Genomic DNA, 144,179 nt, shown 5'->3' on the forward strand with positions numbered 1-144,179 from the left:
GCACATTCATCATGTAGTCCCATCGTCCAGCAAGATGGATGGTGGGGATATACAACACGTGCATCATGGTTGGCCTCACGTCCTAGAAATGGATGGATGGCCTGGATATACAATACATACATACAAGGTGGGCCACACGTCCAACTTGATGGATGGTGTGAATACATCACATACCTCAAGGCGGACCCCACCCACCTAAAAATCAGATAGATGGCGAGGCTGAAAACACATACAACATGTGGTGGGCCTCACCGTCCAAAGGATGGACGGATGGCTGGATATACAACACATACATCATGGGGTGGCCCACACAACAAAACGTTCAAATTGACGGTGTGCATATACAACACATAGATCAAGGATGGCCCCACCAAGCAAAACATCCAGATGGACGGATGGATGGAATAGATGAATGACGTAGATGTAAAATACATGCACCATGGTAGGCCGCATGGGTGGGCGGTGTAGATAAGACACTTACATGATGGTGGGGCCACATGCTGTTAGCACGTGCATCAGGTGAATCTCCATGTCCAAAAACATCTGGACGGTGAATATACAACATATACATTAAAGGTGGTTCCACTATTCAGAACACTGGATGGTGAGGATGATAGAATGCATACATCAATGTGGGCCCCATCTGCACATGTACAACATGTGTGGAGTGAGTCCATAACAAACGGACGGTGTATGATATAATACATACCTTATGATTAGACCCATAAACATGTGTGGAATCCACACGTGGATGGATGGCTTAGATATAACAATACCTCATGATGGAGGCCCCAGACACTGCCGACATCATCACAGCAGCTTTGCTGTTCATGGGCCACAAACGGACGGTTAGATGAAATGCATGCATCATGGGGTCCACATCCAGTATCTGGACAATGTGGATAGAACATTCACATCACGGTGGATCCCACCATCCTGCTGGATGGTGAGGAGGAGACTCATGCATCACGTTGTAGTCCACACGTGTGGATTAAAACACATACTTCATAGCAGACTCCATCGTCCAGCTTATTTGGACGATGTGGAATAAAACACATGTATCACAGCTGACCTATGATATGGATGGTCTGGATGAGCCACACCAGCTGGGTCTCATCATCCTACGGACAGTGAGGATAGCATAAAGCATCAAGGTGGGTCCCACCAGATGAACGGATAGTGTAGATTTACATCATTGCAATATATCTGCTATGCGGTAGGCCAGCCAGACCACTGCCACGTGGGTATGGCCCACCTGTTTTGGATCAGTTGACATTTGTGTTTTCCTTCATCCAGGCCCACCCAAAAACGGGCAGCAAGGTGGGCCCCTGGATGGACAATGACGTGGTCCACGTGGTGGACGACATGGATAAAAAAATACATCATAGTGGGCCATAAGATGAGAAAGAGAGATAGAGGGAGAGAGAGAGTGATGATGGAGGGACCCCGCCACTATGGGCCCCTTAAAGATTACAATACATACATCAAGATGGATCCCAAATGGGATCCATACCATCAATCAGTAGGCCCCACTTGGCCCATCATAAAAATGTAAATCTAATCCTATAAACACCCACCGATTCTACTTCTTCTAGACTCTTTATCTCCTAGGCTTCGATTTTGATGGAGAATGATGGAGATTGAAGGGTGGAGATGGGAGATTAAGGGGGTAGGAAGTGGGCCACACCATAGCTTCTCCATGGGAAGCTTGGACGTCCTCTCCTTGGGAGTTGCTTGGGAGATGGACTTGAGAAAAAGAGAGAGAGAGAGAGGTGATGTAAGAGTGATGGATGATGGGTGATGGGTGGTGGGTTGTGTAAGAGAGAGTTGACTTGGGGAATGACTTGTGTACTTGGGGATAGGATGGAGTGATGGGTTGTACTTTGATTGATTGATGTGATTAATTTGACATTTGGTAGAGATTCTCTAGCTCTGCATTTTTTCTCAAAATAAACGCGGGCCCACATCTCCTGGCCAGGGTATCACATCAGCGCGCGAGACACAGTGATGGTGCGGTTGTGATGGTACAATTTTCAAGTCAAGCTGACTCAGATCTACGAGATGTGACTCAGGGTCGCACGCAAATCCTGATTACAAGTCGCGGGTTGCCGGAATCTGACAGAGAGGATCGCGGGAGTCTACGGAATGGTACAGACTATGATACGGGCCTGACGACTGAGCCCCTGGAAGAACCTGAGGAAACCACAGAAGAAACCAACTCATAAGTATGGACTTCATACCTCGATCGTTCTTCCAACTCTAGAGGCAGTGGGCAAGGATAATCCTTGTGGCACCCAACTAGACTTACATACAATATGCCTTAAGATTTGGATTTTTGACCTCTAACAATGTAGAGGAATACAAGGCACTCCTCATCGGGCTCAGGCTGGCGAAAGCCATGGGAGCCTACACTTTAAAGATCCACAGTGATTCATAGCTCGTCGTCAATCAAATTATCAATAGTATCAGGCGAAGGGAGAGAAGATGATCGCCTACCTTCAGGAAGCGAGAAACCTTATCAGCGTATTTAATAAATGCAATGTTACCTTGGTTCCCCGAGCAGAGCTGATGCTCTGGTAAAGCTAACTGCTGCGGCTGATGACGACATCGCCAAATCAATCCCAATTGAGTTCCTACCTAAGCCCAACATTGGTCAACCCAAGCCAGCGAAAGCATTTCCCATCGTCTCGACTCCATGTTAGATGGACCTGATAAAAAATTAACTCTGGGAGAACAAGTTAACTGATGACAAGCTCAAGGCATGGCGGATTTAGAACAAAGCAGTTTGGTATACGATGGTAGGGGACGTCCTCTATAAGAGGGGATTCTCCTTGCCCTACTTGAGATGCCTCTAACCCAATGAGGTCGAGCATGTTTCAAGGGAAATTCATGAAGGAATTTAAAGTAATCATTTGGGTGGTAGAGAACTCACCAACAAAGTGATCCGACAAGGATATTTCTGGCCGACCATTCAAGAGGATGCCAAGAAGTATGGAAGGGAGTGTGATAAATGTTAGCAATTTTCCACGATCAACATCCATCCAAGCAGCTAACTCCCATGATCGATCCTTGGTCATTTGCCCAATGGGAAGCGACATCATAAGGCCACTACGAATGGGCACAGGTCAGACCAAGTTTGTTGTCATGGTAGTTAACTACTTCACCAAGCGGGCAGATGATGAGTCATTGGCCAAAATAATTGAGCAAAAAATTACCGACATCGTCTGGAAGAACATTATCTACAAATTTGGGATTCCGCACACTATTGTCTCAGACAATGGCAAGTTGGCCAACAATGCACGATTCTGAGGTCTGTGTGAAAGGCTCAGAATCCGCAATCCTACTCATCACCTCAGCATCCTCAGGCCAATGGATAGGTAGAGGAGGTCAACAAGATTATCAAGAACCACCTCAAGACCAAGCTTGAGAAGTCTAAAGGGGCCTGGGCCAATGAGTTACCATACTTCCTCTGGGCATACCGAACTACTGCCCGGACATCAACATGAGAAACCCCCTTTTCATTAACCTTTAACGCATAGGCCGTAGTACCAGTCGAAATAAGGCTCCTAACTTCTTGCATTAATTCCTTCAATGGAAATCAAAATGTTAAGCAGATGGCTCTGGGGTTAGATCTACTTGAGGAAGAAAGGGAATGAGCATGGATGAAGAGCATCGCCCATTAGCAATGTGTTGCTCGGTATTACAATTCTAGGGTCAAGGTACAAAGATTTCGAGTGGGAAACCCGGTCCTTCTCGAAACTTTTCAGAACACCTATGAGGCCCGTATCCTAGATTGTACCATTCCGTAGACTTCTGCGGTCCTCCCGGTCGAATTTCAGCAACCCGCGATCTGTAATCGGTGTTTGTATGTGAACCTAAGTCACATCCTGTTGATTTGAGTCAGCTCGACCCAAGACTTGTACCACCTGAGACTTGTACCAGTGCGACCGCACCGTCGCTGTGGTTTCGATGCCGCGTCTCACGCGCTGAGGTGATACCTGGGCCAGGAGATGTGGGCCCGCGTTCAGTTCGAGGAAAATGCTGTGCTTTGGAATCTTAAGAGAACTCATCACATCAAATGTCAAGTACACATCCCATCACTCCCATCACTCACACCCATCCCCAAGTACAACCACCCTCCCCAATGTCAACTCTCTCTCTCTCTCTCTCTCTCTCTCTCTCTCTCACAACCAAGTGCACCCATATATCACTCACCATCCCTCTCTCCCATCACTTCTCTCCCATCACCTCTCTCTCTCTCTCATTCTCCCAAGCAACTCCATAAGAGCAACATCGAAGCTTTCCTCCATTTTCCACCCACCTTGAAGCTTCATACCCCATCATCCAACCTCTAAAATCTAATCTTAACCATTGATTCTTACTCCTTAGAGCTAGATCACCCTAGTGTGGAAAGGAGGAGTAGTTTTAAAGGTGGGTATTCTTAAGCACTTGATTTTATTTTGAGGGCCCACTTGTGGTGGTACCCATCTTGATGCATGCTCTGTATTGATTGGCCCATAGTGGCAGGGCCTCTCCTCCACCCGATCTCTCTCTCTCTCTCTCTCTCTCTCTCTCCTCTCTCCTCTCTCTCTCTCTCCCTCCTCTCTTTTTTTCCTTGTGCGATGGTCCACCTTGATGGACGGTGCTGGATGCGGGACCCACCAAACATGTGTGTTAGATCCACACTGTCCAGCAGCCTATGGACGGTGCTGGACCCACAGTGATGTATATCCATGTCATCCATTGCATGGATGTGGGGCCCATGAATGTGTTGTATCCAGGCGGTCCAGCTGCCTGGACATGGCTCCACCTGATGCATGTATTTGTCCAACCATCCATCAGTTAATTTGGCCATGTGTGGACCCCACCTTGATGTTGCTGTGTTGACGAGCAGCAAGTTCTGTGGGTCCCTTTGATCCATGCCATCCATCCAGAAAGTGAGGTAGATCTAAATCCTAGGTGGATCACACAACCGTCCAGTACGTGGGACGGTGGGGACCACCAATATGTAAGTGTTTTATCCACTCTGTCCACCGTCCATTTGGACGCTGGGAGCCACTTGCATTACTGGATCCATAATGGTAGGTCCTGTGGGTCCCATTGATGTATGAACTTTATCCAGTCGCCCATCACTGGATGCTGGACGTTGTAGGTCTGCATAACACACACAAAAAAATAATATATTAAATAATATAAAGTGGTAGACCCCATGTGGGACCCACCTGATGTGTGGCTGGACGAGATCCACCAGATGTGTGGATTTCATCTACAATGACCGTCCAAGTTGGGGACCCACCATATTGTATGTGTTCCATCTATACTGTCCAGCTATTTTTGGATGTGGGACCCACCCACACGTGCTACACGTGTGGGGTGGGCCCACCTTGATATATGTACTCTATATCAGCACCGTCCATCTGGACGATGCCATGTGGGTACCACCGTAATGTATATGTTTTATTCGCACCGTCCAGATGGGACGGTGGGCCCTCTTATGATGTATGTGTTCCATCCAAACAGTCCATCCATTTGGCAAGCTCATTTTAAGGCTTGAGACTAAAAATGAAGCAGATCTAATGGTCAGGTGGACCACACTGCAGAAAATAGTGTTGAGTGAACGTCCACCACTAAAACCCCTTTTTAGGATCACGGAAGTTTGGATCAATACGAAATCTATTTTTCCTATTAATCCAGGTCTTTGTGACCTTATGATCAGGTTGGATGAAAAAATAAAAATAATAAAATAATAATAATAAAGTGGTGAGCCCTACAAATTTAAACGGTGAAAATCATTATCTCTACTATTATTTATGGTATAGTCCAGATGACATTCCAATCATCATCCTCGCCGCTATTTGGAGTGTGGTCTAAATAATCTTTGATATGATTAGGTAATGCTCTAAAATGATCTCTAAAAATAGATGAATGGTGTAGATACACACGAGGCCCATTGTTGCGGCCCGTTGATACTGCCCATTAGATGTATATGAGGCCCATTGGTGCAGCCCGTTGATGCGGCCCACTTGATGTATATGAGGCCCATTGGTGCGGCCCATTGATACAGCCCATTGTGATGTATTCGAGGCCCATGGGCGAGGCCATTGTGATGTATTCGAGGCTCATGGGCAAGGCCCAATGTGACATCTATACGACCATGTGTGAGGCCCAAGGTGATGTATGTGTGGCCCATGGATGTGGCCCATTGTGATGTATTTGTGACCCGTGTATAGGGCCATTGTGATGTAATTATAGCCCGTGTATGAGACCCATTGTGATGTATATATGATCCATGTGATAAGGCCCAATGTGATATATTTGTGGCCCATCATGATGTATATTAGGCCCTTGTGTGAGGACATGGGCCTACTATATGTTTAGCTCTATGTGGGCCACTTCTTGGGAGCAATGTTGGTTAAATGTCCACATTGATGGGCAATGATGGTTAAATGTCCACATTGTGACCTTCCCTTAGGCCCTTTGATAGGCCAATTGTCAAGGCCTATTATCGATGCTAGTTACCGATACTGATTATGAGTATGTGATATCGAGGCCGATTATCGATGTCGATTATGAGTATGAGACAGCATAGCATCATGATACATGCCCATGCACATCATCTGCATGTTTGTTATGAGATGTGGATGACCATTGCATGTGAGATAGGGCAGGTTATTTATGGGACTCCCCGATAGGCAGAGATTGTCTCACATGAGCGCACGGTATGCGTAGGATTGATGCATGACTAGATTGTATAATTCATGCATCTTACATTGTGCATTGTGATTACTGTACGCACTAGCGACATTAGGGTCATAGCCTTCACTGGCATATCGTGGATGGCCAAATGGGACACCGAAAATCTGTTATTAGCATCAGGCTGATATAGAGAACCCTGGGTGAAAATTTCTAAACCTCTGAGGCCAGGAGACGCCCCAACGTCGAGACCGAGTGGATACATGAGGGCCTGAGTGTCGAATACCAGCAGGCTGCGTTTCCCACTGTGTCATGGTCGGTTAGGAAGGTGTGGTGGCCTTACCCGCCCGAGGGTAGTGGGCATAGCTAGGATGAGTTTGACCAGCTCGTGATTGGGTCCGCTATCGACGTGCCGGATAGATATTAGCTGACTATTGGTCAGGCAGATAATCAAGTCTCTTCCACTTGCATGATTGCGCGTCCGGTGGGTGGCGATTACATGTTGAGTGTACTAGACCCCGATGATGATCCCAGTGATGTACGATATTGATATGTAGACTTATTGAGCGGGAGTTGCATACTCTTTCATTCATTCATTCACTATCCACTCGACCTGGTGTGCGCAACCATTTGTTACGTGTACCTTTGCAATGGCCAAGATTTCAGTTGGGGCACACGATTAACCTAAGATCAGGAGTTTACCACATTGAGTTTGACTATCCAAATTAGGTATGAGACTGGTTTGGATAGAAGTCCCTTGTAATGGACCCCATAGCCTGCAATACTATGTACTATCACCCCGACTTCACACTCCTGCATGGTCATTTTATTTGCACCACATATTGCATTACATCCGCAGCATTTAGCATTTTAGGTTGCCATGTTTCTACATTGATATGGCCATTAGCATTCATGCCTTGCATCGCATAGCCTTAGCATAGCTGATGGCACTCATGGACTGGTCAGTATTTCTTCCTATTCTGATATCATATGATTCATGATCTTGCCAGTATTTTCGACATTGGATGATTACAGCATTGTATTGAATACTTGGCAATTATCTTACGACACACTTTCACCACCCTCTAAGATTTCTATAAGCTTATGTACGATAGATGCGTGCAAGTGACATTAGGTCGTAGTAGAGTTGAGCTTGGAGCATGGAGCTGTCTTCTAGAGCTTTGATTTTGATATATGTATTTCTCTTTCAGCATTGTATTCAAATGATTATATTAGTGAATATGTGATGGTAATGTTGCCTTTGTGATTTGGGTAAACTAGTGGCTATGCTTATTACGAGTTAAATGTGCATTGGAAAATCCTCCTTGTAGGATTCCAGGATCGAAATCTGGCATATGGACGCTGGGAGCCGAGAATGAGGTACTACGGAGGCTGTCAGGACCAAATTCGGCGATCAGGAATTTTGTGAGCCCGGTTTCCAAGTTTAGGGCGTGACAACACCAAGAAGAATAGCTTGGGAGTTTTAGGACCGAGCTGGGAGAGACCTTATAAGATAATGGGCATGATGAGGCCATTAGAGTATAAACTTGAGGACATGGACGGACAACCCTTACCTCACCCGTGGAATGCCGAGCACCTGAAGATCTATTACTCTTAAGGACTCAGGAAATCCCCCGACCAGAAGTGCATTGACCGATTAATTTATTCGACTAGAGCGACCTCTCTTCCTAAAGTGAAAAAGGTGCTAGAAAAGTTATTATTTTATGTCTATTATTTTTTCTACAATAAAAGAACTTCCCCAAGTTAGGGGAAGAGAATTTCTTTTTATAATTTTTCAACTATTCGAATTACGTGACCGACTATGGGGATTTCCTTGATTCAAGGGAAGGAATTCCTCTAACTACACGACCCACTACTAAGTGGTCAGCATATCGGTTCTATACTATGAATTCTACTATGAAAGAACTTCCCCAGGTCAGGGAAAGAGAATTTCTTTCAAATTTTGACAATTCGAGTTATGTGATCGACCACAAGGACTTCCCTCAATTTAAGGGAAGAAAGTCCTTCTCAGCGCTCAACCCACTACTATGTCGAGATCGGCCCATTAGCTAACCTACCTATGTTGCTCAACACATTCATTCTACTATATACAACCTACTATGCTACACCCGATCTACTAAAAATACTCGAGCACATACGTAATAAACATGGTAAAAATGTTATTCTTTCATTGATAAAAAAATTCATTACAAGAAGAACAAAAAAGTTTACAAGTGTAAAAAAGGGGTGGTGAGGCTTAATCCATTTAGGTCGAAGGCTGCTCGGCTTCGGAACTAGTTGGGACTGGATCTGCAGGAGCATCATCGCTCAACCCATCCAAGTTGATTGTGGATATCGTCCTCTGACATCCTCGAGGCAACGCTCATAGTCGAGGCTATAGTACACCGCCTACTCCTCGGCCTTCTCCGCCGTAGCCGTATACTCCTTAACTGTCGCCGCCCGAGCTAATGGAATGGAGGCCTCAACTTCGGCGAGCTTCACCACGACCTTTATGGCCTTGGCTTCTTCCTCAGCCCGCTCCCCTTCTATCATTAAGAGGCGAGCTCTTAATCCCTCTGACTCAGCCCAAAGCCCGGCCTCCGTCTGGTGGGCTTCCTCCATCTGGATCTTCAGAGATTCTTGTTCCTCCCCAGACTTCTGTAAGGCTCTTTGGAAGGCCTCCACTTGGGCCATAGTCGCATCTTAGGCTACCATAATAGCCTCGAGCTTGGGATTTCTAGCATGAAGCACCACCTCTGCCTACTCACATTCCTCTACCACTTGCCCGAACGATCGACGAGCAACTAAAAGAGCGGGAATGGCCTGAAAGAAGAAATAAAGATAGTAGACAATCAGTTAGAAAAAAGCAATGGTTTTAAAATGAAAGCAATAAACTAAGGGTAGGAGGTCTACCATGTAGAAGGTCACCCGCCAAATCAGTCATGAGGGACATCGGGTGGGCCTTCAGAAGGATCGTAGTCTCCTCTTCCGGGACATGTCGAGCCGTCCATGAAGTAAGGTGACTCATATAGTACCCTAGAGGCAGAGGATTTGACCCACTAGTTTTAGGGGCCTGATTTCTTGAAGCCCTACCGTCCTTAACCTGAATTGAGGTAGTGGGGGGCTCCTCGGCAGGGGAACCTCCTCCCGAGCCATGGAAAGCTCCAAGTCTACTACCTCCAAAGTCGTTGACTGAGGAGGGATCGTAGAAGGAGGGGCTTCTCAAGATCCCTCACTTGCAGTAGCCGAAGTTGGCTTCTCTGCTATGAGCCCCTTAGCGGAGGGCTCTGATCTACCCTCCACAGTAGTGGAGGACCCAGATCAGTGTGTCAAATGGGGGAACAACAACCCTCTTCTTAACTGTCTTCCTTAGGTTAGCTGTGTCAGCCCCTGAGGGAAGTCGAATCCTCTTGGAGGGCAAGGAGGAATAGCCATTTCTACACAACAAAAGACTCCAGTCAAGAAAAAGATGAAATCCGAGCATAAGAACTTAGAAGGAAACTCTGCTACCAACTACTTACCTCTTGACTTGATCAGCGCCAAGCCGAATTGGCAAAGAGATTGAGGGGTAATCAACTTCCTCTAATCCTTCTCTACGGCATCTTGCAGCCTTATACGATTAACCTAGCGAAGCTGCAAGTCAATTAGCATTGGTTGGCTCCATGAAAGAGCTAGAAAGAACATGACTGGTCAGCATACAGAGCTACATGCTAACTTGTAAGGCCCGTATCCTAGACCGTACTGTTCCATAGACTCTCGCGGTCCTCTCGATCGAATTTCAGCAACCCGCGACATGTAATCGATGTTTGCGTACTACCTTGAGTCGCGTGCTGTCAATCTGAGTCGACTCGACCCGAGACTTGTACCCTAGCAACTGCGCCGTCGCTGCGGTTCCGACACTGCGTATTATATGCCGAGGCGATACCCAGGCTAGGAGATGTGGGCCCACGTTCAGTTCAAGGAAACACCGTACATTTATAAACCCAAGAGAAACATGTCAAATCAATCACATCATTAGTCAAAGTACAATACACATTCCCAAGTACAACCACTCTCCCCAAAGTCAACTCTCTCTCTTACAACCAAGTACACCCATCACTCACCCATCTCTCTCTCTCTCTTACAACCTCTCTCTCTCATCTCTATCTCTCTCATTCTCTAAGCAACCCACATCCAAGATAACATGAGAGAAGCTAGTTAGTCCACCTTCCTACCTCCCATCTCCACCATCCAAAGATCATCTCGACTGTTGAAATCGTTCCCTTGGAGCTCTAGAGGCTATAGGCGAAAGAAGGAAGAGGAGATCAAAGGTGGGTGTTCTAGAGTAGATCTTGACCTTTGATGTTTGGGACAAGTGGGACCCATTTAATGTATGTGTTGTGATCATATGAGGGGCCCATAGTGACAGGATCCCTCCACCATCCGATCTATCTCTCTCTCTCTCTCTCTTTCTCTCTCTCTCTTTCTCTCTCTTGATGTGTGACCCACCAATGATGTATGCATTTCATCCATGTTGTGGGGCCAACCGTGATGTTTATGCCTTGCATCCGCACCGTCCAGATGGATAGGACGATGGGACCCACCAAATGTATATATTTTATTCACACCGTTCAGGGTCTCTGGACGGTGGAAATCCACACCAAGATGTGGACGGTGCCATGGCGCTCACCTTGATTTATGTATCATATCTACACCGTCCATGTGGACGTGACACCCATCGTGATGCTTGTGCAGTCCGTCCATGTGGGACCCACCATTAAGTATGTGTTGTATTACCATGCTGTCCAGCAGCTATGGACCCCACTATGATGCACGTATTTGATCCATGCCATCCAGCCCTCATGTGGGACCCACCAATAATGTATATGTTTTATACCCACGCCGTTCATCTTTTTATCCAAACTGTCCATCTACTGGACGCTGGGCCAGCAGCCTAGCTGTCCACCAGCAAGGCTGCTGTAGTGGGGCTCTGACGTATTTATTTCATCCAAGCCGTCCATTCAGCGTGCCTGGACTGGATGTTGGACAGCCTTTAAAATATATATATATATATATATATATATATATATTGTTGTGGGCCCTACATGGTAATCATTCATCGTTGAAGTGGACTGGCTGGGTACCTCACACCAGTTATATAGCTAGTGTATTTACGCCACCAAGCTCTGTGGGGACCTAGCTGATGTATGTGTTTTATGTAAACCATCTATCCACACCGTCCAGATGGTTAGACGATGGGACAGATCATGGCGCATCAGCGCTGTCCGTTCATTTGGCTAGTAGCTTGCTAAACCCCTTTCATAATAATAATAATAAAGTATCATAATAATATAATACATTATATATATATGGTGGGCCCCATGTGGGACCCACCAATCTTGGAAGCTGATTGGCTGATGTGCCTCACATTAGATATATAGCTGGTGTATTAACGTCACCTAGTTCTGTGGGTCACATTATATATGTACTTCATTCATGCCATCCATCCAGTTTCATCTAGACCACCCATTTATGTGGACCCCACCAGCAGCTGAGGTATTGACGTCAGCAAATTCTACGGGGCCCACAATGATATATGTATTTTATCCATGCTGTTTAAAGCCACCATGATGCATGTGGTTTACCTGCACCGTCCAGCTCACTGGACGGTGGAAACCCTCTGTGATGTATGTTTTGCATTCCATGCCATCCATTTGAACTAGTGTGACCCACATGATGGGTGCGTTCCATCTAAACTATTCATTGTATGGTGAGCCCATCTTAAGGCTTGAGATTAAAAAAATGAGGCAGATCTATCAGTTGGACCGCACTGCAAATATCAGTGAAGATTGAACGCCCACCGTTGAAATTCTTTTAAGAGTACAGAAGTTCTAGATCAATATAGTATTTGTTTTTCCTCTTGATTTAGGTCTTTGTGACCATATGAATAGGTTGGATAAAAAATAACATTATGGTGGGCCCTACCTTGAAGATGTGTTGTATCCACACTGTTCATCCATTTTGACGTAGGGCCACACCTTGACGTATTTGTGGCACATCCATTAAGGCCCACTTGATGCATATGAGGCCCATTGATGCGGCCCATTTGATGTATTTGAGACCCATGTGAGTGGCCCATAGTGATGCGTATTAGGCCCATGAGATACAGTGCATAGTGATGTGTATTAGGCCCATGTGATGGGGACCATAGTGATGTTTATTAGGCTCATGTGATGCGGCCCATAGTGATGTCTGTTAGGCCCATGTGAGCGGCCCATAGTGATGTGTATTAGGTCCATGTGAACGGCCCATAGTGATATGTGTTAGGCCCATGTGAGCGGCCCATAGTGATGTGTATTAGGCCCATGTGATGCGACCCATAGTGATGTGTATTAGGCCCATGTGAGCGGCCCATAGTGATGTGTATTAGGCCCATGTGATGCGACCCATAGTGATGTGTATTAGGCCCGTGTTAGCGGCCCATAGTGATGTGCCCATAGTGATGTGTATTAGGCCCGTGGTAGTGGCCCATAGTGATGTGTATTAGGCCCATGTGATGTGGCCCATAGTGATGTGTATTAGGCCCGTGTTAGCAGCCCATAGTGATGTGCATTAGGCACGTGTTAGCGGCCCATAGTGATGTGTGTTAGGCCCATGTGATGTGTGTTAGACTTGTGTGAGCGGCCCATAGTAATGTGTGTTAGGCCCATGTGAGCGGCCCATAGTGATGTGTATTAGGCCCATATGATGCAGTCCGATGTGTTGTATATGAGGCCCATATGATGAGGCCCGATGTAATGTATAAGGCGCATGTGATGCGGCCCACTTGATGTATGAGACCCTTGTGTAAGGCCCATTGTGATTGTATGTGGCCCATTGTGATTGTATGTGGCCCACTGTGATTGTATGTGGCTATAACGTCTCGAAAAAATCCTTACAAAGGCCCGAGAACTAACTCAGGCAGAAATTCCTAAGGACTGTATTCTGTAGAAATTAGATGAAAATTAATTAAGTACTAAACTGAATTAATCGATGGATTAGCTTGAACCACTATCTGTACAAATGGCAAGACCCAAACCCATCAAAATCACTGACTCAACACTACTTAAAAACCTTGGAGAAATCCTAAAAGTCGGTTGCTCTCGAGAGCACATTGAAACTTCATATCGAACCTGGACCGCACGTCGAAAGTCCAATGACCACGAAATTATAAGGTTACGACCTCCTTATTTGGCTTGATAACATCACGGGAATCGAGCCTAGATAATATCTAGAAACACACAACTTGAGCCCTAAGCAAAGTATGTGAGAAATGCGAATATCTTTAGAAAATGAACCAGAACTTAAGTGAATTGGACCATTTACTTATGGGCGAAATTGAAGACTTCAGACCTTTAATTTCTAACCAAACTTCATTCATGGATCAGGGAAATTTCCCTACACATATCCGTATACTTGTGGCCCTGATCGAGTGACAACAACCATTGATCTGATGTCGGTCCATCATGGTCGATCAACCTATCCAATCGTGTTGAAACCACATCCTGGCATAGATCTATCATCAGGGGACTTGCCGTATGTCGTAGGTGAGTAATGGACCTCCAAGTGAGTCCCGTTTGCCCAAAACAGGCACCCTTTGGCTATAACTTAAGTATGCCATGGCCCTAGGGCAATTTACACTAGTTCTGGGCCTATATATAGTCCTTAAACCACCCCATTCTCATTCCATACGAAATTCTCCAACCCTAGGAGAGAGGAGAGAAAAGAAGAGAAAAGTGTGAGGAGAGAAGAGAAAGAGTGGGAGATCGTTGCTGGAATTCTCTCCCACAACTTCATGCCTCGATTCACCTCCCCACCTTGCTACACGATCGTCTTTGGTTACAATTTGGGTAAGAAATCCTAACCCTAATCTGATTTAGAAATCTAAATAGAATAATCGACGAAATAGCTAACATATTTCATCGTATAGGTGTCGTCATTCCGTTTTTGAGAACGTTGTGTTGGAACCAAATTCAAATCGATATTCTGATAAAAGGTACGGACTATAAATGTTTAGGTTATGGTTTTCAAGGCTTTCAATGTTAGCAATGATTTATGTCTGACTTGATTGCTACCATATGATCTTAGTTACGACGTTTTCCATATATTATACATGTATGAACTATGTTGGACAAATATGCATTCCATGTGTTTATTGAAATGTTTGAATGAACTTGAAATTATGATTTTGTGCTTGTCATGATATCTAATCTAAGATCCATGTTTGTTATATGCGTTATAACCTATGTTGTGTACGAAATTGCTATAGTTCATGTCATAACTAATCTAGTCTATGTATTTGGTAATGTGTAGGCTAAGTGTTTGATAAAATGTCTAAATGAGAAATAATTTGATGAATTGTATTTAATAAGGGTGTTGAGATAGGATTTTTAATTACATTAATTATATGTATGATTTCCTTTATGTGACCTTAATTTCAACTACGCAAGTTATGGATGAATTGTAATGTTCGATAACATGTTCAATATGTTTGATAAAATGCTAAAATGAATGTTGTACTTTGATCATTGTTAAATGCTTATATGATTGTCACATGTATTTACGTGCTGCATTTGAGTATGATTGGGACTACAATGTAGTCTAGGCAATCGGTAACGGTTCCTGATTGAGTGGACGAATTAGTCTCGTCACATTGGATACGTTCGATGAATCCGAACCATACGACGATTGTCAACAGTGGTTAGGCCACGTGGAATGCTTATGCGCTCCATGTCGATTAATTTAGCGTGCGCTCATACCAATCAAATTTGTCAAATAACCTGATTGGCCTATTGTGTGTTTACCATGTATGGACAATACTGATTGAATATAAGGTACCACTTACTAATGTAAAGCCTGTTTCAACCATGGTACAATGATCCGCTAAGACTCATGAGCCGGGCATGGTCATATGGGACACTGTGGTCAAGCTGTCGACTTACGCTGGGGTGACGAGCCTTCCCGTAGTGTCCAGTGAGCTACCCAAACTCGTGATCCGAATATGGTGGTATGAGATACTGTATTCGAGCTGTTAGCTTTCGTTCAGGTGACGAGCCTCCTGTAGTGACCTCGAGTATAAACACTTGAATTTAGCTATCCACTGCTTTCATTAGGGGTGATGCCCTGCAACTTGCCTATCGTATGTGATTAACTAGGATTGACGACCCTAGATGGATCCCCGCTTAGGTTAATGATAAAAAGGGAGGTACCTTAGCTTCCCGAATCTGCTAAATGAATAAGCCTAATTAAATACTTAGCTAACACGACCACTGCATTGCATGTGCTTTGGTGAGGAAGTGCATATTTAGGGAGTTTGCCATGCACGAATGGTTGATGAAGTCACTTGAGGAGCTTTGTTGTGAGGACATACATCATTATAGCATACCATCCTTACATTAATAAGAGTACTTATGACATGATTGTTGTACTGCTTTATCATTACTGCTTGACTAAATTGATAACATGTTAACCTTTGCTTTATAGTACCACTGAGTTGATCACTCACTCCCACTCTAGGACAGTGTTTTAAAACACCAACTAGACTCTGTTATAGATGCAGGTGATGAGGATGTATATGTAGTGGAGTTGGACTTCGCAAATATGGAGGAAGAGTTCTCCTATGTTCAGCTCTCTGGTAGGTCTACGTATACCTCGTGTTGCTTCGATGGGATACAGGGATACATGGATTAGCTGAATACTCCGCATTTTGATATTTTGTTTAGTTTGAATCAATACATGTACAAATTTCAGCCCGTTTATGTGATCATACTCTGGAGGTTGTGAAACACGTATATACTTTATATATCTATCTCAGTCTTTCGCTTGCTTAATTATATTAATTTTGGAGTATGATATGTTGTTTTAGTATAATCTCTCTCATGTTTAATGCACTAATATGGATAACATTTAAACATCATTATCTATGTTGCATAAGTGATGTGTTAGATCTTGGGAGTAGAGTTTTGCTCGACCCTCGAAATCCACGGCATTAGAAGTTGGTTTCAGAGCATGATTTGGATTAAAATGGACCTAGGTTATGGTAACACGGCACACACTGACGCACTTTGATTTAGGAGGGGCAATAAAATGTAGAAATGATCGTAGGATACCAAGGTTTTGCTGATGGGCGAAATCGACCGTTGAACGTAGCCCGTACGCGTCCGAGATCATGTGAAATGATCTCAATCCCTTTTTAGGCCGTCAATCGATGGGTTTAAGCTAAGAGTCGGTGAATCTCAAACTCGAAACACACTAAAGGGCGCGAATATGCTCGTGTTGGATTGAGAAAATCACTTCATGGGCATAGGAGCCCACAGAATAAAATACGGTGGGACCCAGGGGGTCCCCCGCATATTTTCAGCACCCCAGGAGGGGGTGGCCACCACCCCAGGGATGGGGCACCGCTGACAGCCCAGGGGAGCGCGGCGGCACTGCCCGGACGGCGGCGCACCACCCACCTTCATAGCGGGCCGTGGCGGGCCCGTGGTTCTAACGACCCGCCGCCCTCCACACATGCATGTGGGGCCCCCCACGTGTGGGGCCACTCTATTTCTTCCCCTTTGCCTCATTTTTTCCCCATTTCAAGCGTCTAAACCCTCCAAACCCCTCCAAAATCTAATTTTCTCTCTCAAATCACCCTTCCATACACACCAAGCTTCTTCTTCTTCTACATTTCACTCCCACTTCCACCATTTTCCTCAAACCCACCTCTTACAACTCCCTACCTTCCCTATTCCTACCTATTTGAGCATGAAGCCTACATCTTTGTGTCTCATAACTCTCAAACTTTCCAAATCCACCCTATTCTCAAGCTTTTCCAACTTCATGGCTCTTTTTGAGCTTGTTAGCACCATCTTTCCATTTCAACGCTCCTTTCCCTTATAGGAAAGAGAAGGGAGGCCCCGGATGCGGCCGGGTTGAGCCATTCGACCCGCTCGAGGAAGCAGACAAGCACCATGACTACTACAAGCGCCGAGCAAGAGCAAAGAAAGAAACGGGATCTCGATCCCCAAATCCCTACCGGCAGGCACCGGAAAGATCTCTACCGGCAGGCACCTGACTTGGTAAGTTTCGTGGTCGTAAAGTCATGTTTGAAGCACATGTTGATGAAAGGCTATTTGGGCTATATCCAGTGATGGACCTCCTGTTGGAGTCTGAGTGGGGTCCCATATTTGAAGGCAAGTCTCATGCGAGTGAAGGCACTGTTAGAGCCTTCTATGCCCACATACGGAATCCACTACTGGTGCCTTTTCAGTTTACTATTCCCATGGGAAGGCAGGAAGCCATAGTCGATGTAAATGTGATGGCCCAAATTATGGGAATTGAACGTGGTGAGGTACATGCTAGTGAATCTTGTCTCACTAGTGTGAGAGAGAGAGATCACCACACGCAGTTTCTTTGTGGCCGACTGGCTCATTGGAGGCTAGGCAATAGCCTCACATCGACCAAGATGATGGTAGACTTTTGCCTACTCTACCACATATGTACGTACAACGTATATCCTAGGTGGAGCAACCGTACCGAATACACTCGTTTGATGGTGGACTTCCTATACAAAACTGGGCAGGGAGACAAGTTGTGTCTGCCTACGTTTGCCCTGTTACAGATAATTAAGACCGCACGCTCTACTAGTGGTGATGCTTCACTCCCATTCGACCGACTTATATAATTTCGGCTTCAGACTTAACATGGATGAGTTGGCGCCGATCCACTTCATTAATGATACTACACTTAATAATATGGGAATTGGCCCTCAACAACATCAAGCTCGACTCAATGAGTATGGGGATGAGATAGAAGAAGAAAGTGAAGAGGAAGAAAGTAGTGAAGAAGAGGAAGAAAATGAAATATAGGATGGAAGTGAGGAGGAAGGAAGAGTGAAAGAAGGTAGTGATGAAGAGGGAAGTGAGGAGGAAGAGCACGAAGAGGAAGAGGAGGCCCAAGATTCAGATAGGGAGCCTCCTACTGCTACACATGATGACCATCATGATCGGGCTACCTTAGAAGCCTGCATGGCAAAAATTGAAGAGAACTAGGTTGCCCTAAGACAAGAGGTCAAGGAGAATCAAGCCTACCTAAAACAGAAATTCAAGAGGATGTCTTGCACTCTCAAGACCCTCCTGTGCTGTATGCAGGATAAGGGTGCACCTTCACCTTCACCAGAGTCCGACGACTAGTCATATGTTGTAGTCATCTTTGGATTTTTCTTGTTTCTTGTTTTCCTTTGTAATAGCCTTGGTAGGCTTAGTTCGATGTTGGTGTGCTTAGTGTTTAAAGCTTTTGTTAGATTAGCTCACATGTATCTTCTGTCATGATTCATGTAATACTACACCTCATGTATTGTGACAATTTTTGGTTAAATGAAATGCATGAAGCTTCTTTTGATTTGGAATATGTAGAATGCTTGGAAAAATTAAGTGATGTTATTCTAAATCTCACACATGTTGCACCCTATGTTGTATATAGGGAATGCCTCCTAAAAACACTCGGAACATTGCACGTCTCGCACTTGGCGGATCAATTGATGGGGCACCTCCCCTGAGCGATAGACATCGAGACTATGCCAGATTCACAGCCGGCCACTGGCCCCACCAATGGGCCAACACCTTGTACACCATCGATTCCGGAATAAAACCATGCGTTTACGTCGACGCCACACATGCCTCAGGCGGCTCCTCCCCCTGATAGGTTGGAGCATATGATGCTCCTAATGCAGCAACAACAGCAAGTTTGGGCCACTATTATGGGGGTCATTGCCCAAAACATGAGTATGGTCCTGCCTGCACCACCTGTGTAGCCTGTTGAAAATTTGAATACCAACGGTTTATTTGAACGCTTTAAGCATTTCCGTCTTCCTACCTTTGCGGGCACTCACCGACCTGAGGAGGCAGAGTATTGGTTGGATCGTATATCCAAGATGTTGAAGCCATTGCACTGTACTGAGGTAGAGCAAGTGTAGCTTGTGACCTATATGTTCGAGAAGGAGGCCAGTCTCTGGTGGGACAGCATCCTATGAACCTTTCCCGTAGGATACGTGTGGATGTGAGACGCGTTTGAAACACGCTTTCATGGAAAGTATTTCCCCCTCACTTACCGTAATGAAAAGGAGGGTGAATTTCTCTGCCTCCGTCAGGAAAGAATGACCATGGCTGAGTACGAGAACCGCTTCACGGAGCTAGCTAAATATGCTCCTTTGATCCTAGCAGACGAGCCGATGAGAATGCAGTGATTTTCTAAGGGTCTGCGGCCCGATATCCGTAAGAAGATGTGTTGCGCTAGCATTCCCAACTATGTTGAGCTAGTGAACATGTCCCTGCGAGCTGAGCAGGATGGAGATAGACTATCTCGCACATGTTTACCAATGGGCCCAAGGCCGAGGCCTGAATTGCCGAACCGACCATTCCTCGGCAAGAGGCCACGTACAGATTTGCCTCCCAGGCTTATGGCTCCACCGACCCAGCAAAGGTGATCTGACCTTTGGTGCACCTACTGTAAGAAGATTGGCCATACAGACACCTATTATTTTACCAAGATGAGGGACAATGGCTTTATACCACCTCAGAAGATCGGCTGTCAGCTGCCACAAGCTATTTCAGCTCCACCTCTACGATCAGCATTGCTAGCACAACCTTTTTACAGACCAACCATACCTCGAAATAGGCTGCCTCAATGACCTATGATAGCGCAACCTAATCGTTCCCAATAAGTGCGTGTACCATGACAGGGACTTTCTCTGATGCTACTAAGTTTTGTAAAGATTACCCAATAGGCGCATTGACCTGATTGTCACTCTGTTGCATCATTACGGCGTCATCCTCAGCATGGATTGGCTCACCAAAATGAAGGAAGAGATCGATTGTGATACTAGATTGGTGACAGCCCGTAGACCTAAGGGCACGACCTTTACTTTCCTAGTTCAGGTCAGTTGGCCCTACCGTATAAGTTGTTACACTTCCTTATTGGAGAATGTTAATGGTCCAACACTTGGGGACACGCCTGTAGTCCAAGATTTCACAGATGTGTTCAGGACGATACCTGGACTACCTCCTCAACGCGAGATCAACTTTACTATCGACCTTGTGCCTGGTGCGAAGCCCATTTCCTTACCAACATACCGCATGCCTCTGTGTGAAATGAAGGAATTGAGGAGATAGATAGATGATCTACTGGATTCAGATTTTATACGGCCTAACATATCTCCTTGGGGAGCACTTGTATTGTTTGTAAAGAAGAAGGATGGATCGCTGCAATTGTGTATTGATTATCACAAGCTGAATCACATCACGGTCAAGAATAAGTATCCTCTGCCCAGGATAGATGACCTGTTTGACCAGTTGAAAGGGGCACAATATTTCTCTAAGATCGACCTTGAAAAGGCCAAGCTATATGTCCTAGAGGGGGAGGGGGGGTGAATAGGACCATGCCAAATTTAAAATAATGACAGCGGAATTAAATAATGTGATAGCCAAATAAAAGAAATTAATTCACAATGCTTAAATGGAAAGCAGCCTCAATAATCAAGTATTGAGAGATTGAAACAAATGCAGTTCTAAAGACAACCTTACACCATAAAAACCAAGGGTGTCACGCCCCAAACTCGGAAACCGGGCTCACAAAATTCCCGATCGCCGAATCCGGCGCCGACAGCCTCCGTAGAACCCCATTCTCGGCTCCCAGCACCCATTCGCCAAGTTCCGATCCTGGGATGCTACAAGGAGGATTTTCAACATCAGTTAAATTCGTAATCAGCATAACCAAAGGCATAACCCACAAACAACAACCAAAAACTCCATCACATTTCCACTATAATCAAAAACTTTACAAGTACAATGAGCATAAGGGAAATACAATGATGATAGACCAAAAGCTCCAAAAAGATCAGCAACCCGCCCAAGCCTCAGCACTGCTGCGATCCAACGTCACCTGCACGCAACGGTCGTGCATAAGCTTATAGAAAGCTTAGAGGGTGGTGAAAGTGTATGCTCAAGGTGATAATGTAGTTATGCAGTATCAGAGTAATGCGGAACATGCTGATGAATGCCAAGAATACCATTAGCCGTACCAAGGCCATGCGGTGCAAAGAATGATGTCGGCCATACCAAGGCCATGCAATGCGAAATGCAACTCAAGCATACAAATCGTCATCTAAGTCCACATGTCAATACGGCTCAAATCTGGAATATCACCGGGGTCTAGTACACTCCAAGCCAGATTGCCGCCCCATCGCGCCCAATAAGGTGAGTGGAAAAGACCTCACTATCCGCCTGCCAATATCGGGCTCAGCTCGTCAATAGCGGACTCATTCCTCGAGCTGGTCAGACTCAGCCTAGTATTGCCCCCTACTCTCGGGTGGGTAAGGCCCACCCCCTTCCAACCAACCACGACACAGTGGAAAGCGCAACCGTCTGGTAATCGGCACTCAGCGCTCATGCAACCACTCGGTCTAGACGTTGGAGCAACCTCCTGGTACCATAAGGGTTTAGGGACTTTCACCCAGGGATATCTATCGCACCCCATGTAGAACAGTATTTCCGGTATCCAATCCTGCCAACCACGATACGTCTGTGGAGGCTACGGCCCTGATGTCGCTAGGGCATACAGTAACCATATCACATAATGCGAATGCATGAATCACACTATCCAGTCATGCAGTAATCCTGCGCGTATCGTGCGCTCATGTAGGGCAACACCCCTGTATGGGGCCCCTAGACAATCTGCCCGAAGGCATATGCTATGATCAGTCATTTCTCACATCAAGCATACGTATGATGCATATGATCATGAATCATGGAACTAAACATGTTATATAGAATGGATGATGTGCATAACGAAGATGGGCCTAGACGGCCTACACATAACACGTACGAGCCTAACAATGGGCCCCAGGGAAAGTCATAATGCGGACATTTAACCACACTAGACTTGCAATGTGGACGTCAAACCGCCATTGCTCCCAAGGCATAGCCCGACGTAAACATCATTACATAACCCATGTTGGGATTGTACATTGCAATGGACCTTAGGTACATCCCATTGGGCCTAAAATACATCAAATGGCTATATCATACGCGTCTTATATTCATCAAGTAGGCCACATCAATGGCCGCACCAATGGGCCTTATGTGCATTGCAATGGACCATGACCCGTGGGCCTTAGAATGTATCAAATGGGCCTACTCACATGGGCCTTATATGTATCAAATGGGCCTACTCACATGGGCCTTATATGTATCAAATGGGCCTTGCCAATTGGGCCCCATACGTGCATCAAATGGGCCTCAACCCATAGGTCCCAATGCACCTTAATGGGCCTTAACCCATGGGCCCCTAATATATCAAATGGGCCTCGACCCATGGGCCTTACATATAAGTCGAAGTGGGCCTCAACAATGGGTTAGAAGTAGGCTGAGATGGGCCTCCCATCATCATTAGATTATTTATAATATAATATATAATATATATATATAATACATATAATATTATATATAATATAATATTTTATATATATATATATACACACACACACACACACAACACATACACGCACGCACACCACTCGCCCACCGTCCCTGGACGGTGGGGAAAACACAAACATCATAGCTGGCCCCACCGCCCGCCTGGAGGGTGGCCAAAAACACATGCATCACTGTGGGCTCCATGTGGGGCCCACCATAATATTTATATGTCATCCAACCCCTTGACAAGGCCACGTGGGCCTAGATGAAGGGTAGAAACAAATTTCATTTTGATCCTAAACTTCTGTGGGCCCAAAAGAGGTTTCAATGGTAGAGGTTCAATCCCACTGTTTCATACGGTGTGGGCCACCTGAACCTTAGATCAGAATCATTTTTGGAGTGGGCCCACTTCAGTGGGTGGCCCACCCGATGAATGGGTCAGATGGCAGATAAACTTCACGGTGGGGCCCACGGCTACAGCCGTGGGTGGCTGTACGCCAGCCCGTCCGCTGGACGCTGGGCGCAGGCAGCGCCTGCTGCCGTCCCTGACACAGCAGCGTTGCTGCTGTGTTGGTTTTATTTTATTTTTTTATTTCTATTTTTCTTAGGATTTTGCAGGTGGGGTCCGCATCTTGCAAATCTACTCCGTCCAATGGCTCTCCATGCCTCACGACAGTCAAAACAAGCCCAATATTGGGCCTGTTTCAGTGTATAGAAGTGATAGAGGATGTTTCAATGGTATGCCCACTGTTTGCCATGTTATGGCCCGCCTGGAAGTCTGATTGGTCTCATCTTCTGGCTCAACGCCTAAAACCATCTTGGGAAAGGAATGAACGGCATGGATTTAATACATACATCAAGGTGGGGCCTACATGAGTGGGCCACCCAAAGCCTTGAACCAAGCTAGCATTTGTGTTTTCCCAATTAAACGTCCAGCGTCCAGAGACGCTGGACGGTCTGCCATACAAGGTGGCCTGCTCAGGTGGGCCACCACTGATGAATGGTGTGGGTACTACACATATAAGGTGGGCCCCACTTAAATAAAATACATACTACATGGTGGGGTCCATTCAAGCGGGCCACATAACCTCATTAACATAAAAAATATATATATATAATATAAAATAAATAAAATAAAAGGGAGAGAGATAGAGAGTGAGACTGTGTGATGGAGGGACCCCGGCACTATGGGCCCTCCCTTGCACTAAATCATACATCAAATGGGTCCCATTACATGTGGGTCCATTAAAATTAAATCCAACGGTGGAGATCCCTTCTCCACTAAATTAAACGGTCTAGATGACCCTAAATATGCAAGAAAATAAACATCATGATGGGGTCCATGGAGAATGGCCCCATCATGGAACGATCATGATAATCCAAGTGGGCCATTGGCCACATCTTAGGGTCCAAAGTGAGATCCAACCATTGATCGGTTGGTCTCACTTGGCCCATCTTAAAAGCATCAAAACTATCCTATCAAAACACCCACCACTTGATCTTCTTGCTCCCTTGGCTTCCTTAGCTCCTTGTGCTCTTCTTTGATGGAGGAAGATGAAAAATGGATGGTTGAGATGAGAGATCTAAGGATGGAAAGGTGGGCCACACATGTAGCTTGGGAGGAAATGGGAGAGGCTCATACGTATGGCATTTTTGCTTAGGGAGAGATTGAAAATGAGAGAGAGACTTGTAAGGGAGGGAGAGAGAGAGAGTGATGGGTGATGGAGTGATGGATGGGAGAGAGGGATGGGGGTGTAAGAACTTTTTTGACTTTTTTGGCTAAATGTTGTAAGAAATGGTATGGGGGTTGTAAGAACTTTTTGACTTTGGGGGTTGCTTGGGAAAGGGGTGAAAAGTGATGTGTACTTGACATGATGGGATTGATTGATTGATTGATGTGACACCTTGTAGAAATTCTCTCGGGATTCGCACACGCGGCGTTTCCTCACACCGAACGCTGGCCCACAACTCCCAACCAGGGTATCGCCTTGGCGCGCAAGTCGCGGCATCAGAACCGCGGCAACGACGCGGTCGCTAAGGTACAAGCCCTGGGTTGAGTCGACTCGGGTTGACGGCACGAGAATCCAGGTCACGCGCAAATACCGGTTAAGGGTCGAAGGTTGCCGGAATTCGACCGGAAAGACCGCGGAAGCCTATGGAACGGTACGGTCTAGGATACGGGGCTTACAAAGGGTTTATGGCAGGACAACCTTATTTCTAGAATGTTCTTTGAATCAAAAACTCAAACCGAAAAGGAATAAATAAATAGCAAGGAATTGAGATAAATTGTAAAATTTTAAATCTAAATTATTACAACATTCCCCACTTTACTTGAAATGCAAATATTACAACATTCACATCCACACATACATTCCACAAACTTGAATGATAAAAGATAGGAATTTAAGTAAACATTCAAACCACAAAACATAAGGAATTATAGTGGTTCACCTATGTGTTTACTGTTCACTCCCCATGTATAGGGTTGTGATGTAGTAATAAACTCGGTGAGACCGAGGTCGAATCCCAAGGGACTGAACCTTGTACGTAATCTGAAAATAACTAGAACTAGAACTAGAAAAAGATGAAATCTAAATCAGGTGGATTTAAGGAATAATGATGAAATAGTAAACTAAAATATGTAGAATTCGAAGGTAGGAAACTAGGGATTCAAAGGATCCACTTGTAGAGATCAGGGAGATCTTATGCCTGCATCAAAAACTCATCTAGACTTGGAGTCTATCTTCATCCAGTTGAAGGGTGTAATCATAAAAATCAAGACTGAACTTCCTTTGATATAGTTTTCAAGAGATGAAAGGTATATGAATTAGAATGGATTCCATCACCAAACCATACCCAAGAGATAAAGTAACAAATAGAATTAAACTAATTACCAACCAATTAACATTGTATGAAGGTTAGGAAGGGTACCGTCATCCGACCATGCCCAGGAGACGATGGTGAACAATAGGGCTTCCTGACGTCATACACATAAAAGGTAAGGAACATGCTCAAAGTCATCGCAGACCCATTTTAATTTTAGTCACAACAGACCAGTAAAAATTGAAAGCATTCCCATAATTAAACTAGTATCAAGTTCAATTCAACCTAATTAAAAAAACACAAGCAAAAGTTCTCCCCATCACGCTACAAGCTTCACCTCCTAGCCCTAGCTAAGAGGTTTAGCCCAACATAATGGAATTAAATCTCTAAAAAATAATCATAAAAAAATAGGAATTAAACAAATAAAAATTCAAACAAACTCTCTCTGCTCCACGCCCCTGCTTCCCAAGATTGGATCCCCCTGGCCCCCTCTCTCTCTCCTTTCCTTTTATAACAGCAGCAACAGTTCGTGGCTGAATCGAGTCAGTGAAGTTCCGCACTCTTTTCTTGCACAAGAAGAGTCCCGGACGCGCACCCTATTTTTGTGCCGCGAAAGCCCTTACGCTCGACCCGTGTTTGGAAGGCTGATCATATATATCTCTCAAAAATGACTTCTTGGAAGGTGTTATGGCCACCTTCTCTCCCTTATGTATGGTTCAGATCTTCGAAAAGATTGATGATCGTGGCTCACAACTCCCCCGAATCTCTGGATTTCCCGGACACGCGTAAGGCTTACGCAGACATGCCGACGTGTTCGGTGGGCCCCATAGTGATGTTTTATGAGAAATCCACACCGTCCATTGAAATACTGGCGAAAATCCAGTCAGGAAAGAGTGGTTTTGGTAGATTCTTGTGTGGCCCACTATACTAACTCAATTCGTCGTTCATCCTACGTTTAACGGCTGGGAACGTGCAGACGTTTGCATTGTGAAAAAATGACACCTAGGTGTTAGTCTTGGACGTCTCCTGAGACAAGTGAATGGTTCGGATCATCGAACTGGATGATGAGTGAGGCTCACTACTCAAAATCAGCAGCTGTAGTGCATCCTCTGGTGAGTTTTTATAGGAATTGTCGGTCAGTGTAACGCTGACTGACTTTGGTATTGCAGTGCATGGCGAGTGCGTGCACACTATGTACATGCACTCTCTTGAGTGGGGTCCACTGTGATGTAATTGATACATCTGCTCCGTCCATCTCCTTCCTCATTTAATTTAAGGGATTGGGACCAAAATTGAAGCATTTCCAGATACCAGGTGGGCCTAAAATCGACCGTTTATGGGATGATATGTCTGTTGGGCCACTTACAGAGATATCTAATGGCTGAAAACTGGCATGTACAGTTTAATTATGGTCTTCATGCCATGTATGTAGTTTTGAGCTGAACGGATGGTGAAAACCCTATGATCTTGCATTCTTGTTGATTTTCGGGTCACTTGAGCTTCAGTTTCTCAATTTTCTCGGATCTTTGGCGTGTAAATCCATTGATCTTGTTCCCCTGGGGTCCATCCCTTACCTTGGTGATTCTGGAGCGTCAAATCCATGCATTTAGCACCCTTTTTCAGTCCAAGCTCGTAAATACACCTTGCATCACAAACACGATTAAATTGAGCCGTTAAACAGTACCATGTTCGTAAATCCATGTAATAAATGGGGTCTAATATGCAATATTTGACCCTCAACATTTACCAACTGTTAAACAACAGCCACACAGCTACTCCACTCCTAATATCCTCACACAGGGGATATTAGCGTTCACTATCAAAATAAGTTTCACAGGTTCACCTAAAACCTTCACAATTGTGTCTTTTTAACTTGGGCTTACACAATCCAAAAACCCACACTTTCTAAGTTTTCTGGCTCTCCTCAGATAACTAACACAATGAGATTTTTCTGGCTCAATCTTAAAAGAAACCAAAAGAATGTAAATTACATAAAAGTAAAATACTTGGATTTCTCCTTTTTGTAGTAGCCCGGTAGAACCAATCGGAGTAGATGTTCGAATCAACGTTCAATGTCTAATACTCACTTTATAATGGTTCTAAGTTCTAATTGATTTTAAATTAAATCAAATGGGCATAGCTCTATTTGATTTTGATTCCAAGAAGAAGGAATACAGCAATTCCTCTTTTCAAATAAAATTGGAATATAGGAATAAAATCAAATAAGAAAAACTAACAAAAAGAATATTAAATATGCACAGTGTAGCTTAAAATGAACATACTTATCTCAGAGTGGAGGCTTGAATTTTCTTGAAATTAATCGATGAAAAACTCTGAAATTCGTGTTCAATTTATAGATGAAAAGATCAAATCTACGACTGGTCTTAAGAACCCTTCGACTGGTCGTAGAACTAATGGCATTTTGAAATTTTTGAGCGTGATCTTAAAAACCGTTCTACGACTGGTCGTGGATCACCTACGACCGGTCGTAGCTGACCCAGGACTAGTCGTAGACAACCAGGTTTGGTTGCTGGAGTTTGAGTTGTAATTCTAGGATTGGTCGAAGGTCGAGTCGTGACCTCCCTATGACCAGTCGAACAGTTTCTAGGACTGGTCGTAGAGTAACTAAAAAATTTTTAAAATCTTCAACAACCTAGGACTGGTCATGGAATTTCTTGGACTAGTCGAACCAGTGCTAGGATTAGTTGAACAAGGTCTAGGACTAGTCTTAGAACAAACCAAATTCATATATAAACATACAGTTTGAATTATGTATCCGAAATGACCTACCCTAAGGTCAATCATACCTGGGACATGAAGTATGAACATTGAACTTCATCCTTTCGGATGTAGGTTAACCTTTGAACCTTATGAAGCTTGAGATCTCTATCTTGATGTAGCTTGATCTTGAGATCTTCGAAAGCTTGAACTTAAACTTCATCTTGAGTTGTACTTGAGTCTTGAAATGTAGTCTTCTTATCGATGTAGCTCTGAACATTGATGCTTAAAGTACATGACTTTACATTTCTTGAAGCAGAGCACCGTACATGTCTTGAACCATTGTGATGCAGTTTCTTGATCATATATATATCAACATACAAACATAAGACGTAAATAGAGGTTTTAGCACAACAAATTTTGACAATCAAAGGGGCATGAGACCATAACACTTACAGACCTGCAGTCCGGGTATCATCAGTTGCGTGTAAGGGATGAAGATGTATAGAAAACAGCATTCAAAACCAATTTTAGGTACTATGAATTCCTTGTGATGTCGTTTGGACTTACAAATGCACCGGTTGTGTTCATGGACCTTGTGAATCGGGTGTTCTGGTCGTATCTGTAATGGTTCGTCATCGTATTTATAGATGACAGTTTGATATACTCTAAGAGCCAAAATGATCAAAAAGAGCACCTGTGAGCAGTCTTCGAAACTCTTAAGAAGAATCAGTTGTTTGCTCAATACTGGAAATGCGACTTTTGGAAGGAAAAAGTCAAGTTTCTGGGACACGTGGTGTCCAAGGAAGGAATTGTCGTGGACCTTGCCAAGGTGACCGCGGTACAGGACTGGGAATAGCCCGATTCGGTTACTGAAGTGAGGATTTTCCTTGACCTTGCAGGTTACTGTCGTCGATTTATTAAAGACTTTTCCAAGATGGCCTGACCATTATCTCAACTCACTCGAAAGGATCTTAAGTTTTCTTAGAATGAGAAAGCAGAAGTAGCCTTTCAGGAATTAAAGGACCACACCTATGCTAGTATTGCTAGAGCAAGGGGCCAGATATACTATATACACCGACGCGTCTCATGTTGGTTTGGATTGTGTTCTTATACAAAAGGACAGAGTGATTGCCTATGCATCGCGATAGTTGAGGAAACACGAAGAAAACTACCCCACGCACGACTTGAAATTGGCAGCAGTCATCTTCGCATGAAAGCTCTGGAGACATTACCTCTACGGAGAGGAGTTCGAGCTTTTTTATGACCACAAGAGCCTCAAATACATTTTTACATAAAGGGACCTGAACATGAGGCAACAACGATGGATGGAGACCTTGAAAGACTTCAAGTTTGAGGTCTCTTACCATCTTGGTAAGGCCAACCTTGTGGCCGATGCATTGAGCCGCAAGAAGATAATAGAATTTGTAGCTCCACTGATAATAGAAGAATGGAACATGGTAGAGTTTGTGCGAGACTTCGAATAGAAACTTATAGTAGAGGAGTCGTTCGAGAGCGTCGCACACATCTACGTACAACTACTTATTGATGACCGAATCCTTGTAGCTTAGAAGGAAGATGAACTGTTGGCGAAGATGAGAAAATGAGTGAGTGACAGTGAAGACTCCGAATGGAGGGTTGGCTTAGATGGAGGGTTGAGATATTGCGGTCGTTTATGCATCCGAAATCTCCATGACTTGAGAAGGGAAGTCCTAGACGCCGCTCATAATTTAAGGATGGCGATGCATCCGAGCAGTATGAAGATTTATAGAGACATGAAGCGTTCATACTGGTAGGATAACATGAAGGCCCACATAGCAGATTATGTATCTCATTGTCTCACATGCCAGAAGGTCAAGGCCGAGCATCGCTGACCTCCTGGATTACTTCAGCCCATGCCCATAGCTGAATGGATATGGGATTTCATATCTATGGATTTCATTTTCAGGTTACCAAAGATGAGAAAGGGACATGACTCCATTTGGGTGATTGTGGACCGATTGATGAAATTAGCTCATTTCCTCCCGATCAGAATTTCTAACTCCGCAGATGATTTAGCCAAGCTATACATCAAGGAGATTATATGACTGCATGGAGTGCCTATGGAGATTGTGTCAGATCGAGACACACGATTCACGTCCATTTTCTAGACTCGAATCCAGGAAGTAATGGGAGTGAAACTGAAGTTCAATACCCTGTTCCACCCACAGACTGATGGGCAGACAGAATGGGTAAATCAGGTATTAGAAGATATGTTGCGAGCATGTATGCTTGATTTCAAGGACAGTTGGGATGACTATCTTCCCCATGCTGAGTTCGTTTATAACAATAGCTTCCAAGTGAGCATTAGTATGGCTCCCTACGAAGCATTGTATGGGGCTCATGTCGAGCACCACATTGTTGGGTAGAAGTTGGCGAGAAGAGTTTGATTGGCCCAAATTTAGTGCAAGCGACCTTAGAGAAAATCGACATTATCAGGCATCGACTTCTTACAGCCCAGAGTAGATAGAAGAGTTACACCAATATAAGACGGCGACAGCTGGAATTTACAGTTGGGAACCATGTGTTCCTCAAGGTTTCACCAATGAAGGGAGTCCTTCAATTTGGCAAGAAAGGGAAACTCACGCTGAGATTTATTAGTCCATTCTAGATTCTAGACCGAGTGGGTATGGTAGCATACCATCTCGCCTTACCCACACCACTTGTGGGCGTGCACAATGTATTTCATATATCAATGCTGAAAAAATCCATTTTTGATCCTACTCACATTATCAGGTTGGAGCAGGTGCAGCTAAGTGAAGTGCTACCTATGTACTGCGACCAACACGTATTCTAGATAGGAAGGAACAAGTGTTGCGTAGCAAAGTTATATCGCTTGTGAAAGTATTGTGGACTCACCACACTGAGGAAGAGGCTACTTGGGAAACGGAAGTCGAAGTCCGTAAGAACTACCCTCAGATCCTCGAGGAGTATGAAAAGATACTAATTTTGGGGATAAAATTTTTCTTTAAGGGGGGTAGATTATAACATCTCGAAAAAATCCGTACAAAGGCCCTAGTACCACCTCAGGAAAAAATCCCTAAGGACCATATTCTGTAGAAATTAGATGAAAATTAATTAAGTACTGAACTGAATTCATCGGTGGATTAGCTTGAACCACTATCTATACAAATGGCAAGACCCAAACCCGTCAAAATCACTGACTCAACACTACTTAAAAACCTAGGAGAAATTCCAAAAGTCGGTTGCTCTTGAGAGCACATTGAAACTCTATATCGGTCCTGGACTGCATGTTGAAAGTCCGATGACTGTGAAACTATAGGGTTATGACCGCCTTATTGGGCTTAATAACTATCGCGAATGCACAACTTGAGCCCTGAGTAAAGTGTGTGAGAAACGCGAATATCTTTAAAAAATGAACCAGAACTTAAGTGAATTAGACCATTCGCTTACGGGTGAAATTGAAGACTTCAAACCGTCAGTTTCTGACCGAACTTCACCCATGGATCAGGGAAATTTCCCTACACTTATCTGTATTCTTGTGGCCCTGATCGAGTGACAACGACCGTTGGTCTGATACCGGTCCGGCACGGTTGATCGACCTATCCAATCGCGTTGAAACCATATCCTAGCGTAGATCCATCGTCAGGGGACTTGCCCTACACTGTAGGTGAGTAATGGACCTCCAAATGAGTCATGTTTGCCCGAAACAAGCACCCTTTGGCTGTAACCTAAGTATACCATGGCCCTAGGGCCATTTACACCAGGTCTTGACCTGTATAGTCATTAAACCAACCCATTCCCATTCCATATGAAATTCTTTAACCTTAGGAGAGAGAAGAGAGAAAAGAAGAGAAAAGTGTGACGAGAGAAGAGAAAGAGTGGGAGATCGTTGTTTGAATTCTCCCCCACAACTCCACGCCTTGATTCACCTCCCCACCTCGCTACACAATCGTCTCCGATTATGATTTGGGTAAGAAATTCTAACCCTAATCTAATTTAGAAATCCAAATAGAATAATCGACAAAATAGCTAACCTATTTCATCGTATAGGTGTTGTCGTTCCGTTTTCGGGAATGTCGTGTTGGAACCGAGTTCAAATCAGGTATTCCAATGAAAGGTGCGGACTATAGATATTTAGGTTATGGTTTTCAAGGCTTTCAATGTCGGCAATGATTTATGTCTGACTTGATTGCTGCCATATGATCTTAATTATGACGTTTTTCATATATTATATATGTATGAACTATGTTGGACAAATATGCATTCCATGTGTTTGTTGAAATGTTTGAATGAACTTGAAATTATGATTTTGTGCTTGTCATGATATCTAATCTAACATCCATGTTTGTTGTATGCGTTATAGCCTATGTTGCGTAGGAAATTGCTATAGTTCATGTCATAACTAATCTAGTCTATGTATTTGGTAATGTGTAAGCTAAGTGTTTGATAAAATGTTTGAATGAGAAATTGTTTGATGAATTGTATTTATTAAGGGTGTTGAGATAGGATTTTCAATTACCTTAATTATATGTATAATTTCCTTTATGTGACCTTAATTTCAACTACGCAAATTATGGATGAATTGTAATATTCAGAAACATGTTCAATATGTTTGATAAAATGCTTAAATGAATGTTATACTTGAATCGTTATTAAATGCTTATATGATTGTCACATGTATCTACATGCTGCATTTGAGTATGATTGGGACTACAATGTAGTCCAGGCAATCAGTAACGGTTCCCAATTGAGTGGTCAAATTAGTCTCGCCACATTGGATACGTTCAATGAATCTGAGCCGTACGACGATTGTCGACAGTGGTTAAGCTATGTGAAGTGCTTATGCGCTCCATGTCAATTAATTCAGTGTGTGCTCGTACCAATCAAACTTGTCAAATAACTCGATTAGCCTATTGTGTGTTTACCATACATGGACACTACTGCTTGAATCTAAGGTACCACTTATCAATTTAAAACCCAATTCAACCATGGTACTACGATCCGCTAAGACTCATGAGCCAAGCATGGTGGTATGGGACACCGTGGTCAAGCTGTCGTCCTACGCTGTGGTGATGAGCCTCCTCGTATAGTCCAGTGAGCAACCCAAACTTGTGAGCCGAATTGATGGTATGGGATACTGTATTCGAGCTATTGGCTTACGTTCAGATGACGTGCCTCCTGTAGTGACCATGAGTATAGACACTTGAATTTACCTATCCACTGCTTTCATTAGGGGTGATGCCCTACAACTTGCCTATCGTATGTGATTAACTACGATTGTCGACCCTAAATGTCACGTCCCAAACTCGGAAAAAGGGAGGTACCTTAGCTTCCCAAATCTGCTGAATGTATAAGCCTAGTTAAATACTTGGATAACACGACCATCCACCGCATTGCATGTGCTTTGGCAAGGAAGTGCGCGTTTAAGGAGTTTGCCATGCATGAATGGTTGATGAAGTCGCTTGAGGGAGCTTTGTTGCAAGGGCATACATCATTACAACATACCATCCCTGCATTAACAAGAGTACTTAGGATATGATTGTTGTACTGCTTTATCATTACTACTTGATTGAATTGATAACATGTTAACCTTTGCCTTATAGTACCACTAAGTTGATCACTCACTCCCACTCTGGGACAGTGTTTTAAAATACCAACCAGACTTTGTTATAGATGCAGGTGATTAGGATGTATATGCAGTGGAGTTGGACTTCACGGATGAGGAGGAAGAGTTCTCCTATGTTCATCTCCTGTCAGACAGGTCTACGTAGACCTCGTGCTGCTTCGATGGGATTACAGGGATACACGGATTAGCTGAATACTCCACATTTTGATATTTTGTTTAGTTTGAACCAATACATGTATAAATTTTAGCCCGGTTATATGATCATACTCTTGAGGTTGTGAAACGCGTATATACTTTATATATCCATCTCAGTCTTCTGCTTGCTTAATTACATTAACTCTAGAGTATGATATGCTGTTTTAGTATAATCCCTCTCATGTTTAATGCACTAATATGGACAACATTTAAACATCATTATCTATGTTACATAAGTGATGCGTTAGATCTCAGGAGTAGAGTTTTTCTCGACCCTCAAAATTTGGGGCGTTACAGTGGCCCATTATGATTATATATGGCCCATTGTGATTGTATGTGGCCCATTGTGATTGTATGGGGCCCGTTGTGATGTAATTGTGGTCATTGATGAGGCCCGATGTGATGTATTTATGGTCTAGTGTGATGTATATTAGGCCCTTGTGTGAGGCCATGGGCCCATTATATGTTTGGCTCTATGTGGGCCACTCATTAGGAGCAATGTTGGTTAAATGTCCACATTGATGGGCAATGATGGTTAAATGTCCACATTGTGACCTTCCCTGAGGCCGATTGTCGAGGCAGGCCGATTGTTGATGCCAATTGTCAAGGCCGATTGTTGTGGCAGGTCAATTGTTGAGGCCAATTATTGATATCGATTGTCAAGGCCGATTGTCGAGGCCAATTGGTGAGGCAGGCGGATTATTGAGGCTTTATATCAAGGGCGATTGTCAAGGCCGATTATGAGTATGTGACAGCATAGCATCATGATACATGTCCATACGCATCATTTGCATATTTATTATGAGATATGGTTGATCATTGCATATGCCATAGGGCTGAGATATTTATGGGACTCCCTAATCGGTGGAGTTGCCCCACATGAGCGTGTGGTATGCACATGTTTGATGCATGACTGGATGGTATGACTCATACATTTCGCATCTGTGTGATATGACCACCGTACACCCTAACGATATCAGGATCGTAGCCTCCATAGGCATATCATGGATGGCCAGATGGGACATCAAAAATATTTGGTTCTAACATATGGGCACTTTGGATGTCCGCAAGGTGAAAGTCCATAAAACTCCCGTGTCTAGGGGATGCTCCAACATCTAGACTGAGTGGATATACACGAGCGCCCGAGTGTCGAGTACCAGTAGGCTGCATCTTCCACTGTGTCATGGTCGGTTGGAAGGGGGTGTGGCCTTATCCGCCCGATTTGTAGTAGATAAAACTAGTCTAAGTTTGACTAGCTCATAAACGGGTCCGCTATCGACATGCCGGGTAGGTATTGGCTGACTACTGGCCAGGCTGATAGTGAGGTCTCTTCCACTCACCTGGTTACGCGCGATGGGGCGACAATTTGGTTTGGAGTGTACTAGACCCCGGTGATGATCCCAGATGTACAATACTGATACGTGGACTTATTGAGCAGGAGTTACATACTCATTCATTCACTCATTCACTATCCACTCGGGCTGGTGGTGTGCAACTAATTATTGTGTACTTTCGGAATGGCAAGGATTTCAGTTGGGGCGTGTGACTAACCTAAGGTCAGGGGTTTGCCACATTGAGTCTGGCTATCTAAATTTAGGTATAGGACTGATTTGGATAGAAGTCCCTTGTGATGGACCCCATAGCCTGCGATACTACGTACTATCATCTCGACTTCACTCCAGCTTAGTCATTTCATTCGCACCGCATATTGCATTGCATTCTCAACATTTAACATTTTGGGTTATTATGTTTCTGCATTTATATGGCTTAGATAAGGTTGATGGTATTCGTAGCTCATTAGGATTTGCATATTGTATTACATCCTCGGCATCTGATATTTGGCTCATTATGATTTGCATTCCGTACTCTAATATTGTATGACCCATGGACTAGTTAGTATTTCTGCTTACTCTTATATTTATATGTTTGGCATGTGCATCGCACACACTTACACCACCCTCTAAGCTTTCTATAAGCTTATGCACGATAGATGCGTACAGGTGGTGTTAGGTTGCAGCAGCGTTGGGATGCATGGCGGTCTTCTAGAGCTTTGATTTTGATATATGTATTTTCCTTTCAGCATTGTATTCAAATGTTTATATTAGCAGATATGTGATGATGATGTTACCTTTATGATTTGGGTAAACTTATGGTTATGCTTCTTATGAGACAAATGTACGTTAGAAAATACTCCTTGGAGGATCCCAGGATCAAAATCTGGCATATGGGAGCTACGAGCAGAGAATGGGGTACTACGGAGGCTGTCGACACTGGATTCGGCAATCGAAAATTTTGTGAGCCCAATTTCCGGGTTTAGGGCATGACACAACTGAAGAAAATGCAAGTCTACACAGCTCAACTATCTCAAACCTGGGACTGCAAAGTTGGTGGGGATACAGGTGTTGAGGGTCAAATATTGCATATCATCCCCCTATTTATATCTTGGTTTTATGAACATGAAACTGCTTAATGTTATATTTTATACATGTTTGTGTTACAAGTTGAATCTGAAAGCTTGGATTGAAAAGAATGTTAAAAAGCATGGATTTTATGCTCAAGAATCACCAAGCCAAAGGTTGGATCTTGGAAGACTAAGAATAAAGAATTCACATGCCAAAGATCCAAGGAAACCTAGTGAGGAATGAAGAGAATCAAAGATTTGATGTAAATTTGCATGATCTTCGACTAGTCTAAGCTCTGCTTCGACTCGTCTAAGCTTTTCTTCGACTCGTCTAAGCTCCTGCTCGACTAGTCAAGGAAACTTCGACTCGAACGCCAGCAATATCAGATTTTAAATTCACGCGATCTTCGACTAGTCAAAGGTGGTTCTTGACTAGTCGAAGGTAACTCTCGACCAGTCGAGGGTTACGCAGATTTTACCCAGACTGTGTAAATTTGAGGCGATTTTCAAATTTTTTCAAGTCAGTTCGCAAGGAGGCAATGCACAACTATAAATAAGAGTTCCTAGGATGTTCCTAGGCATCTTCTAGGGTTTGAGGAGTGGAGAAAAAGGGTGGAGCCACCATCCAGGAGTTTTTCTTCTTCTTCTTTAGCTTGTTTTTATGCTTTTTTAAAGAGACTTTAGTTCAATCATGTCTATGGTTGGCTAAACCTCTTAGCTAGGGCTAAGAGGTGAAGCTTGTAGCGTGATGGGATGTTTCTTTTACTTTGATTCATGTTTATATTGAACCTTCTTTGATTCTAGTTTAATTTTAAAGGAATATTTTCAGTTCTTAATGGTTTATTGTGACTCAAATTATAGTAGATCTGCAATAGCTTTGAGTATATTCTTTTCATGATTTTGAGATTGTGGGATTAGTAAATCCTATTGTTAGCCATCGTCCCATGGGCATGGTTTGGTGATGGAATCTCTTCCAATTATCACAATTCTCCTCCATTGAGAATTAGGTCAAGGAAAGATCAGATTGATTTTAATTATATATCTTCCAATTAGATAGGATATGACTCTAATTCCAATCGTATGACTTGAATCAAGTAAGAGGGCTCCCTGATCTCTATAAGTGGTTCCTTGGAAACCCTAGTTATCACCTTTAAATTTGTTAGTTTTAATCACTTTAATCACAATTACTCTTTCAATTATTCAGATTTAGTTTTAGTTCTTCATCTAGTTCTAGTTCTAGTTAAATTCAGAAGACACACAAATTCAGTCCCTGTGGATTCGACCTCAGCCTCACCGAGATTATTACTACATTGCGACCCTACACTTGGGGTTGTGAACAACAGGAGTGCAACTTAGCCACCTCAACTGCTAGAGCTTCCCATTCTCCAGGTGCCCAAAACCACTTGTCATTCCACCCCTTATTGAAGGACAGGTTCTCTATGATAAGGGCCCAGCCCTTGTTCACCCATCCACTGAAGTAATACCACTCCCGGTGGGTCGGGCTGGCCTTCGTTCTATATAAGTATAAGAATTCATTGGCAGGTAGTTCAGTAAACCTAAGCTGGTGCCATGAGATGAAAGTCCTAAGCAAAGCTCTCTAGGTGTTTCTTAATAATTTGGCCTAGGGCCAACCTCAAACGATATGAACCTCTCAAACAATGCAATGGAGGGAAGTCGAAGACCGCATTGTAAGGCGGCCATGTATATGGCCACCTCGCCCTCGCGAGGCTAACCTAAAACTTCACCAATCCTAGAAGCTCAAAGTATGACAAATTTAGGAATTTGATACTCCTCCCTTATCTAGGCCAGGTCAGCATCTCCTAGCCATGACCCGAAAGGGCCAACGACTAAGGGATGCTCAATTGTAGCTTAAGCTACCCCCCTTATGACTGGGGAAAATTTTCGTACGCCTTCTTGAGCTTCCGGCAACGAGGATCACAGGTCGAAGGGAGCTCCTAGTCGGGAATCTACGCATCTTGGGTCAGAATTGTCATGGAATGCTCCCAGTTCTGACTTTCTATCAGAGCTATCCGACATTCCGGCCAGTGGAAGACCGAAATAAAAGAAAATTGAAAAATAAGGAAAGAGAAGCGACCGAAGTAGGAGATGTGAGAAGGAACAACACGCCAGAGAGAAGCATTTTTTACTTATCGAAAATCACCTGGTCCGGTGGTCTGGGAGAGCAGCAAGAGCGAAAAATGCAATTAAAATAATTTCATCCTACCCCCCTCTTTTATAAACTCCTCAGCTACGGGCATTGATTACTCACATTCAATGCTGCGGCCCAAAGAGGCGCTACAACTCATGCCATCCTCCATGTGGTAGCTACTAGTTTGTGAGCTAACCCGACTATCGAGGAGCATATGCGTATCCGAACATTATTAGCCAAGAACCGAAGAGGCACTATTTCATCGCACATCTCCTCGAGCGACTCGTCGGGATCATTGTCGAATCTTCCTCGATCTCCACACCGACCGCCTATCTCTCTTCCGCTATAATAAAAGACAGGTTCGACCTCTTGACCTACTGACCTCTCCCATGCTAGGAATCATGCAAGCATCAGTATACATCAACTTACTTCCCGAGCTTCTAAAGAGCGCTCAGAAGTAGGGGCTACTATTATAGGTAAAAATGAACTGACTAGGATAACTAGAATCAGAGAAAACACAAAGTGCAACTAAAGGAGGTCAAATAAGAGCTCGACCCGACAACCGAGCACGATTTCCACGAACACCTCGAGCATCAACCACCGGCAATGGACTTAGCTCTGGTCGACATCTTGATATTGCGACTAATGAACGACCATAAGTATCGACCAACCTGCCTTGAAGATAGGCTTCGACCACGATCGATAGTTCAGCCTGGTTTATAGGACCTCGACTAATCTGACCTAGAGGTCAGCCTTATTCGTTTACCACGATCTCCTCGAAAGCTGACCATGGGGAGATCTACTTTTGATACAGGGAGAATCAATCCCTGAGATCTTCACCGAGAATAATGCCTTGAGTTCCAAGGACAATCCCCCCTATGATATGCAACTGAATGGTAGATTCATTGCCATGTACGTAATTAGCACTAAACGACTATAGATAAGAACCAATCCTATGGAGGAAGGTATGAACTAGAAACTCTAAAGTTCTATTAAACTCGGATTTCCTACCCTAACTTAGGCATCAGAGGGTCCCCTGCTATAGTTACGGTCTCCATTGTCATTCGCTTTTATAGGTGCACAGTGGTCTAGTGAGGATGTCTAAATTACAACATCAATAGGCATAATATTATTCTTTCGAGGAATGATTATCCCAAGACTCCCAAGGAGAAATAGGTGATAGGAGAATGTTCCTTACAAGTCAGACATTGGGAGCCTAATGTATGTGATGTTGTGGTACGAAGCCAAATATTTCCTTCTCAGTGAGAGTAGTGAGTCAATACCAAATCAACCTTGGCTTGAATCAGCTGATAACTGTGAAGCATATTATAAAATATCTTAAGAAGATAGGGGATCTCACCTTAGTTTATAGGCATGGGGATCTATTTGTGGTCAGTTACACCAATGCTAATTTTCAGGAAAATCTAGATGCAACACATTCCTATATATTCTCTGTGGTGGATGGAGCTATTAATTGCCATAACATAAAGAAGAACCGCATCACTAATTTTAGATGGAGGTATAGTATGCAACTACTAGTGAAGCATATAAGGAAGTCATGTGGCTGTGGAAGTTTACATTAGAGTTGTGTGTTTTCTATAGAATGGATAGTCCTTTAAGTTTTTTTTTTTTTTTTTTGTGAGAAAACAAAAGCAATTGCATAATTCAAGGAGCCTTATTATCATAACAAGGCTAAACACGTTGACAGGAAGTACCATATCTTGAGGGAGTATGTTCAAGATAAGGTGGTTGAGATACTATGACAGCTTCGACGAATAATATAGTTGATCCTCTCAACAAAGCTTTGCCGATTCATATTTTTAATGTCCTAATTTTAGTATGGGATTGTGTGTAGAGGTCGATTAGTTTAAAGGCAAGTGGGAGATTCTTAGGATGTATCCTAGCCTTAAAAAACAAATTTTTGGTTACTCTTAAACTTAGTGTTGAGACTCAAATATTGCATATTGAACCATTCAATTACATTAGTTTTCCTAGCATTTAATTCATAATTTGATTTAATTATATACTTTTTTGTCACGCAAGGTTATTCAGAAGCTTATGATGAATATGTGCTTAAAAGGATGGATTTATACCTCAAAGGAAGATAATGAAGAATTGGAGATTTGGAAGTCATTAGTGAAGAATTCACATGCCAAGTTCTAAGGAAACCAAGTGAGGAGTGAAGAGAATCGAAGGTTTGAAGTGAAGAAAAGGAATCATGAAAATTGGCCAGAAAAATGATATCTAAAACTTCGAGTCTAAAAGAGAAATTCCTGAAATAATTCCTAAAATAGACTTCAATGGTATTGAAGTGACTTCGATGGCATCGACAATTTATAAATTTTGGTCTCAACTCGCTAGACAATTCTAGACAAATTTCGATGGAATTGAAGACAATTTGATGTCATCGAAGGTGCAATCGAAGACTGTTTGATGGCATTGAAGATGTGCAGAGTGCGTAAATTTGAGGTAGTTTGTAAACTTTTTCGAGGTGGTGCGAAAGTTTGAGTTATAAAACTATTTAAATAAGTCCTTAGGCTATTACAAATCATCTTCCAGGGTTTGAAAAGGGAGAGAAGGCCTAGCTGGAGCACCAACAACGTTCTTCCACTTTGATTTCTTCACAGGTTCTAGTTGATCTTTTAGTTTCTTCTAGAATGTTAGTCATGTTAGCCAATATTTTAGCTAAGGCTAAGGGATGAAGCTTGTAGTTTATTTAGATATTTATTTTACTTTGATTTAAGTTTATGGTTGAACTTTCGTTGATTTCTAGTTTGAATAAAAGAATATTTCTAATTTTCTGTGGTTTATTATGACTCCAATTATAGTAGATGCTTAGAAAGCTTTTTTGATATCTTCTTGCCTATTTTGTAATTGTGTGATTTGTAAAATACGTGATTTACCATTGGCTCCTGGGCATGGTAGATGGTTGATTTACCATTCCATGCAATCATGAGGGAACTAATCCAATGAAAGTTCATAATTCAATTATGATTTAACTACTCTATCATCTGATTGGATAGGATAGGACTTCAATTCCAAATGAATTATCCTTGAATCAAGTATATTAATATTGAAATTTCTATGAGTGGATTCATGGATCTTTAGTCTTTTATCTTTATTATTCATACTCTTTTTATCTCACTGGATTAAAAATCGAAACAACCAAGTTAGATTTAGATTAGTTCTAAACCATGTTCCTCATTCCCTGCGGATTTGACCTCATTCTCACCGAGTTATTACTACATCATAACCCTGTAGTTAAAGTTGTGAACAAATTTTTAGCTCTGTTGCCGGGGATTGGCGTTGAACACGATTAAGTTTAGTTTTTTTTTTTTTTTTTTTTTTTTTTTTAAAGGTTTGAATTTTGTTTTAGGTTAGATTTTTCTTGTTTTTTGAATTTTTCTAATCTAGAGTTTTTAGGATTTTTTTTTCATAACTTTATTTTTAGGGTTTATCTCATTCTTTTCTCTAACATTACTAACATCATTTATTTGTTTTGTGTGTAGGACAATCTAGATCTAGTTCCTCTTTTCTGGTAACATCTTCCCTTACTCCACCTACTTGCTTTCAATATTGCTGTAGGATTTTTTTTTTTTAGGAATATATTATATTCAGAATTAGGGTTTCATCATGTTCATGCAAAAGTAGACATGTGAATACTATAATCTACTTCTAGAAGGCGAGAGATACCATGAAGGGTTATAAAATAATTATGTTAGGAAACAACCTATGTCTCGAAAATTTACTGAAACTATATATTTGTACAATTAAGATATCATCATAAGATTTTTTGACAAACAGAGTTTTGTCAACACTACCCATCTGAAAATTATGACTAAGTAAAAATTTAGTCAATTCTTTATACTATGTTCTTATGTAAATACGGTTAATTATATAGCATGCAGTATTCACAACTTCAACCTATAAATATTTGGACAATTTCATACTATTTAGCATTACACTAGCCATTTCCTACAGAACTCTATTATTTCTTTCAACAACTTCATTTTGCTGATGTGTTTTTGGAGCTGAGAATTCATGTAATATGCCATGGTCATTGCAGTATTTCTTAAAATTGTTATTTTCAAATTTAGTTCCATGATACTTCTTATTCTGATCACAAACAATTCTTTTTCAGTTTGGTTGCGTGTAATAAGCTTTTTGACTTCATCAAGAGCATCCGACTTTTCTCTTAAGAAAGTTACCCAAGAGTATGTAGTATAGTCATCAGCTAGGACTATGAAGTATTTCTTTCCACCTCCACTCTCCATTTTAGTTGGTCGAACTAAATCCATGTGGAGAAGTTCAAGAGGTCTCGTAATGGCTAAGGAGTTCACCGTTTTGTAACCACTCCTAATTTTCTTACCTACCTGACAAGCACTACATACTTTGTTTTCTTTCTGTGTCAATTTAGGTAAACCACGCAAGTGATCTCTTTTCCTCAATTTGTATAGATCTTTATAGTTTACATGTATAAGACATCGGTGCCATAATACAATCTTGTCAGTTTGGACCATGTAGCAGGAATGATTTGTTGAGCAAGAGTCATCAATGATATAGCAATTTTCAAGCGTTCTGCAACCATTTAATATCACACGTCCTTTACTCATTATCTCACATCCAATATTAGAAAATTCCATACTATGATTGTTATCACAAATTTGAAATATGTTGAGAAGATTATGTTTTAAACCTTCAACATATAATACATTTTCAAAGATAGGTAAATTAGGAAGATGTATATTACCTTTGTTGATGATCTTTCAATTGCTACCATCTCCGAATGTAATTTAGCTACCATCGATTTGGTTGATATTTGAAAGAATGACTTTATCACCTGTCATATGTCTAGAGCATCCATTATCCAGGTACCATCTTGAATGACTATTGACTTTGAAAGTAGTGTGGATAATAAGAGACTTTACCTTTGGAACCCATTTCATGACGGTTCTAGGTTTATGAGGGTCTTTTACCTTTCGATGATTTTGGGAGTTAGGATTTCTCCTATTTCTGTTTACTCCAATCTTACATGAGTTGGATTTCAACAACTCTTTGATCAATTCCACAATTTTATCAGTAAGAGGAGGATTTCAATTATCTCTCATTTGATATATTTGGTTGTTGATAAATGTTTTTATATTAGAGAATTCTTGAAGGGGTTTTATACCTTTGAAGATATTCTTTTTACAGTTTAACTCATTTAGAGTTTCTACTTTAGAGTTCAAGGATTCTCCTCTCACAAAGGTAGGGGAAGAATTCTTAGATTTTATATTTATATCTCTAATATAGCCAAGACCAGACTTGTCACCATTTCGGCAAGATGAAGCTAGCAATTTTTCAAGTTTCTGGTCTCCTTGAGTATATTTCCAAGTATCTTTTGAACTCTGAAGTAAAGAAACTTCAATTTTCAATTTCTCATTTTCAGATTTAATATTTTTTAAATTCAGAAATTTTCAAACTTAAATCTAATTTTGATTTTTCAAAACAGTCAGAAAATGAGAATTTTCCAAAATAACCTTTTCAAGCTCTAATTGTAATTCCTCACATTTTTTTCTTTTGAATTTTTAATTTAACCTCAATCTTGCAACTTTCTCTGTACAAAGTATCATATGCTTTTTGAAGATTGTTTTCATTTTCAGAGTCACTTCCAAGAGTTTCATAATCAAATGTTTCACAATCTTCTAAAGAAGTGATTCTAGCTATAGTCATAAAGGCAGTATGTTCTTTTACTATTTCTTGATCTGATTCGCCAGTTTCTGAATTAGTTTCAGATTCTGATAATTCATCTCAAGTAGCAATCAAGCCCGTTCTTTTTTATTTATCTTTTTTAGGATATTTTGAAGTAAGATGCCCAAATTCGGAGTAGTTGTAGCATTGGGTGTCTTTCGATTTAGATTTCCAGTAGTTTTAATTTCCTTTTCTTTTATCAAATGGCTTTTGAAAATCATTTCTTTTCTTATTTTTGAAAATTTATAAAAGTTCTGTACTAACATGGCCATATCGTCCTCATTTTCCTCATCATTTGAATTTTCATTAAAAACCTTTTATTTAAACTTAGAGGATTTTAGAGCAATGGACTTGATCGTTGGATCTTTGAAATTCAACTCGTAAGTTTGAAGAGATCCAACCAACTCCTCAACCTTCATAATATCGGTATCCCTCAATTCTTGTATAGCAGTAACTTTGGAATTAAACCTTTCAAGAAGTGATTACAATATTTTTATACAAACCTTGCTTTCAGGGATGCTTTCACCAAGACCCCACATAGAATTAACCATGTCATTTACTTTCCTACATAAGTCCATAAATGACTTATTTTCTTCCATACGAATTTCCTCAAATTTGGTTGGGAGGATTTGGATCTTAAACTTTTTCACAATATTGGTTCTTTCATATGTCATTTCAAGTATATCCCAAGCTTGTTTTGCCAAATCACACGAAATGATTCTTTTGAACTCATTTGATGATGGGGCACAAGTTATAACATTTGGCTTTTCCATTTTCACTACTTTCACTTTTCTAAGCAATCATCCATAAATTATAAGTGATTTCTCTCATAGATGTGGTTCTATCATCAGTTATTACTTCTATTATAGGAGGGAATCATTGAGTTATAGTGGCTTACCACACACTTTCACCAATGGATTTGAAGAAGATCCTTATGCTGCCTTTCCAATAAGAATAAATCAAAGGGAGGTGGCCTGCATATGGATAAACTCTCGAAATTTGACATCTTATGGTTCTGTATCTAACTCTATAAGGTAAATCTCAAAAAGAGCAACCTTGCTCTGATACCACTTAAAAGATGAGCTACAAATGTCCTGGGGGGGGGGGGGGGGAACCAATTCTTAATAATAAATTGTAAAAAATATATTCTTGATTGTAAAATGTATTGAAACTTTGATTCCAATTAATTCATAAGAAAACATTTACCTAAAACTTTAGGCAGGACAACCTTATTTCACGACATCCTTGAAATCAATCTTTTAAAACAAAAAGGCAGAAAATAAGATTAAGCAATCATCACAAATACACGGAGAATTATAGTGGTTCGGTGTTAAACACACCAACTCTACTCCCAAAATTACTACTCATGTAAGTTTGGTTTTCCACTATTTTCAAGGTTTTCACAGGTTCACCTTAACAACCTCTTAAAGTTCTTGTGATTTTCACATGCTTACCGCAATAAAACCTTTAGTGATTTTCACAGGCTAACCACTATATAACCGTCAAGTGATTTTCACGGGCTAACCACTATACAACCTGATGAGATTTCTAGGAAATCTTAATAAATACAAATAAAATAATAAATTGAAATAAATACTTATCTTTAGATGATGAAATGTCAATGTGAAGATACTTGATGAAGTCGAGGCTTCGATCAATCAAGTGATCTTCTTTCTTGGATTACGATGTATCGATGTATGCTCAACCAGAAAGGATCTATGGATCTAAAGTTTCTTAAAGAATAAAAACCCTAACGGCTGCGGATTCAATTCTCTATTCTTAAGTAGAGTATAACTTACTCTCTAATTGAATTTAAATTTAACTTGAGAAAGGGAATTGAATAAGCTAAAATAAAATAAGAATTACCACACAATTAGCTTTGGGAGGACTTGAGTTCCTCTCTTTGCTTGAGGATGATTTATCACACTTTTTCATATTTAAAACAATAAGAAAATGAGTCTATTTATATCCAAAGGATTTGGAATTTCGCTCAGCCTAACTAGATTTCAATGATACTATTCTAATGACCATCAAATTTTGCGGGATAAGATAAATAAAAAATTCAGCTAACTCGAGCGAAAATTTAGCTAGCCAAATCAGCAAATCGACTGGATGAATATAAGTTTTGGCTGGTTGAATCCCCTTAAAATCTAAAATTTTTCATTACTGGAAACTTGACCCTAGACACCTTAAGGCTAGCCCTAGCCAAGTTCGACTGGTCGAACCCAAAGTCGGGCTAGCCGAACTTACAACAAAATTTTCTTTTCAATGTTGTTGTAAACTTGGCCAAGGTTGAGGTTGGGCTTGCCGAACCAAATTTAGCTAGCTAAACTAGTGGTTGAGCTAGCTGAACATCAAAAAATTTACATAGTAAACTTTTAAATTTTAACATATAAGGGCCATAATAAAAACCTTTATCCTATGGTCATATCCTAGGGTAATTTTACCTTATGGTTGGCATACACATTGATCTTTCACTTGTAACCATACCAAATCTTCTATTCTTGTGATGTTGAGTCAATCTTCATGAAGTGCCATAAAGAACTGAAGTGTGTTGAAAATCTAACTAGCATTTTGTCTACAAAATTTAACAACTATATGTGTGTTTTGAATAAAAGCACTTACAACATTGGTCAAATATATTGATCCTTTTAGGGTAGAGTATCCATAACATAATGGATCCTTTTAGGGAAGAGCACCCATAAAATACAGTGATCCTTTTAGGGCAGAGCACCCATAATTTAAATAACTTAAATTCATCCTCTAATTAGTAACAACAATCAAATACTCAATGAATAACATCTTCACAAGTGCGGCACAAAAATTAACTACACTCACTTGGATTCCACATAGTGATACGTCTAAGGATCTGATTCAAATAAATATGCTATAACTGAAATTAAGTACACCCACAACATCAAAAGAAACAATAACACATGCTAAACATGATTTAAATCAATGCATCATACACATCAACTTAGTTAAACATGAAATAAGCCAACGTATTCACCACATCAAGAAAAGAGAATATCCTATGTTAAGTAATACCAAATCATTACACCTATCAACAACAATTAATAAGCATTAATAAATAAACTTATCTCAGGGTGTAAAGGTAGGATTTTCAAGTAAGGAAAAATCACCTACCTATTGTATTGTGAGTGATCTGATGTGATTATTGAAGTTTTACGAGAACGATTCTAGAGATTGTCCCAGCTTCAACTAGATTTGACTCGGTTGATCATAATGAAATTATATGCGACTCGGTTGTTTTTTGCACAAAAGATGGAATTTCTATATGAAACTTTACGCACTGATTCTTGTCCTCTGATTTAAGGTCCTTAGGCTTCTAGAAAATGAATATAATTTATCAATAGACTAAGTCAGTGAGTCAACTCAATGAGTCATTAGAATCAACTACAATTAACACATTATTTTGAATTTGAAGGGGTGAAAGAGGACTTCCTGTTGGGTGACAAATACGGGCTTGACTCGACCTTGGAGTTAACCCGAACTGGACTAGGCAGCGAGTCGAGATTTATGTATGTGCGGACTTACTGTCCTCTGATTTATGTATGTATACGTGGATGCATCACTGCTTTGATGCATGCAAGAAAACACACGTGCACGTGCATGAATGCACACCAAGATCTCGAGTTGTTACATTCCTACCCCCATACATGAATTTCGTCCTTGAAATTCTAACACACTCACAACTACGATTTTGTTACACACTCTATTGCACCTAAGCGTATATCACGAGAGCAAGAATAAACAAACACACCTAAGCAAAAGTAAGCTTATGACAATATTCCAAGCAAAATAGTCAATCAAGCACAAGTAACATTGCAACACAATAATCAATCATGGCACAACCAACAACAACTAGAAGAAAACATCAAACACTCTCTTCAAAGTAAAGGTAGGCTTATAAAAATCAAAATAAAATTAATTAATCAAGTTCAAGCAACGTTACAACACAACAACAATCACAATACAACGATAACAACATTCATCACGAATGTGCACCATGGACAACGATTGATAAATGAAAATTTAAGTACGCTAGATGATTCACTAAGTTGCAAAGATCAGATGGATTGGAGAGGGTATACATGAATATTCAATAGGATTAGGGTTGAGATATATATTGAGATTGAAAACAGAAAATTTAGGTTCTGATGGCGTTGTTCCCACTGATGTTTTCGATACTTCTAGACATCGGATTGAAATCAAAATTTTCTTAGAACTGAATCTATAAATTTACTATCAGCCAATAAATTTTCAACCTAATCTGAAGTTCAAAAAAATTCTTAAAATTCTGATAGGGAGCATTGTCCAGAAGTAGATAATTTTTTACTAGTCTAGAATAACCTAAAATCGATGAACTAAAAGTTTGGAATTACATTTTTCAATTCGTTTTCTCTAAAATTAGGCTTATCAATCTATGATTTGGCTTTTAAAATGCCTTGATCATAATTTCAATTAAATAGATATAATTTTCTAAAGTCATGGGTTTTATGATGTCCATAGTTGTCCAGCAGAATGTAGTGGGCTAAAATATATACTTCTAGGCTTCAGATTTGAGATTCTAATATGATGTGTGGTTTAGATAAGGTTAGATTCTATATTAACACAAATACAAAGGGATCTTAAGTGTGGATTTCTAGTTTTTCTCACCACAAAAGCAAGGGTCCTCATTTTCGGTTCCTAGTTATCACTACCCTAGATCCTAAGTTTCCTTCTTTTTAAAAAAATGCACAAGTATAAGTTCATATGGATTCAATTTTGGCCTCACCGAGTTAAAACCACGTTACAACCTTGCACTTGAGGTTGTTATTATCTTGGATAGATCAATCTTCTATCCACATTCTTTTATCAATGCTCTAGCATCGAACGATGGATCACCATAAGTTCTTGGAATTGTAGTAATTTCACTATGCCAAAATGGCCAATTTGAGATGTATTTTTGCGACGGACGACTGGGTTTAATCCGTCGCTAACGGAAAAAGTATCTCGCTAAGCTCGTCTTTCAAGTGACGGACCAAACAAAATCCGTCGCTAAAATCTGATTGACGACGTATCTGCGACGGAGTTTCGTCCGTCGTAACTAGGCGACGGACTAAATTCGTCGCAAGTTTTGATTTGCGACGGAAAATGAGTTGCAAATGCCTGCCCAAAATGCCAAATGAAGCGCTTTTCAGTTTCTTTTGCGACGGATCATGGTCCGTCGTAAAAGGACTTTTGCCTTGAGATTATTCTTTTATTCATTTTTTTTTAGAATATGGTGGAAAATTAAGTTTTTTTGTAGTCTAATAATTGTTTTTTAATAGAATTTCAGTGGTTTAATTGTACATATTTGTATCTAAGATTATTTTTTAACAATTGATTGAATGCAAAAAGAAAATTTATTTTGTTTTTATATCAAATGAGTGGAATTTTTATTTTTATTTTTTAATTTAAAACTAATATTTAAATGATTTGTAATATCACATGAAAAAGAATATTGAGAAGTTAAAAAAAATTTAACAATATTTGAGAAAAGAATTAGGTTTTGAAAAAATAAAAATCATGATTTAATAAAAATCTATTTTGTGGGAACCAAAAAAGAATATTTAATAAAGTTGATAAATTTGAAAAAAAAAAAGCATTTTCTTTTGAGAAAAAATTAATATCCTAAAAAAGAAAATTTTAAAAATTTAAAAAAATGTGAAAATTTTCACAATGTTGAAAAATGAAAATATTTTGAAAAAGAAAATTAGAGTTTGAAATTTGAAAAAAATATAAATTGTGAAGTTCAATTAAAATTGACAATTTCGAATAAAATGCTTTTAAAAAATGGAGAAGTGAAAAAGAATTGAAAATTTTAAAATAAAACGATATTAAAAAATCAATACTTTATCAAAAAACAAACATTTTGAAATGAAAAATAAATAAGTTGAAAAATTTTGTGATTTTGAAAAATAATTGAAAATGTTCAAAATTCGAAATTAAAAGAAAAAGTTATTTATAAAAACACCAAGATTTTGAAAAAATATATATAATTTTTTTAAAAAATTGAAAAGTTGAAAACAACATGATGCTTTTGAAGAAAAAAAAAATCGGCATTTTGGAATTTTTGGGATAAACAAATTAAAATTTGTGAAAATTTTAGATATTTTGAAAATAAAAATTCAGAATTTGTATTTTAATTTATTTTTTGAAATATTTTATAATAAAAATGATATTTTGTTAAAAGTTTTCAAAGAAAAATTAAGAGTAAAAGAAAATACATTTTGAAAAAAAAAATGTAATTTTTAAATGGAAATTGATATTTATCTATGAAAAAAAATATTTTTTAATAAATTATTTGGCACATCTACTAATTGAACATTTAACCGTTTTTGGACAATCGAATTAATCCAGATTGAAGAGTAAATAACTTCATATGTTTAAATCAAATTTCACTCAAATTGTTGATCAATTTTGTATTCCCAATACCTTTCTCACATATACCTAACCTGATTGGGGCGAGTAACTAGTCATATTGAGGGTATTGATCAATAAAATAGAGTGAATAGACTATACATATAAAATGGGCTAAATATTATTGCCAAAATTGTGAGCCAACTTATTAACCTCTCGAGAATCTACGAATTAATGTTAATAAGTTTTGTGGGCCCCATCATGATGTGTGTCGAACATCAACACCATGCATTTAATGTGTCTCCTTTAGGTTATGAGATATCTCAAAAATCATCCGTAAACGAAACTCAGGTGGACCATACCATCTAAAACCATGTCAAGACATCATAAAAAAATATAAAAGCACTTGGTGGGGCCCACATGAGTTTTGGATGCGGCTAAAACTTGGTTTGACCCCTCATCCAAGTGGGACACATATAATGAGTGGGTTGGATATGTGAATCATATTAAAGCAAGCCCAATATATGATTATGAACGTTTTAAGGAAACCCCTCTTCATTTAGGTTAGTCATTACCTTTACCAAAGTAAACTTTGTGGGGTCCACCGTTATTTATTTATTTAATTTATTTCGTTTATCCACGTTAACAAATAATTTTAGGTCTAAAGAACAAAAAGGAAGCATTTCCAAAGCCCAAGTGGACCACACCACAGGAAATAGTGTGATTGAACCTCTATCATTGAAAAATTCTCGAAGGCCATAGAAGTTTTGGATCAAGCTGATGTTTGTGTTTTCTCTTCAGTCATATCCTTTTTATATTATTAACAGGTTAGATGAAAAATAAACATTACTGTGGGCCCAAGGAAGGTATCAACGGTGGAAATCATTATTCCACACTGTTTCGTGTGGCGTGGTTCGCTAGAGTTTTGGATTTATTGAAAATTTAGGATCAACCTACACTATTCATCCATTTTTCGAGATCATTTTAGAGAATTATTCTAAAAATGAATCATATCCAAAGATTAAATGGACCACACCACAAATGAGGGGAACGGATTGGCTACTCCCCCTAACACTAGCCAATGCTGGTGGTCGGTGCTCTATGGGCCCCACCATGATGTATGTATTTCATCCATGCCGTCCATCTATTTTTAAAGATCATCTTATGGCATGAGACCAAAAATGAGGTTTATCCCAATCTGAAATGGACCACATTATAGGAAACAGTGTTGAATGAGTGTTAACCATTAAAAACATTTTGGAGGCCACAAAAGTTTTGAATCTAGATGATTTTTGTTTTTCCGCTTCATCTAGGCCTGCATGACCTAATAAACAGATTGAATGTCAAATAAACAGTGCAGTGGGCCTTAGGAGGATTTTAATGATGGATATCCAATCACTATTGTTTTCATGTGGTGTGGTCCACCTAAGATTTATATACCTCTCATTTTTGGAATAAATCCCTAAAATAATCTTTAAAAATGGATGAAAGTAAAGGATGAAATACATACATTATGGTGGAGCCCACAGAGCACCAACCACCACCCACGAGGCTGGTGTCAGGGAGAATAGCAAGACTAGCTACCGAAGTGACGTCAGCAAGTTCCCTGGGCCCAACATGATGTATGTTTTATATCCACACCTTTCATCCATTTGCAATATCCAAAGAATGAGTTAAATCCACTGCTCTAGAGGACCCTAACACAGAAAACAGTGGGACAGGGAAGCCCACCGTTAGAAACTTTTAAAGGCCACAAAAGTGTTAGATCAAGCTGATATTTGTGTTTTCCCTTATTTCATGTCTTTTTTAACTTTTGAACGGGTTGGATTTCAAATAAACATTATGATGGGCCTTAGGATGGTTTCAACGGTGGGAATCACTCTCCCGCTGTTTTCTGTGGTGGGGTCCACTACAGATTTTTATCTGCCTCCTTCTTTGGCTCATGACTTAACATGATATCTCAAAATGGATGTACGGTGTGGATATAACACATACATCATAGTGGGGCCCACAGAGCACCGACCAGCATCACTGGCCAAACCCGTCCGTAATGGTGTCGTTCGTAGTTGTGGATATAATGTAAAATGGTGGTGATTTGTTCATATCACTTGTGGCAATGATTTAGGGTTATCCAGACCATCCAAATAGTGGTTACACTTGTAGATTGTTAATATTGATAATTTTACCATATAATAAAATTATAAACAACCATTAGGTGGTCCGTTAAATGTACGGATGATAACATATGATATGATTTAAATGATGTAAAACACACATTGTGTGAATTTGAATGCAAATTTCATTTTCGAAGAGGGATTTCTAAAACCCTCTTTCGAATTCCATTTCCCCCTCTGTTGAATTCCATTTCTGTTCTGTTCTTCGTCGGAAACGGCCTCCCTTTCGCCTTTTTCAAGCTGAGGTCTTCAATCTAGGTATGTACTCATTTATCTAATTTAGATCCCCAAAACCTAGTTGTAGCTCCCTTCCATCTTTCTATTCTCGTTTGAAATTCGATTGTGTTTGTTATTGGATTCTGTTATCTGGGTTTTTTGGAGTGTCGGATTTACGGATTTCTGGATTTGGGTTTTCTGGATATATTTCTGATATTTGATTGTTTGCTTTATTTTTATTGAAATGGGTTTTTCTTTTTGGATATGTTGCTTACTGGAATAGGGTTTTTCTACAAATTTTTTTTTTTTCCAGGGAACAGGTGTTTAATGATGGGGATTCTTTGTTTGTTTGTTTTTTTTTTTTTTTTTTTTTTTTTTGTGAAACCAGTAGTTTTCAGATGTGAGTTTCTTTTACCTGGAATTTGGGTTTTTCTGTAATTGGGTTTTTGGTATGTTAGCTTATTACTCTTTGCAGTGGTGGGTAATATCTGGATGTTGGATTTTTGCAAATCGGGTTTTGGGTTTAGGTTTTCTCCTTTGAAGCTTGGTTGTTTGGAACTGCAGATGGTCAAGGGTTCTTTCATGTAATGCGTTCTTCAGTTCTTGGCTTATTTCATTCCTTTTTTGGATATGTCAGTTTCATCCTAGAGGAGAAATGGGTATGGCGATAGTCTAATATTCATCTAACTGGAGTTTCTTTTGGCTTGGGTTTTTATTTTTATTTTTTGTTGGAAAACATTAGATGGTTGAGAGGTTTTTCAATGGTGTATACATTTTGAGAAGATTGAGACTGTTTTGGTTTTCGGAGTATAGGCTTGAGTGATTATGTTTGTTTATTTATTTATTTCGGAGTATGTTTCAACATTAATCTGGTGCCGTAATCAAACCAAATCTGCAATCTCTTCTCTACATACTAACAACTGACTTGTTAGAAATTGAAAGATGAAGAGGACATGACATAGCTTGTGTGTGTGTGGAAATGAGTCTCTTTGCATTTTGTTATGTGCCGGCACTGTGCATATTGGTGCCAATCGTGGACCCACCCAAATTGTGGAATAGAGCATGGCTAAAATTGCCACTGTTTTTGCAAAAAAAAAAAAATGTTTCAACATTAATTGCTGAAACTTGCTAAGATTTCTTTTCTTGAAAGATAATATGCCATTACTCGTTTGTGATTCGTATACATTTTACCATCGCATCTGAAGTCTAAGTCATCCTCTGCTTCATTCATACAAAGAAAGTTACCTTTTACACTGACCACTGCCAACTTCAGAATACTCATCTAGACATCAACATGCATTGGCTATGCATTTATCTAAGTTGGTCTTCATTATTTCACTTTGTATTGAAGATTCTGATCTTGGCTTTGTATCTGTTAATGCTTCAGCAATCTAGTTTCAGTCTGTTGCATTTGAAACCTTAAAACTCATATGATATTCCATTATGACAATAGAAATGGACTTGGTTGTCTCTCAAGAGCTAGATGTCTTAGACTTTTTCACCCCTAGTTTATTATGAAATAGTTCATCCTTAAATAGCTGTGATGGTACTTAGTTTAAGGTAATTGGAAATATCGTTGGTTGCAAAACCCAACTCTTTTTAGCCCATAATTCTTTCAGGCTACTAAAAGGGTCAACTAGACTATTCCTGAACTGAATCATGATCTCAAAAATTATCTATGAACCAAGGGAGATTTAGAAGGAAACAAGAAGAACAAGATCTAGTAACATGTTCGCATGATAAGAGACAAGCTCAATTCACACAACCAAAGCATAAATGTGAAGAAAGAGTGTGCACTGAACTGAAAGGTCAACATTAAAAGAGATAACCAAGTTACGTTTAAGATTTTCTTTATTTGCATTAAAACGCTCCTTTTTCCACATTTACAATCTGCAAACTGCAGCTATAATAATTTATAGAAATTTCAAATTCTCATACCTCTCTCTCCCTCTCTCTTACTTTCAAAGAGAAAGATATTACAGAAAATGACCCATAAAACTCCACTCTACAGAGAATAAAATGGCAAAAATCATGATGGGGTTTCTCAATTGCCGGATTATTCTCTAAATCTTCTAATTCCAAATAGACCTAAATGAGAAATTCAATCACATCAGCTCCAACTTCCACGAATCATACTGATTGAAAGGATCAACTGCTAGTTTCCTGTCACCATCATCACAAATCAAATCCCATCCATTGAAATCATCCATCCCCCACAAGTACATAGGGTCTGCCCAATCCAAACTAGAAAAGTCAAGTTCTCCAGGCAAGGTGGAAGAGCTTGAATCACAACAAGATGAAGAAGAGGCAGATGAGACTAGGATTTAATTGGGTTGAATCAAAGGGACCTCATCAGTACAAAAGATGGGAATTGCTGAGGAAAGCATCAGCTTCTATAGAATTCAATGCACTTGTAACGCCATTTTCTTCTTTTGAAAGTAGAGTATTGTATTGCTCTTGTTGTGGTTGTTGCTGTGGCTATTGTTTTTGTGATGGTTGTTGTTGTTGTGGTTCTTCAATTGAAGGAGAGAATGGTTTATGTGTGATGGGGTCAATGCCCATCTTCTTTAACTTCTTTTTAATGTGGGTGTTCCAATGGTTCTTTATTTCATTGTCAGTTCTGCCAGGAAAATGCGCAGCTATTTTAGACCACCTGCAAGAAAAAAACTAATACAGGAGATGAGACACAATGAATATGGGTAGAATATATATACTAATGTGCTAAAAAAAATGTGGTCCAAATTGAAAAAAAAATAAAATGGGAATCTAAGATGGGGCCTAAATGTGTTGAAAAAAAAAAGACAAAAAAGAAAAAAAAAAGATGAAAAAAAGAAAAGAAAAAGGGTTGAGATGATGGGAAGAGTACCTATTGCCAAGACTGGCATGGAGATCAATGACCATCTTCTCTTCAGATTCTGATAAGAGGCTTCTCTTCAAATCAGGCCTGAGGTAGTTGGTCCACCTTAATCTACAGCTTTTCCCACACCTCAGCAATCCTGCAACAACACCCACAAGCAAAAATTCAAAAACTAAATAAATAAGTAAAATAAAATAAAAGGAATGCAAAAAAAAATGCAAAACACCTAAGCTAGCTTTTCATCTTCTTATTTGACTAAATCTTTATCTTGAATTATTTAGTAGTTTTGCTTGACTAATCTAGTGATTTGTTTCAGCTTTTCATCTTTTTATGCGTGACAGAAGGTACACATTTCTATTATGATTTGTTTTGATTTTTTCTTTGCTTATGCGTAAAATGTTCTGATTTAAATATTAAGAACTACGTAGTGGCTTGATCCCAATCTTCCAACATTGGGTACGTAGGCAGCTGTTCATACTAGACCGTATCGGTGCAGCCACAATTTTTATTTTTTTCTCCCCTTCTCGTAGTGTGGATGCATTTTCATCAGGACTACTTGGCAATAAGAGTGAGGTGGATGTAAGTTCTCGAAACCTTACAAGGCTTTTAAACATAAACATTCCTCGTGACTAGTTTTTTGTGCATCATCATTCTACCATCAAGTTTCCTTGTATGATTGACCGTTTTTCTTTGGATGTCCAAAACATCTTTTGCAGTTTATATGTGAAATCATTAATGCTATTATTATAAACGCAGCATGTATAGCATTATATTATATGCATGCTACCGAATAAAGCAAAGTACAAAATCTCTGCATTGTAAGTATAAATTTGCATTACAAATTAATCAACAATAAAGGCGTAGAACCATAAATTCGGGTGGTTCAAAGTAGCAACAAGTCAAACCCATGCACAACCCATTTACTAAATGGGTCGAGATTCAAACTAGAGCCCAACCTAGAACCCTTGAACTGCAACCCAAGCAGACTTACTATATAGTCTAGAATTTAAGCCTGAGGCCCAACTTGAAACAAATTATTAGGCTCAAGTCCGACTCAACTTGACCTGTCTAGGTTTGGGATTAAAGCTATCTATTACTATTTATAAGCTTCTTAAAAGTGGGCCCAATTGGGGACAGAGCAAACTCCTACCTATCTACTTAACAGAACTCATTTTATGGCCGAACCTGACCAACGGTCCATTAAGTGTGGCTCAAACTTTTCTAAGAAGTGGGTTGGACCAGCTCAACCACTAACAGATTTGACCCATTGCCATGCATAAATCTCAGTCTCATTTTATTTTAACATCACAAACAAAAAACTCTTCACTTTATCAGTTGCCATGTTAATGTTGTTCACTTTTTGCACTTCGGATATTTGAATACGATCGATTGTTTCTTTCATTTTGATGTTCTGCTTCCTGTAGCCATATTGGCATTCACTGCTGTTCTTTAATATTTTTGGCAGGAGGTTGTTATTTTCCCTGATTATCTTTCATATGGGGATAGTCTATTAACTCGGTCTCAATTAACTTTCTTTACCGATCACATCAAGCTTGAGGATTTGAATGAATGTGAAAGCAGCGGATCTGCTAATTTAGAATGGGCAACTGATAATCTCATTCATATTGAGTGTCAGCAAAGTGATAGCGTAGGTTTCATGATTATATGCGGTTGAGATTTTTTAGTCTTCTTTATCTTATATAGTTGGAGCTTATTATTTCGTGGTGTCAAATATGGTGTTTCAGGTTGAAACTGCTCTGGTTCAACCTCATCTACGACCAACTGATGTAGTGGGAGTCAATGAACATGGTACTTCAGGTCGGTGCACCTCCAAATTTATTGTTTGCTTTGGTACTTTCTCATTTGGTGTCCATTCCACACCACAGCTGGACATGTATCGGCAACTATTGGATTTATTTTTTTGAAAAGCTGGCAACTTTTGCATTCATTGACCTTCTGTCATACCGTTCTCTGAATCACTCATTTAAGATTTTATTCAAGCTGTATTGATCCTCCGAATCTTTTTTTTTATTTTTTTTATTTTTTTATTTTTTTTAAATTTATTTATTATGGTTGTCTGGTTCAAATTTTAATTATTAGCTTAAGATATGCTTTGGAATTGGGAAAATGGACTTGATTTTACCACTGTATTGGGTAATGTAAAGGGAATACTTGTATGCTAATTGAAGCTCTGATTTATCTAAAAACATCCTACTACTCCCAGAGCTGTCACAGCAACCATACACCTTCATGTTTGCAAACCTTACTCTGGATTCCCTTCACACTATCAAAAATCAAAGATGTGTCCCTCTTTAGTACCAAAATAGTATGTTTCCATTTCAATCTGCTGGAAAGGAAGCTTTTCTCGTGACAGAGAACATTGAGATCCATTTCAAACTGGTTTTCTCCTCCTCTTGTTCAAGTCAGAAAAAGAAAGATCCATTGGTACTTGTTTGTTCCCTTGGAGATTGGAGCCAAACTCCATAAAACCTGTTTCCTTTTGTCCGTATTGTTTTCCCAACTATACTTTGTATTGCTTTTATTTGGAGCTTGTTTATCTTTAATTTTATTGTTTAAGTTTTTGCCAATCTCCTCTGCAATTTTTGTTGTTCTTTGCTGATCAAGTTGCTATGTTACAACTTTCATTTTCCTTCCTGCTACAAAACTTATGATTCTTCTCTGTTAGTAGATTCCCTATGATAAATTTCATTTGAGAACTTCTCTCTAGGCATTGTGAAGTTCGAGTTTGCTGTTAGTGGTCCTCAGTGGCAAGAGAGAGCAAATGATTACATCATTGGCTGCAGTTTATGAGGCTAGATGGAATTCCATGCTTAAGTTTTTGACTGCCTGTTTATAGTTTGCATCCTTGTTTCTGTTATTAGTATATGCAAAGATGAATTGTAGCTTTCGTTGTTGGTTGGAAAAGAGACGTGCCCAACTCAAGAGCCAAGGATCCAGGCTTGAGCCCAGCCTGGTCTGCAAGGCATCATCCAATGATGTAGCACTACTTGAAAGAATTGAACTAGGATACATGACTAGAAGATCAGAACCTCCAAGACTCTACCAAAAAATTGAAGGCATAGGATTAAAAAGTTTTGGAATCATAAACCTTCTTTATCCTATGTGGGATGCCTATCATTGATTTGAACTGTCTTTTCATTCACAAAACTTGGGGCAAGCCATAGTTCAAAAGTCACACCAAGATGATCGTAAACATCTGATCAATAGTGCGGAAAATGGACCGTCAATATTTTGTAAAACAAAATAGGTCCAGTCATCACTTGAAACATCTATTATATAGATCTCACTTTGTACTGTTTATGATTCCGAAGTAGCGCTTTGGTTCAATGATTCTAACCATGTGAGCTGTTACCAATTTTGTGAATAGGATTCTTATCAAATAATAGTGTGAATTATTTTTTGAATGACTATTAGGTGCAAGATTAAAAAAAATAATAATAATAATTTATCAATATTTTTTTTATTCACAGATATTTTAGCGACGGACCAAATCTGTCGCTAATTTTTGAACATTGAAAACGAATTCTCATATTAGCGACGGATTTTTGACCGTTGACAATCAACGATGTATTTGAGGTCCGTCGCTTTAAGTCATATTAGCGACGGACCTTATCTGTCGCTAATATTTTCAATGATGACTAATTTTTTGAATTTTGCCGACGGTTTTTTTATTTTTTACGACGGATTCTATCCATCGCGATGATGCGACGGACCTTATCCGTCGCTGATTAAACGACGGATTTTATCCGTCGAAAATAAAAAACGACCCAGTAAACAACGACGGACCAAGCGACGGACGAAGTTTGTCGTTTATTTGGTTTTACGACGGATTTGGTCCGTCACAAATAAGTTCTTGGAATTGTAGTCCTATGAGAGATGAACCCTCAGTCACCCGTTCTCATAAAGCCCTAACCCTAATGCTTGGGAAAGAGAAAACAAGAGAGAGAAAGAAAGGTGCATATGTACAATCTTATGAGTGGATTCTTACGGTCTTATCATATATATATATATATATATATATATATATATATATATATATAGGCATGCTCACTTGGTGCTTGTGCACACCTTTGCACACGTGTCATGGGCCTCTAATCCGAACGGTACATGTGATTCAACATCCCAGGAAACCCTTGGGACCAATTTTCATCCTGATCTAAAAATATGGTGGGCCATAGCAAAGAGAGATGCAAATCAAGGGAGAAAATTGTTTTCTATTGCCGTGGCCCACCAAAGTTTTAGATCAAAGTAAACGTCGGGCCCTGGGGTTTTCATGAGGTGTTGCATAAGGTGGACTGCTCAGATTTTGGACTCACATAAAGTTCTCACAAGAACTTGTTAGAAATGGTGTGCGGCTGAGCATTTGGCTACACACACATATCCATTCCGTGTGTGTGTATAGAGTTTCACATGTTTTCGTGCCTTTTCTCTTGTATATATGGGCCTTCACCCACCGCTTTGCACTACAAAATATCTTCATCCATTTGAAATACATCCCTCAACGCATTCACCATTCAAAATCCTTTCATGCCATAATCATCCTACCATCACGTGGGTTCAAGCCTCTACCTTGAACATCCACTGTGGGATTTATAATAGGACATGACTAAAATAAATAAAATATGTTTTCTTTTGCAAACACCATTTTTAATCAAAGAATCTTTTGACTTGAGAAAGTCAAATGTGCTCGTGACCAATTGGTCTTGTCATTCCAATTGATTTTTTATTTTAAATAATCTATATAAAACGACTACTTAGTGTGAATTCTTATTAAACCATCATTGGACGCACAGGCTTCCACTCAAGTAATCCAACCATGTATCTCATCCTTAGTCTCAAGGATAACAACACATGTCAAAATATTTAAAGAGATAATAACACCTCCATGACTAGTCCTAGGGTCAAAGCACATTTGGATGGAGTGCTTGTGAATGCACTCTCCTTTCATGGGATAGAAGAGCACTCTTCACATGATCCATCATTCAATGTCCCATCTTGTATGTTGTGCACACTCATGTACTGATGTTAGAGGAACGAGTCGAACCAAGTCGACCTTGGCATAGCTCTACTTAGCTCGGCCACTAGCTGACTCCAGCTCGAACTCGGTTCGGCTTGGTCCTCGAGCCTGACTAGCCAACTCGGATCGGTTTGGTCAGCAACTTGGGCCAGTTCGAGCCGAGTTCAAGCTAATATCGAGCCTGTATGGCATTTTCACAAACACATGGTGTGCACTTTCAATTTCTTACTGTATGTAAAATAGTAGTAGCTGTTTATAGGTATTTCATCAAACACCTTGCAGGCAACATCAAAATCAAGAAAAATGGGTATTTGTTTCGTATACATATCTTCCTTTCCACCAGCCGACACTTTGTTGAGTCATTTCATCAAACATTTGGGGAGCAACATCAATATCAACATAGCCGAGTCACCGAATTGGTTCGATCCGAGTTCGATTCGAGTTGAGGTTCAATCTGAGTCAAGTCAAGCTTTTTCGAGTTGAGTCGAGCGAGCTAGCCAACCTAACTTGGTTCGTGTACAGACCTAACTGATGGGGTCCTTAAGTCATCTGAGACAAGACAACATGTTTTGTTATACTATTAAGACAATTATCAACCCAACGGTTTACATGTGCTAGTCCAAGTATTTGATAGTTGCAAACACCATTTTCATAGACAATGTTCCTTGAGCAATATCTTTCCCATATCAGTAGCTTATCCATACGCACTAAGCTCAATACAATGTACACAAAGGATTTCATGGTTGTAACCTACAATAATGCTTATAACCATGCATGATAATAGAATATTCTCATTAATAAATCAATCAACGATAAGTCTGTCATGGGATAGAGTGTTGATTCGTCTTTCTCGGTCACATAACCATTTGACATCATAATTTCAAAACTCGGTAAATCAATGAGATTTTCATACAAGTCACATGAAAACTCTTTCCTATGATTGGCTTGGTAGCGATTCGTGATAACCGACAAGTCAACATGCATACTGGATTGACTCAACATGACTCATGAAGATTTAGGCCACGTTGCTCTAAGCATAAACTCTCAGAAACGAAAACTAAAATGAGGTGATTTGAACCCCACCTATAAAAGAGGAGAGGGAGCCTTTACACAAACACTTTTTTTTTTTTTTTTTAATAATTATTTCAAACATTTATTTTTATTTCAATATTAATAATTTAAGTGTTTTCCTAGGGTCCCTACCATTATAGGTTCCTTAACCACGTCCCCAAACCTTTTGAACCGCACATGAGATGCCCAATTGATGATTGGTATAGCTCATTCAATAGTATTGACGGGAGCAAGCCATGGTGATTTGAGCTAACCTGTTGAATGGTGCCAATTTATTACTAGCATTTTTATTTATTTTTTTATTTTCTACGAGCCATAGATCATATGGTTAGAATTATCAAACCAAAGTACTAATTTGAAATCATAAGCAATATAAAGAGGGATTTATTAATAAGATGTTTTCAAGATGATGATTTGAATTGTTCTGTTTATTGGCTCAATCGTAGCTATCCATTGCCCATGTTATTGATCAGACACTTAGGATCATTCTATTGGTGTGATTTTCGCACTATGACTTGCTCCTATTTGTACGAACAAATGGTTCAAACCAATAATAGGTTACACCATGTATCATTTAAAAGATTTGTGGATGTTGCTAATGTCTCGACAAAGGTGGGGACGTGAGACATCAGAAAAACCTAATTTAATATTGATTGTGAATTTATTCAGTCTTCAAGTCAACCTAACTTGATTGCATATTGAGTGATTTAATTTTTCAGATTTCTGTGATATATATACATGTATGTCAGTCAATACCGTTAAAAGTATAGTTATCTTCATGGTAAATGGAGAAAATCATTCAATATGATTAGTGAGGACCATGGACAAGTGGCACAAGCAACAGGAATCCAAAAGGTGATCGAAAAACTGATTCGTGAGGACGAGAGAGAGAGAGAGAGAGAGAGAGAGAGAGAGACCGAGCACCTTGATAGGTTAAAAAGTCCAAGGAACACCTCAGACCAGGAAAATACCAAATCTATTCATTAACTGTTTTTAAATTTCTAAAGCTAGATTCATAACTTGAAATGGGATACACTCACCATCCACCCAGATAAAATAAATAAATAAAAGTGAAAGTGGGGTCAGGCCATTTTAATATTTGCTTTATACAAATACATAACTTTAATCAAACCAAAACTCTAACAAATCTCTCTTTAATCCTAATCTCCGACCAACTTGGAGTCCCAAGTCCATGTTAACAACTAGTAGATAGAAAAAAAGAAAAAGGTAGATAAGGTTGACATTCAGTCATCATGTGGGACCCATAATGATGAACACGCTTGATGAATTTTGGGCCCTTGATCAGGCTTCACAACAGTCTCAATTAACACAGGGATACCGTATGCAAGCATTAGTATATTAGGCTAAACAGGCAACTTAACTAGTAAGGGAGGCAATGAGCCTGACCAAGCTTGGCCCGAGCCCAGACCAACAATTAAGGTCCATGGCTTAAGCTTGAGCCTAAAATTTTTGTTGGGCCGAGGCCTGACCCAACCTGGCTTGGCGTGGGGCGGCCCAAATTAATAAAATCCTTATTTCCAACTTAAATGTTCCTAATATATTCAAGGATCAAATAGGCCACACATGCACAATGAAATAGTCTTGAGAGAAATGAAACAAAGGGTCTACATTCAATATTCATGGCTGTTAATCAAGGATTAGAATGGCATGTTTGTAGTAAACAAGATATGCACAAATGAAAACAGGTCTGCCAGGGCTGGGCAGGGCCTGGTCTTGCTAAAATGACTTGAGCCCAAGCATGCCCAAAAATTTATTAGGCCATGCATTCCAAGTCCAAGCCCAGCCCATGGCCAAGCTAATAGGTCCAATCCCAGTCCAATATGCCAAGTCTAGCTTGTTGGGCATTGCCACCCTTATTATCCAGTCCATGCTTTTGTTGATACAAACTGGAGGGTCGTTGCGAACTTCAGCCGTTGCATTAAGTCCCTTTTGTGTCTTTCTCAGTGACCAAAAACGTTTACATGAGTGGTTCAGCTGTGGGTGGAGATGCAAATGTAGTCTCAAACTGAACTATTTCAGCCCTTTGTTTATCTATAGGACACTCAGACCGTTCATGTTCAAATGAATAGAGCCATAGAATGAAAGATATTAAATATTCATACCAAAGTCGTTTGGCATCATGGATTTGGGGGAATTTGAGGGCATGGCTGTTTGGCACATGAAGTGGCACAGTAAAGTAAATGGGTGTTTCAAATCCGGTGTAAGCTTGAATTACATCTAAAATCTTTCTAAGAGTTGCACGTGTAATATGTGTCACTGGGCTATTAATTTATTGGACACATGGCCCACTAATGATATCCCAAAATAATCAAATTATCAATATCATCACTATAATTACTTTAATACGATAATCAGTGCCATCCAAACATTATCAATGTAAATCAATGATTAAAAGTCATTGGTTAGTCATTCGGATGTGATGTTGTGTGGTGTGTGTGCTTGAGGCACACACTACCACACACTCACGCCATGGCGGGATTTCACCACCTATGGGTACTCAACCCTCAACTAGGTGTTGAAACTCTAAGGACCTAGACTTGGAATTTCATCATTTTTGAGTAAAATATATATTTAAGCGGGTATTTTACAACCATTGTGTCTAACGTAAATACTAATTAGAGATATTAAAGTTGATTTAGTAATTAAATTTAAACCTCTATAAATATACTATGCATAGCTATTTTTGAATCAAAATTAATTTTGAATAAGAGTGCTAAACATAATTAATTGGATTTCAAATCCAAGGGGTACCAAATGGACGCTCGGAAACGGGTCTTACTATTATTATTTTAGCTACAACCCATTTACGTGTGCCATACCTGTACGTTGAGTCAAACTCTGGATTGTCCATTGATTCCAACGATGATGTGGCCCACCGTAAGTGCGGAGTGGCCTGGTTTTTGTGCCAGGTAATCTTTATAGTGGGCCTATTATTTTCATGTTACCTATGTCTCACATGAGTGGCAGATTTTGGAGGAAAGATGGTACGGTCCCACAAAGCTGCAAGCCGATTGGCTGGAAACGGATTGGCTACTCCCTTACCATGATTTATGTGTTACATCCATACTGTCCATCTATTTCTTCAGATAATTTAATGGTATTATACCAAAAAATGAGGTATATCCCAATCTCAAGTGGACCACATTACAGGAAACATTGTTGAATAAGTGTCGACCATTAAAAAACCTTTTGAGGGCCATAAAAGTTTTGGATCAAGCTGATCTTTGTTTCTTCCATTCATCTGGGCCTGTATGACCTAATTAACAGATTGGATGTAAAATAAACAGTACAGTGGGCCTTAGGAGGATTTTAATGGTGGATATCCAATAAATATTTTTTTCCTGTGGTGTGGTCCTCCTTAGATTTATATACCTCACTTTTTTCGATCAAGCTCTAAAATGATCCATAAAAATGAATGAACGAAGTGGATGAAGCACATACATCATAGTGGGGCCCACAGAGCACCGACAATCAGCCACGGGGCTGGTGGCAGGGGGAGTAGCCAGTCTCTGGTGTCTTCTCGAGAGCTCCGGGTTGTACGAACAGTTCAAAGGAGATCGGCCCCACGATGATGTATTTGTTATATCCACACCGTTCATCTATTTGGCAAGATATGATCCAAAAGTGAGTCATATCCAACCAAAGCTCAAGTGGACCACACCACAAATAACAATGGAACAATGATTCTCACCACTAAAACATTCGTAGGGCCTGCCATAATATTTATTTTCCATCCAATCTTCATAAATTCACACAGGCCTAGATGAAGAGGATAAACAAATATCATATTGATCTAAAATTTCTCTGACTCCCTAAAAAGTTTCAATGGTAGACGGTCAATTCCCCACTGCCTTTTACAGTGTGGTCCACCTTATCTTTGCATCTGTTTTACTTTTCGGCTGAAGCCCTATGGTGAGCTCACCTAGTGGATGAGCGGTTTGATAAAACTCATACCTCGTGGTGGGACCCACATAACTTGGTGGTGTCAACACACCAGCCAAGTCGGTGGTGTGTGGTACACCAGCCAAGCGGATGGGATCATGCTTTAAAATGATGTCGCCAAACATACGAACGGTGTGGATATAATAAATACATTATTGTGGGGGCCATGTAGCTTTGAACTCATTTGAACTGTTCGTACAGACTTGGAATTCAAGGAGCGTCAGCGCTCATCTTCGCACGACACGTACCCACACCAGCCAAGCCGCTTCCTAAAGGTTGTGGCACCCTGTATACCTCACGATGAAAATGAAAAGCTTTGAGTCATCTCTTGCAAGTGGTATTATTGGCAAACCTACTCTCTACATCATACTCCTACCTCATGGACACGTGCCGCTGGGTTGTATGCATATGAGATCTGCGCTGTCCTTTACGTTGATCCTTTCATTATACATTCGTATTATCGAGAAATGGACCGCTCAAGTCATTAGGTGGACCACACATCATACCAATTGAACACCATCGATCAATGTAATTTTACTGTCCTCTGCACTGTACATTTATGAATTTGGTGAACCAGAAAACGTATACACGTGTACAATGCCTTCCGTCAGATGAACTTCCTATCCCCATTGGCACCTGCGTCGGTAATAGAATTTCAATCCAAGTCGATTTCCCCATTGTATTGAGGAGTGCTTGTCCGAGAAGGAAAGTGAATGATACGCCTGTCATCATATTGCTTCCAAGCGGGGATTCGGATAGCTACGAAAGCTCTTGATGCACATGTGCCATGTATCCGAACCATTCAAACAGTGGGACCCTCTTTAGACATGTCATGCATTCTGCATGGATTGATCAGCACGCCTGGCCTCTGATTTTTTTTTTTTTTAGAACTTTTTTTTTACTTTTTTCTTTTTTTGTTAATAAAAAATGCTCTAGGCGGGGCTCTCAGAACCATTTGTAGTGCTTTTAGTTTCATTGATTCAGTTAGACAGTCCAATCGATTGATCTGAACTGTCCATTAAAGCCCAAAGCATATTCTAAGATTGCCTAAATATAGTGATTCTTTTAGAATCACAATCAATCCGTGTTATTCTCAAACAAGTAGACGAATCAAATTGTTGATTAGACATAGTTTTGTATAAATGATCTTAACCATCCAATTTTTATTAATATTTGTCAGATTGGTGTGATGATTGCATGGGATGCACATCAGTCTAGATCAATGGCTTGGATACTCCAAATGTTCCAATTCAACCAAATGCAACTAGGAATACTATAACCAGTTAGTGTTTTGGGTGTACCCAAGTATCTCTCTTTTCTTAATTAGTGTCGTTTGCTAGTTGGTAAACGGTTGTAATCATGGTAATGAATGCATATGGCTAAACTATGTTATCACACTTTCCTATGTTTCACAGTAGCTTGTATTGTTCTGGCCATGTCCAAATGAGACGTCGGTGTATTTTGATAGGTTTTTCCAGTTTGTTTTCTTTTTTGGTTACATTTTGATCTCCAGTGGATCTCTATGTGTGGAATCACGGAGTTTCATAACTTAGATGCATAATTATGACTGCAGACATTATTAGAAAATTTAGATTTTGAGATTTTTTATTTTTTATTTTTTAATTATATTTGTTTAAAATCACTAATGGGTGCCCTGTAAATTTGAAAACATGCATGTCCATTAGAAACATGGGCACTATTCAAATCTCCATCCATCGCTACCATTAGTACTGGGTCATGATAGTCATCACAAGATGTAATCACAAGTGGAATGGATCGTAATCACAAATACTAAGTAACACCACATTAAATATAATCTACACGTGTCTATTTTCAAGTGGTCCTGCCCCTCTCTGCCAACAAACACCTAACGTCTGTACCTAAAATTCCACTCGCTCATAAAGTAGGTTCATTGTTAATAATTTTAAAAAAAAAAAAAAAAAAAAAAAAAAAAAAAACTTTATAACAGAATTATCTTCATGTACTAAATATGATCACCACAAAAGTCAAATATGCACTAAAAATACTCCACTTGTCCTGCGTCTCATAAGAGCTAACCACTTCCTTATAAGTTTTATTAGCTGCCACGCCCTTCATTAGTGGATCTACAATCAAAGCTTTACATTTGTTTAAACCAGAGATGCTAAATTTGTCCCATACTCTTTTCTTCATATATATGTTTTAAAGGCCCAGTTAAACAAGGGACAGACCCATTGTTATCAGAAATGAATGCCACAGCTAATTTGTCACTGCAACTTCAAATTACAAAACTTAAAAAATCTTGCAGTCATATAACCTGGCAATTGCCGAAGATGATGAAGCCAGAAGCAATCCTAGAGATTTGTCTAAATACAACTCTACCGGCCACCATGAAAATGAAATCTAAAGTGAAATTTCTACTATTGAGGCAACCAATAAATACTAAATCCAAATACTCCATCGAACCCAAATGATTGGCATGAGTCCGACGCAAGGAAGGACGTGAGGCCGAGCACCGTCTTCCTCAAGGGGATAACTATTACGAATCCATGGAATTTCTCCGAACTTCTCACAAAGACTTCTCGAATCCATGAGGAAAAGAACAACAAAAATAGAAAATAATTTCTATAAAATTCGAAATTGATTGATGAATAAAATAAATGAGTCTACAACCTTTTAAATAGGGATACTAAGCCATGAAAGAAATTTTGGGAATCAAATTATAACTAAAACTCTTAGAAATCACAACTTACTATAAATAGTAAACTTACTATTTATAGACAATCATGATAGCTACTAGTGCGCAGGGTTTTCGGCCAAAAATAGTAAGTGTCCTATTTGGCTTCACCACGACTATTCTCATAATTATTCTAAGCATTTTTCATGTTGGGCACAACTTCTAAAGCCCAATGGATGAAGAATTATAATCAAACTAAAACTTACTAAAAACAGGAAAACGATAGTCAATTGAATGGTATTTTGCAAATCTGGCTTAAGCAACCCAGCACGGCCAGGTTGGGAGGCTAAAGTAGCTCGTCTTACCCCAAAATCATATATTTTAATTACGCTTGAGAACTCATTCCAGTTTGCAAGATATGTCCGTTTTAAGTTCTAATTGTCTGGATCATCTCTGTTTCCAATCGTGCCTTTTCTGGTCCATCTTGGCCATGAAATTATCTGCGACCCGCTCTACATTAGAGTCCCTTCCTCGACATAAGTATCTCAATAGCATTTCCAACTATTCATTACATGCCTAGACGAGTAAAACTCAAGCAGAAACTAAGCTCCCACTGCCTATATAAAGGGATACAAAATACCATTTATTGTGCATTACAATAATTAAACTTATCACCATAACCTATAGACTCATTTGCATTAGCAAAAATTTGCATACCAAAATCACTTAGCACCCAAAAACTTCACTCTCATTGGCTTGACATTTATACACCGATCAATAATGTATTCATGCAAGTTAATTAATGAAGACTATCTTCATTTGCATACCAAGTTAATGGAAAATACTGGTTGCATCATATGCACTCCCTTCTTTTCGTCCATATTAAGGAATGACACTTCATCCAAATTCGGCATTTCTTCTTCATCGGGCTTCATTCAAGGAACCTCATGATAATAATCTATGTCAAAATGAAATTGACATGTCATCAAGAATGACTTTTATGAGATGATTCGTCCATTTTCCTTCCCCAAACACAAAACTCAGAAACTCATTCACTCAGGTAGTTTATCTCATCTACCTAAAATCAAGAATCTTAATTTGCAGTACCCTTGTCACATGAAAGGAGATAAAACTAAAATCTCTTGATCTATCAGGATAGCCTATAATAAATTAACCAACAATACTGGGATATATGAGTTATAGGGTTGGGACTTCATAGGAAAACCTCATCAGAGAAGTGCCTAGAGGTTCTTCTTAATGAGTTTGCTCAGAATCTAAGAGCATGGATATCAAAACAGTTGCACCTTATTCTAATTTAGTTAATTTTTAGACATCATCTACTAAATGAAGACACCTCAATTCCATAGTATTCACGATCATGGTTGTCATGCCCCAAACTCAGAAACCGGGCTCATAAAACTCTCGATCAACAAATCCAACGCCAACAGCCTCCGTAGTACTCCATTCTCGGCTCTCGGCACCAATACACCAGGTTCCGATCCTAGGATTCTACAAAGAGGATTTCAAACATGATTTTGAGTCATAATAAGCATAACCATAAGCATAACTCACGAACAATAACCACAAGAATACCAACACAAAATTCACTATGATAAAAAAAAACTTTAAGGTACAATGCATGTGAATACAAGATAAGAATAACGGAAACACCTGAAGCTCGATTGTACTCTCCTACTGCGACTAAGCTTCAGCTGCATCCTGGCGTCACCTGCACATATCAATCGTGCATAAACTTATAGAAAGCTTAGTGGATGGTGAGAGTGTGTGCGCAATATGAGCGTGCTTAGAATGTTATATCAGAGTAATGTAGAATCATGTTGATGAGTACATGAATGCAATCAGCCGTACCAAGGCTATGCGGTACAAGATATGAATGTTATCGGCTATATCAAGACCATGCAATGTGAGATGCAACTTAAGCATGCCAATCCTCATCCGAGTCCACATATCAATGCAGCTCATCACTAGAGCATCAAATATCAGTACAATTCTCACTCTAGATAATCACCGGGGTTTAGTACACTCCAAGTGACACTACCTATTTTCCAGACGCGCAGTCCAAGTGAGCGTAAGAAACCTCACTATCCGCTTGGCCAATAGTCTGTCAATACCTATCCGACACGTCATAGCAGACCCATTTACGAGCTGGTCATACTCAGCCTATTAATGCCCCCTACCCTCAGGCGGGTAAGGCCACATCCTTTTCCAACCGACCACGACACAGTGGGAAACGCAACTTCCTGGTATTCGACTCTCGTGCGCTCATGTATCCACTCGGTCTCAACGTTGGAGTCATCCTCTAGTACTATCAGGTTTGTGAATTTTCACCCGGGGACATTATGGTGCCTCGATGCTAGTAACAGTATTTCTGGTGTCCAATCCTTCCATCCACGATGTGCCTATGAAGGCAACAACCCTAATGTCACTAGGGCGTACAGTAATCATGTCATACAAATGCGAAATGCATGAATGACACTATCAGTCATGAAGCAATTCTGCGCGTACCATGCGCTCATGTGGGGCAACTCCACCTATCAGGGAGCCCATAACAATCTGTCCGAAGGCATATGGTATAATCAACCACTCATCATATTAAGCATACATATGATGCATATGAGCACAAATCATGGAGCTATACTAAACATGTTATATGGTGATGGACTCTACTCATAACAAAGATGGGCCTAGACGGTCTACACACTACAAGTATGGGCCTAACAATGGGCCCTAGGGAGAGTTATAATGTGGACATTTAACCATCATTGCTCTTACAATGTGGACATCAAACCATCATTGCTCCCAAGGCATACCACTATAAACATCATTATATACATCATGGTAGAATCTCACATCACAATGGGCCTCATATACATCACATTTGGCCCACACAAAGGCCTCACATACGTCTCATTGGGCCTCACCCATGGTCCTTATATACATTACATTGGGCCTCAACTCATGGGCCTCAAATACGTCTCAATGGGCCTCATATACATCAAGTGGGCTGCATCATGTGGGCCACTCCAATGGGCCAACATGCATCATATGGGCCGCACCAATGGGCCAACATGCATCAAATGGGCCACATCAAATGGGCCGCATTATGTGGGCCACACCGATTACACCGTTCATCTATTTTTGGAGATCATTTTAGAGCATTATTAAAAAAAAAAAAAATCATACCCAAAGGATCATCTGGACCATACCACAAATGACAGTGGTGATAAAGAGTTCCACTGTTAAGATTCCAGTGGGCCCACCATAGTATTTATTTTCCATCTAGTCTGTTCATGAGGTCATAAAGACCTGAATTAAGAGGATAAACAAATATCATATTGGTCTAAAACTTCTGTAACCCAAAGGGTTTCCAATGGTGGGCGTTCAAACCCACTATTTCTGCAATTTGGTCCCCTTGATACTAGATCTGTCTTATTTTTCTTCCCAAGCCTTAGGACTGGCTCACCAAATGGACGGTTTGGATGGGGGACAGATACATCAAGGTCCCCATCTCGTCCAGATGGACGGTTAGGAATAGATGCAGTAAGGTGGGCTGCCCCGTGGGTGTGGCCCCACCACAATACACACACACACACACACACACACACACATAAGGATTTACATCTGGTGGGTCCCACGTGGGGCCCACCACATGTATAATATATATATATATATATATATATATATATATATATATATATATATATATATTACTTTTACCTTATTCAATTCTTTTCTCAAGTCTTGTTAAATTCCCACCTAAGTTCTTCTACGGCTGATTATTGGAGTGACCCACTGATTAAAGGGGACCCATCAAATGCACGATGTTGATGTTTAACTCACATCATGGTGGGGCCTGAGGTGGGGCCCACTAACCCCGCGCCAACTAAGCAACGGACGCTGCTTGCTGCAATGTCCTCTGGATGCTAACGGCAACAGCGTCTGCTGTTTGTGTGTGTGTGTGTGTATGTTGTTTATCTGAAGATTTTCATAGGTGGGGCCCACATTAAGAGGATCCAGTCTGTCAGCTGGGTTCCTGGGCTCATGACGGGTCTAATAAGCCCAATATTGGATATGTTTTGATGCATAGAAACATCGCAGTGGGCTCTATCAATTTCTCACTATTAAAATGATATTTAGATGGTGTGGCCTACCATAATTTCAGATTACCTTCATTTTTTGGCTCAACGCCTAAAATGAATAGGAAATTTGGGTGCACGGTGTGGATCAAATACATATGTCACAGTGGGTCCCACCGCCCTAGCTGGACAGTGTGGACACCACACGTGAGGCACCTCACTGTCCTAGGATAGTGATAAAACACATGCATTACGGTGGTTCCCGTCCACAGATGGACGGTGAGGGTAAAACCCACACATCACGGTGGTGCCACGTGGGTGGGCCACCAAGGTTTGGATCAAGCTATTATTTGTGTTTTCCTTCACCTGGGACAGGCCAGTAGGCCTGACGCTAGACGGTCCAGCACAACATAAGGATGGCATGGATATAGTACATACTTCTTGATGGGCCACACACACACACCAGGTGGGCCACACACCTCTTCATCATCACCATGCAAAGGAAAAGAGAGAGAGAGAGAGAGAGAGAGAGAGAGAGAGAGAGAGAGAGAGAGAGACGGTGTAGTTGAAGGACCTCGCCACTATGGGTCCGTCATATGATCATAATACATACACCAAATTGGTCCCATCACAAGTGAGCCATCGAATTGAAAATCAACGGTAGATCACCCACCTATTGGCCTTCTCCTTTAGTTTGTTGGACTCCTAGGCCCCTTAACTTCGACCTTGGTGGAGGATGATGAAGTTTTGATGGTGGGGATGAGAGATTGGGTGGTAGACAAGTGGGCCACACTTGGGTTACTCTTGGAAGGCTTGGACGTTGGAATTTTTGTTGCTTGGGAGATTGTTTGAGAAATGAAGGAGAGGGAGAAGTGATGGATTGATAAGGGATGGGTGGAGTGAGTGTTGTAAGAAAGGGAATGGGAAGGCATAGGTTAGTTTGAATTTTGTGTAAAAGAGGAATGGGTGGGGAGAGAGAGAGAGAGATGACTTGGGAAAAAGAGGGAATGGGTGCATGTACTTATGATAAGGTGAGGTGGCATGGGGTAAGGATGATGTACTTGACTTGTGATTGATGTGTACTTGATTGATTTGATATGACAGGTCGTAGAGATTCTCTCAGAATTTGCAACGCGTGGCATTTTCCTCGAAATGAATGCAGGCCCATATCTTCTGGCTTAGGTATCAGATCGGTGCGCAAGTCGCAGTGTTGGAACCACGGCGATGGCGCGGTAGCAAGGATACAAGTTTCGGGTTGAGTCGACTTAGATCTACGGGCTACAACTTAGGATTGACCTCAAATGCCGATTACAGGTCGAGGGTGTAAGTGCTATAGTTTTTAGCTCCTATAAGTGTCAAATTTTGTAGTGTCAAAACATCTTGGAATCTGTGTCTTATGTAGAGCATCTACATATTCAAGACAATGCATCTTTCAAGAACAAAGATCTTTACTTTAAGAACTTCAAAAGCAAAATTACATGTTCGTGTTCAAGTACAACATCAAGTATGAAGTCAATATTTCAAGATTCAAAGTTCAAGCTTCAAATCAAGATAAATTTCATGTACTTTGGACCTCAAGCTTAAGCTTTATTGTTAGTCAAATTCAAGCTTCATAAGTCTCAAGTTCAAGCTTCTATACATGTCAAGATCTAAAGCTTCGTGAACTTCAAAGATCATCTATCAACCTAAGGAAAATAAGTTTTAATGTTCATACATTAAGTATAAGGTATGAATGACCTTAGATTGACCATAGGATATGTTATTTTGAATACATAATTTAAATTGGATCATTTTATAAGTGGATAGACTGTTTCTCAACTAGTCTTGGACTATGTTCAAGTAGTCCTAGCACTGGCTGGACCAGTCCAAGAATTCCTCGACCAGTCCTAAGTCTGTTAGTGATTTTCAAGAATTTTTGTTAAATCCTCGACCAATCTTGGAGACTGCTCGACTGGTCGTATGAACAGTGCTCGACCGGTCATATGAACAGTGCTCGACTCGTGCTCGACCAGTCCTACAACCTTGACTCAAAGTCCAGCAACTAAATTGGGTACCACATGACCAGTCGTGGAAAGGTCTCGACCGGTCGTGGAGGCCACTCGGCCGGTCGTTTAAACCCTACGACCAGTCGTGGAACGACTTTATCTTATCGCACCCAAATTCTAAAAGTTTGTTGATCCCAGGACCAGTCATGCAGACCTCACGACTAGTCGAGAGTCCGATTTCTTCACTTATAAATAGAGCACGAATTTCAGAGTTTGATATTCAATTCAAGCTAAATCAATACGCCACTCTGAGAGATAAGTTAGTCATTTTGTTAAAGTATATCATGCTTATTTAATATTCTCTTAATTTAGCTTTGTTATATTTGATTTTGTATTCTTTATTCTAATCATATTTGAAGAAGGGATTGAGACTTGCCCTTTTATTGGAATCAAAATGTAATGCCCTAAAAATCGGGGGTCGAGCAAAGCTCAACTCCCGAGTTCTAACGCATCACTTATGCAACATAGATAATGATGATTAAAATGTTGTCCATATTAGTGCATTAAACATGAGTGGGATTACACCAAAATAGCATATCATACTCCAAAGTTACTTAAATTGAGCAAGTGGAAGACTGATTAACGTATACAATATGTAAGTGTTTATTAATCCCCAGAGTATAAGTATGTTACCAGGCTAAATAAATACAAGAGTTTGTTCCAAAATTTACAAAATATCAAAATGTGACTATCAAACAAATCCATGTAACCCAGTAATCCCGTCGAATCTGAACAAGGTCTACAGAGACCCGTCTGATAGCTGAATATAGGAGAATTCCTCCTCCTCATCCATGAAGTCGGGCTTTGCTGCATAAGCCTCGCCATAATCTACATATAAAATAGAGTTTGGTTAGTGTTTTAAAACACCGTCCCAGAGTGGGAATGAGTGATCAACTCAGTGGTACTATAAGGCAAAGGTTAACTGTTATCAATTTAGTCAAGCAGTACAACAATTATGTCCTAAATACTCTTGTTAATGCAAGAATGATATGCGTAATGATGCATGCCCTCGCCTGCACTCCCTTAGCGACATCATTTCATGATCGCGCATGACAAACTCTTAAAATGTGCGCTTCCTCGCCAAAGCATATGCAATGCGGTGCATGGTCGTGTTAGCCAAGTAATTTATTAGGCTTACTCATACATCAGATTTGAGAAGCTAAGGTACCTCCCTTTATATCACTTATCCAAACAATGATCCATCTGGGGTCGTCAATCCTAGTTAATATATACAATAGGCATGTCGTAGGGCATCACCCCTGATAGAAAGCAGTGGATAGGTAAGCTCATGAGTTCACACTCGAGGTCACTACGGAGAGGCTCGTCACCATCAACATAGGCCCATTTTATACTCGAGGTCACTACGGGAGGCTCGTCACCTGAATGTATGCCGAAGGCCCGAATACAGTGTCACATACCACCGTATTCGGCTCACAAGTTTGGGTTGCTCACTAGTCACTACGGGGAGACTCGTCACTCCAGCATAGGCCGACAGCTCGACCACGGTGTCTCATACCACCATGCTCGGCCATTGAGTCTTAGCAGATCTTGGTACCATGGTTGAAACGGGTTTACATTGGTAAGTGGTACCTTGGATTCAAGCAGTTGCATCCATACATGGAAAACACAGAATAGGCCAATCGGGTTATTTGACAAGTGCGATTGGTACAAGCACACGTTGAATTGATCGACATGGAGCGCGTAAGCACTCCGCGTGGCCTAACCACTGTCGACAATCAGCGTATGACTCGGATTCATCGAACGTATCTCATGTGGCGAAACTAGTCCAGCCACTTCGTCGGGAACTGTTACCGATTGCCTTGACTGCGTAGTAGTCCCCAATCATACTCAAACGCAGCATGTGAATACATGTGATATTCATAACGGCATTTAACAGACAATTTAAATATAAATCTCATTCGAGCATTTTATCAAACACATTGAACATATTGTTACACATGCATTTTTACCATAAATCACGTAGTAACAATTTACATTACATGGAAGAAACTATAACTGTGGACAAGGTAGTTGAGAATCTTATCTCAACACCCTTGTAGGAAGGGATTTATCAAACAATTTCTCATTCAGATACTTTATCAAACACCTAGACTACATAATACTATATACAGAAACTGAATTAGTTATAACATATAATTTGACAAATCCATTCATAAAGGAGTTGTCATACACACAACACACATGTATTCTAAATTAATAGTCATGGCAAGCATAAATCATAATTTCACTTTCATTTAAATATTTCAACAAACACATAGAATGCATTTTAGTACTTAACTAACTTTCTTCTAATTTCTAAAGGATTCGGTCATTAAGGATTTCTACTTGAGGTGGTACTTGGGTCTTAGTACGAATTTTTTCGAGACATTACAATCTACCCCCCTTAAAGAAAAATTTTGTACTCGAAATTAGTACCTTTCCGTACTCCTCGAGAATCTGAGAGTAGTTCTTATGGACTTCGGCTTTTGTTTCCCAGGTCGCCTCTTCCTCGGTGTCGTGCATCCATAATACTTTCACAAGAGGGATAACTTTGTTGTGTAACACTTGTTCCTTCCTATGCAGAATACGTGTAGGTCGCAGTACATAAGTAGTATCTTCATTCAACTGCATCTGCTCTCATTTGATAATGTGAGTAGGATCACGAACGTATTTCTTCAGTATCGATACGTGAAATACGTTGTGCACGCCTGCGAGTGGTGTGGGCTAAGCAAGGCGGTATGCTACCACACCCACTCGGTCTAGAATCTGAAATGGGCCAATGAATCGCGGTGTAAGCTTCCCTTTCTTACCAAAATGAAGAACTCCCTTCATTAGGGAAACCTTAAGAAACACGTGGTCCCCAACCTCGAATTCCAACTTCCGCCATCGCGTATCGACATAACTCTTCTATCTGCTCTGTGCTGTAAGAAGTCCATGCCTAATAATGTCAATCTTCTCAGAAGTCACCTGTACTAAATCTGGGCCAATCAGGCTTCTTTTGCCAACTTCTGCCCAACAATGGGGTACTCGACATGGGCGCCCATACAGTGCCTCGTAGGGAGTCATGCCAATGCTTGCTTAAAAACTGTTGTTATAAGCGAACTCTGAATAGGGAAGATAGTCATCCCAACTGTCTTTGAAATTGAGCACACATGCTCGTAACATGTCTTTTAACACCTTATTTACCCGTTCCCTTTGCCCGTCAGTTTGCGGGTGGAACGTGGTACTGAACTTTAGTTTTACCCACATTGCTTCCTGGATTCGAGTCCAAAAGATAGACGTGAATTGTGTGTCTCGATCCGACACAATCTCCATAGGCACTCCATGCAGACGTACTATCTCTTTGATGTACAGCTTGGCCAAATCATCTACTGAGTTTGAGACTCTAATCGGGAGGAAATGAGATAATTTCGTCAATCGGTCTACAATCACCCAAATGGAGTCGTGTCCCTTCCTCATCTTTGGTAACCTAAAAATGAAATCCATAGATATGAAGTCCTACTTCCATTCAGCTATGGGCATGGGCTGAAGCAATCCAGGAGATTGGCGATGCTCGTCCTTGACCTGCTGGCACGTGAGACAACGGGATACAAAATCTGCTATATGGGCCTTCATGTTGTCCCACCAGTACGAACGCTTCATATCTTGATACATCTTTGTACTACTAGGATGCATCACCATCTTCAAATTATGAACAGCTTCGAGAAGTTCCTTCCTCAAGTCATGAAGATTTGGGACGCATAGGCGGCCACGATAACGTAAACCCCCATTTGAACCAACTCTCCATTCAGAGTCTTCATTGTCAGTTGTCTGCTCTCTTATTTTCACCAACTGTTCATCCTTTTTCTGAGCCACAATAATTTGGTCATCAACAAGTGGCTGGACGCGGATGTGTGCAACGCTCTCGAACGGCTCCTCTACTGTAAGTTTCTGTTCGAAGTCTCCCAAAAACTCAACCATATTCCATTCCTGTATCATTAGTGGAGCTACAAATTCTATCATTTTCTTACGGCTCAACGCGTCTGCCACAAGGTTGGCCTTACCGGGATGGAAGGAGACCTCAAACTTGAAGTCTTTCAAGGTTTCCATTCATCATCGTTGCCTCATATTTAGGTCCCTCTGCGTGAATATATACTTGAGGCTCTTGTGGTCGCAAAAGAACTCGAACTCCCCTCCATAGAGGTAATTTATCCAGAGCTTTAATGCGAAGATGACTGCTGCCAATTCCAGGTCATGCGTAGGGTAGTTTTGTTTATGCTTCCTCAACTGTCGCGAGGCATAGGCGATCACTTTGTCCTTCTGTATAAGAACATAGCCCAAACCAACACGAGACACATCAGTATATATCGTATATCTGACCCCTTGCTCTAATAATACTAGCACGGGTGCGGATGTTAACTTATCTTTCAGTTCTTGAAAGGATGTTTTTGCCTTCTCATTCCAGGCAAACTTAAGATCCTTTCGTGTAAGCTGAGACAACGGTCTGGCTATCTGGGAGAAATCTTTAATGAATTGGCGATAATAGCCAGCAAGTCCCAGAAAACTCCTCACTTCTGTAACTAAACCGGGTCGTTCCCAGTCCTGAACTACAACCACCTTGGCAAGGTCTATAGCAATACCTTCCTTGGACATAACATGTCACAGGAACTTGACTTCCTCCTTCCACAAGTCGCATTTCTTGTACTGAGCAAATAACTGGTTCATCCTGAGAGTATCGAAGACTACTTGTAGGTGCTCTTCGTGAACCTTTCGGCTCTTAAAGTATATTAAAATGTCATCTATAAATACGATGACGAACCGATACAAGTACGACTGAAACACCCAGTTCATGAGGTCCATGAACACTGCTGGTGCATTCATAAGTCTGAACGACATCACGAGGAACTCGTAGTGTCCAAAACTGGTTTTGAATGCCGTCTTCTGCACGTCTTCATCCCTGACGCGTAACTGATGGTACCTGGACTGTAAGTTGATCTTCGAGAAATACTACGCCCCTTTTAACTGGTCAAACAAATCATTTATCCTGGGCAAATGATACTTGTTCTTGACTGTCACTTTGTTCAACCTGCGATAATCAATACATAATCGCAGTGATCCATCTTTCTTCTTCACAAACAACACAGGTGCTCCCCAAGGAGATACACTAGTCATATGAAACCTGAATCTAAAAAATCATCAATCTGTCTCGTTAATTCCTCCATTTCACATGGAGGCATGTGATACGTGAGTAAGGAAATGGGTGTCGCACCAGGCACAAGGTCGATAGTAAAGTTGATCTCACACTGAGGAGGTAATCCAGGGCTCGTCTTAAATACTTCCCAGAAGTCCTGGACCACAGGCGTGTTTTCAAGTGTCGGACCATTATGATCTTTCAATAGGGAAGCATAATAAAGAACCCGGAAAGGGCAACTGACCTGAACGGGGAAAGTGAAGGTCATGTTTTCGGGCCTGTGTGCAGTCACCAGTCGAGTCTTGCAGTCGATCTCGGCCTTCATTTCAGTACGTCAATCTATGCCGAGGATGACATCGTAATGGTATATAGTGGTGACGATCAGGTCAACAGACACCACCCTACTTCCTAAGTCTATCAGGCAACCCTTACAAAGCTTAATGACATCTGTGAAGGTTCTTTTTAATGCCCTGAAATTCGGGGGTTGAGCATAACTCAGCTCCTGAGTTTCAAAACATCACTTATGCAACATATTTAATGATAGATGTATGTTGTCTGTATGAGTACATAAACCATGGAATAGATTAAGCCAAACTGCACACATAATTCAGGGACAAGTGAAAGACGCAAGCGGAAGACTTAAAGAAACATGGGTGTACATGTGCAAGTCCCTGAAATACGCATACATACCAGGTCATATTACAAGTGTTGCTATAAAAAATACAAGTACTAAATGACATCATCTATTCCCAAAAGAAAATCCAGAATTCTCGCGCATCAGGACATGGCTCACAAGAACCCGCCTGAAAACTACATGAAGAAAAATGCAACCTCATCATCCTCGAACTCCTGCTCTGCCTCAGGGGTCGCATCAATATCTGTATCTAAGACAGAGTCTAGTGGGTGTTTAAACACCATCCCAGAACGTGGGAGTGAGTGATCAACTCAGTGAAACAATAAAGCAAAGGTTAACATGTTATCAATTCAATCAAGCAGTAATGATAAAGCAGAATAATCAAACATGTCCTAATTACTCTTGTTAGTGCAAGGATGTATGTAGAATGATGCATGCCCTCGCCTGTACACCCTTAGCGTCTTCATCTTACGTTACGCATGACATCACTTCAAGTGCTCCACCTCTTCCAGGCACAAGCAATGCAGTGCATGAACATGATTACCGAGTTGTTATTAGTCCTTTTCATACAGCAGGATTGGGAAGCTAAGGTACCTTCCTCATATCAATTTCCAAACAGTGATCCATTCTAGGGTCGTCAGTCCCAGACATCTCATACGATCATATGGTTTTAGGTCGCTGTAAAGGGCTCGTCACCAATCAATGCACGCCTATCATACCTTTGTTACTACAATAAGGCTCGTCACCTCAATGCGGTATCCAGGTATGCTTGAGGTCACTACAAAGGGCTCGTCACTGATCAATGTAGGCCGACAGCACGAATATAGTGTCCCATACCACCATAATCAGCTCACGAGTTTGGTTGCTCACTGGTTACTACGGGGAGGCTCGTCACCCCAGCGTAGGCCGACAGCTCGACAACGGTGTCCCATACCACCGTGTCCGGCTCATGAGTCTTAGCGGATCCAGGTACAATGGTTAACAGGATTTGCACTGGTAAGTTTGGTACCTTAGATTCAAGCAATAGCATCCATACATGGTGAACATACATCGGACAATCGGGTTACTTGACGAACTCGACTAGAATGAGCGCACATTGGGTTGAACGACATAGAGTGCGCAAACACTCCGTGTGGCCAAACCACTGTCGACAACTCTAATACAACTCGGGTTCGTCAAATCACGTCTTACGTGGCGAAAGTAACCTCAGCCACGATCTCAAGGCCGATTACCGATTTCCTGGACTATTCATAGTCCCAAACATATTCCACTACAACAGATATTCATATCAACAATTTAGAATAGTAATGGAACAGCAATTCAAACCATGTAGTATGTGAGCATTTGAAGAATATCAACCTAACATGGATTTACACATAAGTAATACTGGAAGTTAAACAACAAAGAATGTGGCTTGCATGTAGGAAATCATACACACCAAGAAGAGAGTTGAGAATCGCTTCTCAACGCCCACAAATAGGATAGTATGCTACCTTTTAGACCATACAGACATTTCTATAAACACTTAGACTACATAGTGCAACATACATGACGTATGTTGAAATACACGCATTTAAACAATTCCTTTTGCCAAGGAGTTGTCACACATACAATTAGCACAAGTACACGACAAATAATCATGGCAATCATATGTTCATATTTTATACATATACAGTACTTTCTACATATACATAGAATACACAAATTTCAATATAACACATGCATATCAGGAATGCAAAATAAACATAGCATTTGGCATGTGAAATCTCATCCATAACAAGAATAAACCATTAGCTGGCATTGAAAGCCTTGAAAACCATAACCTATACGATTAAAGTCTGCACCTTAAACCAGAAATAGAGCACCGAACTGATTCAGACGATATGTCTTCGTCAACGGCGACTAGATAACCTAAGGCAAGAATAAAAATGAGTTACAACAACACATAAACCATTCTAAGCTCTAAAACAGATTAGGGTTAGGTGAACTTATCTAAGGATGAACTTAGAATCGCCGGAATAACGATTCAAAAGTGGTGGTTTAAGGATGTAGAATAACAGGAGAGAATCCGAAGATGATTCACCAACTTCTCTCTCACTTTCTCTCTCTTTTCCTCTCTCTTTCTTAGCAAGGGTTAGAAAATTCGTATGGAAAAGAGAGTGAGGGTTTTAAGGTCTATATATAGGCCTAACATTGATGAAAATAGCCCCAGGGCCAAGGTATACTTAGGTTATAACCAAAACAGGCCTCTCTCAATCTAACGGAACACTTCTGGTGGTCCTTTTTCCACGTGCGGTCGGACTTAAGCTCACTGACCATGGATCTAGGTCAGACTGAGTTTTCGTACCGATCGGCTTTACAGATCGGCGGACCACACTCAATTCAATGGTCACCGAAACTCGATCAGGTCCACAAGCACTATGACCTGCCTGGGCTACCTTCCCTGATCAGATGGTGAAATTGGGTCAGAATCCAACGGTCAGATTGCTTAAAATCGTCGCGCAAGTGACACGACTCAGATTTCATAAAATCACATTTAATGTCTCACCGTTCTCACACTTTTCACTCCGGACTCAAACAAATCGACCCAGAACATCATCTGGACTTGATTTTTGAGGTGGTGGTCAAGTCCAACATGGTGACCATAACTGACTAAGATCATCGCCATCGGACTTTCGACGCGCGGTCCAGGTCCTATCCAGAACTTCTAAAAATTCCCAAGAGCAACTGGATTTAGCGTTGAATCCCAGATTTCAGAGTAACATAGCGCTAATGATACTACAGGTTTTGAGTCATGCAAATCAAATTGAAAGTGATTGATGCTAATTTCACAAGCAATCGAGTTTAGCGCTAAGTAACCCACATATAGCTTCTAAGGAAAATAGAGGTAGTACTCGGGTCTTGGCACAAAATTTTTCGGGTCATTACAATCTACCCCCCTTAAAGAAAATTTCATCCTTGAAATTCGTACTTTCTCATATTCCTCAAGGATCTGAGGGTAGCTCTTTCTAACCTCAGCTTCAGTTTCCCAAGTAGCTTCTTCCTCACTATGATGCGTCCATAGCACTTTCACAAGAGGGATGACCTTGCTACGAAATACCTGCTCCTTTCTGTCTAGGATACGCGTCGGTCGCAGTACATATGTGGCATCCTCATTCAACTGCACCTGCTCCCAACTAATAATATGCGAAGGATCAGGAACGTACTTCTTCAACATAGAAACATAAAATACGTTATGCACGCCCGCAAGTGGTGTGGGCAAAGCAATGAGGTATGCTACCGCTCCCACTCGATCCAGAATTTGAAATGGACCAATAAATCTCGGCGTGAGCTTTCCCTTCTTACCGAACTGCAGAACTCCCTTCATAGGAGAAACCTTAAGAAATACATGGTCTCCAACCTCAAACTCAAGCGGTCGCCGCCTCGTATCAACGTAACTCTTCTGCCTACTCTGGGCTGTCAGAAGCTGACGTCGAATAATGTCAACTTTCTCTAAAGTTGCCTGCACCAACTCCGGGCCAATCAAACTACGCTCGCCAACTTTTGCCTAGTAATGTGGTGCTCTGCATGGGTGACCATACAATGCCTCGTAGGGAGTCATGCCGATACTCACCTGGAAACTGTTATTATACGCGAACTCTGCATACTGGAGACAATCATCCCAACTATCCTTGAAATCTAAAACACAAGCTCGCAACATGTCTTCCAGAATTTGATTCACACGTTCCGTCTGCCCATCTGTTTGCGGATGAAACGCGGTGCTGAACTTCAATTTCACACCCATCGCTTCCTGTATACGAGTCCAAAAGATAGATGTGAAACGCGTGTCTCTGTCAGACACAATCTCCAAGGGAACTCCATGCAGACGTACAATCTCCTTAATGTACAATCTAGCCAACTCGTCTGCAGAGTTTGTGACTCTGATCGGTAAGAAATGAGCCGACTTCATCAATCGGTCGACGATCACCCAGATAGAGTCATGTCCCTTCCTCGTTCTTGGCAACCCTGAAATAAAATCTATAGAGATGAAGTCCCACTTCCATTCTTCTATGGGCATGGGCTGAAGAAGCCCAGGAGGTCGGCGATGCTCTGCCTTTACCTGCTGGCACGTGAGACAACGAGATACAAACTCAGCAATGTGAACCTTTATGTTGTCCCACCAATAAAATCTTCTCATATCTTGATACATCTTCGTGCTACCAGGATGCATCGTAAGCTTAGAACTATGGGCTAACTCGAGAACCTCCCGTCTCAAGTCAGGAATGCTGAGACACATAACCGGCCATGAAATCGTAGGCCCCCATCTAAACCAACACTCCACTCCGAGTTCTCATCTGTACCAACCCACTTTCTCATCTTCGCCAAAAGCTCATCATCTGCCTGAGCTGCAACGATCTTCTCGTCCATGAGGGGCTGTACACGAATGTGTGTGATAACCTCATACGGCTCTTCCACCGTAAGTTTCTGCTCAAAGTCTCGCACAAACTCCAACATGTCCCATTCCGCGATCATTAGCGGAGCCGCAAACTCTATAGCCTTCTTGCGACTCAACGCGTCTGCCACAAGGTTAGCCTTGCTCGTATGGTAAGAAACATCGAACTTAAAGTCCTTCAATGTTTTCATCCATCGGCGTTACCTCATATTCAAGTTACGCTGCGTGAAAATATACTTAAGGCTCTTGTGGTCGCAAAAGAGCTCGAACTCCTCTCCGTAGAGGTAATGTCTCCAGAGCTTTAATGCGAAAATGACAGCTGCCAACTCCAGGTCGTGTGTAGGGTAATTTTCTTCGTGTTTCCTCAACTGTCTCGAAGCATAAGCAATCACCCTGTCCTTCTGCATAAGGACACAACCCAGGCCAACGCGAGAAGCGTCAGTATATATAGTATACTTAACCCCTTACTCTGGCAATACTAGCACAGGGGCGGATGTTAACTTGTCCTTCAGCTCCTGAAAAGCTATCTCCGCCCTCTCATTCCAAGTAAACTTCAAATCCTTCCGTGTCAACTGAGACAACGGTCTGGCTATCTTCGAGAAGTCTCGTATTAAGCATCGATAATAGCCTGCTAGACCTAGAAAGCTCCTCACCTCAGTAACTGAACTAGACTGCTTCCAGTCCTGAACTGCAGCTACCTTAGCAAGATCGACAGCTATCCCTTCCTTGGACACCACATGTCCTAGGAACTTGACTTTCTCTTTCAAGAAATCGCATTTCTTGAACTGCGCAAAAAGATGATTCTTCCTAAGAGTATCTAAGACCGCTCTTAAGTGCTCCTCGTGTTCTTCCCGACTCGCAGAATATATTAAGATGTCATCGATAAAGACAATGACGAATCAGAACAAAAATGGTCGAAACACCCTGTTCATCAGATCCATGAACACGGCCGGTGCGTTCGTAAGACCGAACGACATCACCAAGAACTCATAATGGCCAAAGCTAGTCCTGAAAGCAGTCTTCTGCACGTCCTCATTCTTGACGCGCAACTGACTGTCGATCAACTTTTGAGAAGTACCGTGCCCCCTTCAACTGATCAAACAGATCATCGATCCTAGGCAATGGGTACTTATTCTTCACAGTGACCTGATTCAACCTGCGATAATCAATACATAATCGCAAAGAACCATCTTTCTTCTTCACGAACAGGACATGTGCTCCCCAAGGAGACACACTAGGCCGAATAAAGCCCAAATTCAACAAACCATCTATTTGCTTCCTTAATTCCTCCATTTCACTCGGAGGCATACAATAGGTGGGCAAAGAAATGGGCACCGCACCAGGCATGAGATCGATAATAAAATCAATCTCGCGCTGATGAGGTAATCCAGGAATCGATTCGAACACATCTTCGAAATCCCAAACTACAGGCGTGCTTTCAAACACCGATCCATCCATACTCTCCAATAGAGAAGTATAATAATCAAGATGAAAAGGGTAACTGACCTAAGCTGGGAAAGTAACTGTCTCGCCCTCAGGTCCATGGATTGTCATCGACCTTGCTTCACAATCAATCTCTGCTCGCATCCTCATGAGCCAATCCATACCCATAATAACATCGTAATGGAAAAGAAGTGTGACAAAAAGGTCAAAAAGAATCGATCCACTCCCTAGATTAATCAAACAATCCAAACAATGCTTGTTCATAGCAGAGGAGATCCCTGTAGCGGTAGTAAGCGTCACTCCCTTTATAGAAACAGTACTCAAACTCAGACACCTAACTGCCACATACGATGTAAGAGAGGTAGTGGACCCTGTATCCACCAACATAGAAACGAGAATACCTTCAATGTGAGCTGTAACCTCGAAGGATCTCGGCACCAAGTCAGACATAGGTGCTTCAGCTGAGAGTGCGTGAACTCGAGCCTGCTGCTGATGATTCGGCGGAGGAACCATGGGCCGCTGAGGTGGCCTGAAGCTAGGTACAGAAGGTCTGAAGGATGGATGAGCTGGTGCTGAACGAAGAGGTGGAGGCGATATAACCTGAGGCATCAGACAGCTGATCCTCTGCGGTGGAGTAAATCCACTATCCCGCATACGCGAAAAGCAAGTACGATCCAAATGCCCTATCTTCCCACAATACGAACAGCGAAGATCAGCTCGCACTTGCTGAGCGGGCAGTGCTGAACGCCTCAGAGGAGAATCTGCCCGCAGCCTCTTGCCGAGAAATGGTGTACTTTGAAAGTCAGGTCGCGGCCTAGGAACCATAAGTGCTCGCATATGGGACGACCTGTCCCCGTCCTGCTCAGCTTGCAAGGACATGCTCACCAACTCCGCATAGGAAGATATGCTAGCACAGCACATCTTCGATCGGTTCTCAGGCCTCAATCCTCAATCCTTCAGAAAAATGCCGCATCCTCATCGGCTGATCGCTCAGAATCAAAGGAGCATAGCGACCTAGCTTAGTGAACCGGTTCTCATATTCTGTCACCGACATCCCTCCCTAGCGGAGGCGAAGGAACTCACTCTCCTTCTCGTGTCGGTACGTAACCAGAAAATACTTCTCGTGGAAGCGTGCCTCAAACGCCTACCATGACCACTCATACCCCTCCTCAACAGTGCGAAGAACATTGTCCCACCATAAACTGGCCTCCTTCTCAAACATGAAGGAGGCAAGCTCGACCTGCTCAACCTCAGAGCAGTGCAGCAGTCTCAGCATCTTAGAGATGTGATCAATCCAGTACTCGACCTCCTCGGGTCTATAAGAACCTACAAATGTGGGAGGTCGTAAGCGCTGGAATCGCTCAAATGTGCCACTCACACTAGCGCCCCCATATGGGTGCATAGGTGAAGCAGGTGGAGTCGCCCCCACCGACTGAGTAAAGATGTCAACCATGGAAGACAGAAACTGCTACTGCTGCTGCTGCTGAATTTGCTACTGCTGCATCAACAGCATCATCTGCTCAAACCTATCAGAAGGCGGAGCAGACGAAGATGCATGGTTCGGGTCAGGAACCGAAGGCGTGACTGGAGGAGCCATAGGTGGAGTCACAGGTGTCGGCCCAACACCAGAATGAGACGGGCCCAACTGTGGATCCGTCTGGCTATCGCTCAGGGGAGGAACCCCGACAAGCGACTCGATCAAAGAGAGACGGGCCGAAGTTTTCGAACCCTTAGGAGGCATACCCTACATTTAACAGAGGATGCAACCTGTAAGATTCTACATCCACATAATCCACCCACACAACAATCACAACACAACTTCAACGATAACCAACATGCATTCCATTTAACAAAATTGTCGTAATACAAGAAGTGCAGCATTACATGAATCACTACAGAGAAAGCATGTGAACTGTAACATCTAAAACTGCAAACAACAAACAACTTCCAACTACTATGCCAACAACGGCAAACACAAAACAAAGCAAAGGATGACTACAACTGCAGCTACTCTTCAGAATCAGGAGATGGAGACGGGGCATCCTTATCCTGTGAGCAACATAGGATAGACTTCAGAGTTCGAGTCACTTTTTTAAACTTATGCTTCACAAGGCCTCGAAGATCCATGATATCCTAGCTTAGAACAGCCTGCCCTTCCTCAAGCCGAGTGATACGGGCATCCCTGGCAGCCTGATCTGCGCTCTACTCTAGTGCCACAGGAGGAGAACTCTCACTCGTATCCTGTGCCTCAACCTCTTCCTCGTCCTGCTCTATTTCTTCTTCAATCTCAGCTCCACCCTCGGCATAACTCTCTTCCTCATCGCTCTCTGTCTCATCCTCACTTTCTGAGGCTTGTCGACGACGAGGCCCAATTTCCATCTGATTTAGGGTCGTCTCATTAATGTAGCGAACAGGTACCGGCTTTTCTACCCCAAGCCTATAGCCAAACTCATGTGTAAGCTTACAAATGAGTCGGCCAAATGGGAGCGATTCGGTCCTCCTGTTCGAACGAGCGATAAGAATAATCTGGCGCAAGATGTACGTTGGCATACATAGCTTCGCTCCTTGCCCCACCTGATATAGAAAATCTACCATCAGGTGTGTACACTTGCTGCGGTTGCTCCACCTTGGATATACATTGAACGTACACATGTGGTGAAGCAAGCGGAAGTCGTCTGTCATGTTGGTAGCTAGAAGGCTTCTATTAGGCTGCCATTCGACCAGACGACCACACAAGAGCCGGGTGCGATGATCCCTCTGGTGCATACTGCTCAAATTCTTCTCACTGGCATGCACCTCACCAAGTGGCACATTCAGGAGTCGGTATATCAAAGCGACGTTGACCGTGGCCTCCCGACCGCTACCATAAGGAATCTTGAACTGCAGAGGCTCTAGCAAAGGATCATAAATGTTGGCATAAAAAGCTCGAACAGTGCTTGCATTCGTGCCATATTCGCCCTCAAACAAGGGACACCAACCGGCCCCTTCCAGACGCTCCAACAACAGAAACTCGCCAAAAAGCCGCGGATCAACATGAGCCTCAAAAAGGACCCTACGGCCTTCATAGACTTCATGAGATAGCTCCGCCAACAAGGTTCTTCCAATGGGAGCTTGAGTATCAGCAATGGGGATGAGGGTTTGAGATGGGTTGGTTGGGTGTGCACGAAAATGGAAGAAGAAGGAGATTGGGGAGGGATTTTGGTGGAGTTTTGAGAGAAACTTGAAGAAAAGGAGAGCTTGGGAGGGTGTTTTGTGAAGGAAGTAGGGTTTAGGAAGTGTTTTAATCGAGCAACCATGGAGGGGTGGGCCACACTAGGCCACAAGGGCGTCGGCCCGAGCCGGCCCGCTGGGCGGCGAGGTCATCGCCGGTCTTTGGACCATCCGACAATGACTCGCCATTTGGGCAAGGTCCTCCTGGCCCCTTAGCTCTAAAATGATGTGGGTCCCCCCCTGGGTCCTCTTGAAAATGCCCCGATCGGCCCCTATGTCCGATTTGACGCACATCGGGCCACTTGGGTTAAAATCTGATACAAATAGAGGTTTTTTGACAATTGAAGGGTTGAGATGGGAAGATAAACCATCTAAACTCATTAATAGACAGTCTAAAAGAGATTTTGGGTTGCTGTGTGTGATCAGGAGTGCGGATAGACTCGTTCTCGGTGATTATTTTCAGTAAACCTTCGCCGATAGAAGCAACAGGAAACATACATAAATTCTACGACAAACTCGCACCCAAATACACTAAGGTGGTGATAGCGTGCGGTGTATGACCATAACCCAAGTCCGGTTTAATCCAATTTATGCTCTGATACCAACTTGTAACGCCATGGAATTCGGAGGTCGAGCATAACTCAGCTCCCGAGTTTCAAAACATCACTTATGCAATATATTTAATGATGGATGTATATTGTCTGCATGAGTACATAAACCATGGAATAGATTAAGCCAAACTGCACACATAATTCAGGGATAAGTGAAAGATGCAAGCGGAAGACTTAAAGAAACATAGGTGTACATGTGCAAGTCCCTGAAATACGCATACATACCAGGTCATATTACAAGTGTTGCTATCAAAAATACAAGTACTAAATGACATCATCTATTCCCAAAAGAAAATTCAGAATTCCCGCGCATCAGGACATGGCTCACAAGAACTCGCCTGAAAACTGCATGATGGAAAATGCAGCCTCATCATCCTCGAACTCCTGCTCTGCCTCAGGGGTCGCATTAATATCTGCATCTAAGACAGAGTCTGGTGGGTGTTTAAACACCGTCCCAGAACGTAAGAGTGAGTGATCAACTCAGTGGAACAATAAAGCAAAGGTTAACATGTTATTAATTCAATCAAGCAACAATGATAAAGCAGAATAATCAAACATGTCCTAATTACTCTTGTTAGTGCAAGGATGTATGTAGAATGATGCGTGCCCTCGCCTGTACACCCTCAGCGTCTTCATCTTACGTTACGCATGACATCACCTCAAGTGCTCCACCTCCTCCAGGCACATGCAATGCGGTGCATGAACATGATTACAAAGTTGTTATTAGTCCTTTTCATACAGCTGGATTGGGAAGCTAAGGTACCTTCTTCATATCAATTTCCAAACAGTGATCCATTCTAGGGTCGTCAATCCTAGACATCTCATACGATCATATGGTTTTAGGTCGCTGCAAAAGGGCTCGTCACCAATCAATGCATGCCTATCATACCTTCATTACTACAATAAGGCTCGTCACCTCAATGCGGTATCCAGGTATGCTCGAAGTCATTACAAAGGGCTCGTCACCAATCAATGTAGGCCGACAGCACGAATATAGTGTCCCATACCACCATAATCGGCTCACGAGTTTGGTTGCTCACTGGTCACTACGGGGAGGCTCGTCACTCCAGCGTAGGCCGACAGCTCGACCACGGTGTCCCATACCACCATGTCCGGCTCATGAGTCTTAGCGGATCCAGGTACAATGGTTAACAGGATTTGCACTGGTAAGTTTGGTACCTTAGATTCAAGCAATAACGTCCATACATGGTGAACATACATCAGACAATCGGGTTACTTGACGAACTCGACTAGCACGAGCGCACGTTGGGTTGAACGACATAGAGTGCGCAAACACTCCGTGTGGCCAAACCACTGCCAACAACTCTAATACGACTCGGGTTCGTCAAATCACATCCTACGTGGCGAAAGCAACTTCAGCCACGATCTCAAGGCCGATTACGAATTTTCTGGACTATTCATAGTCCCAAACATATTCCACTACAACAGATATTCATATCAACAATTTAGAATAGTAATGGAACAGCAATTCAAACCATGTAGTATGTGAGCATTTGAAGAATATCAACCTAACATGGATTTACACATAAGTAATACTGGAAGTTAAACAACAAAGAATGTGGCTTGCATGTAGGAAATCATACACACCAAGAAGAGAGTTGAGAATCGCTTCTCAACGCCCACAAATAGGATAGTATGCTACCCTTTAGACCATACAGACATTTCTACAAACACTTAGACTACATAGTGCAACATACATGACGTATGTTGAAATACACGCATTTGAACAATTCCTTTTGCCAAGGAGTTAGTCACACATACAATTAGCACAAGTACACGACAAATAATCATGGCAATCATATGTTCATATTTTATACGTATACGGTACTTTCTACATATACATAGAATACACAAATTTCAATATAACACATGCATATCAGGAACGTAAAATAAACATAGCATTTGGCATGTGAAATCTCATCCATAACAAGAATAAACCATTAGCTGGCATTGAAAGCCTTGAAAACCATAACCTATACGATTAAAATCCGCACCTTAAACCAGAAATAGAGCACCGAACTAATTCAGACGACATGTCTTCGTCAACGACGACTAAATAACCTAAGGCAAGAATAGAAATGAGCTACAACAACACATAAACCATTCTAAGCTCTAAAACAGATTAGGGTTAAGTGAACTTACCCAAGGATGAACTTAGAATCGCCGGAATAACGATTCAAAAGTGGTGGTTTAAGGATGTAGAATAATAGGAGAGAATCTGAAGATGATTCACCACCTTCTCTCTCACTTTCTCTCTCTTTTCCTCTCTCTTTCTTAGCTAAGGTTAGGAAATTCGTATGGAAAAGAGAGTGAGGGTTTTAAGGTCTATATATAGGCCTAACATTGATGAAAATAGCCCCAAGGCCAAGGTATACTTAGGTTATAACCAAAACAAGCCTCTCTCGATCCAACGGAACACTTCTGGTGGTCCTTTTTCCACGTGCGGTCGGACTTAAGCTCACTAACCATGGATCTAGGTCAGACTGAGTTTCCGTACCGATCGGCTTTATAGATCAGCCATGGCGAACCACACTCAATTCAACGGTCACCGAAACTCGATCAGGTCCATAAGCACTATGACCTGCTTGGGCCACCTTCCCTGATCAGAGGGTGAAATTGGGTCAGAATCCAACGGTCAAATTGCTTAAAATCGTCGCACAAGCGACACGACTCAGATTTCATAAAATCACATTTAATGTCTCACCGTTCTCACACTCTTCACTTCAGACTCAAACAAATCGACCTAGAACATCATCTGGACTTGATTTTTGAGGTGGTAGTCAAGTCCAACATGGTGACTATAACTGACTAAGATCATCGCCATCAGACTTTCGACGCGTGGTCCAGGTCCGATCCAAAACTTCCAAAAATTCTCAAGTGCAACTGGATTTAGCGTTGAATCCCAGATTTCAGAGTAACATAGTGCTAATGATACTACAGGTTTTGAGTCATGCAGATCAAATTGAAAGTGATTGATGCTAATTTCACAAGCAATTGAGTTTAGTGCCAAGTAACCCATATATAGCTTCTAAGGAAAATAGAGGTAGTACTCGGGTCTTAGCACAAAATTTTTTGGGTCATTACATGGATCTAGCCAAGGTTTTTAAGAGTTTTGTTAGTATCTATGGAGTCCACCTGATGGCCATTTTTTATTTTCAGATAGAGGGACCCGATGTCCACCAATAGAAAAACTGGTATACCTTGGATGTGGGCGGTGACTTGGAAGGCTAAAGGCACTATAGCTGACTCAAATGCTTCAGCTACAAGCGCATGCACACGCGCTTGTTGAGGACGATTTGGCGCGTTGCTATAGGTCGTTGTACATTTGGTCTGTAAGAAGGCTGTGCTGGCGGTGCTGATCGTAGAGGTAGAGCTAAAATGGCTTGTGGTAACTGACGGTTGATCTTCTGAGGCGGCATAAAGCCGTTATCCCTTATCTTAGTAAAACAATAAGTGTCTGTATGGCCCATCCTCTTACAGTAGGTGCACCATAGATCAGATCGCCTCTGTTGGGTCGGTAGAGCCATAAGCCTGTGAGGTGAATCTGCACGTGGCCTCTTGTCGAGGAATGGTCGGTTCGGCAAGTCAGGTCGGGGCCTCGGGCCCATGGGCACACGTGTATGGGATAGTCTGTCCCCATCCTGCTTAGCTCGAAGGGACATGCTCATTAGCTAGCACAGTCGGGAATGCTATCGCAACACATCTTCGTGCAGATTTCAAGCCGTAGACCCTAAGAAAATCGTCGCATCTTCATCGGCTCGTCTGCTAGTATCAAAGGAGCATATCTGGCTAGCTCCGTAAAACAGTTCTCATACTCTGCCACGGTCATCCCTCCCTGTCGGAGGCGAAGAAACTCACCTTCCTTTTCATTACGATAAGTGGGGAGGAAGTATTTTCCATGGAAGTGAGTCTCATACGCATCCCATGTTCATACGTATCCAGGGGCCACTATTCGTAGGACGCTATCCCACCAGAGACTGGCCTCCTTCTCAAACATATAAGTAACCAACTCTACTTGTAATGCCTCACTTCAGTGCAGCGACTTCAACATTTTAGAGATGCTGTCAAGCCAGTATTTAACCTCCTCGGGCCTATGAGTGTCTGCGAAGGTGGGAGGTTGAAAATGCTGAAAGCGCTCAAATAAACCGCAGGCATTCATATTCCCAACAGGCTGCACAGGTGGTACAGGCGGGACCATATTCATGTTCTGGGTAAGGGACCTCATGATCGTGGTCCAAACTTGCTGTTGCTGCTGCATTAAGAGCATCATTTGCTCCAACCTATTAGGAGGAGGAGCTGCCTGAGGCATATGTGGCGTCGAGGTAGACGCACGGTTTTGTTCTGGAACCGGTGGTGCACTAGGTGTTGGCCCATTTGTGCGGCCAGTGGCCGGCTGAGAATCCGACATGGTGTCACTATTAGGGGCCAAAGTAGGGTTCGTGTGGCTATCGCTCAGGGGAGGTGCTCCGTCAAACGATCCGCCAAGTACGAGACATGCAGTGCTCTAAGTGCTTTTAGGTGGCATTCCCTATATATAACATAGGGTGCAACTCATGTAAGATTTAGCACAATAATACACACTTATCCAAACATCATTCACATTTCAAATCAAAAGAAACTTCATGCATTTCATTTCACCAAAATCGTCACGATACATAAGATGTAGTCTTACATGGATCATGACAAAAGATGCATGTGAGCTATTCTAACACAAGTTTTAAACACTAAACACACTAACAACCAACCAAGCCTACCAAGCCTATTACAAAAGAAAACTAGAAATAAAGTAAACTAAAAGACGACTGCATCGTATGACTAGCCATCTGAATCTGGTGATGGTGGAGGAGCACCCTTATCCTACATATAGCACAGGAGGGCCTTCAGAGTGTGGGACACCATCTTAAATCTCTGCTTCATGTAAGCCTGACTCTCTTCAAGCTTTTGCTTCAGTTCGGCCTGGGTCTCCTTGACCTCTTGTCTCAGGGTGGCGTGGTTCTCTTCATTCTGAGCTGGGCAAGCTTCCAAGGCAGCCTGATCACGGCGATGCCCATGTGTAGCAGTAGGAGGTGCCTCATCGAAATCTTAGGCCTCCTCCTCTTCTTCCTCACTTCCTTCTTCTATCTCATCTCCTTCCTCTTCTTCATTACTCTCTTCCTTTATTTCATTACTTTCTTCCTCTTCACTTTCTATCTCACCCCCATAATCATCGAGTCGGGCTTGATGTTGTCGAGGGCCAATTCCCATGTTATTGAGCGTAGTGTCATTTATGAAGTGGATCGGCGTAAGCTCATCCATATTAAGTCTGTAGTTGAACTCTCGAGCAATCTTACATATAAGTCAGACAAATAGAAGTGAAACATCTCTCCTAACAGAGCTTATGGTCTGGATTATCTGTAGTAGGGTGAACGTAGGCAGACACACTTGTCTCCCTGCCTAGCTCTATACAGAAAGTCCACCATCAAATGAGTGCATTTGGTATAGTTGCCCCACCTAGGATACACATTATATGTGAATATGTGGTGGAGCAGGTAGAAATTTTCTGTCAATTTAGTCAATGGGAGGTAATTGCCTCACTTCTAGTGAACCAGTCGGCCACAAAGAAACTGCGTACGGTGATCTCTTTCTCGCATACTCTTGAGATGGGATTCATTAGCATACACTTCACTACGTGCAATTCCCATAATTCGAGCCTTCACATCCACATTGACTATTGCTTCCCGCCTTCCTATGAGAACAGTGAACTGTAGAGGCTCCATCAGTGGATCCCGAATGTGGGCATAGAAGGCTCGGACAGCGCTCTCACACGCATGAGACTTGCCTTCAAATATGGGACCCCACCTAGAGTCCAACAAGAGGTCCATTACCAGATATAGCCTAAATAGCCTCTCGTCCACATACGCTTCAAACATAACTCTACAACCATGAAACTTACCGTGTCCGATGCCTGCCGGTAGAATTCTTTTAAGTGAAATCTGGGGATCGAGATCCCACTTCGTCCTTTGCTCTCATGTGGTGCTTGTGCTTGCTTTGGTGCCCACTTTCTTCCTCGGTTGGGTTGGGCGGCTAGGCCCAGCTTCATCTATGGACGCTTTTCTCTTTCCCATGAGAGAAAGGAGTGTGGAGAGCGAGAATACGGTGGCCACTATCTCAAAGAGGACCATAGGGTTGGAAAATCTTGAGGATAGGGTGGATTTGGGAAGTTTGAGAGTTATGAGGCATAAAGATGTAGGCTTTGTGCAAATGAGAGGAAATAAGGGAAATAGAAGGTGGTAGGAGATGGTTTTGAGGAAAATGATAGGAGGTGGGTATGTAATGAAGAAGATGAAAGATGAAGTGTATAGGAAAGTGGATTTGCAAGGGAAAATGAAGTTTTTGGGGGTTTAGAGGGTTGGAAGAAGGTGAAATGGGCAAAAATATAAAAGGTGAGGGGTTTTAGAGTGGCCCCACAAGTGGACAGGCCCCACACGCATGTGTGGAGGGCAGTGGGCCACTGGACCCATGAGCCCGCCGTGGCCCACTGGACAGGACCGAGGTGCGCCGCGGTCCACTGGACCGGGTGCGGTGCCGCTGCCCTTGAGCGGTGGCCACCCTCCTCCTGGGGTGCCGAAAATGTGCGGGGGACCCCCTATGTCCCACCAATTTACGTGGTTTGGGCCCCCTCGTTCGTTTGAGGTGGTTTCAGGTCCCAACAAATGCGTATTCCCGCTTTCTGGGTCATTTGGGTACGGGATGCGCTGAATTATCATCCAAACCCATCGATTAATGGTCTAGAAAGGAATTGGGATCATTTCACATGATCACAGATGCATACGGGTCACCTTTCAAGGGTCAGTTTCTCCCGTCGATGAAACTTGGGATCCTATGATCATTTTTACATTTTATCGCCCCCACCTAAGTCAAACTGGGTTAATGAGTGTTGTGTTACCATAAACCAGGTCTAGTTTAATCCAAATCATGCTCTGATACAAACTTGTAACACCCCAAAAATCAAGGGTCGAGCAAAGCTCAACTCCCGGGTTCCAATGCATCACTTATGCAACATAGATAATGATGATTAAAATGTTGTCCATATTAGTGCATTAAACATGAGTGGGATTACACCAAAACAACATATCATAGTCTAGAGTTACTTAAATTAAGCAAGCAGAAGACTGAGATGAATATATACAGTATGTAAGTGTTTATCAATCCCTAGAGTATATGTTACCAGGCTAAATAAATACAAGTGTTTGTTCTAAAATTTACAAAATATCAAAATGTAACTATCCAACTAATCCATGTAACCTTGTAATCCTGTTGAATCAGAACAAGGTCTACAGAGATCAGTCTGATAGCTGAATATAGGAGAATTCCTCCTCCTCATCCATGAAGTCCGGCTCTGTCGCATAAGCCTCGCCATAATCTACATATAAAACAAAGTTTGGTTGGTGTTTTAAAACACCATCTTAGAGTGGGAGTGAGTGATCAACTCAATGGTACTGTAAGGCAAAGGTTAACATATTATCAATTCAGTCAAGCAGTAATGATAAAGCAGTACAACAATCATGTCTTAAATACTCTTGTTAATGTAGGAATGATATGTGTAATGATGCATGCCCTCGCCTGCACTCCCTTAGCGACATCATCTCACGATTGCGCCTAGCAAACTCCCTAAACATGCACTTCCTCACCAAAGCACATACAATACAGTGCATGGTCATGTTAGCCAAGTAATTTATTAGGCTTATTCATACATTAGATTTGGGAAGCTAAGGTACCTCCTTTTATATCACTTACCCAAACAATGATCCATCTAGGGTCGTCAATCCTAGTTAATCACATACGATAGGCAAGTTGTAGGGCATCACCCCTAATGGAAAGCAGTGGATAGGTAAGTTTATGAGTTCACACTCGAGGTCACTACGGAGAGACTCGTCACTGTCAACATAGGCCTATTTTATACTTGAGGTCACTATGGGAGGCTTATCACCTGAATGTAGGCCAACAACTCGAATACAGTGTCCCATACCACCGTATTTGGCTCACGAGTTTAGGTTGCTCACTGGTCACTACAGGGAGGCTCGTCACCCCAGCGTATGCCGACAGCTCAACTACGGTGTCCCATACCACCATGCCCGGCTCATGAGTCTTAGCGGATCTCGGTACCATGGTTGAAACAGGTTTTCATTGGTAAGTGATACATTAGATTCAAGCAGTAGCATCTGTACATGGTAAACAAACAATAGGCCAATTGGGTTATTTGACAAGTGTGATTGGTACGAGCACACATTGAATTGATCGACATGGAGCGCGTAAACACTCCGTGTGGCCTAACCACTGTTGACAACCAGCGTATGACTCGGATTCATCGAATGTATCTCATGTGGTGAAACTACTCCGGCCACTTCATCGGGAACCGTTACCGATTGCCTGGACTGCGTAGTAGTCCCCAATCATACTCAAACGCAGCATGTGGATACATGTGATATTCATAACAATATTTTAAAAAAAAATTTAAATATAAATCCCATTCGAGCATTTTATCAAACACATTGAACATATTGTTACACATATGCATTTTCACCATAAATCACATAGTAACAATTTACATTGCATGGAAGAAACTATAACTGTGGACAAGGTAGTTGAGAATCTTATCTCAACATCCTTGTAGGAAGCGATTTATCAAACAATTTCTCATTTAGACATTTTATCAAACACCTAGACTACATAATACTATATACACAAACTAAATTAGTTATAGCATATAATTTGGAAAATCTTTTTATAAAGGAGTTGTCATACACACAACACACATGTATTTTAGATTAATATTCATGGCAAGCATAAATCATAATTTCACTTTCATTCAAACATTTCAACAAACACATAGAATGCATTTTATATTCACATAGTTCACATACATGTATAGTTTATTGAATACATCGTAACTAAGATCATATGACAACAATCAAGTTAGACATAAATCATTGTTGATATTGAAAGCCTTGAAAACCATAACCTAAACATTTATAGTCCGCACCTTTCGTCAGTTTGCTCGTTACGAACTCGGTTCGTACACTATGCTTCCTTCTAGATCACAACGGCTACCTAAATCACGAAATAGGTTAGCTATTTCGTCGACTACTCTATTTGAATTTCTAAAACAGATTAGGGTTAGGACTTCTTACCCAAAACGAAGTTGAAACGAGTTAAGTAGTTAGAAGTAAAGGCGATTCGATGTGTGCAGTAGCAGAACAAAAGTACCGCAGCAAACTCCACGGATCTCTCTTCGATCTCCACTCTTTTCTCTCCTTTTCTCTCTTCTCTCTCCTAGGGTTAGAGAAAATTCGTATGGGATAGGAATGAGGTGGTTTAAGTGCAGTATATATGCCCATAATTGATGTTAATGACCCCAGGGCCATGATATACTTAGGTTATAGCCAAAGGGCGGCTGTTTCAAGCAAACAGGACTCATCTGGAGGCCTATTACTCACCTACATCATGGAGTAAGTTCCCCAACGATGGATCTAAGCTAGGTTAAGGTTTTAGTCTGATCGGATTTATAAATCGACCGTGGAGGACCTATTTCGGTTCAACGGTCATCGTTGCTCGATCAGGGCCACAAGTATATTGACCTGTGCAGGGAAATTTCCCTAATCCAAGGGTAAAGTTTGGTCAGAATCTGACGGTCTAAAACCTTCAATTTTTCCTGCAAGCGAATGGTCCAGTTTACTTAAGTTTGAGTTCCTTTTCTAAAGATATTCGCATTTCTCACACACTTCGCTCCAGGCTCAAGTTGTGCGTTTCTAAATACTATTTGGTTCGATTCTTGTGATTCTTTTCAAGCCTAGTAAGGCAGTCATAACCTTATAGTTTCGCGGTAATCGGACTTTCAACGCACGGCCCAGGTTCGATTCGGAGTTTCAATGTGCTCTCAAGAGTAACTAGGTTTTGAGATTGCTCCTAGGTCTTTTGGTAATGTTGAGTTAGCAATTCTAATGGTTTTGAGTCATGCAGTTCGTATAGATAGTTGTTCAAGATAATTCATTGATTAATTTACCTTAGTAATTAACTAACTTTCATCTAATTTTTAAAGGATTCAGTAATTAAGGAATTTTGCCTGAGGTGGTACTTGGGTCTTAGTACGGATTTTTTTGAGACGTTACACAAAATGAAATAAAGCTAGCCCAAGGTGATTTAATTTAAAATCAATTTAGAACCTAAAACCATTTCATAAGTGAGTGTGGACGTTGAACTTCTACTCCAATTTGGTTCTTCCAAGCTACATCTAAAGGGGAATATCTAGGTATTTTACATTATTGTAAATTTTTGTGTTTTGGTTTCATTGAGATTGTGTCAGAAAAATCTCCCTGTTTTGGTTTGTCTGAGGTGATCCAGAAAACTCAGAGTGTGGGGTTTTTTTTTTTTTTTGAATTGTGCAAGCCCACGTGAAAGACACAATTGTGAGGGTTTTAAGTGAACCTTGAAAAACCTATTTTCATAGTAAATGTTAATATCCACTGTGTGAGGATATTAGGAGTAGAGTAGTTGTGTGGCTGTTGTTTAACAGTTGGTGCACACACAAGCGAACCACTATAATTTCTGGTCTTGTGGTTAGATTGTTTATTTCTTTTTGTGGATGGTTGTAATTTTCATTTTTACATTTGTGGAGAATGTTGTAATTTCTTTTATGAAAGTGTGAGAATGTTGTAATAGCTTAGATTTCATTTCTTGCTATTTATTTCTTTATTCCTCTATATCAATTTGAGTTTTTGATACACAGACCTTTCTAAGAATCAGGTTGTCCTACTACAAACCTTTAGTTTTTGGTGTAAGGTTGTCCTTAGAATAACATTTGTATCAATCTCTTAATACTCGTACATTTGAGGTTATATTTAATTTCCGCATTGTGAGATTGTTTATGTGCTATCTTTATTTAATTTGATTAAATTTCGCTGCTAATTTTTAAATTTGGCATAGTCCTATTCACCCCCCCCTCTAGGACATATAGCTCGGCCTTTTCAAGTGGTATCAGAGCTTAATAGCTCGCTTTTAATTATTTTATTTGGATTTATTTCCTAAGTTAATCGATTTGAGTTATTTGAGATGTCAAATTTTGATAGTCTTTCAGTCACTAGGCCTCCACCATTTGATGGCTCCAATTATGCCTATTGGAAAGCCAGAATGAAGATTTTCTTAAAATCCATGGATGAGAGCATGTGGCAAGCCACAATGACTGAATGGACTCCTCCTACCACTGAAGTAGCTGGTATCGATGGATCCAAATCTATGAAAGTCGCACCTTATTTTTCTTGGATCACTCTTTAGAAAAATGAGAGTAGTGCCAATGTAAAGGCTTTAATTCCATAACTTGCGCACTATCACCAGATGAATTTAAAAGAATTATATCCTATGATACTACAAAGCAAGCCTGAGATATTTTAGAAATGACACACGAGGGAATAACAATTGTCAAGAAATCTAAAGTCCAAATCCTCATAAGCAAATTTGAGGAAATACGTATGGAGGAAAGTGAAACTTTCATGGGCTTTTATACTAGATTGAATGACATTGTCAACTCTATGTGGGGTCTCGGTGATAAAATCCTAGAAAGTAAAGTCTGTGCAAAGATACTACGCTCACTCCCTGAACAGTTCAATTCAAAGGTGACCACGATCCATGAACTTCGTGATGCAGATAATATGAGGGTAGAAGAATTAGTTAGGTCTTTACAACTGTATGAGTTAACTTTTAAAGCTCTTAAAGGTAAATCTATCACTCTTAAATATTCTAAATGTATTTCTCAAGAAAATAGTAATTCTGATTTAGAAAATTCTGAAGATGATATGGCCCTTTTAGCTAAAAACTTTTATAAGATTTTCAAAAGTAAAAAGAGGGTTGATTTTCAAAAGTCTAATGAAAAGAAAAGATCAAAATCTAAAATGTGGAAATCATTAAAAGACAGTCAATGTTACAACTACCATGAATATGGGCATTTAGCGAACAAGTGTCCTAAAAAGGACAAACCTAAAAAAGAAAGGTATGTTGGCTGCTTGGGATGAATCTTTTGGTTCTTAAGCCTCTTCTGAATCAGAAGAATCTGAAACCGAGTCGGGTAATGAAGTCAAAACCCTTATGACTCTAGCCAAGTTCAATTTTTCAGATCATGATGATTCAACTAGTGAAGAAAAACTGAATAGTGATCATGAAATTGAAGAAGATCTTCAAGATGCGTATAATGCCCTATATAAGGAAAGTTATAAAATTGCAGTTAAACTTAAACTTCAGAAAGAGAAGTTTTCAAAACTTAGAGAAATTTTTGATTCTCTTGTTTTAAAAAGATCTCACATTTCAGATTGTTTTGAAAAAACTAAATGCGATTTAGATTTCAAAACCTCCCTTATTGAAAATCTAAAATCTGAAAACGAAAAGCTTAAACTTGAAGTCTCTTCACTTTTGAGTTTAAAGGACACATGGAAGTATGCCCAAGGTGATCCTAAGTTAGAAAAACTATTATCTGGATCTAGAAAATGTGGCGACCGATCTGGATTGGGCTACGACAAAAGTATTCCACCCAAACATAAGAATACTTCTGCTAAGTTTGTGAAAGGAGAGTCTTCAAACTCAAAAGGGAAGAGTCTGAGTCAAAACTATTCTAACAAGACTAAGACTTTTTCATCCTTAAAACCTAAAAGTAACCATATCAACTATAAAAATCAGAATCATAATCCTTTAACTGAGAAAATTGTTGATTTACTTATGGAGCTCTTAAAATCTAACTCAATGGGTTGGTCTTATAACAACTACAATCATAAGAAGACCAACTATAATCTTAAACCCAAGACCGTAATGAAATGGGTTCCTAAGGTTATGTATTTGGTTGCTCACACTGCTTTCAAAGCTACAAGCCATTCAAAGTGGTACCTAGACAGTGGATGCTCCAGACACATGACTAGTGACAAAGGTCTGTTCACCAATCTTAAATATATGACTGATGGTTCAGTCACATTCGGTGATGGTAGCAATTGCAGGATTGTTGGCCAAGGTACAGTTCAACTCTTTAACCTTCTCTTATTTGAGAATGTTTTATATGTAAAAGGGTTAAAACATAACTTATTAAGCATCTTTCAAATATGCAATAATAATCATAGCATAAAATTTACTAACCTAGGGTGTGAAATTTTAAATAAAAATGGTTCTGTAATATTAACTGGTTGCAGAACTTCTGAAAACTGCTACATTGTAAGTGATTCAAGCTCAAGCTCATCGACTTTATCGTGTTACATGGTCCATACTAATGAAACTGATTTATGGCATAAACGCCTTGGACATGTACACTATCGCAACTTATATAGATTGAGCAAAAGAGAGTTAGTAAGAGGTCTACCCAAAATACAAAAAATAGATAAAATATGTGGCGAATGCCAAATTTGCAAGAAAACTAGGAGATCTCACAAAAAGGTGAACTCCAATGCCACATCTAAACCGTTCGAACTCCATATGGATCTTATTGGACCAACTAGAACAGAGAGTCGAGGTGACAAGAAGTATATACTGGTAATTATCGATGACTTTACCAGATATACTTGGGTAGTCTTCTTGAGAGACAAATCAGAAACTCTCGATGAAGTAAAAAGGATTCTTAAACGTATCCAAACTGAAAAAAGTCTCAAGTCTATAAGATCTGTAGCGATCATGGATCAGAATTTGAGAATAGTGGTTTTGAGAAGTTTTGTAGTGATTAGGGAATATCACATGAATTCTCTACGCCTAAAACACCACAACAAAATGGTATAGTAGAAAGAAAAAATAGAGTGCTTCAAGAAATGGCTAATGTAATGTTAAACAGTATGAAACTCCCTAAAAATCTTTGGGCTGAAGCCATAAATACTGCGTGTTATATAATTAACCATATTTATACTAGAAAATCAAATTGTAAAACGGCTTATAAAATGTGGTTTGATAAGAAGCCCAATGTCAAATACTTTTCAGTGTTTGGCCGAGAAAATCTGGATAAGTTTGACACCAAAAGTGATGAAGGGGTATTTTTAGGGTATGCTCTGAATAGTTGAGCATATCGGGTTCTTAATAAGAGGACCAGTGTAATTTAAGAGTCCATTAATGTGGTTATTGACGATCACTTGAATACACCTGTCTCATGTTCAAAAAATGATGAAGTTCTTTTAATTGATAAACCAGATACTTCATCAAGTCAAAATAATTCTGAACTTAGGACTATTAAAGATCATCTAACTAAACAGATTCTTAGAAACCCTCTCACTGGTGTGCGCACTCGTAGACAACTAGAAGATATGTGTAATTATGTGTGCCTTACATCTTAAATAGAACCGGCTAATGTAAAAGAAGCTCTTACTGATGAAAATTGGATAATTGCGATGCAAGAAGAACTTAATCAATTTGTTAGAAATAATGTTTGGTACTTAATTCCCAGATCGAAAGATAAACACATTATCAGAACTAAGTGGATTTTTAAAAATAAGTTTGATGAACTTGGTAATATAATTAGAAACAAGGCTAGACTGGTTGTACAAGGGTACACTCAAATTAAAGGCATCGATTATGATGAAACCTTTGCCCCAGTAGCTCGTCTTGAATCAATTAGACTATTTATATCCATTGCTTACTTTAGAAAGTTCAAAATATATCAAATGGATGTAAAAAGTACTTTTTTAAATGGCGATTTGCATGAAAAAGTGTATGTTGAACAACCATCGAGTTTTGAAGACCCTAAGAATGGTAATCATGTATACCACCTAAAAAAAGGCCCTCTACGGTTTGAAACAAGCTCCGAGGGCATGGTATGAAAAATTGACTAAGTTTGTACTAAGTCATAACCTTATAATGGGAAGTGTTGATAAGACATTGTTTGTAAAGAAACATAATGATCACATTATAATAGTGCAAATTTATGTTAATGATATTATTTATGGATCTACCTATGCTAACATGACTATTGAGTCTGCAGATATGATGAAATCTACGTTCGAAATGAGCATGGTTGGGGAATCGAATTATTTCCTAGGATTGCAAGTTAAACAGCAACCTGATGGTTTCTTTATTTCTAAAACCAAATATGCTCTGAACTTAGTTAAAAAGTTTAGATTCGAGAATGGGAAAACTTTTGATACTCCTATGAGTGCGACTTTAAAACTCTCAAAGGACTCTACAGGTAAGAGTGTGGATCTTAAACTATATCGAAGTATGATTGGAAGTTTGGTGTATTTAACTGCGAGTCATCTTAATATTGCATTTAGCATAGGAATTTGTGCTAGATATCAATCTGAACCTAAAGAGTCACATTTAACTATTGTTAAGCGGATTATGCGCTATGTCACAAGTTCAGCTAATTTGAGTCTTTGGTATCCACATGATACTATTGTTCAATTAGCCGGTTACACTGATGCTGATTGGGCTGGTAACATTAATGATAGGAAACCAACCAGTGGTGGTTGTTTCTATGTTGGGAACTGTTTAGTTTCTTGGCAAAGTAAGAAATAAAGTTTCATATCACTTTCAACTGCTGAAGCTGAATACATTATAGCAGGTAATGCATGTGCTCAACTTGTATGGATGAAAAGAATGTTAAGTGATTACGGAATTGCACAGGACTCTATGGTCTTATATTGTGATAATTCCAATGCAATTAATATATCAAAAAATCAAATCCAGCATTCACGAACCAAGCACATTGACATTAGATATCACTACATTCGTGAATTAGTGGAAGAAAAAATAATTTCCATGGAATATATACCCACCGAGACTCAACTTGCTGACATATTCACAAAATCGCTTGACAAAAGCAAGTTTTCTAAATTGAAATTTGATCTTGGTATGTGAAATTTGAATTGATTATTTATGCATTTCTGTATCATAATGTATATATGTTAGTTTGAATGTTTAAATTTCAAAATTTCAAGAAAATTACATATTTTTGGCTGTGCACGACCAGTCGAGTGCATACTCGACCAGTCATGGCACGACCAGTCGAGCATGTACTCGACTAGTCGTGTAGCACAAGCTGATCCTTATTTGGGGGAAAACCCCCTCTTTCTTCATTATGGGTTTCTTCTCCAATGAGTCCTAGCACGACCGGTTGAATCCATCTTCTTAGTTCTTCAAGGTTAGTCTTTATTTCCAAATTCCTTGTAGATTCAAGTTCATATCACTCCTTTTTCATGTTTGGTGTGATTTATTTCTTGTATCATTGAGGTTTTTGGGTTGTCTTCTTCAAAATCTGATCTTGAGGAAACCCACTCTACTTCTCTTGCAACCACTTTCTTCCTTGATCTCTTAGTTACAAATGAAAAGTAGAGGTAAAAAGAAAAGTTCTCGTGGTCCTTCAACTTCTAGATCGGCACCTATCACAGTGCATCACCTTCGGTCATCTGAAGATGATCCACCTTATGTGCGTGATATAAGGTTGTGCGATGTTATAGTTGAACGACCGGTTCATGTTGAACATCTTGCTCCATTTGATATCCTTCCTCTTCTCTAATCTGTAGGATGGGATAACATTCTACATTAGGGTGGGTTGGCATACCAGTCCATTGCGCAAGCTATGTATGTATGTATCTCTGATTTTTCTACTGAAAATCTTACATTTGTTATTGCAACTAGAGAAGGTCCATTTGAAGTAGACCGACATTTGATCTCTGGTCTAATGGACATACCTGTCAATGATAAAGTATCTCTCTTAGCGCTCTAGTAGCTAAACCATCTGAATCTAAAAAATGAATGCTTGCTAGAGATTTGTGCAATATAGATGCACAATGGAGTAGTAATGGAAATGTGCTTGCTACAAAGTATTTGTTACCCAGATACAGAGTCCTTCATAAGGTATTTATTTCAAATGTGTATCCTCGTTCTTGTAACAAAACCGAACTCACTACGTTCATGGTTCAGATTCTTCATTCCATTGCTGCTGGATCTAATGTATGTCTTCCTTCTTTAATCTGTCATTGCATCATTCAATTCCATCTCCATCCTGGACACAGTGATATCCCTTTTGCTTATCTGATGACTGTGTTAGCCACCCATATGTTAGTGGCTATGCCTATTAGAGAGGCTCCCATTCAACACCTTATTTTCATCAACTCCAATATAAACAAAATGAATCTGAGGTTAGCCGTAGGCCGAGTCAATGTGGGTGTTGGTGGAGCTGAAGCAGTAAATGAAGAAGAAGGCGATTTACCTCCAGATGACATTAACATGGATGATATCTTTGATGAGATCGAATCAAATTTTGAGGCTGACCCTGATTATCAGCCTTTTGATTTCGCTAAGAGGTTGCATACTCTTGAGGAACAGGTGGCTCAGATTCGTGTAACCCAGGTTCTCAATTTTCTTATATGTGTAAATATATGAGGCACATTAATAAGGGTTTACATCAAATTGATCCATCTATTCCTGCTCCCTCTTCAAGATCTGATTAGTATTTTTCTCATATGAATTGTAATAACTCTTATGTTATTTAGCTTTCTTTCGATTTGTGGGATTGAATTTGGTTGAACTCTATTGATGTTGGATGGTTATGCTTGAACATGATTTGCTTATGGATTTCTAATATTGTTATCTTGCTCATCATTCTTCTTCTTCTTCCTTATATATCTACTTCCACTTCTTTTTCTTGTTTTCTTCCTTTGTCATATTGTGACAAAAAGGGGGATAATTTTTGCATGCTTGATATATGGTGTTTATGATATATGGCATGTGGATTATGGACATGTAACCTTCTTTGTGTAAGGGGGAGGAGTAAGTAAGGGGGACTATTGTTAGAGGCATTAATGCTAATTAATGCTTTGTTTTGACGACCTATATATAACTGGTGCTTGATTCTTTAACCAAGTTGACTGGTTTATATTGATAACTGGTGCATGATTCTTTGTATGCATATAAATTCATATGTTATTATGAAGTGTGTTTTGTCACAAATTTGACAAAGGGGAGATTGTAAGTGCTATTGTTTTTAGCTCCTATAATTGTCAAATTTTGTAGTGCGAAAACATCTTAGAATCACAAGGCCCACTATAAAGTTTATTTTCCAACCAATCTAATCATAAGGTTATAAAGACCTGGATTAAGAGGGGAAGATAAATATCATATAGGTCTAAACCCTATAGCCCAAGGGTTTTAATGGTGGACATTAATGTGGTCCACCTAATCAACGGCTGGATGGTATGGCCCACTGTGATGTATTTTGAGATCTAACCTATTTATAAATTAACATAGTGATAGATGAAGTGGAAACAAATATCAGCTTAATAGGAAACTACTATGGCCCTTAGAAATTTGAACGGTGGACATCACTGTCCACTTCTTTAAATGGTGGGGGCCACTTGAATTTTAGATCTGACTTATTCTTAGTCTCAAGCCTGTAAGACAAGCTTGCCAAATGGTTGGACAGTTTAGATGCAACACATGCATCATGGTGGGTCCCATAGGGATGGACAGCATGGATGAAGCATATAACTTATGGTGGGGTCCCCTGCCATCCAGTAGCCCAGCCAAAATGGTTGGACGGCATAGATAAAACACATACGTTGTAATGGGTCCCACCGTCCAATGGTGTGGATGGTGTGAGAAAAATACAAACCATGGTGGATCCCATGTGGGGCCCACCACAATCTTTATCTGCCATCCAATTTGTCGATACGGTCACACAGACCCGGCTAAAGAGGAAAAACAAATTTCATATGGATTCAAAACTTCTGTGAACCCACATAGGGTTTCAATGGCAGCCGTCCAATGACACTATTCCTTATGACGTGGGCCACCCGAGCTCTACATACGACTGATTTTTGGGGGGCCCACTGTCCTAAAGGGGACCCAACAAATTCACGGTGTTGATGATCAACACTCATCATGGTGGGGCCCACGGCTGGGACCGTGGTCCCTCCCTGTCTCGCCTACAAATGAGTGCAGCAGGACACTACGCGGCATCCTTTGGCGCCAACAGCAGCACCCGCTGCCTCTTTTTTTTAAATATGATTTTTTATGAATTTTCACAGGTGGGGCCTGCATCGTGAGGATCTACCCCACCCAATGGCTCCTATGGCTCAAGACAAGCCAAATAAGCCCAATACTGAGCATGTTTCGGGGTATAAAAACATTGGAGTGGCTTTCAATGGTAACAATACTGTTTTCTATGCTATGGCCACCAGATAGTCAAATCAGCTTTGTTCTTCAGCTCAACGCCTAAAATGAGTTGGGAAATAAGATGAATGGCGTGGATCAAATCCAAACATCAAGGTGGGGCCAGCAATGAGCAGCCCTCCCTAAGCTTTGAATCAATTTAACATTTATATTTTTTGTCTCTTTCTGTTGCTGCCAGCACACCCCCACTATCCGCCATGTTCCCTGAACACGTCCAGCGTCCAGGGATGCTGGACGGATGGTGTGTATACACATTTCATCATGGTGGGTCCCACATGGACGTGGCCCACGTGATTTGGGTCAATCTGATATTCGTGTTTTCCCATCATCCCAAGGTAGGGCCCACATGGCTTGGAGGGTTTGGACATCACATACACTCATTAGGTGGGCCACAAAATAAAGGAAGGAGAGAGAGAGAGAGAAATAGACGCGTGTGATGGAGGGGCCCCGACACTATGGGCCCTCCCTTTCCATGCATTCAATCATACATCAAGTGGGTCCCAATACATGTGGGCCCACCAAATCAAAAATCAACGGTGGAGATTCCTTCTCCACCAAAATGGAACTCTAGATGACCCTATTTATGCAAAGAAAATAAACATCATGATGCGGTTCATGGAGAATGGCCCCATCATGGAATGATTATGAGGATTAAGGTGGGCCATTGGCCACACCTGGGGTTCAAAGTGAGATACATACCATCAATTAGTAGGCCTCACTTGACTCATCATAAAAAATGAAATCTAGGCCTATGGAAACACCCACCATTCGATCTTCTTGGTCTGATGGAACGCCGATCTCCTTATGTCTCACTTTGATGGAAGATGATGAGAAAGGGATGGCCAGGATGGTGGATCTTGGGGTAGGAAGCTAGCCACACAAAACACACTTTCTCTCATAGAAATGCTTGGATGTCCACCACTTTGCTTGCTTGGAATTTGTGTTTGAGAAATGAGAGAGAGAGGGTTGTAAGGAGAGAGAGAGAGAGAGAGTAATGGGTGATGGATGTGAGGTGAGTGATGGGTGAGGTGAGAGATTTGTTGACTTTTGGGGTAGATTGCTTGACTTGTGGAGAAAGAAAGCATGGGTTGTGTACTTTAAGTGATTAATTGATGGGACATGTTGTAGAGATTCTCTTGGGATTGCAAATACGTGGTGTTTTCCTCAAATTAAACGTGGGCCCACATCTCCTGGCTAGGGTATCGAATCAGTATGCAAGACGCGGCGTCAGAACCGCGGCGACGGTGCGGTCGCAATGGTACAAGTCTCAGATTAAGCCGACTCAAATCTATAGGATATGACTTAGGGTCGCACGCAAACATCGATTATACGTCACAGATTGCTAAAATTTGGCGGGAAGGATCGTGGGAGTCAACGGAACAGTACGAACTAAGATACGAGCCTTATAGGTAGTTTGTTCTATTTAACTGCTAGTCGACTTGATATTGCATTTAGCATAGGGATTTACGTTAGATATCAATCTGACCCTAAAGAGTCACATTTAACTGCTGTCAAGCGAATTATACGATATGTCACAAGTTCAGCTAATTTGGGTCTTTGGTATCCACATGATACTAGTGTTCAATTATCTGGTTACACTGATGCTGATTGGGCTGGTAATGTTGATGATAGGAAATCAACCAGTGGTGGTTGTTTCTATGTTGAGAACTGTTTAGTTTCTTGGTAGAGTAAGAAACAAAGTTCTGTATCACTTTCAACTACTGAAGTTGAATACATTGCAGCAGGTAATGCATGCACTCAACTCGTATGGATGAAAAGAATGTTAAGCGATTACAGAATTGCACAGGACTCTATGGTTTTATAATGTGATAATTTCAGTGCAATTAATATATCTAAAAAACTAATCCAGCATTCACGAACTAAGCACATTGACATTAGATATCACTATATTCGTGAATTAGTGGAAGAAAAGACAATTACTTTGGAATACATTCCGACTAAGACTTAACTTGCTAACATTTTTACGAAACCACTCGACAAAAGCAGGTTTTCTAAATTGAAATTTGATCTTGGTATGTGTAATTTGAATTGATTATTCATGCATTTCTATATTATAATCTATATAATTGTTAGTTTGAATGTTTAAATTTCAAATTTTAATATAAAAAAAATGCACATTTTTGGCTGTGCACGACCAGTCAAGTACATACTTGACTAGTCGTGGAACGACCGGTCGAGCATGTACACGACTAGTCGTGTAGCGCGGGTTTCACCTTTATTTGGGGAAAAAATCTCTTTTTCTTCATTGAGGGTTTCTTCTCCAGCGAGTCCTAACACGACCAGTCGAACCTATCTTCTTCGTTCTTCAAGGTTAGTTCTTCCTTTACAAATTCCTTGTAGATTCAAGTTCGTATCACTTCTTTTTCATCTTTGGAGTGATTTATTTCTTGTTTCCTTGAGGTTTTTGGGATTTTCTTCTCCAAAATCTGATTTTGAGAAAACCCACTCTACTTCTTTTGTAACCTTTTAATTTCTTAATTTCCTAGTTGCAAATGAAAGGTGGAGGCAAAAAGAAAAGTTCTCATAGTCTTTCAACATCTAGATCGACACCTATCATAAGGCACCACCTTTGGTCACCCGAAGATGATCCTCCCTATGTGCGGGATTTAAGGTTGTGCAATGTTATAGTTGAACGACCTATTCATGTTGAACATCTTGCTCTATTTGAAATCGTTCCTCTTCTCCAATCTGTGGGATGGGCTAACATTCTACATTGGGGTGGGCCGGCATACCGGTCTATTGCGTAAGCTATGTATGCATGTATTTCTGATTTTTCAACTGAAAATTTAACTTTTATTATAGCAATTAGAGAAGGTCCATTTGAAATAGACCGACATCTGATTTCTGACCTAATGGACATATCTGTCAATAATGAAGATATTTCAATTAATACTCTAGTATATAAAACATCTGAATCAGAAAAACATATGCTTACTATAACATTGTGCAACATAGGTGCGCAATGGAGTCAAAATGGGAATGTACTTACTTCAAAGTATTTGTTACCCAGATACAGGGTCCTTCACAGGATATTTATTTCAAATCTTTATCCACGTTGTGGTAACAAAATCGAAATCACCGCTTTCATGGTTCGGATTTTACATTCCATCATCTCTGTTACATCTGTTTGTCTTCCTTCTTTAATCCGTCAATCCATTATACAATTCAGTCTCCATCCTGGACACAATGATATCCCTTTTGCATATCTTATGATTGTGTTGGCCACCCATATGTTAGTGGCTATGCCTGTTGGAGAGGCACCCATTCAACACCTCATCTTCAACAACTCTAATATAAACAAGATGAATTTGAGGTTGGCCACAAGCCAAGTCAATGTGGGTGTTGGTGGAGCTGAAGCAGTAAATGAAGAAGAAGGCGATTTACCTCCAGAAGATGTTAACATGGACGATATCTTTGATGAGATCGAATCAGATTCTGAGGCTGATCCTGATTATCAGCCTTCTGATTTCACTTAGAGGTTGCATTCTCTTGAGGAATAGGTGGCTCAGATTCGTGTAACCCAGGATTCACAATTTGCTTATATGCATAAATATATGAGGCGCATTAATAAGGATTTACATCAGATTGATCCATCTATTCCTGCTCCCTCTTCAGGATCTGATTAGTATTTTCTAATCTTGGTTTGTAATAACTCTTATGATACTTAGCTTTCTTTCGGTTTGTGGGATTGAATTTGGTTGAATTATGTTGATGTTGGGTGATTATGCTTGAACATTACTTGCTTATGAATGTAATATCTCGATCCATTATTCCTCGTTGCTAGTCTTATTCTTCCTTATTTATCTACATCTTGTTTCTTGAATTGGGTTCTTCCATTGTCATGTTGTGACAAAAAGGGGGAGAATTTTGACATGCTTGATATATGGTGTTTGTGATCTATAGCATGTGGATTGTGGATGGAGGGAGAGGAGTAAGGGGGAGTAGCAAAAGAGTAGCAAAATGTTTGCTTTTTTTTTTAATAACTGGTGCATGATTCTTTAACCAGGTTGACTGGTTTATATTGATAACTGGTGCATGACTCTTTGTGCGTATAATGTTTATGTTATTGTGGAGTGTGTTTTGTCACAAATTTGACAAAGGGGAGATTGTAAGTGTTATGGTTTCTAGCTCCTATAATTGTTAAATTTTGTAGTGCCAAAACCTCTCTTGGAATCTGTGTAGCTCATCTACATTATGAAGACTGTGCATCTCTCAAGGACAATGGTCTTTAGTTCAAGAACTTCAAAGGCAAGTGTACTTGAATTAAGCTTTCAAGCTTCAAGAGTTCAAGATCTTCAAAGCTTCGTACAAGTCAAGACAATGTTCCTAGATTTTGATACTCAAGTTCAAGCTTCAACGTTAGTCAATTTCAAGCTTCATCCTATGACAAGATCTCAAGCTTCGTGAACTTCAAAGAACGACTATCAACTGAAGAAAAAAGAAATTTCAATGTTCATACATCATGTATAAGGTATGAATAACCCTAGATTGACCATATGATAGGTCATTTTGAATACATAATTCAATTAGATCATTTTATAAGCGAATAGACTGTTTCTCGACTAATCCTGGACTCTGTTCGACCAGTCCTAGCACTGGCTCGACCAGTCCAAGAAATTCCTTGACCAGTCCTAAGTTTATTGAAAATTTTTAGAATTTTTTGTTAAGCCTCGACCAGTCCTGGAGACTGCTCGACGATCGTGCGAATAGTGCTTGACTCGTTCTCGACAGTCCTGCAGCCTCGACTCAAAGTCCAGCAATTAAATTTAGTTCCACACGACCAGTCATGGACAGGTCACGACTAGTCGTGGAGGTTCCTCGACTGATCGTGAAGGGCCTACGACCAGTCGTGGAACGGCTTTATCTTATCGCGCTCAAATTTTCAAAAATCTGTTTGTCATACGACCCGTCATGAATGTGATTTCTTTACCAATAAATACAGCACGAATTTCAGAGTTTTTTAATTCAATTCAAGCAAAATCAATATGCCACTCTGAGAGATAAGTTAGTAATCTTTTTAAGCTATATTGTGCTCATTTAATATTCTCTTTTATTAGCTTTCTTTGCATTTGATTTTGAATTTTCGCATTCCAATTTTATTTGAAAGAGGGATTGAAGTATTCCCATTTCTTGGAATCAAAATCAAATCAAGCTAGCCCAAGGTGCTTTAAATTTAAAATCAATTTAGAACCTAGAACCATTTCATAAGTGAGTTTGGACATTGAACGTCTATGTTGAACTTCTACTCCGATTTAGATCTTTCGGGTGCATCGAAAAGGGAATATCTAGGTATTTTACATTATTGTAAATTTCTATATTTTGGTTTCATTGAGATTAAGCCAGAAAAATCTCTCTGTTTTGGTTTGTCTGAGGTGATTTAGAAAATTTAGAGTGTGGGAGTTTTTGAATTGTGTAAGCCCACTTGAAAGACACAATTGTGAGGGTTTTAGGTGAACCAAGAAAAACCTATTTTCCTAGTGTACGCTTATATCCACTGTGTGAGGATATTAGGAGTGGAATAGTTGTGTGGCTGTTTTTCTAAATAGTTGGTGTACACACGAGCGAACCCTATAATTTATGGTCTTGTGGATTGAATGTTTATTTCTTTTCGTGGATGATTGTAATTTCCCTTTTTGCATTGTGGAGAATGTTGTAATTTCTTTTATGCAAGTGTGGAGAATGTTGTAATAGCGTAGATTTCTTTCATTGCTATTTATTTCTTTATTCCTATGTATCAGTTTGAGTTTTTGATACACAAACCATTCTAGTAAGGTTGTCCTGCCATAAACCCTTGGTTTTTATGGTGTAAGGTTGTCCTTAGAACAACATCTGTATCAACCTCTCAATACTCATTCATTTGAGGTTGTCTTTAAATTCAACATTGTGGGATTGTCTATTGCTATCTGTATTTAATTTATTTAAATTCCACTATTATTTTTTTAATTTGGCATAGTCTTATTCACCCAACCCCCCCTCTAGGACATATAGCTCGGCCTTTTCAGAGCTGAACCAGGGTCCGGCCCAGCCTATCTTTTGGAAGGCTGACTGGGTTAGTTCTGGGCTGATTTCAGTCTAGTGTATAATCCACTTCCACGACCCACTTGAGGGGTGTTTCGACTCCAACTCATGGCCCATCTGAAGTGCATTTTGGGCCCATATTGCAGTCTGCTCTCAGGTGGACTCAAGGCGTGATTGTGAGCCAGCTGAAGGAGGTTTTCAAGGCCCATTCAAAGGTCTTCTACAACCCCATTTGTGGCCCACTAAAGGCCTCATTCCTGCTCAGTTTCCATCCCATCTAAGAGATGCTACAACTCAGATTGTGGCCCAGCTGGAGGCTTGGTTTCAACTCAACTTTTGGCCCAACTGAAAGCCCGATTCCAGCTCACCGATTGGACTGTTTTCAACCCAGAACCTCAGCCATTTGATGACCATTTTTGGTTTGATTCATGGCCCAACTGAGGCTTGCCTTTCAACTCAAATCAGGGTGTGGTTGAGGCCTAATTTTGGTTTAAATCAAGGCCCAGTTGAGGCTTGATTTCAGCTCCATTCATGGCCCATTTATAAGCCTACTTTCTGCTCATTGCACGGCCTAACCTCGGCCTGCTTTCAACCCATCTAAGGAGTGTTTTCAACCCACCCTTCTGGACTGATTTCAGTCAAGAACGTGGGCTAATTTTGGCCCACTAATCACACCAGCAGGAAGCTGGTTTCACGACCCTATTTGTGGCACACAGAGCTTTTGACTTACGTGGGCCTGCTGAGCATGGCCTGGCCCACTAAATTTAAACTCAGTCGTGGACCGACTCAAGTGTCAGAGGCTGGTCTTACAACGAGTCAGGGCCTGCCCGACTCAAGGAGTTTCGGTCGTTACCTAATGGAGATGGGTTTCTGACTTCAACTCATGGATTTGAACAGCTGCAAGAAGTCCCATGACTTCCTTCTTGGCTGCTCTTGGTCCTCACTAACCTGACTCAACCCAAGACAGGTGGGTTAACTTAGTGTAGTGCGACACCAAGTTGCGCAACCACTCGTTCTCCTCTCTCTCTTTCACTCGCTACTACTCTCTCTCTTCTCTCTCTTTTTCCTTTCTCTCTCTCTTTTCTTCTCTCTCTGGTGCGAATCCCAAGGGCAACAGTAGCCCATTTATAGGCATGAGAGAGAGACCTTCAACGGTTGGGAAGAAAACGTCCCTTGCAAGGGCCATCTTTAAAAATTCGTAATGTATGGGGTCCATCTGAGGATAGATTCCACTACAATGGCCCACCAGGAAAATAAACTTTCAGCCCTGGTGGGGGCCATCTCGTCGTGATGGGTAGAATGAGTTAACGGAGAAGATGAAGTGGCCGTTAATGGCAAATAACCTTCTAAGGTATTTTGGTATGATCTGGTCTGTTTGAGAAGACCAGATGAGACCACCAATCATTGCGGGGCCCACCTTTTGGGCCTTTAACATGCATTTCAGAATATCCAATGAGATATTCCCTATCTCGTCACTTTCCTAATAGATGGAGTGTTTTCTCTCCATTATTTCGTATCGCTTTACAGGGAGGGTTAGGATTGATCCACGTGGCCTGAATGGTCAAAACCGTGCCAGCATCCACTTCCCAAAAAGGAAAGACCTTTTTGTTTTTCTTGCTATAAACGATTGACCGGCCATTTTTTGCAATGGGAGAGCATTCTCTCCTACGAATGAATGGATGGCCGAGATTGCATGGCCACACTGATCTTGGATCACTTGTGCAGCCCCCTGATGATCCACCATTCAAGGATCTTAGCCATTCTTACCGTTTTGATCGGTCCTGATCTTAGATCCATGTTTCTATGCATGGGTCGGTGAGATTATAGGGTTTTGGTCGGATGGGCCCCACAAATCTGATGAACATCTCGGATCATGCAGATAGTGGCCAGGGTGGGCCACCTAGAGTTCGGTCATCCATTACATTTCAAACCAAACGGGTAGGAGAAATCCATTTTTCATGAAGGGCTCGGTCAAAGCCGGTTTGACCCACTCGACTCATCCAGTGCACATCGTACACGGGTACATGGGGTGCACTCACACTTCATATGGGGTCCACTATGATGGTTGCAATAAATCTACTCCATCCAATCATCTTGGGAGCCCCACTTAGGGGTCCTGGCCCATTTTGGGGTAGAACTGAGGCCCAGGTGGGCCCTATCACATGTTCCAGGCCCTTTTTACGGCCAATACAACTCGATACAATGGGTGGATTGATTTAATACTTGATTTCAATGGTTAAATATGAATTTGAGAGGTAGTGAGTGTTTGATTGGCCATTCACTACCCCTCGAAGGTTGATCACTAGAGCATTGTTTCATTATGATTCGATCAGGCGATTGTAAGTTGTTTCAACTTAAGGTGTTTAGTTAAGATTACCTTCCTGATTAATGTAGGGTTCAACTCAGCTCCTAAGGCCTCTAATGGATGGCTTTAACAATGACTGGAAGCCCCATCCTACATTCCTTAGATTCAAGTTGTCTATTATTCAAGTTTGAAATCCCCCGTTACAGCTTAAGTGGTAACACCCGCGTAGCAGAAATACAGGGTGTTATAGTCTACCCGCCTAAAAAAAATTCGCCCTTGAAATTACCTGTCGTGTGTTGCTGAATAGGTGAGGGTACTTCTCCATCACTTCTGCTTCCCTTTCTTAAGTTCCTTCTTCCTCACCATGGTGCAACCAGAGAACCTTGACCAGCGGTATCATTTTCATCCGTAAGACCTACTCCTTGTGATCCAGGATGCGGATAGGTTCCTCGGTGTAGGAAGCATCCTCAGTGAGCTCGACCTGCTCCCAGTTGATGATATGTGACTCATCTAGTGTATACTTCTTCAGCGTGGATATATAGAAGATGTGAATTTTAACCAATACAGTAGGCAATGCCAATAGGTATGCCACGCCTCCCACACAATCTAAGATATCGAACGGCCTAATAAATCGCGATGCTAACTTTCCCTTCTGTCCAAACCTCATTAAGCCCTTTATAGGTGAAATCTTCAAGAACACATGATCGCCAACTACGAATTCCAAGTCACGACATTGATTGTCCGCATAGCTCTTCTGTCTGCTTTAAGTGATGCTCAGTCGTTTCCGAACAATGTCAATGACCTAAGTAGTAGCTTGCACAAGCTCAGGCCCTAACAAACTTCTCTCCCCGACTTCTGCCCAGCACTAAGGGGCTCAACAAGGGCGACCATAGAGAGACTCATATGTTGTCATGCCTTTGCTGGACTGGAAGTTGTTGTTGTACGCAGATTCCATTAGAGCTAAGTGATCGTCCCAGTTGCCCTGGAAGTCCAGAACGCATGCCCTCAACATATCCTCCAAGATCTGATTTACCCCCTTAGTTTTCCTGTCTATTTGAGGATGAAATGCCGTACTGAACATGAGCTCTATGCCCATCTCTTCCTGCAACCTTTTTCAGAAAGTAGAAGTAAACCTAGAGTCTCAATTTGATATGATTTCCTGCAGAACTCTATAAGATCACATGACTTCCGAATGTATAACTTTGCCAAACTATCAGTAGAATCGGTCATGCAAATTGGGAGAAACTGTGCAGTCTTTGTCAATTTATCAACAATGACCCATGTGTCCCACTTCCATTCAGCCAGTGGCAATGGTTGAAGGAGGACAGCGGGTTTGCGATGTTCGGCCTTGATCTTCTGACACACCATACATTTTGTCATGAAGCCTATTATATCTCTCTTCATGTTGCTCCACCAATACTGCCTCTTAACGTCATTATACATCTTAGTGTTACCTGGGTGGATAGCCAACCTAGAATGATGCTCTTCAACCATAACCCCTCTCCTTAAATCAGTATCGTTGGGTACGCATACTTGCCCCTGATAACGAAGACCGCTGTCATCACCAATCCTCTAATCTGGCATTTCCTCGCTCCTACATATTCCTTTCATCTTAACAAGCTAGTCATCCTAGTCTTGGGCGGAGATTATCTATCGAACCAAGGTCGGCTCTGCAGTCAACAAAGCCACATAAGCATTAGGCTCATCGAGGGTAAGCTGGATGTTGAAGTCTTGCACGAACTCCATCATCTCCTACTCTTTGATCATTAATGTGGCTATTAACTCATGTTTCTTCTTCGGCTCAGTGCGTCAGCCACAGAGTTTGCCTTACCCGGATGGTAAGATATGTCGAAGTGGAAGTCTTTGAGCATTTTTATCCACCGACGCTAGCGCATGTTCAAGTCCTTCTACTTGAATATGTACTTTAGGCTCTTGTGGTCGCAGAACAACTAAAATTCTTCCCCATAGAGATAGTGCCTCCATATCTTCAGGGCAAAGACCAATGCTGCCAATTCCAGATCATGCATCAGGTAATTCTCCTCATGCTTCTCCAGTTGTTGTATGCTTAGGCAATCACCCTGTCATTTTGCACAGCACACATCCCAGCCCCAATTTCGACACATCGCTATATAATACGAACGTCTCTCCTTCTTGTGGAAGAGTGAGTACTGGTGTGGAAGTCAGTCTCATCTTTAGCTCTTGGAAGGCCGCTTTCGTGTTCTCATCCCATGTAAAGCGATTATTTTTCTTCGTCAGTTGGGTGAGTGGCTGTGCGATCCTGAAGAACTCCTTGATAAAGCGTCTATAGTACCCTGCCATGCCTAGAAAGTTTTAAACCTCAGTGATTATGGTGGGCTGCTCCCACTTAGATACCGCTTCTACCTTAGCCAGATCAACAGCTATGTAATGTCCCAGATTTTTTACCAACTTGGAGTTGGACGTCCTTAGGCAATGGGTCTATCATAATGCCTTAGTGACTTAGGAAGGGAGTGATTGAACTTAGCAACGTTAAAGGACCTTAGGATCTAGCCATCCGGCTAATCTAAACACTTAAGTCTTAGCCTAGGGTTCAGCTATAGAAGTGACCCCTCTTTACTCTCATGAATCACATAGAAGCCCCAAGGGCTTCACCTAGGGCCATTTCTACTTCACTTATACCCCATTTCTAGTCCGTTATACCCTTTTCACTCTCAAGTCATTACCTCATTCTCTTTCCAAGCTCTCAAAACTCAATCCCAAAGTCTCAAATCCCCCTTTCAACCCATCTCCTTCAAAAATCTCACCTTTCACCACCTTATTCTTCAAATTTTTCTAAGTACTTTCATATTAGAAACAAATCCTAAAGCTTAAAGGATGAAGAACTATAATTAAAATAAAATTCACTATAAATAGTAAATATATAAATAAAATGGGTTTTTTACCATTAACCTTTTGGAATCTCACAAGATAACTAGGTTATTTGGATATCTTAGCTTCTCCTACCCTAAAACCATATATTACACGTCAAATAACTCATTCCAGTTTACAAGATACACTTATTTCAAAAATTGAGTGGTAGAATCACCACCAGGATCACTAGAAGGGCGCGGGGCCACCACCCAGTCGGCGGTGCACTGCTAGTGCACCGAATTTCGGTGGACCCTCGCTAAAATTTTTTGCATTTTTAAGCTGAATTCAAAAAGTCATATCTCCCTCAATATAACTCTGATTTAGGTGATTCAAAAGCCATATTTAAGCTTGATAAGTATGATTTCTTATAAAAATAAACGAAAAATAAAATAAAAATTTTAATATAGTTAAATCTAGGATGATGTGACAACTATCCAAAAATAATTAGTTCGAACAGCTGCTACTTCCAGAATTTTTAAAATTTTTCTAGAAAATAAAATTTAATGAAATTTTGTGGAGATAAAGTAGACTTGATGATGAACTATTAAAAAATAATTAAAATAATATACTAACTAAAAGTGCCAAAAAAATATAGAACCACCTAAGGACCGTATCCCATCATAATTTAGGCAAAAATTGATTAAGTACTAAACTAAATAATCGGTGGATTTAGCTTGGACCACCATCTTCAAAAATGAGAAGACCTAAAATCATGAGTATCAATAGCTCAATGTCATCTTAAAGACCTAGGAAAAATCCCAAGAGCCTATCTCTTGGGAGTACATAGAAACTCCATATCGGACCTAGACCGCACGTCCAAGGTCTGATGACTGCAAAACTATAGGATTATATCCATCCTATTGGGCTTGACAACCATCACGGGAATCAAGCCCAGATAGTGTCCCAAAATGCACAACTTGAGCCCTGAGCAAAGTGTGTGAGAAACGCGAATATCTTTAGAAAATGTAATGAAACTTAAGTGAATTGGGCCATTCGTTCATGCACGAAACTGGGGATTTTAGACCATCATTTTCTAACCAAACTTCATCTAGGGAAAAAGGAAATTCCCCGCTCATATCCGTATACTTATGGCCCCGATCGAGTAACTATGACCGTTGATATGACACGGGTCTCCCACGGTCGATCTGCTCGTCAGATTGCACCGAAATCACATCCTGACATAAATCCATTGTCAGGGAACTTACCCTATGATGTATGTGAGTATGGGCCTCCCTATGAGCCCTGTTTATCAAAAATAAGCGCCCTTTGGATACAAACTAAGTATACCATGGCCCTGGGGCCATTTGCATCACTTCTAGGCCTATATATAGCCCTTAAACCACCCCATATCTCTCCCATACGATTTTCTCCAAACCCTAGGAGAGAGAAGAGAGAAAAGAAGAGAAAAGAGTAAGGAGAGAAGAGAAAGTTTAGGAGATTGTTACAGTGTTTCTCTCCCACAACTCCACGTACTGATTCACCTCCCTACTTCGCTACACACTCTGATTCAGCCATGATTTGGGTAAGAAAACCTAACCCTAATCTTGATTTAGAAATCCAGATATCGTAATCGACGAACTAGCTAACCTATTTCATTGTTTAGGTGCCCGACGTTCTGTTTTCGGGAACGTAGAATTCCAACCGTGTCCGAATCGTGTATTCCGATGAAAGGTGCGGGCTATAAATGTTTAGGTTATAGTTTTCAATACTTTCAATGTCAGTAATGATTTATGACTGACTTGTTTGCTACCATATTGTCTTAGATATGCCGCTTTCGATATAATATGCATGTGTGAACTATGTTGAACGAAATATGCATCTCATGTGTTTGTTGAAATGTTTGAATGAGTATGAAAATCTGATTTGTGTTTAACATGCTTATGAATTTAGGATTCATTGTTGTTATATGCATGCTGGCCTCTCTGTGTATGGATTTACAAAAATATGTGTGGTAACTAATCTAGTCTATGCATTTGATAAAGTGTAACTTAAGTGTTTGATAAATTGTCTGAATGAGAAATTGTTAATGAATTATACATATTAAGAGTATTAAGATAGGATTCTCAATTACCTTGATCATATGTATAGTTTCTTACGTGTAATCACATTTACCACTACGCAATTTATGGATATAATGCAAATGTTTGTTGACATGTTCAATGTGTTTGATGAAATGCTCAAATGAGGGATTTCTTTGGATTATTTGTTAAATGCTGGTATGATTATCACATGTGTCTACCTATTGCATCTAAGTAAGATTGGGGCTACAATGTTGCCCAAGCAATCGGTAACAATCCAGGTACACATGGCTAAATTAGTCTTGCCACATTAGGTAACTCGATGAATTCGAGTCGCACGACGATTGTTGACAGTGGTCGGGCCATAAGGGGTGCTTATGCACTTCATGTCGATTAAGTTAACCTGTGCTCATACCAATCAAACTTACCAAATAAACCGATTTGCCTATTGGGTGTTTACCATGTATGGACATCACTGCTTGAATCTAAGGCACCACTTATCAATGTAAAAGCTCGTTTCAACCATGGTACCACGATCCGCTAAGACTCATGAGCCGGGCATGGTGGTATGGGACACCGTGGTCGAGTTGTCGGCCTATGCTGGGGTAACGAGCCTCACCGTAGTGACCAGTGAGCAACCCAAACTTGTGAGCCAAGCATGGTGGTATGGGACACCATGTTCGAGCTATCGGCCTATGCTGAGGTGATGAGCCTCCCGTAGTGACCACGAGTATAAACTATGAATTTGCCTATCGACTGCTTTTCATTTGGCGTGATGCCCTACAACTTACCTATCATATGTGATTAACTAGGATTGACGACCCTAGATAAATCCTTCGGTTAGGGTAAATGATATAAAGGGAGGTACCTTAGCTTCCCAAATATGCTGTATGAATGAGCCTAATTAAGTACTAGGCTAATACGACCATGCACCGGATTGCATGTGCTTTAGCAAGGAAGGTGCACTTTAGGGAGGTTGTCATGTGAGAACTTGGTTGTCGGAGTCGCTTGTGAGGGAGCTTTGTGCAAGAGTATACATCAATACTGCATACCATCCTTGCATTAACAAGAGTAGTTAGGAAATGATTGTTGTATTGTTTTATCATTACTGCTTGATTAACTTAATAACATGTTAACTTTTGCCCTATAGTACCACTGAGTTGGCCACTCATTCCCACCCCAGGTCAGTGTTTTAAAACACCAACCAGACTCTGGTTTAGATGTAGGTGATGATAAAGTCTATGTAATGGAGCAGGACTTTATGGATGAAGAGGAAGAGTTCTCCTACTTTCAGCTCTTAGGCGGGTCTATGTAGACCTCGTGCCGATGCGCAAGGACTACGGAGATATTTAGCTTAGTTGGACACATCTACTTTCTCATATTTTGTTATTTTGAAACAATTCATGTATATATTAAACCCGGTTACGTAATCATACTCTGGAGGTTTGTGAAACTCCCACATGCTTAAATATTTATGGTTCAGACTTCCGCTTGCTTAATTTAATTATATCTAGAGTATGATGTGCTATTTTGGTATAATCTTACTCATGCTTAACTCATTAATATGGATAAATTCTGAACATCATCATCCATATTACATTAGTGATGTGCTGGATCTCGGGAGTAGAGCTTTGCCCGACCCTTGAAATCCGGGGTGTTACAAGCTATTCCTTCTACTTTCACTACATGCCCCAGGAACTTCACTTCCTCTTCCCAGAATTCACATTTGCTCAACTTGGCGTATAGTTGATTCTCCTTTAAAGTGTTCAAGACCGTGCGCAAGTGCTATTCGTGTTCTTCTCAACTTTTTGAGTATACCAGGATATCGTCGATGAACACAATCACGAACAGGTCTAGGTATGGCATGAACACCCGGTTCATCAGGTCTATGAATACGGTTGGGGCATTGGTGAGGCCGAAGGACATAACTAAGAACTCATGGTGCCCGTAGCGAGTCCTGAACGCTGTCTTAGGGGTATCCTCATCCCTGATCCTTAACTGATGGTGTCCTGATCATAGATCTATCTTAAAGAAGTATCTAGCATCCTTAAGTTGATCAAATAGGTCGTCGATGCGCAGTAGTGGGTATCTATTCATTATCGCGACATCATTCATTCTTTTATAATCTATATAAAGGTGAATCAACCCATCCTTCTTTTTCACAAAGAGGACTGGTGCTCCCCAGGGAGAAACACTTGGGTGGATGAAGCCTTGGGTCATTAACTCATCAATTTGACTCCTCAGTTCCTCCATCTCCCAAGGAGGCATGCGAAACAGAGGAAGTGATATAGGGGCGGTTCCTAGCTTGAGATCAATACAAAAATCCACCACTCGCCTAAGGGGCAACCCTGGTTTCTCTTGAAACACCTCTGAAAAAATCTAGCATTACTGGTATTCAACTGATGGTGGCCTCTATTGTTTCAGATTCACCTAAAGCCTGTAAGCTCTTGAACATATCACGTCTGCCCCTCCCTTTCAAGGTGAAGGAGGCCTGCCTGGTGATGGATATAGTAATTATCTTGTCATGACTGTCCATAATTGCACGTACTGACGTAAGCCAGTCCATCCCAAGGATGACGTCAAACTATCTAACAGGCATGACGACCAAGTTCACAGTCACTTTGCGGTTTACGACAGTGATGGGACATGCCCTGCATACCTTGTCTGTCTCTACAAATTTACCCATAGGGGATGTTATGACTAAGGAGGCATGCATTTGAGTTGTGTTTAGTTCTATTCTAGATGCAATGGTAGAATCAATGTAAGACGGAGTTGCACCAAAATCAAATAAAGTGAGTATAAGAGTACCGTTGATGTGAGCGGTACCATGAATGGTCTGAAAAGGGTCCTGTTCAGCCTCCGTGGCGGTAACTACATATACTCAAGCCGAGGGAACCCTCTGCTAAGCCGGGGGTCCCTGTCTGGGCTATTGGGGCATGGGTGCTGCCCTGGCTGCTATTTGGTTCTACTAGGGGTGATTTATCGGTAGTGAAATGCCCTCATCTCTCATCCTCTTGTAGTAGCTTCAGGCAATGTGGTTTGCTTTGACGCAGTAGTCGCAGTTCCTGCTGGGAGCATGGGCAGAGCTCGCGCAGGTAGCAACCTGAACCTCCCTTCTAGAATAGGCAGAGTAGGAGGAGCTTGTCTCGGTCTAATCGGGGTGTCTCGGACTGGGGGACATGACCTGATAGTATGCTTGAAGTCTTTCTCCACCCTCATTGCCTTATCCACTAATTCTGGGAAATCCCCGAAATCCCACGCGCACAATCGTGATTGTATCCTAGGCTTGAGTCCCTCCTTAAATTTCTACATCTTATACTCCTCATCCTCGAGGGCCTTTGGCATGTATCGGGAAAGCTCATCAAACTGCGCCTCGTACTGGGTGACAGTCATGTTCCCCTGCTCTAACTTCAAGAACTGTGTGATCTTTTCATTTCGGCATGATCACAGGAAGTATTTCTCCAGGAACTTCATCCTGAAGCTGGCCCATGTCCAAGTGTATCTCGCTGGCACGCTTCTCTGCACATTCTCCCACCAGTTCTTAGCCTCTCCTTTAAGCAAGTACGTGCCTAGATTGACCTTTTGGGCATCTAAGCACTCTAACAGCCCCATCATCTTAGCGATCCTTGCCAACCAATGCTCTGCTTGCACTGGGTCAGGTGCTCCTTCAAAGGTCAATGGTCGAAGCCTCTAGAAATGATCGAACACATCTGTGCCCCTGGTCTCTCTATCTTGGGATGTCACCCTACGGTCCCTATCCCGAAGAGCCTCCATCATCAGCGCGTGCACATCCTACCGGTGATGTGCAAAGGTATCTTACTGTTGCTGTATAGCGGCGGCCATCTGTGCAAAGGCTGCGAAGGTCATGGCCCCTGTCGGTGAATCTACAGGTGCGTCAGCTGAAGGTGTCCTCTGCTTGAAATTCTATGAGGGTAGTCCTGATGGAATCACCAAAGGGGAAGGAGAATCCCTTACGGCTTTAGATCCTGTATCCATATTCGCCACTCCAGGCGGAAGGCCTGGCGTATAGACAGGGCTACGCTCTCACTAGTGCTTTGGCGATGAAAGGGGATGTATGTCATCTATATGGGTCTGTTGTCATCGCAGCATGAGTGGCATGGCTTCCTGAGAGGTCAAAATTTCACAGGAGAAGCAATTTTAGTCAATTACGAAACAACACAGGGGTTAAATGTCTTGTTATCTCGCCTGCAGCATTTGCATTATGGTGAGCATTCTCCTTTTCATGGAATATAATTTTGTTCCCAAGCCTAACCAATACTCTTGGTTGGAATTTTAAGGGGGCTAAGGTTTATGTTTCTAGATTCAGATGACTAACTTAATGTTTCCTAAGTTTTTTTCTAGGGGACATAAGACTTCAATTCATATTCTAAATTCCTCCTAGGTATTAGGAATTTCTTCATAGGTTCAATTGTGTTATTCTACTAATATCTGAGGGGTCCTAAGTATTTTGTTTCTATGTTTGTTCATCCTAGCTACTTCTTAAGGGAAATTTCCTGAGTTTTTCCTCTAAGTTAATCCCATAAGGATTTTCTATGTTGGCCCCACAGCCAGGCTATCTCAGACTTCGCTTTGATACCAACTTGTAACGCCCTGGTTTTAAGGACCCAAGTATGCAACTTATTTCCTAAAAACCCAGATGTTAGTAGATTATTAAGTGGTAATCAATACAAGATCAAAGTGCTATCAACGGATATCAAGCGTAGTATAAGTATAATCAAAATGAGAACAATATCCTAGCCCACTCAGCTGGGGGGCCAATACAAAACCTCAAGTTTCAAAGTGTAATGAAATAAACATAACAACTAATCTATTGATTCATCCCAAAGTATGCAGGTGCTTCCTGGTGCAGCTCATCCTCATACAGCTTTACTGTAACACCCCGCATTTCTGGTACGCAGGTGATACCATTTAAACTGTAACACGGGATTTCAAACTCAAATAACAGATAACTTGAATCCAACGAATGTAAGATGGGGCTTCCAGTCATTGTTAAAGCCATCCATCAGAGGCCCTAGGAGCTGAGTTAAACCCTACATCAGTCAGGAAGGTAATCTTAACTAAACACCTTAAGTTAAAATAACTTACAATGACCTGATCAAATCATAACGGAACAATGCTCTAGTGATCGACCTTCAAGGGTTAGTGAATGGCCCACCAAATACTCACTACCTCTCAAATTCATATTCAACCATTGAAATCAAGTATCAAATCAATGCAGTCATTGGATCGAGTTCTATTGGCCATAAAAAGGGCCCGGAACATGTAATACAGCCCACCTGGGCCTTAATTCCACCCCAAACTAGGCCAGGACACCTAAATGGGACTCCTAAGATGATTGGATGAAGTGGATTTATCACAAACATCACAGTGGACCCCACATGAAGTGCGAGTGCATCCTGTGTACCCATGCACGATGTTCACTTAACGAGTTGGGAGGGTCAAACTGGATTTGACCGAGCCCTTCACGAAAAGTGGATTTCTCTCACCCATTTGGTTTGAAATTTGATGGATGATTGAACTCTAGGTGGCCCACCCTAGCCAGTATCTAGATGATCTGAGCCGTTCATTAGATTCATAGGGCCTGTACGACCAAAACCCTATAAGCTTACAAACCCATGCATAGAAATGTGGATCTGGGATTGGGACCAATCAAAATGGTAAGAATGGCTAAGATCCTTAGATGGTGGATCATCAAGGGGCCACACGAGTGATCCAGGATCGGTGTGGCCATACAATCTTGGCCATCTATTCATCCGTAGGAGAGTACGCTCTCCCATTGCCAAAATCGGCCGGACAATCGCCTGTAGCAAGAAAAGTAAAAAGGAGGTCTTTCCTTTTTAGGAAGTGGATGTTGGCATGGTTTTGGCTGTTCCCTGGGCCACATGGAGCAATCCTAGCCCTCCCTATAAGGTGGTACGAAATAATGGAGAGAAAACATTCCATCTCTTGAGAAAGTGACGAGATAGGGAATATCTCGTGGGATATTCCAAAACACACGTTAAAGGCCCAAAAGGTGGGCCCCACAGTGATCGGCAATCCCATCTGGGCCACTCAAATGGACCAGATCATACCGAAATACCTTAGAGGGTGATTTTCCATTAACGACCACTTCATCTTCTTCGTTAACTTGTCTGACCCATCACGATGAGATGGTCCCCATCAGGGCTGAAAGTTTACTTTCCTGGTGGGCTATTATAGTGGGAATCCATCCTCAGGGTTAGATGGACCCATGCATTATGGATTTTCGAAGATGGCCCTTGCAAGGGACATTTTCTTCCCGGTCGTTGAAGGTCTCTCTCTCATGCCTATAAATGGGCTACTGTTGCCCTCGGGATTCGCACCAGAGAGAAAAGAAAAGATAGAGAGAAAGGAAAGAGAGAGAGAGAGAGAGTAGTAGCGAGTGAAAGGGAGAGAGGAGAACGAGTGGCCGTGCAACTCTGTGCCGCATTACACTGAGTCAACCCACCTGTCTTGGGTTGAGTCAGGTCATTGAGGACCAAAAGCAACCAAGAAGTAAGCCGTGGGACTTCTTGTAGCCATTCAAATTTGGGAGCTGAAGTCAGAAACCCATATCCACTAGGTAACGGCTGAAGCTCCTCGAGTCAGGCATACCCTGACTCGTTGCAAGACCAGCCTCTAGCACCTGAGTCGGTTCACGACTGAGTTTAAACTCAATGGGCCACGTCATGCTCAGCAGGCCCACATAAGTTAAAAGCTCAGTGGGCCATAAAAAGGGCCGTGAAACCAGCTTCCTGCTGGTGTGATTAGTGGGTCGAAATTAACCCACATTCTGAACTAAAATCAGTCCAGAAAGGTGGGCTAAAAATACTCCTTAGATGGGCTAAAAGCAAGCCGAGGTCGGGCCATGCAATGAGCATAAAGTAGGCTTGTAAATGGTCTATGAAGGGAGTTAAAATCAAGCCTCAATTGGGCCTTGATTTAAACTGAAATCAGGTCTCAACCTGGCCTTGATTTGAGTCGAAAGGCAAGCCTCAGTTGGGTCGTGAGTTAAACCAAAAATAACCATCAGATGGGCTGAGGTTTTGCACTAAAAACAGTGCAATCGGTGAGCTAGAATCAGGCTTTCAGTTGGGCCAAAAGCTGAGTTGAAACCAGGCCTCCAGCTGGGCCACAATCTAAGTTGCAGCACCTCTCAGATGGGCCGAAAGCTGAGTAGGAATCAGGCCTTTAGTGGGCCACAAAGGGGGCTGTAATAGACCTTTAAATGGGCCTTGAAAACCTCTTTCAGCTTGCTCACAATCAGGCCTTGAGTCCAACTGAGAGCAGATCACAATCTGGGCCCAAAACGCACTTCAGATGGGCCATGAGTTTGAGTGGAAACATCCCTTAAGTGGGTCGTGGAGGTGGATTACACACTGGCCTAAAATCAGCACAAAACTAAGCCAATGGCCTTCTAACAAATACGCTGGGCCGGACCCTGGTTCAGTTCCATGGGTTGCACCTTATAATGAAAATCAAGTGGGCCGCACTATATCCAGAGGCGGGCTATACCTAAGTTTTGAACTCAGTGGGCCGCACCTGAGCTTTAAGTCAGTGGGCTTGTGTAAAGCCCAGGCCCTGCACATTTCAGGCAGGCCACACCACATAACGGTGGGCCTCACCTTAAATCGCAGGTGGACCACACGCTGCATAAATTGGATGCGGGTTATGGGCACATATGGGCCGACTAATTAGCCCAGCCCAGCCTAGTCCTTGGGCCATTTCTAGGCAGCATAGTTGGGCTGAACTAGGTCTAGTCTAGCCCAGTTCTAGACTACTGATGAGCAGCTACTCCTGGGCCAAACTAGGCTGAGTACGGGCCTTACAGTTGGGCTAAATATGGCACAGTTCACATTTAAAAAGGGTCCTTACAAGCTACCCACTTGCTATGGTTCAAATAGGTTATTGGGCTTGAGAACGCCATCTAAAACAAATTCTTGGGTTGGAAAAATCCTAGGGAATCAATCATACGGAGTTGGATCGTTAGATAACTGCAAGAATCCGATTCAAGGGAGAAACTACGAGCCACTAGGTAATGACTTCTCCCCTTAAGCTTTCCATCTCTAAACTAGACTAAGGACAGCCTTTATTTTTAACCATGAATGATGGCCTATAAATCTTTCAATAGTTACTTGGATGCACATTCTATAAGTGTCTTGATCATTGGATAGTTTACTTGAATTTATTAAACCACTTGGTTAGTTTATTTAGACTTAAGTAGGATATTCGATTTGTACATGTTCTAAGAATTGATTGTCTAGTAACTCAAGTACATAAATCAATTGATTGGCTTCCTAGAGATACATGTTTAGAACTAACAAGTTATGAGCACATGACCCCTGAATTACATGCATACATGAGTTTTACCTTAAGTATTGAACTATGCCTGAATCTCCATGTCTCACCTTCATATGATTGTATTGGTTGTGAGTCACATATTATTGGGAATCTCTCTATGGAAACCCTTATTTAAAGAGAGTCCGTACTTAGGGTGTAATGGAACTGATTGTGATGAGAATAGACCCTCAACATGGAGGTTATGGCTAGTGGCGGTTAAATTCACGGGACTTACCACCAATGGAGTGATTCCACTTACCTGACTATGAAATGAACCTTGCAACATTTATTGTCATCGTTGTTTAATCGTATTTGAATCATACATACCCCTCACTTTAGTCGTTGTATTTAATGTCTTTAAACACTTCATTCCTAGTTAACATACGATGGTAGTTCCCTTACATTAGGAATTGATTGGAGACGTGTTGATGGGTTCTATACACACCCTAAGGTGGTAGACTCATGGGCCAGGAATGGTGGTCATGGGACACTATGCCCGAGTCGTCGGCCTACACAAGTGACGAGCCCCCGTTGTGACCTTGAGTTTTACTAAATCGGCTGATTGTAATTAAACTAATAATGGCTTGGCTAATCATGCATACATGGCATATTTATTTTTGTATGTGATGTACGATAGGTGGTCTTTATGCGGTATATGATGTACGTATGTGATGTGCTTCACTAATAGTCAACCTTTGCATGGGTTACGAGCCCAAATTCTGAATGGATGAGCATTCCTGGGTTGATGATGCATTCACGCATCCATACATATAATAAGACTGCATTTACTATGTTTTGTTTGCCTGGATATTTTTATATTATTTCTTGTCTAGGGCGGCGATGTGTAATCTTAAGGGGAAATCACACTGAGCTGGCCACTCATTCATCAATGTTCAACTGTACAGAGGATACAGGTGCAAGGATGGATAAATATGCAATGGGACCACTACTGTCACATCGGAGGAAGAGCTGTATGAGGATGAGCCGCACCAGGAAGCATCTGTATACTTCAGGCTGAATCAATGATTAGTTGTTATGTTTATTTCAGTACACTTTGAAACTTGAGGTTTTGTATTGGGCCCCCAGTTGAGTGGGCCAAGATATTGTTCTCATTTTTATTATACTTATACTGCGCTTGATTTCCATTGATAGCACTTTGATCTTATATTGATTTTCACTTGATAATCTGCTAGCATCCGAGTTTTTAGGAAACAAGTTGCATACTCGGGTCTTGAAAATTGAGGCGTTACACCTTATGTAGGCATGTTTGAGTCCTTGTGTAGGACGAGATGCCATGTGTAGGCATCCTTGGGAACCTTGTGTAGGTCCTAGTGTCAACCTTGTGTAGGTTGTAACGGTTTGAGGTGAACCTGATGAAAAACCTCCATTAGTGAAATTCGGTACACTTAAGGGTTGAGTGCGTTCGCCAGGAGTGGAGTAAGCACATAGCCGAACCACTATATATGATTGTGTTTGGGATTACTATTTGTGTTCATTTAATCATGTTTATCCTGAATGCTTAAAATGATGCATGTGAATGGTTAGAACTGATATGAATCACATCCCACACACTCATACACTCTACATAGACTAATTGCTTAAATTATTTAACTAAAGTAGTCTATTATTTGGATCCTCTACATGGCTTGGAAGCTTGTATAGTTAACGTTGTTACATCTTGATTAATTGCATATTAGATCAAGATTAAGGAATTAGGATTTTAAATTAGCATAAATTTTATAAAATTCCTATTCACCCCCCTCTAGGACAATTTGACCTATTCCATACTTCTACTATAGCGATCTAAACCGCGATTTCAATTGGTATCAGAGAGGGTTCCTCTTGAAGGGTTTAATCACTTAGAGTAGGATCTTGATTGAAGTTGGAATTATGGGCAGAGGAGATGGAACATCAGTCTCACGTCCTCCCATCTTTAATGGCCTAAACTATGTGTACTGGAAGGCAAGAATGATCTACTTCTTACAAATCTTAGATTATGATATTTGGGAGATTGTCACCTACTGAACAGGTGGTTCTCGAAAATGGTATAACAATTTCTAAACCCAAACCAAAGGAGAAGTGGACACAATATGACAAAGAAATGAGGATGTGTGAAGCCAAAGCCATGAATGCAATTTACTGTGGAGTTTCACAAGATATCTTTAATCAGATATGTATGTGTGCAAACTCAAAGGCAGCATGAGAGTTATTAGAAACTACCCATGAAGGAACTAACACTGTAAAAATGCCAAGGCTGCAACTTCTGACATCTCAATTTGAACACATAAAGATGGAAGAACATGAGACATTCATAGAGTTTTCCACTAGGTTAAATAGCATATGTAACTCCATGGGGGACTTGGGGAAAGAATTCCGGTATCTAAAATCTGTAGGAAAATTCTGAGATCCTTGCTGGAACGATTTAACCCCAAAGTCACCACCATAGAAGAATGTCGGAACATTGAGGAAATAAAAGTAGAAGAACTAGTAGGTTTCGTACAAACCTTTGAACTATACCTCAAACCACAAACAAAGCCCAAAATCAACGTTCTTAAAACCTCTAAGAACATGACTGTAATAGAGGAAGAGGAAAGTAAAAATGAAGGTGGTGATGAGGAGGTAGCCCTCTTGGCTCAACAATTCAAAAAATTCTTCAACAAGAATCGTGGAAAATCATACAATAACAAAGGGAAACAACTGGACAACAAGAGCCAAATAGGCAAACATTTAAAAAGTCCAGGGGACCTCAATGTTATAACTGCAGGGAATATGGCCACTTGTCTACTAATTGTCTTACTAAGAAATTAAAAGGAAATGCAATGGCAGCTACATGGGAAGACACAGATGAATCCAATTCAGAAAGCATTGATTCTGAAAGTGATGGAGCCGACAACCTCTGTAGAACCCCATTCTTGGCTCCCAGCGCCCATTCGCCAGGTTCCGATCCTGGGATGCTACGAGGAGGATTTTTTTTACATCAGTTTGGTTCGTAATAAGCATAACCAAAGGCATAACCCACAAAAAATAACCAAAAACTCCATCACATTTCCACTATGATCAAAAACTTTACAAGTACAATGAGCATAAAGGGAAATACAATGAAGATGAACAAAAACTCTAAAATGATCTGTCACGCGTCCAAGCCTCAGCGCTGCTGCGATCCAACGTCACCTGCACGCAACGGTCGTGCATAAGCTTATGAAAAGCTTAGAGGGTGGTGAAAGTGTATGCTCAAGGTGGTAATGCAGCCATGCAGTATCAGAGTAATGCGGAACATGCCGATGAATGCTAAGAATCCCATTAGCCGTACAAGGCCATGCGGTGCAAAGAATGTGTCGGCCATACCAAGGTCATGCAATGCAAAATACAAGTCAAGCATACAAATCCTCATCTAAGTCCACATGTCAATACGGCTCAAATCGGGAATATCGGGGTCTAGTACACTCCAAGCCAGATTGCCGCCCCATCGCGTGCAATAAGGTGAGTGGAAAAGACCTCACTATCCGCCTGCTAATATCGGGCTCGGCTTGTCAATAGCGGACCCATTCCTCGAGCTGGTCAGACTTAGCCTAACATTACCCCCTACTCTTAGACGGGTAAGGCCGCACCCCCTTCCAACCGACCACGACAGTGGAAAGCGCAACCATCTGGTAATCGGCACTCAGCGCTCATGTACCCACTCGGTCTAGACGTTGGAGCAACCTCCTGGTACCATAAGGGTTTAGGGACTTTCACCCAGGGATATCTATCGCACCCCATGTAGAACAGTATTTCCGGTATCCAATCCTGCCAACCACGATACGTCTGTGGAGGCTACGGCCCTGATGTCGCTAGGGCGTATAGTAACCATACCACACAATGCGAATGCATGAATCACACTACCCAGTCATACAGCAATCCTGCGCGTATCATGCGCTCATGTAGGGCAACACCCCCTGTACGGGAGCCCCTAAACAATCTGCCCAAAGGCATATGCTATGATCAGTCATTTCTCATATCAAGCATACGTATGATGCATATGATCATGAATCATGGAATTAAACATGCTATATAGGATGGATGATGTACATAACGAAGGTGGGCCTAGACGGCCTACACATTACACATATGGGCCTAACAGTGGCCCAAGGAAAAGTCATAATGCGGACATTTAACCACACTACACTTACAATGTGGACGTCAAACCAACATTGCTCCCAAGGCACGACTGCCACAAATATCATTTCATAAGCTGTTTTGGGATCACACATTGCAATGGACCTTAGGTACATCCATTGGGCCCTTAAATACATCAAATTAGCCAAGTCATATGGGCCTTATATTCATTAAGTGGGCCACACCAATGGGCCGCACCAATGGGCCTTATGTGCATTGCAATGGGCTATAACCCGGGGCTTCAGAACATATCAAATAGGCCTAAGCTTATGGGCCTTACACGTGTCAAATGGGACTCGACAGTTGGGCTCCATATGTACATCAAATGGGTCTACTCACCTGGGCCTTATACGTATCAAATGGGCCTCACCAATTGGGCCCCATGTGCACATCAAATGGGCCTCAACTCATTGGCCCCATTACATCAAATGGGCCTCGACCCATGGGCCCCTAATACATTAAATGGGCCTCGACCCATGGGCCTTTTATATACATCAGAGTGGGCCTCAACCATGGGTCACAAGTACTGAGGTGGGCCTCAATCACGGGCCTCAACATTAGTAAAAATATATACGTATAATATAGTATATAATATGTATATAGTATATAATATATATACATAATACATATATATAATATTATATGAAATATAATATTATATATATATATACACACACACACACGCACACATCACAGTGGACCCACACACTCATCACAGTGGGCCCACACACTCATCACAGTGGCCTACGTCCACCGTCCAGGCGGACGGTGATGGTCAAACACATACATCTATGTGGGCTCCATGTGGGGCCCACCATAATGTTTATAATCCATCCAGACCATTGATAAGGTCACATGGACCCAAATGAATGGTGAAAACAAATTTCACCTTGATCCCAAACTTCTGTGGGCCCAGGAAGGGTTTCAAAGGTAAATGGTCAATCCCACTATTTCACACGGTGTGGGCCACCTGAGTCTTGGATCAGGCTGATTTTTGGGGTGGGCCCACGTCAGGTAGGGGCCCACCATATGAACGGTTTAGGTAGAGATATAAACATCAAGGTGGGGCCCACTGGCCGTGGGTGGTCAGCTTCGGTCGCTGGCCCTGGCGCAGGCAGCGCCTGCTGCACTGACACAGCAGCAGCAACAGCTGCTGCTGTTATTTTATTTTTTTATTTTTATTTTTTTTCGCATGGATTTTGCAGGTGGGGTCCATATCCAGCGAATCCACTCCGTCCAGTAGCCCTCTATGGCTCGAGACAAGCAAACCAAGCCCAATATTGGGCATATTTCGACGTATAAAAAGTTTAGGGAAGGTTTCAATGGCGTAAACCACCATTTGCTACGGTATGGCCCGCCTGAAAGTCTGATGGATCCCATCTTTCAGGTCAACGGCTAAAAAGAGCTTGGGAAGGGAATGGATGGTGTGGATTTAATACATGCATCAAGGTGGGGCCTACATGAGTGGACCATTCCAAGCTTAGAAAAAAAAAACTTGCATTTGTGTTTCTTTTCCAGCAAACGTCCAGCGTCCCTGGACGCTGGACTTGGGCACAAATGTTGGAGGTGGGCCCTACTTAGGTGGGCCACCAAGTCATAGGTACTACACATATAAGATGGGCCCCACTTATAAATGGTTTGGATAGTATACCTACCTCATGGTGGGGTCCATTCAAGTGGGCCACACAAACTCATTATCATAAAAACAAATAAATAAATAAAAGAAAATAAAATAAAAGAGAGAGGGATAGAGAGATAGAGGGTGAGATCCGCGTGATGGAGGGGCCCCGGCACTATGGGCCCTCCCTTGCACTAAATCATACATCAAATGGGTCTCATTACATGTGGGCCCATTAAAGTTAGATCCAACGGTGGAGATCCCTTCTCCACTAAATTAGATGGTCTAGATGACCCTAAATATGCAAGAAAGTAAACATCATGATGGGGTCCATGGAGAATGGCCCCATCATGGAATGATCGTGATGATCCAAGTGGGCCGTCGGCCACATCTTAGGGTCCAAAGTGAGATCCAAACCATTGATCGGTTGGCCTCACTTGGTCCATCTTAAAAATATGAAAATCTACCCTATCAAGGTACCCACCACTTGATCTTCTTGCTCCCTTGGCTTCCTTAGCTCCTTGTGCTACTCTTTGATGGAGGAAGATGAAAAATGGATGGTTGAGATGAGAGATGAAGGGGTAGGAAAGGTGGGCCACACAAGTAGCTTGGGAGAAATGGGAGAGGGTCTCATACGTATGGGTTTGTTGCTTTGAAAAAAAAAATGAAGGAATGAAAAAAATAAAGGAGAGAGGGAGAGATAAGAGAGAGGGAGAGTAGCTTAGGTAGGTAATAATGACTTGTAAGAGAGGGTGGCTAGCATTAAATGCTTGTAAGAAGGGATAGGGGTAGGTAAGGTGGCTATAGCTAGGGTAGGGTGACTATAGCTAGGGTAGGGTGGCTATAGCTAGGGTAGGGTGGCTATAGCTAGGGTAGGGTGATATCATTGTTCTCATAATTTCCTAAAGATTAGTGCCACATGGAATAGGTGGGCCCCGCAATACGCGGTCCACGGCCATTATAATGCATAGTCCCCAACTTATGATCTAAGCGTCGGTTTGACGCACAAGACGCGGCGTTGGAACCGCAGCGACGGAGCGGTCGTTATGATACAACTTTCAGATCAAGCCGTCATCGGTGCGCGAAACCTGGCCTAGGATCGTGTGCAAACACCGGATATGGTACGACGGTTGACGGAATTTGACCGGAAGGACCGCGGAAGCCTAAGAAATTAAAAGGAAATGCAATGGCAGCTACATGGGAAGACACAGATGAATCCAATTCAGAAAGCATTGATTCTGAAAGTGATGGAGCCGAAAAATACTTATGGCTTTCACCACTGCAACTATTCCTAGCTCTAGGGCTAATGAGGAAAGAAATGAATCACAAACCAAAGAGAAACATCCCTCTGATGATGAAGATGAAGTAGAAGAAGAAGAAAAGGAGGATATCCATGATGCTTATGATCAACTTTATATCCATAGCATCAGTGTCCTTAAGAAAATTGGTGTTGTTGAAAATAAGAACAAACAGTTGCAAGATGATTTGAACACAACTCTGGAAATCAATACCCACTTGATAAATGATCTTCAATAATACCACATTGAAAATGACAAACTATAAAGGAAAACTACTTCCCTCACATCTGAAATGCTAAAATTAAACAAATAGTTAGAATCTGAAAATATGCACCTAAAGAATGAAAATCATAAACTTATTTTTTATTTAGGTAAATCAAAAAAATCCATTGAACTTAGTCATAGATTCTCCCAAAGCAGTAAAAAAGTAGAAAAACTTCTAGGAATGGGAAAAACATAAAAGGATGGGAGAGGCTTAGGTTATGAATATTGTAAATCAAACTCCTTTCCTGCACCACCTATGATTAAGAAAAATGTGGCATCTGGAAGCAATAATAGGGACAACCCTATATGTCATTTATGTGGAGACTTAGGACATTACAGGTTTGAATGCCTTGTGTTTGGAAGGTCTCACTCCACTTCCGGTTTGAACTTTCCTGGTAAATTCAAACCAACTGGAAGATCATTGTAGAATGTCAATAGTCCTTCAATATACATACCAAAAGAAGGAAGGAAACATCAGTCCACCTAAAATGACCAAAAGGATGGAGGAGTTATTGAATTAGGTGTCACAACTAAATCAGAAAACCAAAGAATTAATGAAACAAGGAAATCTGATTCAATTGCCTGAAAAATCCAAACAGGCCCTTGGTAAAGCAAAGCACTTTGGCCAAGAAAAATTGTCACCAAATGGGTAGTGAAAAACAAGAACACTTGCCTGATAATTCATTTTGATGCTAATATAGGTAATGGTTCCAAGTGGTATCTAGATAGCGGTTGCTCTAGACACATGACTGGTGACCAATCCCACTTCTACGACTATTCAAAATTTGATGGTGGGGTGGTTACATTTGGAGATGGGAGCTCTGCCAAGATAATTGGGCAAGGAACAATTGTTGGCCCTAGGATGGCCATGATTGAAAATGTTCTTTACATAAAAGGATTGAAACACAATCTTCTTAATATCTCACAAATCTGTGACAATGAACACATGGTCATATTCTCTAATGAAGAGTGCAAGATCTCAGACCTATTAGGAAAATGCATTATGAAGGGTCTTCGCACAAACAACAGCTACTACGTAATTGAAAGTCGTAGAGAGAATGATCTGTCTATCTGATACCATGAGACCAAGAACAATAAAGCTCAAGTCATGGCATCAAGACTTGGATGTGTGTGAAATGATGCTCTTTTTGTGGTCCTCATGATATATTAGAGGATTTTTAAGCCTCCAAATTCTTTTTGAACATAAACATAGGAAATGTTTATAATTTTGGCTCTCACACTTTTTGTATAAATTTTGTTGAGTGTACAAATTGATAAGAAGCAAATGATATGTTGTACATCTCTTTGGAACTAATCGAAGCGCCCAGAACAATGTTGAATCTATTGCTTCAATGGAACATTCGATGAATTGAATGACACTTTAATAACATTGAAGGAGTAATAAGAACTAAAACGTCGGAAACTGCCAACTATCATCGAACACCTCTTCGATGACACCTTACCCTGATTGATCAAAGTCATTGAATAAGTTTTGATGACATCGAATATCCCCAACTTATAAAAGATCAGGCGAGTGTGAAAATTCATTTTTGGGTAGAAAGTCATCCTCTTCATTTCCCTTCCATCCATTGAAGCCGTGGCGGTGGTCCTGAGCTCAAATCTAAGTATTTCCTAGTAAAAACCTCACATCCCTTCACTCTATTTTGTTCGAGTAGGTTGAATCTAAGGTTGCCTTGCTCCTAGGTTAGATTTTGGGATTTTCCTTCAAATCATGTTCTTCTTCTTAGTCCATCTTATTTTTCTTTTTGGAAAAATCTCTATCTTATCACTCATGGCCAAAGATAAAGGCAAGGCACTGGCCAAAGGGGAATCTTCCCGGCCAACAAGGAAGAAAACCCTAGCCTTGAGAGAAAAGGTCAGGGCGTCAGATCAAGGGTCTCCTTCCCCCAGACGAGCCAACACTGCCCGACAGCCATCGCAGAGTGCTACTCCTGCACCTCCTTCTAGACCTTTGATTCCTCCACCTCCTACCAAATAATTTGAAAAATACACAAGGAGGCAACTCGTGCATGAGAGGCAGATTGATTGGGAATGTATTCGGGTTTTTTGAGATTAAACCCCTTTTGTCGGCTGTTGATTAGTTGCCACTATTGGATTTTGGTGGGCCATGCTGTGATGAGAGAGTCTATCATTTTCTTGCCTACTGTCACTCTCCTATTTTGGACCCACCTTCTGTAATGGTCACATTTGGGGAAATTAGTGTAGAGATCACTGCTGAAACTATTATAAATCAATTTGGTCTCACTTTATCCCCAATTGGTCTATCTGAACTAGATATTGATGACCCCATGGCTCACTCCTTAATGGAAAAATTCACATGTTATGGTTAAAACATCCCTTGGCACCAAGGGAATGCTCTCAAGACCAAATACATGCTGCCAGAGTATCGAGTCCTTCACGATATCTTCTCTACAGATGTGTATCCAAAAGGGAAAAATCGTGTCAATTTAACCCCCTTCATGCTTCTCGTCCTATATAGTATTGCCTCTAGTGCAAAGTTATGTCTTCCTTCCTTGATTGTTCATTAACTTGTGGTAGTCTTTCACTCTTCTAGACCCACTCATCTCCTGTTTCCACACCTTATCAGTGTATTAAGCAATGAGTTAGGCTTGCTCATAATAGATGACCCTGAGTTTCCCTTGCAATGCTTCATGAAGCTAAACATTAAAAGGATGGATCTCAAATTTCATCCACTTTCGGGATCTCCGGATGAAGAGGAAATGCAAGCTGAGACAAAGATGGGGGAGACAGTTGCGGCAACAAAGGATGAGGCATGGCCACCACTGGTTATCCCAACCACCCCTGATTCCAGACATGCATACTACCATAAGCAGCATCAGGATTGTGTTGGGGTGACACTACCTGGATAGGCGCAGCTAGAGGACCAGTTTGACAGATAGGAGGAGATGCTCTTCGGACTAGAGCAGATGGTTGCGGTACTATAACGCACTACCAACACATTGTGGATTTACTGACTTGTAGACGTTACAACACTGCTCCATCAGATACGACTCTGGCGCCATATCATGTTTCCTTACCTCATCACATACACTGGATCATCTATTGATGCTTAGGGCATATATATCTTTTTAAGTGCCCTAAGTATATATATACGTGTATGTGATGACTCACTGACATGGATAGGCTAACTTTTTGTTGTGTCATGCCCTTAGAAGGGCTAAAAGTTTCTGAATATTCCTTTTGTTGGTTGGTTATGCCCATGGATGGGTTGAATATTCTGGTTTGAGGAGGTTATTTTTTTTTTGGATATTCTCTTTAATGCTTAATGATGAATGACTGCAAAGCTTGGGCAGTATGATGTTGGTTGAATGATGTTAAATCTCTCTATTTCACACATGTTTGAATGATATCCGCTTAGAATTAAGATTATATATTGTGCAATGATGTTTGAATGTCCTCCTCTTTGTTGGTTTTCCTCTTTATAAGTGCAACTTTAATTATACTATATGATATTGCTATACACTGACCCTTTGCCAATCACTAACAAAAAGGGGGAGAACAATCCCACCATGTAATCTCTATGGTTGTATATTGTAAGAACATGGTAATGCAGGTTGATAGGGGGAGTAGCTACAAGAAAAGGCATTATAGTTGTGTATGTGTTAGAATCTTTGTAAAATTGTGTAAAGTTGATGTACACACAATTTAGGTTGTTGTTCTAGGTGTTTTGTCACGTAATTGACAAAGGGGGAGATTGAAAGTGCCTCTGTTTATCAATTAGCGTGAAGGTTGAGTTAGTAAGTCAAGTGAGCCCCAAGTGAAGACAATACAAGATGTTACCTCAACTAAATGTGTGATTCAAGAACGTCAAAGGTAAAATTAAACCTCACATCCCATGTCCAAAATGCCCAGGTATATAATTCCCTTTAAAAACGGTAGAACAACAAAGGAATTTATTGTTTGAAGACTTTGGACAAATAAGTAAACTTTCTAAAGTTCTCTACATGTCACTTCAAAGTCCTCGAACTTGATTCAATCACATCAAACACTCATGTTTGATGACATCAAACATGTCTCAATGAAATCAAAAATGACTCCCACATGTCCAACAACGAAATGAATATATGAACAAAAAATTCGATTCATCGAAAGTATTTTCGATGACATCGAACATGGATATACGATGACATCGACAGTGCTTCGATGACATCAAAAATAGCAGTGTCTATCCAACAAGCTTTTAGGAAAATCCCATGGAAAATTCAAGGAATCGAACCAGACTTGATGACATTAGAATTCAAACTTTGATGACATCGAAACAGGTTTAATGACATCGAAAAAGGACAAGGTTCTGTCCAGCAAGACTCTAGGAAAATCTTCTAAAAAAATTTGAGGAATCGAACCAGTCTCGATGACATTGGAATTCAAAATTCGATGACATCGAAATAGGTTCGATGACATCGAAAAAGGACAAGAAATTGTCCAGTAAAATTTCAAAGAAAATGCCCTAAAAAGTTTGAGAAATTGAACTAGACTTGATGTCATCGGAATTCAAAATTCGATGACATCGAAATAGGTTCGATGACATCGAAAGAGGACAAGAAAATGTCCAGTGAGCTTCAAAGGAAAAACACTTTAAAAGTTCGAGGAATTGAACTAGGTTCGATGACATCGAGATTCAAAACTCGATGACATCGAACAATATTCAATGACATCAAATAAGGTTTCAAAAACGTCCAGCAAGGTTTGAAGATAAATCACACATAAATTCGAGGAATCGAACCAGTTTCGATGACATCGAGATTCAAATCTCGATAACATCGAAATAGGTTCAATGACATCAAACGCAGTCAGATTTTAACAATTATATTACCGTTGGACTTTTTCTTTTTATAAACAAAAGCTCAGTTCTAGTAATGGTATTGAGAATAGGAGAGAGTTCCAAGGAGGTAAATTCTTACCTACCATCATTAACCTTCTTCTCATGGAAGTTCATTCCCCAATCCCTTCTTATTCGTTGAATACTCTATAGATTGGATTAGAGAATGAACTTCAACATTCAAGGATCTTCTAGCAACCTCTTAATGGTAAATCATTAGGCTGAAATCTCTTAAATGTACCAACCCTGGAATTACTCCATATCTTAATGATTCATATTTAATAGAGTAGATTCCACCTTAAAAAAACCTTGACCTAACCCCAACTACTTATATTGGAGCATCTTCTAGTGTTGCGGTTCAAG

General features: G+C 41.1%; 1 pseudogene; it reads right to left on the reverse strand.

The window, feature by feature from the left end:
• Positions 1–55,698: 55,698 nt before the first annotated feature.
• Positions 55,699–119,798, reverse strand: LOC131254245 (transcription factor MYB20-like; annotated as a pseudogene).
• Positions 119,799–144,179: the final 24,381 nt, after the last annotated feature.

The sequence above is a fragment of the Magnolia sinica genome, chromosome 8 (genome assembly GCF_029962835.1).
Source record: "Magnolia sinica isolate HGM2019 chromosome 8, MsV1, whole genome shotgun sequence".
In the NCBI taxonomy this organism is placed as follows: domain Eukaryota; kingdom Viridiplantae; phylum Streptophyta; class Magnoliopsida; order Magnoliales; family Magnoliaceae; genus Magnolia; species Magnolia sinica.